Here is a 144,179-nt window from a genome sequence, read left to right on the forward strand (position 1 = left end):
ATATCTTCTCCCATTCTGCAGGGTGTCATTTCACTCTGTTGTTTGTATCTTTTGCTGTGAAAAACTTTTTAGTTTAATTAAATCACATTTGTCTAGTTTTGTTTTTGTTGCATTTTTCTTGAGGTCTTAGTCATAAATTCCTTGCCTAGGCCAATGTCCAGAAGAGTTTCCCCTAGGTTTTCCTCTAGGATATGTGTAATTTCTGGTCTTATGTGTAAGTCTTTAATCAATCTTGACTTAATTTTTCTATACAGTAAGAGCTACGGGTCCAGTTTCATTCTTCTGCATGTGGCTATCCAATTTTTCCAACAACAGTCATTTAGTACTTTCCACAAAGTATGTTTTTGTCAACTTTGTCAAAGATCAGTGGGCTGTAGGTATATGGCTTTATTTCTTGGTTCTCTATTCTTCTCTATTCATCTATGTGTTTAGTATTATACTAGTACCATGCTCTTTTGCTTACTGTCACCTTGTAGTATAATTTGAAGTCAGGTAATGTGATGTTTACACCTTTGTTCTCTTGCCTTAATATTGCTTTGGCTCTTCTGGCTCTTTTTTGTTTCCATATGAATTTTAGGACTGTTTTATCTAATTCAGGAAAAAGATAATGATGGTATTTCAACAGGAATTTCAATTAATTGGTAGATTAATTGTGGAAGTATGGTCATTTTAGCAACATTGACTCTTCCAATCCATGAGGATGGAATGTTTTTTCATTTGCTTCCTCTACAATTTCTCTCATCAGTGATTTCCAAATTTCCTTATGGAAATGTTTCATCTGCTTGGTGAGATGTATCTCTAGCTATTTTTTTTGTAGCTATTGTAAATCAGATTTCCTTCTTAATTTGCTTCTCAGCTTGATCATTGCTATTTTATTTTTTGAGATGCAGTCTCACTCTGTCACCCAGGCTAGAGTGCAGTGGCGTGATCTCTTGATCTCCACTCTGCTCCTGCTTTGTGTACATAGATTTTTGTATCCTGAGACTTTATTGAATTTATTTGTCAAATCTAGGAGTCTTTTGGAGTTGTGAAGGTTTTCTAGTTATAAAATCATATCATCCACAAACAGGAATGATTTGACTTCTCCTCTTCCAGTTTGAATTCCTTTTAGTTCTTTCTCTTGCCTGATTGCTCTGGTGAGAACATGAAGTACTATGTTGAATAGGAGTGGTGAGTGGGCATCATTGTCTTGTTCTAGTTCTTAGGGGGAGCACTTTCAAATTCTTCCCATTCAATATGATGTTGGCTGTGGGTTTTCATATATGGCTTTTATTATTCTGAGGCACCTTCTTTCTATGCCTAGTTTGTTGAGGGTTTTTATCATGAGGGAATACTGAATTTTATCAAATGCTTTTTCTACATCTGTTGAAATTATCATATAATTTTTGTTTTTAATTCTGTTTATGTGGTGAATCACATAAACAGAATTACTGATTTCTGTATGTTGAACCATCCTTTCATTCCTGGAATAAAACCCACTTGATCATGGTGTATTATCTTTCTGATAATATTCTCTCCCTCCTCTTTGCCAATATTTTTATATTTACGCTGAATCCACAGTGCTAGGACATTAGAACATGATCCAGTAATGACTGCCCTCCACGCTGCAGAAACATCATTGAGTTTTAGTTATCAAGATGAATGTGTATTTAATGTTCCTATTAATCTTTGTGTTAGTGTTCCATAATTTGGCTTTCTAAAGCTTAGTCTTTTTCGGGTTTCTCAGGAACCTCTCAGGAGAGAAACGCATACCGTGGTTTGCATGTTCACAGCTGCTTGTGGTCTTTCTATTTGAATTCACTTTAATAGATAATGATATATTTGAATTACATTTTCTTTCTTAGAGATTTGAAATATGGTGCTTCATCATCTTCTGTTAAATAGCCTTCTGACAGTCTGGTCTTCATTTCTTTATAACTTAGTCTTTTTGCCTGAATGCTTATCTTTTTTTTCTTTTTCTTTTTTTTAACCCAGTAACTTTAGTTTTGGAAGTGGCTTTGATGTTGGTCCTTTTGGATCGATCTTTCCAGATGGTGAGTATATTCCCATAATATGTAGCTTCCAGATGTTTATTTTAAAATTATGGATAATTTGCTTAGATTTTTGTTCTGATTGTGTTTCATTTAAAAACTGTTAATCTTCATAGACTTTTATTTTATCTGTCTTCCGTATCTATTTTTTTCTCAAATCATTTACATTTATTTTATGTATTTTGTTTGATTTTAAATTTCTGTTATACAATGATCTTCTCTGCCTAAGATCTTTCTTGAAAGTGATGTACCCATTACAAATACTTTAACATTCATCTTTACCATAGAGACAACAGTTCATCAATTTTATGGACAATTTTGCTACAAGGGAACTATAGGTTGTTTTCCTTTTCTTTCCAACCGTTAAGATACCCCAATGTGTAACTTCTCCATTAACACATCCACATCTCCCACTGCCCCCTTGGAGCACTCGATTCCATTCCACAGCTTCGCGTCTTGCTGATTTGTAAACACCATCAGGAAAGTGGCCGTTAAGGAACTCACGGTTTTGTTCGTGGTCCAAAATAAAATCAAGGAATAAATTTAGAATAAGGAAGGCAGTTACAAAGTACAATGTTGTGAAAGCATTTATTTTAGTGAAGTGAGCAGCGAATCTCATGATTATGCAGATCCCAACTCTTTGACATTTGCACAGTATTGATAACAGGGTGGGGGGATAGAATGAGAGAAAACAACTGAACTCTCCCAGAAAACGTGACTGTGTCTACCCTTCTTTGTCATGAATGCCTTGTCCCTCCAATCTTACAAACAGCCCAAACCTCACCCTCCGAGTGCTCAAAGTGGACGTGGCTATGGTCAATGTCTCTGAGTTCTGCGGGCCTTGTTTCCTGCCCTTGTTTACAAAAGGATTAAGAATTGGATCAAGCCAACTCTTCCTCAATTTTCCACTCTAAAAAAAAAAATCTTACTCAAGTTGTTGTGAGGATTTAGCTGTTTCATGAAAAGTGCTTAGCCCATTAATTAACACATAGCCATGGCTCAATAACACCCTCCAAAACTATCGCCCTGTACCATACTCATGCAGGCACACAGGCATACACACATGAACATGCATACACACATGTGCACACAGACACACATAGACACACTCACAAAGACATATAGACACACGTGCATGCAAGTATGCACACACAAATGTAAACAATGAACATGCACAGACATGCACGTACACACATATACACACATATACACACATGAACACAGGCACATGGACACACATAGACATACATGCACACATAAACACAAGCAGCAGATAAACACATGCACACACACGAATGCACATATGCATACAAATGTGCACACATGTAACACAAGCATGTGTGTGCACACATGTCCACAGAAACACATGAATACACACATATTCACACATACATGTGCACATGCTCAAACACTGGCACACAGGCACGAACATCACACATACATAAACATCACACACACATGCTCATGCACACACACACACACGTGCACACATATGCATGCACACATAACATACCTGCACACACATATTCAGGCGCACATAAGCACACACATGAACACACAGGGGCACACACACAAAGTTATAGAGAACCCTAAGTTGGAGGCTTAAGACTGTCTGTGAAAGGTTTGAGAGTAAAACTGGAGTCTGGAACCACATCATCTGGATGCAGTGGTGGCTCTGGGATCCCTTAGAAAGCTGTCTTTGTCTCAGACACAGCTCTCACTTCACACCAAGGGAACAGATTCAAAAAGTTGCATGTCTTACTTCAAATCATATGTCTGCTTAGCATGTGAAAGGGAGGGAGGTATGATTCAAAAAAGTTTTATAACAGTTCCTAAATGATATCTATGTATTCAAAAAAAGGCAGTAAAAGTCATGCAATAAAAACTCCATTCTTTACCCCAGTTCTTTCACTATTAACATCGTTAACAATATAAATGGTAGGTAGAAGCACCGTGCTTTATTTTGCCCATCTGTAATGCTATATTGCTCACATATATACATCCATGTTTAATTTTATGTGTCAATTTGGCTAGGTTAAGAGATATTCAGGTAGCAGGTAAGACATTATTTCTGGGCTTGTCTGTGAGGATGCTTTGAAAGAGATCAGCATTTTAATCAGGAGACTGAGTGAAGCATATCTGCCCTCACCCACGTAGGTGGGCATCATCCAACCAATAAAGACCCCAAATGGGACAGAGAGGTGGAGGAAGGGTGTGTCTGCTTTCTGTTTGAGCTGGGAGTCCTCACCTTCTCCCTTTCCCTTGGCTCTCAGGCCTTCAGATTAAGATGAGTGTGCACCAGCAGCTCTCCTGGATCCCCAGCTTGCAGAGGGCAGACTGTGGAGCTCCTCTGCCTTGGTAATTGTGCAAGCCAATCAGATAATTCTCCTATTCACGTGTCTATGTATCTATGCATTTATCATCTGTGTACATTTCTATCTCTATATCTCCTATGGATTCTGTTTCTCTGGAAAGCTCTGACTTATATAATACACATAAACTAAAACTTACGTTAATTTTTCTCACAGAATAAGTGATGTGCCTATACTTTAAAATCCAAGCTTGGGCCAAATTTCACAGGAATACATGTTGACACTACGTAAATGCTAAGTGTCCTTATTTAGCTTCCTAGAAGGCATTTTTCTCTAGATTTCTTTCCTCCCAGGATGTGGTGGAGGGGGCCTTCTTGCTTCCTCTGCACGTGCCTCCTCATGTACTAATACAGGCTTACTCTGCACATCCCTTTTCATCTCCTGATCCAGGTCTCCTCTGAACATCTCTCCTCATTAACTGATCCAGGTTCCCTCTCCACATCCTTCCTCATTGACTGACGTAGGTTTTCTCTGCACATCCCTCCTCATTGACTGATCCAGGTTCCCTCTCCACATCCTTCCTCATTGACTAATCCAGGTTCCCTCTGCACATCCCTCCTCATTGAATAATCCAGGTTCCCTCTGCCCATCCTTTCTCATTGACTGATCCAGGTCCCCTCTTCATGTCCCTCCTTATTGACTAATCAGGGTTCCTCAGTGCTTGGCCTCAGGCTTCCTTTCTCCTCTCTTTCTCCTTCTGTGAAACCTTACCTGGAATCTTACTCTGTTCTATGGCTGTAAAAATTCCATATAAACTGAAGATTGAGAATGCATCCAAAGCTGAATCCCAGATGCCATTTTCAGAGCCTGGAATTCACTATATTTAGCACAACACATGTTCTTATCCATCTCCATCTACTCCAAGTGTGACCAGCTGAGGGCACAGAATGAGAATCCACGCTCGCAGCTGCCTTGCATGAACTGTGAGCTCATGAACACTTGCTGGAGAGGGAGTGCTAACCGGGCCCCTTCAGCGAGGGCTGCCTGGCTGACATGAGGTCCAAGGCTTCCCCGAGAGGTTGGGAGCTCAGACTCCTTGTCATCGCCTTCCCAATAAAGGTCAAGCCAGAGTCGGAAGAGCAATAAGGGTAGCCTGGGGAGAGAAAGGCATTACATGAAGGTGCACAGTCCTGAGGCTGAGTGCATGGGGGAAGATCAGATGTACAGCAGCCTCCCTGTGAGGCCAGTCCTGCTGTCCCACAGCCCCTCTGCTCCTGTGCGGGGCCTGCAGCCCAGCGCTGTCTAAGCTTTCCAATGGGGGCCATCACCTGCACTTCTTCTTCAGCTTCTAACTTCCCCAAGTGGACTGCCCAGGACTCTGGGCTGTGGTTTTGGAGGAGGCTCAGGAATGACAGAGCTTCACTTCCCACTCTTCCCACCCTTAAAGAAGAGTGTATTCAGGGCAGGGTCCAGCAAGGGTCCCCCCGGGAGAATGCCGACCACGGTGTGTTTAAAGCTCTTCTACCACGGCTTTTCACAGCACTCCTAACTCATTATATCTTAAGCATTAATGTAAACACTCTCAGCACATTGATACATAGTTACAAGTTTTTAAAATAAAAACTATTGATTTTATTGATTGATTCCAATTTTGTCTTGTTTTCTTATTAATAAAAATATAGATTAAAATTCAATACTATACAAAAATAAATGTATTAATGATTTTGCAACTATAGCACAATATGCTAAGAAATAACATTACTTGAGGAAATGCAAAATTGCACTTTAGATGATTATAATAAACAATGAATATACAAGTTCAAAATTTATGTATTAGTTCTCCATTAATCCCCAAGCTAGATGGTAATATTGATCAATTTAACAATGATGTGTTTGCTTCTTAACTATTTTATATACCATTTTAAAATCTTTACTTTTAAAAATTTATTATTATTAGTCCAATAAGTAAAAGAAACATTGTGACTTCATTACTGTATTAAGGTTCTCTAGAGGGACAGAACTAATAGGATAAATGTATATATTAAGGGGAGTTTATTAAGGAGTATTGACTCACATGATCACAAGGTCCCACAATAGGCCATCTGCAAGCTGAGGAGCAAAAAAAGCCAGTCTGAGTCCCAAAGCTGAAGAACTTGGAGTCCAGTGTTCTTCAGGAATCATCCAGCACAGAAGAAAGATATAGGCTGGGAGGCCTCACAATAATGGCAGAAGGCAAGGAGTAGCAAGTCACATCTTACCTGTACAGCAGGCAGAGAGAGAGAGCCTGTGCAGGGAAACTTGGCCGTATAAAACCATCAGATTTCACGAGACTTATTTACTATAATGAGAACAACACAGGAAAGACCTGTCCCCATGATTCAATTACCTCCCACTGGGTCCTTCTCACAACATGTGGGAATTCAAGATGAGATTTGGGTGGGGACACAGCCAAACCATATCATTCCACCCAACCCCTCCCAAATCTTATGTCCTCATATTTTAAAGCCTATTAGGCCTTCTCAGCAGCCCCACAAAGTCTTAACTTATTTCAGCATTAACTCAAAAGTCCACAGTCCAAAGTCTTATCTGAGAAAAGGCATGTCCCTCCCACTTATGAGCCTGTAAAATCAAAAGCAGATTAGTTACTTCCTAGATACAGTGAAGGTACAGGCATTGGGTAAATACAGTCATTCCAGATGGGAAAAAGTGGCCAAAATAAAGGGGCTACAGGTCCCATGCAAGTCCAAAATCCACCGGGGCAGTCGAATCTTAAAGCTCCAAAATGATCTCCTTTGACTCTATGTCTCACATCCATGTCACGCTGATGCAAGAGGTGAGTTCTCACGGTCTTGGGCAGCTCTGCCCCTGTGGCTTTGTAGGGTACAGCCTCCCTCCTGGCTGCTTTCACAGGCTGGCATTCAGTGTCTGCCATTTTTCCAGGCACACTGCACAAACTGTCAATGTATCTATTATTCTGAGGTCTGGAGGATGGTGGCCTTCTTCTCACAGTTCCACTAGGTGGTGCCTCAGTAAGGACTCTGTGTGGGGACTCCAGCCCCACATTTCCCTTCAGCATTGCCCCAGCAGAGGTTCGGGAGGAGAGTTCCACCACTGCAGCAAACTTTTTCTTGGACATCCAGGTATTTCCATAAATCCTCTGAAGTCTAAGTGGAGGTTCCCAAACCTCAATTCTTGACTTCTGTGCACTGGCAGGCTCAATGCCACATGGAAGCTGCCAAGGCTTGGGCTTGCACCCTCTGAAGCCATGTCCCAGGCTCTATGTTGGCCCCTTTCAGCCATGGCTGGAGTGGCTGGGATGCAGGGCACCAAGTCCCTAGGCTGCACACAGCATGGGACTGTGGGCCCAGCCCATGAAACCACTTTTTCCTCCTAGGCCTCCAGGCCTGTGATGGTAGGGACTGCTGTGAAGACCTCTGACATGGCCTGGAGACATTTTCCCCATTGTCGTGGGGATTAACACTCAGTTCCTCATTACTTACGCAAATTTCTTCAGCCAGTTTGGATTTCTCATCAGAAAATGGGAGTTTCTTTTTTATCACATTGTCAGGCTGCAAATTTTCCAAATTTTTATGTTCTGCTTCCATTATAAAACTGAATGCCTTTACCAGAACCCAAGTCACCTCTTGAATGCTTTGCTGCTTAGAAATTTCTTCAGCCAGATACCCTAAATCATCTCTCTCAACTTCAAAGTTCTACAAATCTCTAGCGCAGGGGCAAAATGTCACTAGTCTCTTTGCTAAAACATAACAAGAGTCACTGAGTCACCTTTTCTCCAGTTCCCAATCAGTTTCTCATCTCCATCTGAGACTACATTAGCCTGGATTTCATTTTCCATATTATTATCAGCATTTTGGCCAGAGCCATTCAACAAGTCTCTAGGGAGTTCCAAACTTTCCCACGTTTTCCTGTTTTCTTCTGAGCCCTCCAAACTGTTCCAGTCTCGGCCTGTTATCCAGTTCCAAAGTCGCTTCCACATTTTTAGATATCTTCAGCAGTGCCCCACTCTACTGGTACCAATTTACTGTATTAGCCTATTTTCACACTGCTGATAAAGACACATACCTGAGACTGGGAAGAAAAAGAGATTTAATAGACTTACAGTTACACATGGCTTGGGAGGCCTCACAACCATGGTGGAAGGCAAGGAGATAGTAATGTCTTCAATGGATGGCAGCAGGCAAAGAAAGAGAGAGCTCGTGTAGGGAAACTCTGCCTTATAAAACCATCAGATCTCATGAGACTTATTTACTATCATGAAAACAACATAGGAAAGACCTGCCCCCGTGATTTAATTACTTTCCACTGCGTCCCTCCCACAACATGTGAGAATTCAAGATGAGATTTGGGTGGGGACACAGCCAAAGCATGTCAATTACTACTTCCGAGTTGAAAATGACTCTATATATTTTTTTTAGTTGAAGGCAAAATTACTCACATTTTCTTTCCTTACTAGACATATTTGTTTTGCATGGGGCCTCCAGCCATTGGACTCTTATTATTTTTGTTCTATTAGAACATATCAGAGAACTAGACAAAAGCCTAATGGCTTTCCAATCTTACATGTGAGATGCTTCTGGAGACTATCACTGCGTCTCTACAGGAAGATAGCCCATTGAAAAATTGACTTTTAAAAATAGTCTCCTTGCCATTTGGTAATCTTGAAGAGATCACAGTAGGTATTGTGCTAATTTGAGATATCTCAAACTTACTAAGACTAAAACAAAAATGGCTTCCCTTAACAGTAAATACTAACGTTTTGATTATTAAACACAAATATTTAATAATTGACATCTTTTTTGTGTACAATCCGCCCTTGAATGCCGAGAGCTTCTAAGACACTAGTGTTGGTGGAAGGGGACCGGATTCTCATACAAGAATCCAGCGTGGAATCAGCCTGGCGAGATGGGATCCACTGCACTATAGGGCTCCCGTGTTTCTGTAGAGATGGGCCCAGTGGGGCTCTGCTGTCTGTGGGGATGGACACTATGGGACCCTTTGAGGGATGGACACTGTGGGGTTCTGCTCTCTGGGGGGACAGAAACTCTGGGGCTCGGCTGTCTGTGAGGACGGACACTGTGGGGCTCGGCTCTCTGTGTTCTAGTCTGTTGTTAAAGCTCTCTTTCTTTTTTTGAGACGGAGTCTTGCTCTGTTGCCCAGGCTGGAGTGCAGTGGCTGGATCCCGGCTCACTGCAAGCTCCTCCTCATGGGTTCACGCCATTCTCCTGCCTCAGCCTCCTGAGTAGCTGGGACTACAGGCGCCACCACCTCACCCGGCTAGTTTTTTGTATTTTTAGTAGAGACAGGGTTTCACCTTGTTAGCCAGGATGGTCTCGATACCCTGACCTTGTGATCTGCCCGCCTCGGCCTCCCAAAGTGCTGGGATTACAGGCATGAACCACCGTGCCCAGTCTCTCCATTGCATTTTTTAATTTCATTGATTGAGTACTTCAGCTCTAAGATTTCGGTTTGTTTTTCTTTTATGATAGCCATCTCTGTTGAATTTTTCATTCAGATTATACATTGTTTTCCTGATAGTATTGAACTGTCTATCTGTATTCTTTCATACCTCCCTGAATTTTCTTAAGATTATTACTTTGAATTATTTTTCTGGCACTTTGTACACCTATATTTTCTTACGATTCGGGTCTGTTATTGGAAAATGTTTGTGCCCCTCACTTTTTCATGTTTGATGTGTTCCTATTTGATGTCTATGCAATCAGTGAAACAGTTACCTCTAAGGAAAGACCTTCTCATATAGATGGGTGTTGTGGTGTAAGTTTGGTGGAAGTAAGATGGGTGTTGTGGTGTAAGTTTGTACTTGGTTTTAGGTAGATGCTGCTGTGTAGCCTCTGTGTAATTTCTTCACCTATAATCCATGTTAGTGATGTTTGTGAGTGTCTTACTGGCCAAGCCTAAGAGTCTCTTTCAGTGGTGATTAGGCCGTGCTGGGGCTGGGCTCACCAGGCTGTGTCTCAGGTCAGGGGCACACGCATGCACACGGTGGGCTGGCCAGCTCTGGGTCTGGCTAGCCATCTTACTGACGTCACTTCTTCCCAAGTGCAAAAGTCTCCATTTGTTTTGGTTTTGTTTTGCATTTGTCATTTAAATTTATTTATTAATTGACAAATAAAAATGTATATATTTATGATATGCAACATGATGTTTTAATAAATGTATATATTGTGGAATGATTTAATCTAGTTAATTAACTTATCGATTACCTCACATACTTATCATTTGTTGTGGTGAAAACATTTAAAATCTACTCTTAGCAATGTTCAAGTATTCAATACATTGCTATTAACTGCATGTTTCGTGTTGCCCAGTGCCTCTCCTGAACATTTTCCTCCTGTCTAACTAAAGTTTGTATCTTTTGAACAAAATCTCCACTTTGCGCTATTACAATGAATGCTATTATGTACATTCTATGCATGCATCAAGAATTTATCTGAGGGTGTGTTTCTCTGTAAAGCAGATATCAAAATGCGGAATATTGGGCCATTTAAAATTTGTGTACTTTAAGGATTCTCATCTATTAACATATATTGGTATTTAATCAGAGTTTTATATCTTTTCATGATGTTTATAGATTTTTCTGTAACATCTTGAGATTTTTGATATCTATATCTAACAGATATCTGTTAATCTATATTTCTTGAATGTTTGAGTATATATTTATATATAGCTTAGATAACATATAAATGTTAAAGCTACATACATATCCACACACCATATATTTAATTATATCATGTATAGTTATATCTTCTATGTGTTTATTGTTGGTGTTAGGTGGTAAAGCTTATACAAAAATTATTTTTAAAAATTGTATTTTTCTACAACTATAAAAATGGATATATAGTTTTCTCTTTAATTCATTTATATAAGAAATGTCATTCTTAGTTTTTCTAAAGTTGGTTGAAAGCATGAATTCCTGTAATATGTAATTATGCTGCTAAATTATATTTGCATCATTTTCTTTAGGTTCTTTGCACTTCAAAAAAATATATAAGCCTATTATTTCTTTTTCTTTACATGGGCCTTGTCAGTTTCCTACACAGAGAATAAAATAAAATGAATTAAGCAACCTTACACATTCTCTGCTCTCTAAAATAGCTACTATAGGATGAAAATTGTGTGTGTGTGTGTGTTTTGTTCATTCACTTGGGAATCATCCAGAACAGCACCATTCAGTAGCCTGTCTGCAATGAGTGAAGTCTTCTGTCACACACTATGCAGCACCCCAGTTACAAGCCACAGAGTTATTATGCATTTGAAATCTGCCTAGTGCAACAGAGAAAATAAACTTTTAATTTAATTTATTTATACTTAATACAAATTCGAATAACCACATCTGGTTTTTGGTTGCCACACTGGAATATGGAATAGATCCATGGAAATATATCTAATTTAGGGCTACATCTAATTTATCATTTGTTTTATTGCTTTATCCAATGACTACAATTTTTATTTTTAAAATTTCTAATTTTTTACACATATACTTGTTCTTGGTTTATTCATACCAGTTGTCTCAAAATTTCTTGTTCAATTATGTGGACGCTATTTATTTGCCTTTTTGAGTATTTATTATTCTGCTATTTTAATTGCATCTAGAATGACTCCAGCATAAACCCGTTGATTTTGTGTCCTTAGCTTAGAGTTCTTCACGAATATGATCTCGAGGCTTAATTTGAGAGGAGGCATCACTGTCCTTCTCACATTGCCTCTTTCATCCCCACAATTCTGCCATTGCTCCAGCGCCCAGGATGGTGTGAGCTCCAGAGCCCACCCTTCCACTGATGGCTTTCAGCCCCGTTGGGAACACTGGTGATCACAGGGGCAGGGACTGGCCAGCAGGGACTGTGGTTGTCCTCCTGGACTTAGCAAGTCACGTCCTCCTTTTCCTCTCCAGGCTTCCCTCCAGAGGGGGCTGCCTGAGCAGAAGGCTCCAGAGAGAGCTGTAAAGGCTTAGCCCAGCCTGGTCTTGGGAGCCACATGGCAGTGACAGCTGCTCTCACATGTGCCACACTTGACTCTCCGTTCCCAGGAACCACTTCTGCTGGGCTTCTCTGAGCTCCGACATGAATCTGGAGCTCAATAGGACCGTGTATTTTTGCTTCTTTCCCGTGATCTTGTTCTGCTATATTTTATGGTTTTATTATTTCATGTTTTTGTTGTTTTTTCATTCCAGTTACGTCATCTTAAAATGTGCTTTTTGCATGGCATTAAAATTATGGCATTGGAAAAGAGATGGCTCCTACACGTCAGTATAATAGAGGTGTTTGTACTGAAACTCACAGTTTTATTTTCATGAGTAGAGAACACATCGAGAGTTCTCCCCCACTCTCTGCTAGGGTAAAATTCTGACCTACTTGAAAAAATTAGGAGCTATATAGAAAATCTGAGAGGAAATTGCATCTCTTAGCTCATGGGAGCCAAGAGATTATAAATCTGGAAAGCTCTGGCAGGTTCCTCATCCCCTGACCCCAACTTCTGACACGGTCTTTACTCATCTGGTTATTTCTTGTTGCTCTCAGTACAATGTTGGGGGCACGAAGGGCAGAATTTGGGTCACTACATTAAGAATGATCAAGAATGTTGTAATTGCTTTTCAAATGCAAATAGAAAAGACAGTAGAGAACATTTTTTTTTTCTCACATTTGTTCAGTTATATCCATTGAGTGTCTCCCATGCACTCTTCCGGGCATTTCAAATAGAACGGAGAGCACAGAAACAAAGTCATGGCCTAAGATCGTGCATTCCACTTGGAAGAAATAGTTCACCTACAAAGAAGCAAAAGGAAAAATCCTAACACCACATTCTGCAGGCACTGGAAGGTAAGTTGAATGTGAATCCTAAATCAATGCTGGCTGTAGGAAGACAAAACCTTCAACTACATAAGACCCTTTTCAACACTAAGATGAGAAACTTCATGCTTCTTTTCATGCTTGAAGCGTCCTTCCTGCCTCAATGCAAGGTAAGTAATAGTGCTGTTATGCACTCTTCTGTAAAATAAAGTTTCCTCTATTATTACACCACTTTGATCACTGGCTGGATAATTAGAGAAAGCCTGGCTTTGTTGGAAACATATTTAATACTTAACAGAATTAAGAACAGTTTAGCCAGCTGACTTCAGGATATTTCCAGGTAAACTCACGTGATTAAGATAACAAGGTTGATTGAGATGACAAGAGGTTCGTGACGGGCTCACGGTTGGCTCCATTCTCGGTTAATCCCAACTTGCCCCATTCGGCAAGAATTTAAATTCAAGGGGAGGGATTGATTGGTTTACTTTGCTTGCGTGCCCTAGGATAGAGGGGGGCTCTGATTGAATATCTCACCTAAATGGCATGTTTTGAGAGAGATTTTTCCAATGGGAAAATGAGGGTGTGTATTATTCAGAGTCTGACAAAAACAATTTTACTTAATGGTTCAAGTACAGGCCAGGCATGGTGGCTTACACCTGTAATCCTAGTACTTTGGGAGGCCGAAGAGGGAAGATTGCTTGAGCCTAGGAGTTCAAGACCATCCTGGGCAGCAAAGTGAGATCCCATCTCTACAAAATAAAATTTAAAAATTAGCCATGCATGGTGGTGCCAGCCTGTACTCTAAGCTACTCGGGAGGCTGAGGCAAACTTGAGCCTAGGAGTTGGAGGCTGCAGTGAGCTGTGATTTTATTACTGCACTCCAGCCTGAGTGACAGATTTAGACCCTGTCTCAAAAAAAAGCCCCACCCCTCTGCAGGTAGACATCCTCATTTAATTTACAGTTAACTCTGTGAGAACTGTCAGATACCAGACACATCCTCTTTCTCTCTGCACAAATATCACCCTCACATCTGGAATGGGGCCAGCCACCAAAGACAAAAGTTCCAAACAACAAAGCTAAAGATGTAAGATCACTCATAATCATTGATTAGGAATCATTTGCCGTGTGAAATACTTTTGCTTTATTTTTAAAAATAATCGATGCATTAGAAAAACAGTTTTCTTTTATCTAATTTAGAATTACCGCCCTTCAGAAACAATGTACTGAACCCCATAATGAACACCTCTGTTGGCTCAGGCTTAAAAACCAGTGATAAACTTGTCAGGACAAAGCCCAGGCCTGTCCTGCTAAAAGGTCTCCGAAGCACATCCCTGTGTGTGACAGGCAACTCTAGGGGTAAACACGCGGCAGGGCTGGCTTCTGGCCAGTTCCCGACCAGCCTCTGTCTAGGACACCTGCCCAGATGCCCCCTGCAGATGCCAAATGTTAGCTCAGGAGGCCCGGCTGGAGAACGACCCAGCAGGGCAACCCAACAGATGCTGGCCCTTTTGGTCGGTTTCTCAATAAATACGAAAGTGCAGCTAACTTAACGACACTATTGACTTTCAGCTACCACGGAAGAAAGGACTGACTGAAGTTTTGAAAATACGTTCTTTTAATATTCAGAAGAAAATGGTCTGTACCTTAATTCCCTGGCATAATTAATTCCCTTTATGGTCTACATGGCAGTTCCCTTTCCCAACTTGGATTGTATATATTTTATTAAGATCACAATTTGCACCAACGTGTGCAATAAAAATAATAAGAAAAGCACCGAAGAGCACATGTGAGGAGTGTGACTAAGGATGAAGGAGCCCCAGGCCGGTGGCCTGCATGAGGAAATGTGGCAGCCCCCGACTCATCAAGGGCCACAGAGGTCTCCTCTGAAAGGAGTCACAGGACTCCCGGGAGGTCTGAGACAACCATTTTGGGCAAACACTCTCTAAATCCAAAGGTCTTGTCTGTGCCTGTTGAAGAAGTTGGTCCTTCTTTAAGATGTTTCTTGACAGCTTCAGAAGCTTGAGAGCTGCACCTTCTCATCCAGACGGCGACTGCCTGGGGTGATCGGGCTGCCTGGACTTGATCTGGGTCCCCAGGATAAGAAGAGGGCCTGAGGGACAGCAAAGGCAAGGACCGCCCAGATGCCGTGTGTGAATCCTGCGTGCTGTTCACGAGTAGGGTGCACAGGGGACTCAGGAGTGGGCTGGAGGATTGGAGGGACGTGGGGGGAGACAGACAGCCTGGCTGGGCCTGGGCCCCTTCCCCATCCAGGGCTCCTGTTCTCCCCTCCCCGTTCCTTCTCCCATGAGAGGGCCGGCCAGAGAGCTCCACGTTCACCTCTCACTACCTCTCACTTTACACGCTTTCAGCCGTTTATTGTTCCAACGGTGTTCAGCGAATGGCATCTTTTGCTCAGTCTAATAGGAACATGTACCTAGTTCACAAAGGATACTTACCTCATTTGCTTCCTCTGCTGCTGAAGCCAGGGTCGGACAAAGCTAGGCTGGCCACGGCGCCCGGCTTTACGTGGAACTGAAGTCCGAGGCTTGTTACCTGGGAGAAGACGTCTGCCTAATTCCTGTGCAAAAGGGGGGAGGGTTCAAGCACCCACACCCACCAAGCAAAGGAGGTTCCCTCGGCCAGGTGGAGCGGGGGCTCCCGCCAGAGGCGGGGAACGAGGCCCTGCTGTGGAACCTGCGCCTGGGGGTCCCTGTGTCACTGGCGGGCGAGGGGGCTGATACCGGAAGGGAGCTGGTCAGCCGCACGGTGAAGGATGCATATTTCTGAGCGCTCACCGTGCGCTCTGCCGGGTACACACCCCGGTGTCTGGCTGTCCGAGCCTACGAGGTTACATGTGCAAGCCGGAGCCCGCGGTGCAGAGCGCGCCCTGAGGAGCCCGAGGCCTCACCCGGCTACCGTCCTGCTGTTACTGCTGACGACACTGCGCTGCGACGGCCTGTAAGTTCCTGTCTAGGAAACGCTGACATTCACACAGAAAAAGATTCGTCAGATTGTGACTCCTCTTAAAGATGACCCGTGCCTTCCGGCAACTCGGCTCTTCCATTAAAGTCGAAGTCTCACCATGGTGACGGTAACCTCACTCACTTTAAATCTCACTATTTCATCATTGATTCGGACGCGTAAAAGATTAACAGTTGTTCTTTTCTTTGCATTTTATACTTTAATTTCAAAATAGACAGCAAGATAGTTAAAAACTCCCCTTTTTAGACTTAGCACTTCAAGTCCCTCCCGACTTCCAGACTGATGCCCGCAGATGTACCTGGAGGAAGATGGTGGGGGCTGGACCCACCTTCCCCGGCTCTCACTGAGGCTCTGGGGAGATAGGAGGAGTGTTGTAAAATGTCCACAGTCATGAGGCCGGAGAACCACGAGTCAGGCCATTCTCACCCAAAATTTTGAAAATAAATTTAGCGACAAAATGACTTCGAATGAGAAAGAATCTGTAAATTTAGATTGTGACCTCAGTTTTATTTTCAGTAAAACAGACATATAATGGCTGATTGCCCCATTTCAAAAGACATATAATTACATATAATGACTGCTTGCATCGTTTCAAAAGGTCTTTGAAAGATCTGAAACTGTGTGGCCTGTGTTGTAGGGTTCTGCTCCCTGTGGGGAATGACTGCGATGGTTACACAGGAGGCCCTTGGCATTACCAGGCATCCAGAGCCAGGACAGTGGCTATTTGCACAATTTTCCAGTGAAATGAAAACAGCAACAGCAAGAACAACAACTGTAATAGGGAAAAATTCCACATCATGAATAAAAGCCCTGTACCCCCTTATCTAATAATTGGAAACATTTAGTGAAAAATGGCATGGAAAGTAAGAGTCAGGTGTGAAGGTGGAGCTCCACAGAGAATGGCGCAAAGAGGCTGCCTTTCCCTATTGAGTGGTCTTGGGACCTTTGTCAAACTACTTTGTCTGTGATTGTGTGAATTAATTTCTGGGATTTCTATTCTGTTTCATTGATCTATGTATCTGTGTTTATGCCAGCACCATGCTGTTTTGCTCATTACAGCTTGGTAGTATGTTTTGAAGTCAGGTAGTATGAGGCCTGCACTGTGTTCTTTTTGCTCAAGATTGCTTTTGACATTTAGGATTTTTTGTGGTTCCATGTGAATTTCATGATTATTTCTCTATTTCAGTCAAGAATGTCATGAGACTTTAATATAGATTTTGTTGAATCTGTAGATCTCTTTGAGTAGTATGGACATTTAACAGTATTAATTCTTCCAGTCTGTGAACATGGGCTATATTTTCTTGTGTCTTCTTCAATACCTTTCATTAGTGTTTTATAGTTTTTATTTCAAAGATATTTGTTGGTTAAATTTATTCCTAGATATTTTATTTTTTGTAGCTATTGTAAATGGAATTGCTTTGTTTACTTATTTATTCAGATAGTTTTCTAGTGGCATATAGGCATGCTACTAGTTTCTGTGTGTTAACTTTGTATCCCCCAACTTTACTACATTTATTAGTTTAAACAGACTTTTGGTGGAGTCCTTAGGGCTTTCTATATGTAAGATCATGTTGTCTGCAAACGGGGACAATTTGATTTCCTCCTTTCCAATTTGGATGCCTTTTATTTCTTTGTCTTGCCTGATTGCCTTGTCTAGGACTTCCAGTACTATGCTGAGTGAAAATGGGGAAAAAAGAGAACTACCATATGATCCACCAGTCCTACTGCTGGATATTTATCCAAAGGAAATAAAATCAGTATGTCAAAGAGAGAGCTGCACTTCTATGTTTACTGCAGCACAGTTCCCAATAGCCAACATACAAAATCAACCTCAGCGTCTATCAACAGATGAACAGATACAGAAAATGTGGTGTATACACACACACACACACACACACACACACACAGAGGAATATTATTCAGCCCTAAAAGAGAAAGAGATCCTGTTATGTGCAACAACATAGATGAACCTGCAGGACATTGTGTTAAGTGAAATAAATCAGGCACAGAAAGACAAACACCACGTGATCTTGCTCAGACTTGGAATCTAACAGTTTGCTTTTATAGAGGTAGACATTAGAACAGTGGTTACCAGAGACTGAGGGCAAGTAGGGGGTTGGGGAGAGACTGAGCCACAGGTGCAGAGCTACCGTGAGACAAGAGGAATGCATTCTGCTGTTCTGTTGCAGGGTAGGGTAGCTAGAGTTAACAATAATGAATATTGTATTTCAAAATAGCTAGAAGAGAGGTTTCTGAATATTCCTATCAAAAGGAAATAATGAATATTTAAGATGATGGATATACTACTTAATTACTCTTATCTGATCACTACACAATGTTTGCATATATGGAAATATCAGGTAGCACTCCAAAGATATGTACAATCGTTCCATGCAAAAGTTGTCAGAATTAAAATGGCATCACTTGAGTTAAAAAAAAAAAAAAAGTCTAGGAAGGCCATGGAGAAAGGGTTCTCATGTATGAATGCCTGATAACAAGAACTATCACAAAAGACTCTGCAGAAACTGCAGCCTTACACAAAGCCCATAAAAACCTTACATGAAAAATACTTCTGCAAGGACAAAGATTTTGGCAGAGCAATTTCTGTCCAATGTGGCTGGCAATGTCATTGTTACTGATCTTTGTAGCCAAGGATCATTATCTCAAAACAATTATATAGTTCTCCTCAGTTTTCCTTTAAAAGTCATTGTCTTCCTTTACCCTCCAAATATGCAGAGTTTGCTATGGCACCTGCGTTACCATTGTAATGCCCATTCCCAAAATACTTCATTTTCTTTTAGAGAACCTCCCTCTCTGTCTGCTATTTAGGATAACATATGTGTCAATCATAAATGAAAAAATAAAAAAAGACTGGCCTGTTGAGCTGTTATCCCACCTGTGGTGTCGGGACTACAGGGTAAGTGTATCTGCTAACACACTGGCTAAGCTCACTACAGACTGTGAGTATTGGCTTACATAATCTAATAGAATATTTCTCAATTTCTAGCACTAGGTGAAGTACACCTGCCTCTGAATTGACATCAGTAGATGACGGGATATAAAATAATTTAACGACTCCAAAGATTAGCATCTGTAAAGCCAAAAGGTCTCGATCAATTTAGAAAGTATATACCGAGTTTAAGGCTATGCTGTGACACAGCCTTGGGAGGTCCTAACGACATGTGCCCCGGGTGGTTGGGGTGCAGCTTGGTTTTACACATTTTAGGGAGATTGGAGACATTAAACAATACCTGTAAGACATACATTAGTTTGATCTGCAAAGGCAGGACTACACAAAGTGAGAGCTTCCGGTTATAGGTAGATTTTACAATTTCCTGATTGACAATTGGTTCAAAGAGTTATTATCTAAAGACCTGGCATCAATAGAAAGGAACATCTGGGTTGCAATTATAAGGGTTGTGGAGATCACAGTTTCTTCATGCAGATGGAGACCTCAGGTAGCAGGTTTCAGGGAGAATAGGTTGCAAATGTTTCTTATCAGACTTAAGATCTATTCTGATGTTAATGCCAGAGGGTGTAATGAATCATGTGTGACCCCCTTTCCCATCACAGCCAGAACTAGTCTTTTATGTTAACTTTGGAATGCCTTTGGCTGAGAGAAGGGGTCCATTCAGATGGTTAAGGAACCTTAGAAATTTATATTTGGTTTACACATTTATCTCTGTAAAAATCTTTATTCTATGAAATTAAAGACATTATTTAAAATGTTGTTTGTTGTACTCTTGGGGAATTGAAAATAAATCAGGTTTTAGGAAAAGGCAGTAATGTGAGGACATAATTCTTAGATTTGAAAAGCATTACAGTACAATTGAACGTCCCGTGATTGCAGGGGCTTTGGTCCTGAAAAAACCATATTAAGATATAAGAGATCAACTCCCGGAATGGCCAAAGGGGTAAATTGGGCAGAGGCACTGTTAGAGTTGATATAGGGAAGAAGAGTCCAAATACTCAAAATACAGTTTCCGAAGTAAAGACTGAAGCAGACAGAATAACTAATAACCAAATAAGTAGCAAAGAAAAGTCCTCTAATCCAAAGAAATACTCCAATTTTCAAAATAAAAGTTTATAAATCAACAGCAGAATTTAATGTTAAAAAGGACCAATACTAATAAATGTTATTAAGTATTTAATCTCCAAAGATAAAAGTATATTACAAGTGTCTACATTTTTAAAAAGACAAAAACTAATAATGGATTAGTGTGGATACAGAGTTAACATTAAAATAATGAAAATAGAATATTACATGCAACCATATTGTAGTATGTTTAAATTTTCATAGATTTTTATCAAAATGCATATTACTAAAATTGACCAAGAAAAATGGAAAACTTTAAAATAAGGGTTTGATAAAGCAGTTGAACTTTTTGGGGCTGACAGCTAAATTTTAACTCAATTTAAAGAACAAATAATTCCAGTGTTATTTAAACTCTTACAGGATATATAAAATATGTCCACATCTCATTTTATAGAATCATCATAATTTAAACCCACAAACTGTAAGGAGCATATATAGGAATATGAATATACATTTCTAATAAATCATTAGCAATTAGAATCCAGCACTATGTAAAATGATGCATTACCAAGAGGGTTTATTTTAGAAATGGAAGGACAATTCAATTTTAAAAAAACATTCTTTTACTAAATCACCTCAATATACTTAATAGAAAAATTATATGTCAGTATTGATAGATGTTAGAAAGACATTTTTTAAAATTAAGTAACTATTCATAAAATAAACTCAGTAAATTATTAATAGAAATATAAAAAGACTGCAGAGGAGAGAGAAATCTGGAAGACCCCAGAGGTCCATTTCCATTATTTTTTGGCAGCAGAGAGCACTGGCCCCGCGGTGTATGAGCGAGATAACTTTACTCCCGTAGGGTCACAGCTGCAGGTCTCCCTTTCTCCCAAAGCCACTTCCCAGCTGCAAGTGTCCACCATTCCAGGGTAAGCTCCTCCCACCCTCGAAGACATGGAAGCACCATGGGACATGGTCCTCTCAAGTAGGAGCTTGGCACAGTTTCTCTGCCTCCCTGCAATACTGGATCATGAGAACACCTTGGCTTGTGCTCCAAAGTGTTTGTGTATCTGTAAACCTGGGCATGTCCAGCAAGCCAGTTCCACATCTACACCACAGGGTCCTGTCACCTGTGCCTGTAACCCTCTGCAAGACGACCATGTATAGAGAAGCCACAGTAAATAATACTTCAACAATACCATTAAGACTATTTCCAGTTAAATATAGATACACACAAGAACACTGCTACTTCCATCATCATTTACATCTTCTTGAAGATTCAGCCAAATCTGTGAAGGAAAAAAACATAAGAAAAATTAATAATCAGCATAAACATAGGGAAGGAACTCAAGTGCATTGGGCTATGTGTAAAATATGTCATATTATGTTTATGGCATTTATTAAAAACCATGAGAAATTACTCCAGAAATAATAACTAGTGTTTAAATTATAAAAGTGTAATTCTACTATGCTATATAGTTTTTTATTTTTATTTATTTATTTTTATTTATTTATTTTTATTTATTTATTTTTTTATTTATTATTATTATTATTATACTTTAAGTTCTAGGGTACATGTGCATAACGTGCAGGTTTGTTACATATGTATACTTGTGCCATGTTGCTGTGCTGCACCCATCAACTCGTCAGCACCCATCAACTCGTCATTTACATCAGGTATAACTCCCAATGCAATCCCTCCCCCTCCCCCCTCCCCATGATAGGCCCCAGTGTGTGATGTTCCCCTTCCCAAGTCCAAGTGATCTCATTGTTCAGTTCCCACCTATGAGTGAGAACATGCGGTGTTTGGTTTTCTGTTCTTGTGATAGTTTGCTAAGAATGATGGTTTCCAGCTGCATCCATGTCCCTACAAAGGACACAAACTCATCCTTTTTTATGGCTGCATAGTATTCCATGGTGCAATCATTAAAAAGTCAGGAAACAACAGGTGCTGGAAAGGATGTGGAGAAATAGGAACCCTTTTACACTGTTGGTGGGATTGTAAACTAGTTCAACCATTATGGAAAACAGTATGGCGATTCCTCAAGGATCTAGAACTAGAAGTACCATATGACCCAGCCATCCCATTACTGGGTATATACCCAAAGGATTATAAATCATGCTGCTATAAAGACACATGCACATGTATGTTTATTGCGGCACTATTCACAATAGCAAAGACTTGGAATCAACCCAAATGTCCATCAGTGACAGACTGGATTAAGAAAATGTGGCTATATGGTTAATTTTGAATTCTAAAGGATGAAGAAGCAAAATACTGAGGCTGGAGTCAGTGCACATTCATATAGAACATAGAGATACTGCAGATATTTTTAGAGTTTAAATAAAGCACATTAGAATAAAGTGAAATAAAAAGACAAAGAGTAAGGATCAATGATTTCAATCTCCTAAGTCTTAATGTGTCAAAGAAATCTCAACTAATGCCAATAAAGCAAAGAATATAACACAGCTAACCAAACTTAAATCTTAGAAAGTTGCAAAGAGAGCCTTTGCTGAGCTAATTGACACACAGGATCCATTCTCCCTTTAAAGTTTAGCAATAGAATCTCTAGTGTGTTAGCTGGTCAGACACCAGGAATTTGAAAGTTGGGGTAAAGGGTTTACTTTATTTCATTTTTTAAATTTTAAGTAATATTTTATTTTTTCTTTTTACATTCAAGGGGTACATGTGCTTACATGTTACATGGGGTGACATGGGTATTATTACATGCATAATGGATGGGGTTAAGCTTCTAGTGGAACCATCACTCAAATATTGGACACTGCATCCAGTGGGTAATTTTTCAACCCTTATTCCCCTTCCTTCCTTCTCACCTTTTGGAGTCCCCAGAGTCTAGTCTCTCCATCTTTATGCCCATGTGTACCCTTTGTTTAACTCCCACTTATATGTGAGAACATGGATTATTTGATTTTCTGTTTCTATTTAGTTCACTTGGGATAATCGCCTCCAGTTCCATCCATGTTACTACAAAGGACATGATTTCACTCTTTTTAGCCTGTGTAATATTCCATGATGTATATGTTCCACATTTTCTGTATCCAATAAACCACTCGTAGATAGTTGGGTTGGTTTCCTGACTTTGCTTTTGTAAATAGTGTTGCAATAAGCATACAAGGGCAAGTGTCTTTCTTACAAAATGATTTCTTTTTCTTTGGCTAGATGCCCAGTAGTGGGATTGCTGGGTTGAATGGTAGTTCCATTTTTAGTTCTTTGAGATATCTCCATACTGTTTTCCATAGAGGATGAACTAATTTGCATTCTTATCAACAGTGTATGAGTATTCCATTTTCTCTGCACCCATGCCAACATCTGTTGTTGATGTTTTTGACTTTTTAGTAAAAACCATTCTGACTGGTTTAAGATTATATCTCATTGTAATTTTGATTTGCATTTCTTTGATGATTAGTGATGTTGAAAATTTGTTCATGTGTTTGTTGGCTTCTTATATTTCTTCTTTTGAGAAATGTCTGTTCATGTTTTTTACTCAGTTATTAATAGGTTGTTTGTTTTCTTGTTGTTCAGTTGTTTGAGTTCCTTGTAGACTCTGGATATTAGTCCCTTATCAGAGGCATAATTTGTAAATATTCTCTCACATTTTGTAGATTGTGTATTTATTATGTTGGTGATCTCTTTTGCTGTGCAGGAGCTTTTTAATTTAATTAAGTCCCATTTGTCTATTTGTTATTTTATTCCACTTACTTTTGGAATCTTCATCATAAATTCTTTACCAAGGCCAATGTCCAGAAGAGTTTTTACTAGGTTTTCTTCTGGAATTTAAACATTTTTCAAGACCTGCATTTAAGTCTTTAATGCATCTTGGGTTAGTTTTTGTAAATGCTGAGAGTTAAGGGTTCAGTTTCATTATTCTGCATATAGTTAGCCAATTTTCCCAGCACCACTTATTCAACAGGGTGTCTTTCCCCATTGTCTAATTTTGTCGGCTTTATTGAAGAGCAGTTAATTGTTGATATATGGCTTTATTTCTTGGTTGTCTGTTCTGTTCCATTCATCTATACAGGTCTATTTTTATTCCAGTACTGTGCTATTTTAGTTACTATAGCCTTGTAGTATAATTTGAAGTTGGCTGATTTGATGCCTCTGGATTTGTTATTTTTGCTTAGAATTACTTAGTTAACTGGGTTTTTAATTGGTTTTATAGGAACTTTAGGATGTGCTTTTCTAATTCTGTGAAAATGACACTGGTAATTTGATGCGAATTACCATTGAATCTATGGATTGATTTGGGAATACAGTCATTTTGACAATATCGATTCTTCCAATTCGTGAGCATGGAATATTTTTCCATTTATTGTATTGTCTATAATTTCTGTCATCAGTGTTTTGTAGTTCTCCTTGTAGAAATCTTTAACCTTCTTGGTTAGATGTATTCCTAGGTATTTTATCTTTTTGTGGTTATTGTAAATAGGATTGGGTTATTGACTTGGTTCTCAGCTTGAATGTTATTGGTATATAGAAAAGTGACTGATGCTTTGTATGTTGATTTTGTATACTGAGCTTTACTGAGGTCACTAATGAGGTCTATGAGTCTTGTAGAGAAGTCTTCAGGGTTTTCTAGGTATATGATCATGTTGCCAGCAAACAGAGAGGATTTGAGTTTCTCTTTTCCAATTTGGATGACTTTTATTTATTTCTCCTGCATTGCCACTACAGTGTCAGAGTTCAGTAGTCTTGACAGAGATTATATGGCCAGCAAAACTGAAAATATTTAATATCTGGTCCTTTCCAGAAAAAGTTTACCAATCCTATTTTTAAAATATTCGAAGTTGGCCGGGCACAGTGTCTCACGCCTGCAGTCCCAACATATTGGGAGGCCGAGGCTGGCAGATCACAAGGTCAGGAGTTTGAGACCAACCTGGCCAATATGGTGAAACTGTGTCTCTACTATAAATACAAAAATTAGCCAGGTGTGGTGGCACACACCTGTAGTCCCAGCTACGTGGAGGGTTGAGGCAGGAGACTCGCTTGAACCTGGAAGGTGGAGGTTGCAGTGAGCCGAGAGAGATCATGCCACTGCACGCCAGCCTGGGCAACACAGCGAGACTCTGTCTCAAAAAAAAAAAAAAAAAGGATTCAAAGTCAAAGTCAAGCCAAGAGCACATAGTGATGGACTGGATGTAAAGAGAAAAGCAAGGTAAGAGAAAGACTGGAAGGTTTTATACCTGAGCTACCAGAAGGGTGATGTTGCATTGACTGAGATGGAAAATGCATCTTATTTGCACCTAATTTTTTTACTCCAGTTAAAAAAAAGAAACCCAGGCTCTGAAATCTTTGAAGCTGAGGCCCTGAGTCACAGCTTCAATGGGATAAAAATTCCCTGAGAGAAGATGTTGAAGAGTTTTGTTTCTGTTTTGTTTGCTTGTTTTGTTTGTTTGGTAGCTAATGCACAACCCAGCATTTTACATCAGTTCACATCAACATGGTCACCAAGTATTTTCTCTAAGACCCTGGCTCATACATATTAAAGTTTTTTTTTATGTATTTAATATATTATTATTACAAAATTCAAGCCAGACATGGTGGAATGAACCTGTGGTCCCAGCTATTTGGGAAGCTGAGGCGGGAAGATTGTTTGAGCCTGGGAGGTCAAGGCTGCAGTAAGCCATCATCGCACCACTGCACTCCAGCCTGGGCGACGCAGTGACACTGTTGTTTATAAAAGAGAAAAAATAAAACCATTGGCAGAATGATCTGGGAACTCAGGCTCTGACACTGGCAGTTTTCACTGGACACAGTGCTCCCATTTCTCATGCAAGTGCCTTTTCCAGGGCTTGTGCTCAGGAATTATTAGTTGAATTGCAGAAAGGAAGGAGGAATGAGTGAATTCAGAGATGCAGAGAGCCAAGCACCATTTGTCGACACCCCTGATGTTGAATTGTGCAGGCCCTGGATTCAGAGGAGGGGTGAAGGTATGGAAATGGTCATGAAAGAGATACTTACCCAAGGTGCCTGCTCACATCTCTACTGATGCATTATCACATTTCTTTGTGTCACTTTTGTTTAACCATCTTTAATTTTGGAGAAACTCTGATGTGCCCTGGTGCCAACTATGTTCACTTTAAGACTAATAGAAATATTTTACTGGGCACGTTATTAGTTAATAGCTCAGAATATAAATTAGGTCCATGATGTTACTGAGTTTCCTTCCAAGAATATGTATATCCCCAGAGTCCCTTGCATAATCACTATCTACACAATGTGTCAGACACTACTTAGTAATTTAATCTGCATTTAATTTGCCCATGATTAGGCACTTTCCCCTGCAAACAATGTGTGTGTAGAAAAGTTATTAACTTTTTATGTGATATCTGTGTTCAGTGTTGAAATTTCTTCTACCTCTTAATTATCTTGCTTCAGAAAGCTGATGGTTGTAATGGTAATGGAATACCAAGTATCTCCACTGCTGATTCTCATTCTCCTTCCAGTCATTTTAAATAAGCCCTTTTTGCCCACATTCTTTCTGATTAACAAGGAAACTAATGAAAGGAAGCAATAAGAAGAAAATTGATATGATCAGTAATTGCTCTGCTGGCCAGCAATGTCCACATTAGATTGCTCTGTGGAAAACAGTTCTCATTAGCATAATGGGGGTCCAAAAGAGTAGAGTGATCCTTTCCCACCATGCTCTCTCACTCTCTCTTATGCATATATAAAATTTTCAATGCAAATAACTGAATACAGAATCATCTAACTAGTCCTAGTTTACTGAAGTTCTTGTTCGCTGAGTTTTCTTTCTAATCGTGAAAGGGTCTTGAATGGTGTCTAATTATTTCTCTGCATTTATTGGAGCAATCATATGGGTTTTGTCTTTTATGCTATTAATATGGTACATCACTATATTAGTCTGTTCCCATGATGCAATGAATAAATACCCCAAACTGGGTAATTTATAAAGGAAAGAGTTTTAATTGACTCACAGTTCTGCATGGCTTGGGAGGCCTCAGGAGACTTACAATCATGGCTGAAGGGGAAGCAAACATGACCTTCTTCACATGGCGGCAGGAGAGAGAAGTGTAGTTTAAAGTGGGGAAAAGCCCTTTATAAAACCATCAGATCTCATGAGAACTCACTCACTATCATGAGAACAGCATGGGGGAACCATTCCCATAATCTAATGACCTCCCACAAGATCCCTCCCCCAACACGTGGGGATTGCAATTCAAGATGAGATTTGTGTGGAGACACGGAGCCAGACCGTATCAATGACATGATTGACTTTCTGATATTCAATCAGCTCACATACTTGACATAAATACCACCCGGTCATGGTGCTTAATCCTTTTTACATGTTTCTATATTTTGTTTGATAGTATTTTTTTGAAGATTTATGCACCTATATTTCTTAGAGATGTTTGTCTGTAGCTTTGTTTGCTTCTGATAACATTATCCAGTTTTAATATTAGAATAATACTGCCCTCGGCCGGGTGCAGTGGCTCATGCCTGTAATCCCAGCACTTTGGGAGGCTGAGGTGGGTGGATCATGAGGTCAGGAGATCGAGACCATCCTGGCGAACACGTTGAAACCCCATCTCTACTAAAAATACAAAAAATTAGCCTGGTGTGGTGGTTGGCACCTGTAGTCCCAGCTACTCGGGAGGCTGAGGCAGGAGAATGGCATGAACCTGGGAGGTGGAGCTTCCAGTGAGCTGAGATCACGCCACTGCACTCCAGCCTGGGCAACAGAGCGAGACTCTGTCTCAAAAAAAAAAAAAAAGAAAAGAAAAGAATAATACTGCCCTCATACAGTGAACTGGGAAGTGGTTTTTCATTTTCTTTTTTGGAAAATTTTATAAACTATTGGTAATAACTCCTTAAATGTTTGCTAGAATTTATCAGTGAGGTCATGTGGCACTTTGTCTTTCTTTGTAAGGAGTTTTTAAAGTTTTGATTCAATCTCATCGGTTTCAGTAAGTCTATTCAGATTTCTATTTATTTGTAAGTTTGTTTCAGTACTTTTTTGCTTTTCTAGAAATGTGTCTATTTAATCTAAATTACCCAGCTTGGCATTTGATCATTTTTAGTATTCACTTATTTCCCTTCTATTTCTATAAGGTTGAGAGTGATATCTCTTCTTTAACCCTTCATTTTAATAATTGGAAACTTCTGTCTGTTTTTCTTAGTGTTATGGGATGACATGTGTCCTCCAAAATTCATAGATCGACGCCCCAACCCCCATGGTGACTGTATTTGGAGACAGGCCCTTTAAAGAGGTTACTAAAGTTCAATGAGGTCAGAAGTGTGAGGCCCTAATCCAACAGGACTGGTGTCCTTGTAGACTGGTGTCCTTGTAAGAAGAAGCAGTCCCCATCAACAGAGGAAAGACCGTGTGAGGGCACAGTGAGAATGTGGCCATCTACAAGCCAAGGAGAAAGATGTCAGGAGAAGCCAAACATGTAGATACCTTGATATTGGTTGTTTAGGCTCCAGAACTGTGACAGAAGGAATTTCTGTTGATTAAGCTGCCCAGCATGTGGCGGTCACTCCCAGAGTGAGCAGTTCGTGTCCTTTTGAAGGGCTCACAACACTAAGGGGGTCTGCGTGAGAGGGTTGTGATCGATTGAGCAGGCAGAGGGTACGGGACTGGGGGCCGCATGCACCAGTAACTAGAACGGAACAGGACAGGAAGGAATTGTCACAGTGCTTTTCCATACAACGTCTGGAATCTATAGCTAACATAACCGGTTAGGTCAGGGGTCAATCTTTAACCAGGCCCAGGGTGCGGAGCCGGGCTGTCTGCCTATGGATTTCATTTCTGCCTTTTAGTTTTTGCTGCTTCTTTCTTTGGAGGCAGACATTGGGCATAAGACAATATGAGCGGTGGTGTCCTCCCTTACATGGATGGAGAAATCTGTTCATGATGGAATCACTTCTTAAAGTCTTCCCTCAATGCTGCCTTGCTGGGGATTAAGTTTCCATAAGAGCTTTGTTGTGGACAGACATTCAAAGCTTGGCCACACTACAGTGAAAATTTAAAACCAGCAGACAATCCATCTACATTTGTTTTCTATGGCTGCTGAGAGAAATTACCACAAACTGTGATTTGCAGCCACACAAATCTATCATCTTTCTGCTCAGTAGGTGGCAATGATCTGCCTGCCCCACTGTCTTTGAGGGTTATTTTAGGGATTGGAGCAATAAATCATAAATAATATAAATCTAAGTACTGATTTCACTATCTCTGTCTACTGTCTGCATCACTCTGGGTTTTCTGGGTAAACAAAGCCACTGCCAGCATCACAACAGTCACGGGGTTTTCGTAGAGGAATGTGGGTTCTGAGGGCGTACAAGAAGTGGGTGAGGGTGTGGCTGAGCCTCTGAGCTTTGCTCCCAAGGTTCACTCACGTGGGAGCTCTGGGAGCCTCTGAGGAACCTGCCACTGGCCTCAGGGCATGAGGCAGACCAGAAGGTCCTGGATGCCCAGCTGGCTGCGGCCCCACCTGGCGCCCTCCCTCCATGCCCCCGCGAGCCCCTCCCTGACCAAGGGCAGCAGAGAGAGAGTCCCTGGAGAGCAGCTCCTGTGCCTCCCGTGCCGTGATCCCTCCCATGCCGTGATCCCTCCCGTGCCGTGATCCCTCCCGTGCCGTGATCCCGCCCGTGCCGTGATCCCTCCCGTGCCGTGATCCCGCCCGTGCCGTGATCCCTCCCGTGCCGTGATCCCGCCCGTGCCGTGATCCCTCCCGTGCCGTGATCCCGCCCGTGCCGTGATCCCGCCCGTGCCGTGTTCCCGCCTGTGCCGTGATTCCTCCCGTGCCGTGATCCCGCCTGTGCCGTGATTCCTCCCGTGCCGTGATCCCGCCTGTGCCGTGATTCCTCCCGTGCCGTGATCCCGCCTGTGCCGTGATTCCTCCCGTGCCGTGATCCCGCCTGTGCCGTGATTCCTCCCGTGCCGTGATCCCGCCTGTGCCGTGATTCCTCCCGTGCCGTGATCCCGCCTGTGCCGTGATTCCTCCCGTGCCGTGATCCCGCCTGTGCCGTGATTCCTCCCGTGCCGTGATCCCGCCTGTGCCGTGATTCCTCCTGTGCCGTGATTCCGCCTGTGCCGTGATTCCAGTCCAAAGCCAAACCCCAGAGCGTTCAGAAATCCCCTGACCACAGCCTGTGTGAAAGACATCATAGCCAACATACTCTCAACATCGCAGGACAAGCTCCCTGGGCCCAGGCCGGGGTGGCCAGGGCTCCCGAACTCCACTAAACCCCAACAGGGTCACCAGACCTGGGCCCCCCAGACCTCCTATTCTCAGGACATCAACCCCAGAGCACCCCGGGCTATAAACACTTTCTGCCCCTTTGGGAAGTGAATCCTCCCGGCCTCCGCACTGGGCCCAGGACTGCTTTTCTCAAGGACCAGGGAGCTGTTCCCCAAATTCCTATTGTGAACCCAAAATATCGAAGACAGGTGTCAACGAATTTAGAAAGATTACTTTGCCAAGGTCAAGGACGGGCCTGTGACACAGCCCCTGAGGTCCTGAGGACGTGTGCCCAGGGTGGCCGGGCACAGCTCGGTTTCACACATGTTAGGGAGACGTGAGACATCAAAACATACGTGTAAGAGGAACATTGATTCGGTCCGGACAACTCCACGCGGGGAGGGGAGATTCCACAAGGGATTTCCTAGTGGGCCAATTGTGAGAGGTATGTAGGGTTTTTTAAGATCTTTGTAGCTATTGTATTTAGAAATAAAATGGGAGACAGGTTGGCCTGACGCATTTTCCAGCTTGACTTACCTTTGCTGAGTGATTTTGGGGTCCCGAAATGTATGTTCCATCCGTCAGGAAGGGCCCCAGCCTATCCCATCTCGGTGGGGGGTTGGGGCCTGACCTGGAGCTACAGCTGGCAACAGGAGTGGCTTCAGCCCCTCGACCACCCTAACATCTTGCACTGTCTGGGGGCTCCCTGGGCTCAGGAACGCCCACCTCTGTGGCCGGGAGCCGGGCTCAGCCACATCCCTGCAACTTCTCCGGGCGCCACCATCCAGCTACGCCAAGGCCTGACAGTGGCTCCATATTTCCTCCCAATGGCCGTGCTATTAACTTGTAAGTGTGCGTCATTCGTACGTGTCTAAAACTTGATGGGGAGATGCTAGTCGCATAAATTCTATTATTTGGAAGAAATATTTTATAAAGATTGACTATTCACATTTAAAGCTTCCTCAGAGAAATCAACGATCAGAATTCTACAGTTGAACAATTAAAGCTGAAGACTAATATTGGAATGATAGATTTGTACTGAGACATAAAACCAACAGATTCAAATACCCAAAAAGAATACACTTAAGAACTATTTTATAGTGGATAGACCCATATATTTTGCAAATTGAATGGCTGTAGAAATTTTTATGCAAATATAAATGGCAAAGTTGAAGAACTTCATTTCTAGGGAGTCAGGAACTTTCTGAGGAAACTGCTTTTAAACACCCTCCAAGCCTATGATTCTATAATGTGAAAATAATGGCTGTTGATGGAAAATCCGAGCCTTTAATGACAGGCAATTTTATGTCTGTGCTGCCTTTTGCGAAGGTGGTCCTTTTCTCTTTAGGTTCTTTAGATTTCTTTATGTTCTTACAGAGTAAGCAGAATTGCATACCAAATCCAATAACAGATAACATTTTTTTAATGCCTTCAAGTTAGGTTTTATAGCAGATTGAGGAAAAAATAATTTCTCTTTAAAACTAAACAGACATAGAAAAAAGAAATTTAAGCCTCTTGTTTTCCTGCCTGAAAGTGTGGGTCAAATTCTTCTGTTTATCTGCCCAAGCGCTGCACAGAGTTCAGTTAACGGACATTTTAAGTACACATTTGTGAAGTGGGGCGTAATGTTTGTGAGGAGCAAGCTTTTACATCCTCAGTGGTTCTCCCGCTGTGGTCGGTGAAGAGCCCCTGCACACCTCAGTGGACCTGAGTCAATGCAAAGGCCCGCCCTCGCTTCCTTTCTCCAGGAAAGAGAAAACCACCGCTTCGAGAGACAACAGAGACAGTCAATTACCTGTCACTAAATCCACAGTTTTCCCGTGGACAGCCATTATTTTCACATTATGGAATCATAGGCTTGGAAGGGATCTGAAGAAGTCTCCTCAGAAGGTCCCTGACTGTCACAGACACGAACTTCAATTTAACAAGCCTCTGACCCTTCTATTGTCATTATAAAAAGGTATTTACCTCCCAGGCATATTCACATGCAAATGTAACAATCCAATCACATCCTTTTCTTACAGACAAAGAAAGCTCACATTTGCCATTGCTGTTTCCCTCTGGTTTATGAATCACTTCACCCTCTGACCAGATCCCCTCACAGTCACTTTCTAGAACTCATTCTGGTGCCAGCTATCTTTATGGACAGAAAACTACATTTTCAAATCAAATCAAGTATGTTCTATTTTCCATCCAAATAAATCTGGAGCACTTTCTGTTTCTCTGGATGCTCTTAAAACTACCTTTTAGCTATGCCATAGCACACAAATTCAAAATGCCCTCAAATGTTTAATCATCTTTTATTGTCTTTTTTTTGTTGTTAAGTTCATGAATCCTTACAAACGTAAAATAAAAAGGCAATGAATATAGTTGAAGGAGGGTTTGGGTTCTTTATGAGGAATGAAGGTTCTGAGTTATCTGACATCTCCCTTTGACACTCTGCCTGAGTACATTCCTATGTGCAATAAATATACACGAACCCTCAGGAAACTTTGCCAGACTCTCCCATCCTGAATACGTATTCCCAAAGAGAGGAAACCCCATTCCCTCTCAGGCTTTCACCCAGGCTTGGCCCACAAACCTTACAGATGGTCGTAAAAAACACACACACATGCACACACATATACAGACATACACACATGTACAACTCCCTTGCACACACACACACAGGTACATACACACACATACGCACAGATATATGCACATATGCACACGCAGATATACACACACGTACACACAGGTATACACACACGCACACACAGGTATACACACACGCACTCAGGTATATACAAACATGCCCACACAGGTATATACACACACACACACACACACACAGGTATATACACACATGCACACATAGGTATATACACACATGCACACACAGGTATATACACACACACACAGGTATATACACACACACAGGTATATACACACACGCACACACAGGTATATACACACACACACAGGTATATACACACACACACAGGTATATACACACACGCACACACAGGTATATACACACACGCACACACAGGTATACACACACGCACTCAGGTATATACAAACATGCCCACACAGGTATATACACACACACAGGTATACACACACACGCACACACAGGTATACGCACACGCACTCAGGTATATACAAACATGCCCACACAGGTATATACACACACACACACACACACAGGTATATACACACACGCACACACAGGTATATACACACATGCACACACAGGTATATACACACACACCTGCACAGGTATATACACACATGCACACACAGGTATATACACACACACACAGGTATATACACACACACACAGGTATATACACACACGCACACACAGGTATACAAACACGCACTCAGGTATATACAAACATGCCCACACAGGTATATACACACACACACACAGGTATATACACACACGCACACACAGGAATATACACACATGTACACACAGGTATATACACACATGCACACACAGGTATACACACACAGGTATGTACACACATGCACACACAGGTATATACATACACGCACACACAGGTAGGTATATACACACATGCACGCACGTACAGACATACACAAGTACTCCCGCACACATGTACACAGATACACACATGCACTACACCCCTGTACACACAGGTATATACACACAGGCACACACAGGTACAGACATGCACAAGCATTCCCCCACATAGGTACACATATACACATATGCACTACACCCCTGCACACATGCACACACAGGCATATACACAATGCACACACATGTACACACATGCATACACAGGTACAGACATGCATAAACACTCCCACACACATATACACACAGGCATACACATGTGCACTACACCCCTGCACACATGCACACACATGTACAGACATGCACACAAGCACACACAGGTATATACACACAGGCACAAGCACTCCCACACACATGTACGCATGTGCACACACATACATACACACACTACACCCCTGCACACATGCACACATAGATATATACACCGGGGGAGGGGCTGGGGGCCAGACTGTCCAGCAGGGGTTTGTGGGCTCCCGGAGTGAGCCCTGGAATTGGACCCAGGCGGTCTGAGCTCATGCTTTGAGTTGACCCCGCAGGACTGAGAGCAGCTGGACCCTGCCTTCTCTGGCCCTAAAGACAAAAGTGTTTCTACCATGAGATCATTGTGAGATACAAATAATACGGTGAGTGTTCCTTAACTCGCATAGAGCATTTTGGTTCCTAAGAACAAGAGCTAGCCGTTGCTGGCGGTCACTGTGCTGCTTGTGGGGTCGCGCTTTTCACCCCAGCACCCTCAGGAGATGGGCATGATGTCTCCCCACTTACTGGACAGAAAACTGAGGCATGCGTAAGAAATGTCACTGCTCAAAGGTCTATGATTAATAAAGTGGCAAATCAATCCTTAAATCCATGTGGATGTGCATTCCCAATGCCCATGTTCTTATTCTTAGCATAACCTAAAAAATGAGAGCTTATAATAAAGCACATAAAATTTTAAACTTAGATGGCAGCTGAGCGTCTTTGGAAAACATACAAGTAATTACTGGAAGCGATCACATAAACATAGAAATTATAGTGTTAAAATTCTCCAGAGAATCCCCTTGACACCAAGGCTGGCACCTGTCCTGTTGAGGCTCTTGGAACACGTCGATGGTTATATTTTTGTTACGACTTTCACTTTATGGTTACCGATGTACACGAAAGAACGGTTTTCATTCCTTGAAACAATGAGATTAGCCTTGTTATTCTAACATTATATCCCCGTTATGATGCCATCCTAAACTAGATCTGGAAATTGTTTCTTCATTATTTACAGAGACAAATTTCCCCAGCTATTTGAAACTGCAACCGAAACTTCTTAGTGCCTTCAGCAACTTCTATCTCGGTACTTGGTGAGGACGGGGAGGTTACGACAACTTTTCTGTTCCTACTCATTTACTCAAAAGCCAATATTCACAATTTATTTACAGGATCATGGAAAGCTCTTGGTCAACATAACAGGGAACAGACAGAAGGTGAACTGAACCCATGAAATCTGAAAGTTCATCAGAAAAGACTCACTGGACAAATAAGTAAAACAAACAAAAAAAATACTGCAAACCTCAGCTCAACATGATGAAAGGCAGGAGAGTAACCCCGGGAGCTGCCACCCACAAGGAAGCATCTCCTTCTCGGTCAACTCCCAACCATCCTGCATCAGCCACAATCATACCTACAAACTCACACGACCTGAGATCTGCCTCTAAATGGTTCGTCAGCATCAAATAGTTATTCTTGAGGGATCCATTCAAAGTCCTGGGCCTCCCTGACACCCACGCCCCAAGCCGGTTCTCCTCAGAGGCGGAACCACACCCAGGTGAGGCCTGAACACCTGGCCCGTGATATGTTGCACCTTCCAAGCCAGGAAAATCCCACCCGAGGTGCAAACGCCCTTCCTTCCTTTGTGAACCATTCTGAACTCCAGATTGAGCCACGTGTCTCCTCCCTATGGGCGGAGCCCTGCGCAAAATGCAATAGAAGAAAGCTCACAGAACTACTAAAGAAAGGCTTTAAGAGACAAGCAGAGAGATCACAAAGGATCCTCTTATTTAAGCATTCATTGCTGTTTATTATACTTTTTTTGGGATTTTACAGAATTTAAAAACAAAGCAAAACATGGACTTAAGTATAACCAGTGCGGATGAAACAACTAACACCAATCACGCAAGTGACTGTGAATCGAGCCTCTGGCATTTCAGGGCTCACAGACGTTTCAACTTGAATAAATTCAGACCTAGCCACACCCTCCACCACGCCTGTGCCCCAGGCCAGAGCTCACATCCCAGTGATCCGCTGGTCCATCTGCTGTAATCTAAAAGTGCCCATAGCTCCCTTTTACTTTGTTTTTAAAGCATTCTCATCCACTCCAGCAGCAAACTTTCCCAACTCTTCTTCCCAGATGCTTCACAAATACATCCTTACTGGTCCACTGCCCCAATCCAAGCTCAGGAGACCCATTTCCTCCCTGGACTGCCACACTCTCTTTCTCTCTGTCCTCCCTATTTCCACGATTAGCCCCTGTAACCCAAAGCAACAGCAATGATTTTCAAGCATGGACCAATTCATGATTCATCCACGCAATCTCCAGAGAAAGCTCCATTTTTCTGTTATCTGTGGCTGGTTTGTGGTCAAGCCTGACTCCTGCCTCCACTTCCCTATCTCAGCCCCTCCCTGGCCTCACTGCCTCCTCCAGCGCCCACGTGCTCTGAGCTTGTCCATGCTTCCAGCTCATTGTTCACCTGTGTTTTGGCGTGTCTGTGGCTTCTCAGCTTTTCTCAGTTAAACATGTGGCTTTGCAGAGACCTGACTGCCCTATCCAAAAGAACCCACGTTCTCACCCACTCCGGCTCTCTTCTTCTGCATAAGATTTATTCCAATTTTAAACAACTTTATCTTCATCATTAGTTTCTGTTTTGATCTATCTCTTCTGACAGGCTGCATGCTTAATGAGAATACAGTGTTTACTTTTGTTAACAGAGGTCCTGGCCCAGAACAGGCTAACAGAATTCATCAAATGAAAGCAAGAGTCAGGCCTCATTCACTAAGCTAAAAGGAAATGTATAAAACAAACCAGAATAAAGTGGAAGGAATCACTCTATCCAATTTCAAAATTTATTATATTGTTGCAGAAATAAAAATTGTGCAGCACTGTGGCAGGATAGACACATAGGCCAATTGGACATCTATAGGCAAAAAAAAAAAAAAAAAAGAAAAAAGAAAAGAAAAGAAAAAGGAGAGAAAGAAGATCAACCTAAACCCCACACCTAATATATCGACTCTAAATGGATCAAGACTTACATTTAAACCTGAAAGCCATACAGCCTTTTAAAAACAACACAGGAGAGAATCTCTGGGATGTGGGTCCTGGCAGAGTCCTTAGACTTGACACCAGAAGCAGGATTCCTAAGACAAGAAATTGATGAACTGCATCTCCTCAAAATTAAACATTTTGCTCTGTAAAAGCCCATATGAAGAGGATTAAAAGACAGGATACAGACTGGGAGAAAATATATTTGCAAAGAACAAAAAAAGGAGCAGAACTTTGACATAGAAAGAATTCTCACAACTCAGCAGTTTAGAAAAATTCAATCAGAAACTGGGAAAAAAGCATCAATAGACATTTCACTGAGAAGGATACACAGATGCCAAGGAGGGTGTGGAAAGATGCCCCAATCCTCAGCCTTTAGGAGATCAGATCAAATGCGCAAAAAGCTGTGGCCACACACCTATCAGAGTGGCTAAAATTAAAAACATAAGATAGTGACAACATAGAACGCTGGTGAGGATGCAGAGACACTGGAGAACTCAGAGCAGGTCGGGGGAGGCGAAGTTGCGGAACCACGCTGGAAAGCACGCAGTAATGATACATCCCAGCTAGTGCATCTGGGAGCATTTGTCCTGAAGAAATGAAGACTCAAGTTTCCAAAAAAGCCTGTAGAATCTCTGGGGAAATGTCCTCACGGGCAGAAAACGTACAATGTCTTTATCTTTGTATCATCAGTATGGAGACCAATGCCTTGAAGTGGCGTCTGTGTAAATGCTGGCTACGTGAAAGGCTCGTTTACAAGTAACAAGGAACATGGGTGAAAGCCCTGAGGACCTGGAGGTGTGGAGTGCTTCTGGTTTAATCCTCACAGCACCCTGGAAAGCTACTCACAGTCAAGTTTATGATAAAAATGAGGCCATTTGGGGTAAAATAAAGCACCTTGCCTGATGCGACATAGTGACCATCTGCTCTGGAGTGAGCGGCTGGTCAGTGCAGCACTGACGCACCATCTCTTCCCAGCCCAGCACTCAGCCTCCGCACCAGGAGGTCCTCAGAAGGGAGGAAGGCAAATAGAAAGCAAGTGGTTCACTGGAAGGAAAGTAAGTTATAAACAAGGGCAAACAAAGTGCTCAGACGTGCGTAATTCCGGCGCAAGGCTTAGGGTGAGGCATGATGTTTCCCCACTGGGTTCGAAGAAGCAGCACTCCCTGGTTCCTCACTCACATCCTTCATTCTGATAAGGCAGAGTCCCTTCCCTGTGCTGCCAACTGCTCAATTTAGGAAGATCTCTTCCTTGACTTAGGAAGCTGTCAGTGCACACAAAGCAATCTTGTCTACTCCTGTGAATATGCCCAAAAGAACAGTGTGAGAAATAATGGGATCCTGATTATATGCTTTTTGGTAGATGGTGACACATAAATACAAAATCAGTTCCCATTTGCACCTGCCTGTAGAATATATCCCTTCACTGGGATCTGTTCTTCATCAGTACCTAAGTTATTTAAGTAGGAATATACTGCTACATATTGTTGATAATTTCTTATTGTTAAAGCTTAAATAGATATTTTTCTTAGTATAATAGTAATACCTGTGTTGTGGAAAATGTACAAGCACTGAGATGCAAAAGGAATATGACAGTTATCTTACAATCTTCAGAAACTTACTTTGTCTATATTTTGGTATAAGTTTGTCCAGCAATTTCATTTTTTTTTTTTTTTTTTTTTTTGAGACAGAGTCTTGCTCTGTCTCCCAGGCTGGAGTGCGGTGGTGCGATCTCGGCTCACTGCAAGCTCCGCCTCCCAGCTTCATGCCATTCTCCTGCCTCAGCCTCCCGAGTAGCTGGGACTACAAGTGCTCACAACCACGCCCAGTGAATTTTTTGTATTTTTAGTAGAGACGGGGTTTCACCATGTTAGTCAGGATGGTTTCGATCTCCTGACCTAGTGATCCATCCACTTCGGCCTCCCAAAGTGCTGGGATTACAGGCGTGAGCCACCGCGCCCGGACTGTCCAGGAATTTCAAATGCTGCACAGGGTCGTTTGGGCTGACTGAGCTGTAGTCGAGACGCCTTTGGTGCATACAACACCTCTAAGCACCTTCTCCCAGGCTCCATTTACATTTGCTAATATTCATGGGCACCTTCCTTGTGCATGAGGAGGAGAAAGGAGTGTGTATATGTGTGCACAAGCACAATGTGGGAGAGGTTTATGTCTAAAGCTTTGAAGAAAAGTGGATAATTTGGTGTTTTTTATGGAAGTTCAAGTCTGAGAGTCTGCAGTTAAAGAAAGAGCTGGAAACCTAGGTGAGTTTACCAGAAAAGCCCTGTGCAAAATGCAATAGAAGAAAGCTCACAGAACTATTAAAGAAAGGCTTTAAGAGACAAGCAGAGAGATCTCAAAGGAGATGATACAGTAGAACATGCCAGGAATTGACCCCTCCACAAAAACACAACAAACAACAGTGCCCCAAAATACAGGAAGCATTTGGCAGGATTGTAAGAGGAAACAGAGAGTTCCGTCATAACAGTTGAAAACTCCAGTACCTCACTTTCAATTATAAATAAGACATTTAGGCAGAAGATTAATAAAGAAATAGGGGAGCTAAACAACAGTATAAACCAAATAGACCTAGCAAACACTGACAGAGCACTCCACCACCACCGGCAAACACTGACAGAGCACTCCACCACCACCAGCAAACACTGACAGAGCACTCCACCACCAGTGGCAAACACTGACAGAGCACTCCACCACCACCAGCAACTTATATATTCTTCTTAAGGACACATGAGACATTCTCCAGGAAAGACCATATGAGAAAATACTTTGAGACTAACAAAAATGAAAACATGACATACGAAAGCTTAGGTGATGCAGCCAAAGCAGCACTCAGAGGAAAATTTATAGCTGTCCATACCTGCACCATAAAAGAGGACCTCAAATTCATAATCTACCTTTACACTGTGAAGAACTAAAAAACGAAGAGAAAACTAAATGCAAAGCTAGCATATAGAAGAAAATAATGTTTAGAGCATAAACGAAATAATAACAGAACAAAAATAATAGAATCAATGAAAACATAAGTTTATTATTTGAAAAGATCAACGAAATTGGCAATCTTTAGCAGGATTATGGCAAATAGAAGAACAACTACAACTTAGAAAAAAAAAGTGGAGGTATTTCTACTGACTTTTCACAAATAAGAAAGATTACAGGAGAAAACTGTAAAGAAGTACATGCAAACAAATTAGATAATATTAGTAGAATGGGCAATTCATAGAAGCACATAAATTACAAAAACTGACTCAATAAGAAACACATCTGAAGAGCCTTATAACAAATAAAGTGACCGAATCAACAATAAAAACCTCCTACAAAGTAAAAGTCTCAGACCAGCTGACTTCACTGGTGAATTCCACCACTCAGAAGAGAGTTAACACCAATCCTACTCAAACTCTTCCAAAGAGTCGAGGAGACGAGAACACCTCCTGAGACACTCCACATGGCCAGCACGGCCCTGGCAGTGAACAGTCTCTTCAACAGATACTGCTGGAACACCCAGATATCCACATGCAGAAGAATGACAGCAGACCCGTATCTCATACCTTCTACCAGAACAACTCAAAATGGATCAAAGACATGAAATAAGAGGTAAAAACATAAAGGCTTAGAAAAAAAAACAGAGATATTGGATAATATCTTACTGTCTTAGACATGATGCCCAAAGCACAGGCAAAAAAACCCAAACAATCAAATACAAATTTATCAAAACTAAAACCTTTTTGGTTTTTGCATCAAAGGACACCATTAGTAAAGTGAAAAGACAACCCACAGAATAGGAGAAAATGCTTGCAGACTGTGTATTTGAAGAGGGTCTAGTGTTCAAAATATCTAAAAAACACTCCTGCAACTAAAAAATAAAAAGGCAAACAACCCAATTAACAAATGGGCCAAGGACTTGAACAGACTTTTCTCTGAAGAAGATATACAAACAGCCAACAAGAATATGAAAATATGTTCAATGTTATGGTTATTAAGGAAATGCCAATCAAAACCACAATGAGACACCTTTTTACAAACACCAGGGTGGCAATAACAGTAATTATAATTATAATAATAAAAGTGAGGCCAGCCACAGTGGCTTACAGCCCAGCTGCAGTGGTTCATACCTGTAATCCCAGCATTTTGGGAGGCCGAGGCAGGCAGATCACTTGAGGTCAGATACAACACTAGCCTGGCCAACATGGCAAAACTCTGTCTCTACTAAAAATACAGGAAAAAAAAATTAGCTGGGCACGGTGCACTGAGATCACACCACTGCACTCCAGCCTGGATGACAGAGTGAGACTCCATCTTAAGAAACTAATAAATAAGGCCGGGTGCAGTGACTCACGCCTGTAATCCCAGCACTTTGGGAGGCTGAGGCGGGCGGATCACGAGGTCAGGAGATCAAGACCATCCTGGCTAACATGCTAAAACCCTGGCTCTACTAAAAATACAAAAAAATTAGCCGGGCGAGGTGGCGGGTGCCTATAGTCCCAGCTGCTGGGAAGGCTGAGTCAGGAGAATGGCGTGAACCTGGGAGGTGGAGCTTGCGGCGAGCCAAGATCGCACCACTGCACTCCAGCCTGGGTGACAGAGGGAGACTCCATCTCAAAAATAATAATAATAATAATAAATAAAATAATAATAAAAGTGTTGATGAGAAATAGGAGCCCTCATATCTCACTGATTATAATGAAAAGTGACTCAGAGACTGGTAAACAGCGAGGTGGTTCTTCAAAAAGTTAAACACAGAATTCCCATGTGACACAGCAGTCCCACTTCTAGGTATTTCTCTTAGATATCTGAGAGAAATGAAAATATATCTGCACAGAAAAATGTACCCAATTTATAGCCACATTATTTATCATATCCAAATGGTAAAAGAACCCACACATTCGTTAGTGGATGCATGAATTAATAATTAAGATACATGTGTAAAAAGGAATATTGTTCAGTTATAAAAAGATTTATATAGTATACCTGCCACAGAGTAAATGAACATCAGAAACATGGCAAATGAGATCAGACACATACCATTTGATGCTTTGCATATCTGCAGAGATGGAAAGCAGATTAGTGCCGAGTCTGGAGGAGGCGAATGGAGTCACGGGTCCAGGGTGTGCTGGGGTGATCGTGAACCTCGAGAGAGATGGTGGCTGTAGGACATTGTGAATGTACCAGATGCCACCGCAATGGACACTGTAAAGTGGATAATTTTGTCTTCTATGAATTCAATTTCAATTAAAAAAGAAAAAGAAGTGGCAAATGGTGAAAATAATTTTCTGTGAGAAAAAGAAATTGATGAATGTTACAAAGGCTCTGACTTTTTCAAAAATAAGAATTGTAGAATGAATCAGTGCTTTCAGTTATGTAAATGTATACATGGTTTAAAAGTAAACATTTCAAGATTAACCATCTAAAACAGAGAGACGAGGACGGAGACGCAGGACACAGGTTTGGGGAGAAGACCCTTCTTCCCACGTGGTGGACTGAGCAAGTCTTTGATGTGTGGACACCGGACACTCCCGTGGCAGCTTCTCAGTCTCCATATTCTCTGGTAGAGCAGCAGCATCTGTGAATTTTCACAAAGTGGAGCTCCGGAGAGAGACCAGGCAAATGGGAACTGGGGAGGAAAAACCGAAAGGCAGAGACGCTCAGTGACTTCTGGGGCAGGTGGGCAGTGGCCTCATCTGACACCAACCCCCAGGGATGCACCCAACAGGACTTGGGGAGCTCAGCGTCGGTAAACTCTGGCTGTCAGATCGGTGGCCACTAGAACTACAAATGCTTGTTCATTAGGAACAAGTGTCCCAAGTGGGACTTTCTCAGGTGAGAGAAACGCTCTGTGTCTTGATGGGAATGCGGGTTCCTCGGTGGCCACATTGCCAAAGTCACTGGGTCACGCACAGAAGCACTGAGCATCTCACTGCGTGTAAATTCTGTCTCCACAACTGAACAAGGGCTGAACACCAGTCACCTGCTTTGTGCAGGGGAGTGAGTTAGAGATTCTGAAGCCATCTTGCTTAACACGTGGGAAGTATCTTGAGGAGAGTGGTCTGTCTATGATTGCCCGGGAGGGCACGGACATGCATGGACTACGTTACTTCGGAGAAGTTTCAGCCTCCTAAACACGTATCATCTGGCTCTGCCCACTGAGAGGGCCCAGGAGCAACGAGCTCACCCAGGGTCCAGAGCTTGGTTTCCAAATCTCATTCTCCACTGACGAGAACCAGCGTCCCTGGAGAAAGAGCTGAGTCCAAGACCAAGGCCGGGGAGCCTCAATGCCTCAGAGAGCGAGGAAGTCTTCAGAGAACGCTGGTGCATGTTCAGAGACGCTTAAGCAGCTCAGAGAGGCTCCCACCAGCCAGAGCTGGGAGCGTTTTACAGCCAAACTGAGTGACCGTGTAAAGTATTGATAATTAACATGATAAAAATCCATGAGTTTAGACTGGTGTGGTAGCACCGCAGAGGCCAGAGGATCCCCTGAGCCCAGGAGTTTGACGCCAGCCTGGGCACCCAGCCAGACCTGTCGCTGCAAAAAGGAAAAACAAAAAAGACTCTATAAGTCTATACTGATATGATTGAAACAAATAAATAAATGGTGTTAATGAGTGACTGATTAAATAAATGAAAAGGAAAAGTTTTCACTAACAGCAGAATGATAGCAAATAAATATAGAAGGAATGGGTGGTGAGTTTAGAAAATCGTGAATGAAGAGAAACTGGACAAAAAGTATCTTCCCACAAGTTACTTACTTATTAGTTACAAAAGGAAATGTTCTAACTTTGGTGGAGAAAACTGACCAACAGCCCCTTGACCACGTGATCAAAGTCAGCCTCAGCATGGAGGCAGGACGGCCTCGTCTGCACGGGGTATTAACAGGAAGCCTGGAGAGGCCACGGGGGCTTCCGCAGTGCTGCTGCTGCACAGACTACACCTGGATGGGACGTCGAGGAGGCATCAGACAAACCCAGACTGAGGGGGCTGGAAGAAATCACTGGGCTGAACTCGGAGTGTGTCAAGGTAAGAGAGATAAAGACCTCCCGAGGAGCTGCTCCGCGTGAGAGAGGACGGCAGGTGCGACCACACGGCGGACGGCAGGTGTGACCACACGTGCAGCAGGTGACCCTGCCCCAGGTCTTGTTCCAGGACTCTGAAAAGAGAAGCTGTCAAGGATATTGTTGTGTATTAATAAATTGTGCACTAGATAATATAGTACTTAATTTAGTATATAGATAGTGGATTAGATCATAGTATTGCATTACAATTATATTTCCCAATAGTGATAGCTGTGCTTAGGTTGTCAGGAAATACACAATGAAGTATTTAAAAATTAAAGAACCACTATGTCCACAACTTAGTCTCAAATGGATCAGAAAAAGATAGATAGATAGATGATAGATAGATGATTGGTAGATAGATCATTAGATAGATGATAGCTAGATAGATGGTAAGATAGATGATCAGATAGGTAGATAGATGATAGATAGATAGATAGATAGATAGATAGATAGATAGATGATAGACAGATGATAGACAGATAGATGATCAATAGATGATAGATAGATAAATAGATAATTAGATAGATGATTAGATAGATAGATGATGGATAGACAGATAATGTGATGGGGCAAAATGTACCAGTTGGTGTGTCTGGGTAACACATTGCCGACAGTTTTAAAAATTATTCTTATAACATTTCCATAAGTTTGATATATCAAAATTTCAGAAATACAAATAATTGCATCCTCCAAAAATGGTGACAATAAATGAAGGAATGAGTAAGTCGAACTTGATTAAAAGCTTACTTTTATTTATGAAAAGACATATGAGAGCAAGAAAGCAAGGCGATGTCTGTGTGCATGCGTGTTACAAAAGAGATGTCCATGTAGCTCATAAATATATAAGCAGCTTTGCACCATCCATGGGCATAGAAAGTGGTGCAACCACTTTGGAAAAGTGTTTGGTGATATCTACAACAGAGAAACACGTACACACACACACACACAGAGTTGTGAGTTAGCAATTCCATTACTCCCAGTATAAATGACTGCTATGCCCACCAAAATACAGACACAAAAATGTTTATAGCAATTTTATTGATAAGAGCTAAAAAACTAGAAAGAATCTAAATGTTCAGCTGTAGTTAAATGGATAAATATGTTGCACAGTGGAATACTATGTTGCAACAGAAAATATAATAAACTGATTACCCTGCAAAAATATGAATCTCACAGCTATAATGTTCCTTGACAGAAGCCAGAAGCAGGATAATACATATGATAACAAAGATCTATATTCATATGAAATTCAAAATAGAAGTGAAATGAATCTTCAGAACAGGTTGTGGTGATGTTTGCTCCCAGGGCTGCTGGCCAGGAGGGAGCAGGGATCAGCCTTTGTGGTATGTGTGTTCAATGCCTATACCCGGGTAGTGTGCACACAGTTGTATATATGGGGAAAGCCCACTGAGCTTCATGTTTGAGATTTGTGGTCATTGCTTTATGTAGATCATACTTCAATATATAGAAAACTAAAAATAACAAGACATCCTTCATGTATTGCCATAGAATGGTGACATATACAATTAGGTCACGAGAACTATGTTTCATCAAGTTTTCATATTTCTCTCATCATGATACATAATGATTTCAAAGTATTCCATTTTATGCATATGCCATAACACTTTTGATAATTGCCTGTTCTTGAATATTTAGGTTATTTCTAATATTTCATTCCAATATTTTTCTCTAAATACTCGATCAATTGTCACCTCTGTTACAAAATCTCACCGTGCATTCTTTTTTCTTTTTTTTTGAGGCAAGATCTCACTCTGTCAGCCAGGCTGGAGTGCAGTGGTGTGATCACAACTCACTGCAGCCTCGACCCCCTGGATTCAAGCGATCCTCCTGCCTCAGCCTCCTGAGAAGCTGGGACGAGAGGTGAACGCCACCATGCCTGCCTAATTTTTTCTTAGTTTTTGTAAAAACAGGGTCTTGTTATGTTGCTTAGTTGGCATGCTTATTATTTTGGTAGAGTGCCCGGTTGTTAAATTGCTGGGTACATGGTGGGAACCGTGCTGAAGCTTTTCTAATGCATTCAAAATGTCTTCTATCAACATTGTGTGCTAATTTATGTTCCAGCATGACAGCCCCTGAAGCATTCTGATTATGGAGACGCTGTTCCTCTCTCCCCAGCACAAGCTCTTTTCGTCTTCCACTTTCCAGTTTCCAGTATCACATGTGGGTCACTTACTTGGCCCACCCACATTGGTATTAATAATGGAGTTATGTCCCCCACTTTTCCTAATGGGCTCATATTTAATGTCCAACCATGCGGATAATATTCACCAGCTGACACCCGGGGGGTTGATGTTGACGCCTCTTCTTTCTCTTCCTCCTCCTCCTCCTCCTCCTCCTCCTCTTCTTTGTCTTGCCCCTTCGTATTGTTATGGCAAAATAATATTCAAGGCAGTATGACCTTGTGACATAACCAATGTAATAAATGAGGCTGAAAAATCCAATCTAATCTATAGATGACTAATCAATGCACACATGCTTTTCAAGCAAACATCTATAACTCTTTTCAAGGAGAAAAGCTTTTTTCGGCAAAAGACCTTTGGCAAAAATTTAATGATGTTCATATTCACTTCATTTTCCTGAAGAAATAAAGGTAACTTATATAAAGGCACAAGAATTCCCACAATATATCCCTGAGTCTACTGCTGGTAATGAATCAGTATTCTGGTAAGTCTCCAAACTTCGAAATCATAGAATAGACCAAGATTTAGGATTGCAAATAAGTTTTTCCATTGCATTTTGAAAAAAAGAAAGCTCACTTTCAAGGATTGCCTAGAAGGCCTTTGTGACAGAGCCACTGTTTAATCCCCAGCCTCATCTCGATGACCAGCGCCTGCTGCCCCTCCGCCACCCAATGCACCCACCTCAGCAGCTGCTTCAGCGTCCTGGCATGTGTCTTCTTGGGATGGTCTGCCCCTTCCACCCTCTATCCCACACCTGTCACCTCTTCATCTGTAGAAGGAGTTATTTCAGGCCCCACCTAGAACAATGTTCTGTAGGAACCCCTTCCACCCCCAAGGCCTCCCGTCCTCCTCCCCTCATCCCCGGGGCTTGCTGACCTCTGTGTAGCTGTCCCATCCCTGTGACTGTGGCTGTTCTGTGGGGGTCCAGTCACGAAGTCAGCCTCGCTGGCCCCGCACACCATGGCCCTTCAGAGAGCCTCCCACGGAGGAGATTTGTCTCTAAAAAGATGCGGAGAGCTCCTCCTGAAACTGCTTCTGAGCTGCCTCTAAGGAACCATGTGATCTTGATCAAAGGGCTGCCTTGGCCTCTAGAAAGGAGGGGTGTGGAACGAGGAGGCCTAAATCCCCTTCCCTGTGTCATGGTTTCCAAGAAGGATGAACAAGCTCCCTCCACACCCCAACCCTGCCACGTGTGCCCCGCACTGTACCTTGGTGTCACCACATTTGAAAGAGCGTAGATCTGCCTGCAAACGCACAGGCTTCTGCTGACGCTGCCCTAAAAGTGATCACAGCGGCAGTCCCCACACGATCCGCCGGCCCCAGCTTTCACAGCTTCAGCACTTGACCACTTCACGGGGGATCCCATTAAGCTGTTGCTACATGATAGACACCCAATGTATTTTTACCAAATGAGTCAATTTGAATAATCTAGACTTGAGGTTAAATGAAAGCACAGAAAGGGTCAAGAATTATTAAAAGGACAGTTAACAAATGTTATAGAAATTCACCGTTCAAGGAACGAGGGGTGGGAGAAAAGGTGCATAATCCTTGCAAGCCTTTTTAGTACTGAAAGACAAGAAAGCTAAAGTGAAGTGGTCCTCCACCATCTAGTGGCCGGGCTCAGTAACAGGGAAACTCCACTCAGTCCCCACAGCAAGGTGATTCTCAGGGAAATCATCGGGTTCCTGAATCCCACGAGTAATCAGTGAGGGCTAGGTTATTTTTCTAATTATTGATTATTACAATAGTAACAAAAACTAGTTAATAGAGAATAAATCTAAGTAAGTTGAAAAGATACAAACGATTAAAATTATGTATTTCTTAATCGTGTTTTGAAATAAAAGCTAAAATAAAATCACATGACCATTGTTCCGTATGGATTAATAGTTTATAATATATTTTACTCGGCTCACAAATGTGCCAACCAAGACCCACGAAGGCCAGAAGCTTTGCCTGAAGCCACACAGGAGCTTAAGGAACTCACACGGGGTCAAGTAAAAAAGCAGTGGTGCTGGGATTCAAAGCCAGAATTACACAACTCACACCACCAACTCAGGCGTTTGATGTAATAAGAGACAAGGTTACGTTGAGTTTATTTATTATGCTTCATATGCTTCCAGCTGCATCTGAAAGGTGAGGGTGTATGGGATGGAAGCACATCTGGTGGGTGGACATGAGGACCACAGCAGCTGCATCTGGAAGATGAGTGTGCCTGAGATGGAAGATCTGGTGAGTGGACATGAGCATCCCGGGTATACTGAGTAAACTCAGCCAAGGATGCATTGCAGGAGGTGAGGAAGCTGACTGTGGTTTGGATGTCGTTTGCTGTCTCCACCAAATTCCATGTGAAACGTGATCCTCGGTGTGTTGGTGTTTGGAGGTGGCGCCTAGTGGGAGGTGTTTACATCCTGGTGGGAGGTGTTCACGTCCTGGGACTGAATCCCTCTTTGTGAGGTAGTGAGTGTGGTTTCACTCTCAGAGACTGGACTGGACTGGCTCCCGCTGGAGCTGTTGCAATAAGGTGAAGTTTCTTCTGCTGCTTGGTCCTCTCCGCATCTGTTCACTTCTCTGACCTTCTCCACCAGGTTACCCAGCTCAGAAGCCCTCGCAGGGAGCAAAGACCAGGCCCTTGAACTTCTCAACCTACAGAACAGTGAGCTAAATATATATTTTTTCTTATAAATTACCCAGTCTCAGGTAATTCTCTTAGCCACTCAACAGGGACAAGGCTGTGTGGGAGATGGAACACACCTGACGGGCCTGCCTCTGTGACAGAGTGAGGCTTGGGCAGCTCGGGCTACCTGCACAACCGTGCAACCAGGGTCCCTTGAGCATGCAGGCAGGCCCTGGGGGATGAAGTGTTAAAAGAGACCAACGACCTGTCTTTGGCCTTGAACAATTTCGCACCCTGGGTCTCATTTCTTCTCTACAAATTCCCCTGGTACTGTGTTCATTTACTGCCTGCGCCGTGCTCCTCCAATCATTAAACCACTACCTAGCTGGTTTCCCCTAAGCAATCTGGGGTTTATTCTCAGCTTTGCAGAATCATTGATGTCCGCCAATGCTTCTGGTTCTCCTTCTTCTGGGCACCTGTTAAAACTGCACTCTTCTGCCCCCTTGAGGTTGTACAAGGGCGTGTGACTTGCCTTAGGGAAAAGTGAACTCTGTCATGGCTGGGAAGAAACCAGCAAGAGTGGAGTTCTTTGTCTCATCAAGACACCAGACACGTTCTAGACCTTTGCAGTCCAGTATGGGAGAAACCAGCCACATGTGGCTATTTAACTTTAAATTAATTAAAATGAAATAGAATTAAACATTCTGTTTCTCGGTTGTATTTGTCACAGGTCAAACGCTCAGAGCCATATGTGGCTCGAGGCTGCCATGTTGCACAGTGCAAATCCACAGAGCGTTTCATCCAACGGTATTGCATTCCACAGCCCGCTGCCCTGAGGAGGGAAATGCACAGAGCCTCCTCCTGACCCACAGCGCACATGTGGTAAGAGACAGAGTAAATTTATTTTTAAAGGCACTAACATTTTGGAGATTTTGTCAGTAACACAATCTATTTTATCCTGTGTGTTGCAAGTTTCTTCCAAATTGCTAAAGAATAAATGAGTAGCTCAAAGCCATACAAAAAAGATAACATTGGTAAAGTAATCATATTGGTAAATATAAAAGCCAGCATTGGCCGGGCACAGTGGCTCACGCCTGTAATCCCAGCACTTTGGGAGGCCGAGGCAGGTGGATCTCGAGGTCAGGAGTTCAAGACCAGCCTGGCCAAGATGGTGAAACCCCGTCTCTACTAAAAATACAAAAAAATAGCTGGGATTGGTGGCAGGCGCCTGGAATCCCAGCTACTTGGGAGGCTGAGGCAGGAGAATCGCTTAAACTCGGAGGATGGAGGTTGCAATGAGCTGAGATCACACCACTGCACTCCAGCCTGGGCGAGAGAGTAAGACTCAGGTCTCAAAAAAAAAAAAAAAAAAAAAAAAAAAAAAAAGGCCAGCATCATTGTATTTTTGTTTGTAACTCCCTCTTTTCTTTCCTACATAACTTGAAAAGCATAGATGAGAGTTTTAGAGACTAGAGAAGCAGCTGCACATTCTGGACCCCTGGTGATACAGGTGCCCAGAGTGTGGAGATGAACTAGACGTGGCTCCGTCGAAACCCAAAGCCATGCAATGCTTTGTAAAAATGTTTCTCTGGAATTAGATTTTAGAATATAAAGCAAGAATTATCTGGAGCCAGCACCATTTACACATGTACCTCTTTCCGCCATGATCTTGTCTGTCCAGCTATTACTAAAACCGGGGAGGGGATACACCACACAAGGGCATCCTTTGTGACAGTAACATCAGGGTGTAGAGCTGTGTAGGAGCAGAGTCTATCTGCTTCTGAAGCTATGCTGGATCAATTCAAAATAGATTGCTGTAAGATTAGAATGTTAATTCTAATGTCAAAGGTAAACATAAAGAAAATAACTAAAAAGTGTATACAGACGGGAAATTAGTCAAGGATCAAAGGAGTAGAGTATGTCAATCAAATACAAAAATAAGGCTGTATAAGGGGAATCATGAACAACAAAGAAGACATGAAAACAAATAGAAAAATGGCAGAAGATCCTTCTTGTCGTCAATTACTTTAAACATAGAAGCATCAAACTCACTGGCTAAGGTACAAACTTGGCAAAATTTTTAAAATGACCTAATAATCACAAGATTTTCTTTAGAGCCAAAGGAATAGGTAGGGTGAGGGGGATGGCAGAGAAGCCGTCCTGCAGAAGATACCGGGAAAGAGCTGGGGGGCAACACCAGGACCTGAAAAACAGACTTTAAGTCAAAAAGGGTCACAAGAGATGAAGAATAATTGATAAAACGGCTTATTGATCTAGAAGATAGAAAAATTAAAAGCAAATATACATCAAACAGAAAACCCCACACTATATGAAGAAAACATTGACAGAATGGAAAGGAGAGCTCATAAAAATGTCAATGTTCACTTCAGTAATGACAAGAACAATATTCAGAGGAGTGGTAATGACCTAGACGCCGCCCGCAGAAAACTCCACCCACCAGCTGCAGAACCGACATTCATCTCAAGTGCACACGGAACATTCTCCAGCATAGAACAGATGTTAGTCTGTGAGACAAGCCTCGACAAATGTGAAAAGACTGAATTCATACAGAGCCTTTTCTCTGATCACCAATAGAATGAAGAAATTTACAAACATATAAAAATTAAGCAACACACTCCTCAGCAACTAATTTGTAAAAGAAAAAAAATTGCAAGGGAAATTAGAAAGTACTTTGAGGTAAATGCAAACAAAACCAAGGTTTACTAAAACTTATGATCTGAAAAGAAAGCAACCTTCAAAAGGAGATTTATAGGTAAAAAGACCTAAAGTTAAAAAAAATAAAAGATCTCAGTTGGTAGCCTAACCTTACTAGCAAAAGAAGAGCAAACTAAACCCAAAGTTACCAGAGGTGTGGAGATGCTGAAGGTTACAATGGTGATCATCATAGTAGATGAGAGAAAAAAAATAGAATCAATAAAACCAAACACTACATTTTTTTGAATAAACAAAACTGTCAAACCCTTAACTCATTGACTAAAAAAGGAGAGATGGTGTAAATAGCCAAATTCAGAAATAAAAGTGGGTACATTACTACAACCCTTACAGATGTTGAAAGGATCATAAGAGAATGCTGGAAACAGTTGTATGCCAACAAATTAGGTGACCTTGGGAAATGGAAAGAGTCCTGGGGACAGAAATTACCAAGCCCCACTCAAGAAGAAATAAAAATCTGAACAGACCTATAAAGAGTAAACAAATTGATTCAGTCTTCAAAAATTCCTCAATAAGCAAAAGGCCAGGACCAGATGGCTTTATTGGCTAGTTCTAGAAATCATTGAAATAATACCAATCCTCAAAACAAAGTACTCTCCTTCCAAAATACACCCAAGGAGAGAACACTTCCTAACCCATCTTGTGAAGCCATCATTACACTAACACCAAAGCAAGACAAGACACAACAGGAAAAGAAAACTGCCAACCAGTGTCTCTTAATGTAAATACTCGTAAACTCTACAACAACAAAGGCAGCAATCCAAGTTCAACAACATGTTAAAGGGATTATACACCCTGCACAAGTGTGATAGATGCCAGAAATGCAAGTGAGGTTCAGCCTCAGAAAATCGATGAATGTAACACATTACATTAAAAAAAGAAGAAAATAATCATCTTGATGTAGAAAAAACATTTGACAAAATTCAATATTATAAAAACACTCAGCTAACCACGGAAGGAGGTCTCTCTTCCTTGGCCCAAAAATATCCTTTTGGGGCTGTGAAAATGTAGATACAACCACTCCGGACACAAGCTGATAGTTGCTAAAGCTGGAGTTAGACACATAGGAGTTTACTATGCTTCTGTCTACTCTCATGTTCTTGAAATTTTTTGTCATAAATGCTTACATCATCACGTGTAAAAGATATATTACTTTGACTACTTTCATCAGAATTACAGGTCTTTATATTCTCAGTACACCTAAGTCATCACAGGATAAATTTGCCTTCCATTTTATGTCAGGTCATTCAGCAAAATATACATTAAGTGCCAGTCCTTGGGCTAATGCATAAGCAATGTGTGAGAACACTGTCTTAGTGAATTTGAGCTTCTCTAAAAAAATTCCATAAACGAGATGGCCTGTTCTCCCAGTTCTGGAGGCCGGAGGTTCGAGATCGAGACGGTGGTGCATCTGCTGTCGGGTGAGGGCCGCTTTCTGGTTTCCGGACAGTGCCTTTTTCCTGTGTCCTCACATAGCAGAAGAGACGGGGTACTCTCTGGGTCCCTTTCATAAGGGCACTAATCTTATCATGATGATTCATGAGGCTCCACCTGCAAAACCTAATCACCTCCCAAATGTCCCACACCTCCCAATACCATCACTTTGACCATTAGGTTTCCAACTGTGGATTTAGGGGACACATTCGGTCTATGGCAGGTACACATGGAGATGATTCTTGAATTTGAGCTTCAATCTATTAGGGTAGGAAAAAAAGCAATGAAAATATGATATAAATATACTTCACACACACACCCACACACACACACACAAATTTTCATACCCAGTAAGACAGCTAATGTTTAAAAACATACAGACAAAACATAAAATAACAAGCATTTGTTGGGTTGTGGAGGAATCAGGACAATTAAGCATTCATGGTAGAAACACAATACAGTGCAGTCACTAAGGGAACTGTGTGAAGAGGAATATAATATAGTTGGTCACTGTGGGGAACTGTATGGAGAGGAATATAATATAGTGTGTTCACTATGGAGAACTGTATGGAGAGGAATATAATATAGTTGGTCACTGTGGAGAAGTATATGGAGAGGAATATAACATAGTGTGTTCACTATGGAGAACTGTATGGAGAGGAATATAACATAGCACGGTCACTGTAGGGAAATGTATGGAGAGGAATATAATATAGTGTGGTCACTGTGATAACTGTATGGAGAGGAATATAATATAGTGTGGTCACTATGGAGTACTGTATGGAGAGGAATATAATAGTGTGGTCACTGGGGAGAACTGTGTGAAGACTCCTCAAAAATAGCAGAAGAGACTAAAAACTAAACAGAATTACCTCAAAAAACTAAACAGAATTACCATATGACCAGCGATTCCACTTCTGGGTATATTCTAACAAACAGAAATGAAAAACGAAGACTGGGATTCAGATAGGAGGGATCCGTGCACCACTGCTCCTGGCAGCACCACGCAGAATAGTGGAAACCTGGAATCAACCCAGAAGCCATTGCTGGATGAACGAGTAAACACGGTGTGGGGCACACAGATGGTGAAATGTTATCCAGCCTTAAAAAGCAGGGCAATGCTGGCACCTGCTTCCACATGGCTTCAACCCAAAAACATGGAAAACATTATGCCAAGTCACAAAAAGACAAACGCTGCAGGATTTCACGTCTGCGAGGAATCTACAGCAGTGAAGTTTCCAGAGACTGAAGGTAAAGCGAGGGCTTCCGGGCTGCGGGGCGGCAGGGGGCGCTGTCGTTTAACGGGTGCGGCGTTTCCGGGGGAGAAAGTGGACCGTTCTGGAGATGGAAGAGGTGTCCGCGGCACCACAGCGTGAATGTGCTTAATGTCACTGAACAGTGCACTTCAAAATTGTTAAAATGGGCAATGTGTGTATTTTACACGACAGTGTGTATAAAAATGCAGCATGGAATCTGCTGATGGTAAAGGAATGCTCAGGGCTGACAGGAAGGACGAACAGGAAGACGCCTCAGAACAGACACTGCCACTCATGTGAGACGACACAGCAGCAGGCCCAGCGCCGTCTGGAAGAAAGACCGAGCCAGGAAGGGAGGAAAGAGGATTTCCGTCCAGAGCCGCGACACACAGCCCCGTATCTCTCCAGCGGGGCTCAGCCACAGGCTGCGCCAGGCCAAAGCTGCTGTCTCCATTCCAGGTTTTGCTCAGGGGACATGGCCCCGTCTGGTACTGTGGGTTCCCTGCACCGTCTCCCCTCAAACCCCCGCCCGAGGCTCATCACCTCGACTTGGCTTTCGGCACCGTGCTAGGCGCTGCTTGTGCTAAGAAAACCCCGTTCTGGGATCTGAAACTGTGGTCGTTCCCACCCGTAATTTGCAGTTAGACGCTGACTGGCCTCTCCCCATCACCCAGGAGGAGGCTTGGAGATTCCTGCCTGCCCCGGAAGCCACGAGCAGCTCCCAGGCAGGACTCGGAGCTCAGTCCAGGCTTTTCCTTCATGGACTCGTTTGCGTGTGAGACGCGTGTGTGCACCCACTCAGGGCTCACAGTGTGCACCCACCCACTCAGGGTCATACGGGCTCTGCGTAGGGGATCCAGAGGAGGAAGATCTTCCCCGGAGGACTCTCATTGTTCCTACAAGATAACAGAAGCCCATAAGCTGCAAAAATGAGATTCAAAGCCAGGTCAGAATGAGTTTAACTGATGTCCTTTCCACCACTAGTTTTCAAGAACTGAGCATTCTGTGATCTATGAATGAACAGCTTGTAATACAGGCACGTAAATATTTGGGCCTGTTGAAGGGACGCGCACCTTAAGCATATTTATCTATGCATACACATATCTTTAACTGGATGATTAATGCTCTAGTTATCTGGCATGAAATAGCCTTAGATTTTATGTTTTCATCAGCATTTTAGAAACTTTATGTTGTATTTATCATTAGAAATCATGATGCCAAACTATCCTTATGAAATGAACATTGTACTTACTATTTGTCAAATTGCTTCAGCAACACTGAAGATGTAATTATTGGAATCACATATTGGAAAAAAATACGTGATTGCAAAGAGACAGGACAAAGGGAGGTAGCTGAAGGCAGAAAGGTCACTGCGATTTTCTCAAGTCTTGCCGATAGACTGAAAATGGAGGAAAAGAACACATTTCATTCTGGCTAGTATCAGCCGACATCCTGATGTCAGGAGAAACACGCTTTTAAGTCTGATGCTATTTAGCTTTTCAGCAGGCAAACTCCTTCAAAAGCATTCGAAGGTTCAGCACACATATTGAATTTTAGATACCTCTCAAAACTGTCTGAAAAATAAATCTTTTTCTATGATAAGATTCAGCTGGTGATTTGTTAAACAATGTTTCAGGGGCTGAATTCCTGCCACATTAAACATGATGTTTCCCTTGTTATCTAGAATGTCTTTAAGAAATTCCACTATCAGTTTATAAATTTCTCAGCTAGCCCATTGAAAGAGCCAGAGAAATTAAATGATCCTTCACTCTGTTGAGAAAAGAAAACCTATGGGTACGATTGAGTTCAGAAAGTACCTATCTCCTCAAATTTTCTTCTAAATATGTTTTGAAAAAGTAAAAATGTAGTAGCATGAAAGAGCTAATGTAAAAATAATGGTAAAATGTAAGAAAATTTATATTTTCTGCATGGAAAAATAACTGATTTTAATTGTTGACAGTGACGACGGAAGAACAAGACGAAAATTATCCTGGTAGTGAATTAGAAATCAGTAGATAGGAGCTGTACATTCTAGACATGGCCAAGTGATCAGGAGACCAGAGCTGGACAGGAGGCTTCCACAGCAATGGGAGTGACTTTTAGGGGTGCATTTCGGCGGAGCAGAGCAAGCAGAAGTCACCACAGTGACCCCAGGAGAGGGAGGGGAGAAGATTACATCCGTGGGATGAAGCCTGCAGAGCCCAACTTTCTGAACAAGGGGAAATACATTCTGCCATTGTCATGATGGGAAAAATCAATTAACTCATGATTTATTATCCACTTATTTATTTAGTTATTCAGCAACTCTGCTGAATGCCTGCTACGTCCCAGGGATACAATATTGGCCAAGTCAGAATAAGTCCAACAATAACAGCATTTACAGTCCAGTAAAGACAGAATTAAACAAAAAAACAAATGAACAAGTTATAAATACTGTAACTGCATGCTGTGAAGTGCTAAGGTTTGCACAGTGTGGTGGACAGTGGCCCTGGCATTGAGAGGGGCTCATGGAGACTCACCCAAGTCTGTGGGTTGAGGGTGGGGACCAAGAGCTGAGTGGCTGTGAGACCACTGGGTGCATACACTGCCTCTGGGCTGCACAGCAGAGGTCTGGTTGAAGGTACAAATTTGTGCACCAAGGTGGTAATTGAAGAGAAGGGCCTGGATGAGGTTATCAGAGAAGAAAGTCCCAGGAGGAAAAAGGTACTAGAGGGAGTGCTGAGAAGTTCCAGTTCTGACCAAGTAAGCCCTGTGTGCTGGGTTAGCAAACAGAGGGCCTGGAAGGCGGAAGAAGGCCTGGGAAGTAAATACCACAAAACCAGGAGTAGAGAAGGAGGAGCCTTCATCGGAAGGCTGAGTGCCCCTGCATGGTGGAGTCAGCTGAGTGTCATAACTGCATGATGACCGTAGAGGCCTCAGGACCTTAGAGAAGATTCAGGAGTGAAGTGATAAAGGCAGAAGCAAGAAGCCAGGAAATTCCCCAAACAGATTTACATTTCACTGCTCACCTCCTCCCATTGTCACCCGCAGATCTTCAGATGGGCCTCCTGCATGCTCTCTGCGGTCACTGCACTCTCTTGGGTTGGTTCTCTATATCAAGTCAGGTGGAATCCTTGCTTGGTTTCAGGGAAATACAGCTCTTTTCTGTAAGTGTTTATTCTCTCAACCTCAAACCACAGGGAATAATTACTGCAATTTCACTTTAATGCCACCTCATACCAAAAGCTTTCTCTGTGTGTATGACTATTGGTTGGGTATCCACCTAGTAGTAGAAACTCTAGGTGATATGTGTATGTTGGGATTCAAGAGAGAATGGCAGAGTTTCACAGAGAAGTGACCCAGCTGACGCTCTCAGCAGCAGGCTTTGATAGTGCAAGCTGCTCACACCCTCACCTGCACTTCGTGTGGTCAACAATATTAATAGAGCATTTCTGGTGGAATGTAATTTTGTTTCATATTGTTTTAATTGTCCTTCTCCTAACGGTCAATGGGATTGAACAACTTCATTTATTCATTGGTTATTTGGAGACATCCTTTGGTGAGTTGCCTGTTCATGCTTTTTGCCCTTTTATTGACACTTTTCTTTCTTAATTTATAAATATTATTGTTATTATTACTGTAATGATTCCCTTGATAGTTATGGGTATTGCAAATGTTTTCTTTTCATTGGTGACTTTTTAAACAAACAAACTTAGTGGGGTCTTTGATCAATACAAATTCCTTTTTCTTTATAGCCAAAGCTTTTTAATCCATTTAAGATTTTTCCCTCCTATTCTAATAACATAGGAGAGTATATTTCATTATATTCTGGTAGTGCGATAGTTTTACATCTCACATTTAGATCTACAATCCATCTATATTTTATTTATTTCACTGTGTACTTCCATTTGATCCAGCACCACTCACCCAAAAGCCTTTCCTTTTTCATTGCACAGTGCCAGCTTTGTTTTATTTATTTATTTTATTTTATTTTTCCATAGGTTGTTGGGGTACACATGGTATTTGGTTATGTAAGTAAGTTTTTTAGTGGTGGTTTGTGAGATTTTGGTGCGCCCATAACCTGAGCAGTAGGCACTGCACTCTATTTGTAGTCTTTTATCCCTCATCCCCTTCCCATTCTTTCCCCTCAGGTCTCCAAAGTTCATTGTATCATTCTTATGCCTTTGAGACCTCATAGCTTAGTTCCCACATATCAATGAAAACATATGATGTTTAGTTTTCCATTCCTGAGTTACTTCACTTACAATAATAGTCTTTGATCTCATCCAGGTTGCTGCAGATCCCATTAATTCTTTCCTTTTTATGGCTGAATAGTATTCCATCATATATATATATATATATACTGCAGTTCCTTTATCCACTCATTGATTGATGGCCATTTGGGTTGGTTCCAAGATTTTCCAATTGCAAATTGTGCTGCTATAAAATGTGTATGCAAGTATATTTTTGATATAATGACTTCTTTTCGTCTGGGTAGACACCCAGTAATGGGATCGCTGGATCAAATGGTAGTTCTACTTTTAGTTATTTAAGGAATCTCCACACTGTTTACCATAGTGGCTGTATTATTTTACATTCCCATCAGCAGTGTAGAGGTGTTTCCTAATCACCACATCCATGCCAATATCTACTGTGTTTTAATTTTTTGATTATGTCCATTCTTGCAGGAGTAAGGTGGTATCGCATTGTAGTTTTAATTTGCATTTCCCTGATCATTAGTGATGTTGAGCATTTTTTCATATGTTTGTTGGCCATTTGTACATCTTCCTTTGAGAATTGTCTATTCATTTCCTCAGTCCACTTTTGTATTTTTCAGAATTTCAGAAATGACTCATTTATGTATTTATTTTTTATTTTACGTTAAGTTCTGGTATACATGTACAGAATGTGCATATTTGTTAGATAGGTATACATGTGCCATGGTGGTTTGCTGCACCTATCAACCTGTCATCTAGGTTTTAAGCCCTGTATACATTAGGTATTTGTCTTAATGCTCTCCCTCCCCTTGCCTCCCACCCAATGACAGACCCTGGTGTGTGATGTTTCCCTCCCTGTGTCCATGTGTTCTCACTGTTCAACTCACACTTATGAGTAAGAACATGCAGTGTTTGGTTTTCTGTTCCTGTGTTAGTTTGCTGATGGTAATGGCTTCCAGATTCGTCTATGTCCCTGCAAAGGACATAAACTCATCCTTTTTTATGGCTGCATAGTATTCCATGGTGTATATGTATCACATTTTCTTTATCCAGTCTATCATTGATGGACATTTGGGTTGGTTCCAAGTCTTTGCTATTGTGGATAGTGCTGCAGTAAACATATGTGTGCATGTGTCTTTATATTAGAATGATTTATAATCCTTTGGGTATATACTCAGTAACGAGATTGCTGGGTCAAGTGGTATTTCTGGTTCTAGATCCTTGAGGAATCGCCACACTGTCTTCCACAATGGTTGAACTAATTCACACTCCCACCAACAGTGTAAAAGCATTCCTATTTCTCCACATTCTTGCCAGCATCTGTTGATTCCTATCTTTTTAATGATTGTAATGATCACCATTCTAACTGATGTAAGGTGGTATCTCATTGTGGTTTTGATTTGGATTTCTCTAATAGCCCCCTTTTTTTTTGAGACGGAGTCTTGCTCTGTCGCCCAGGCTACTGGAGTACAGTGGTGCGATCTCAGCTCACTGCAACTTCCACCTCCCGGGTTCAAGTGATTCTCCTGTCTCAGCCTCCCAAGTAGCTGGGACTACAGGCACTCACCACCGCGCCTGGATAATTTTTTTGTATTTTTAGTAGAGACAGGGTTTCACCATGTTGGCCAGGCTGGTCTCAAACTCCTGAACTCAAATGATCCACCTGCCTTGGCCTCCCAAAGTGCTAGGATTACAGGCATGAGCTACTGCACCCAGCCAATAGCCCACTTTTTGATGGAATTGTTTGTTGTTTTCTTACTGATTTCTTTGAGTTCGTTGTAGATTCTGGATATTAGTCCTTTGTCAGATGTATAGATTGTGAAGATTCCACTCTGTGGGCTGTCTGTTGACTCTGCTGACTGTTCCTTTTGCTGTGCAAGAGCTCTTTAGTTAAATCCCAACTATTTATCTTTGTTTTTATTGCATTTACTTTTGGGTTCTTGGTCATTAAATCCTTGCCTAAGCCAGTGTCTAGAAGGGGTTTTCCAATGTTATCTTCTAGAATTTTTATAGTTTCAGGTCTTGTATTTAGTTTCAGGTCATTATATTTCCCTACTTTATGATTTTGTTTTCTTTGACAAAGATCAGTTGGCTGTGAGTATGTGGGTTTATTTCTGGGTTCTTTATTCTGTTTGATTGGTCTGTGTGCCTATTTTTATACCAGTACCATGTTGTTTTGGTGACTATGGCCTTATAGTATAGTTTGAAATCAGGTAGTGTGATGCCTCCAGATTTGTTCTTTTTGCTTAGTCTTGCTTTGGCTACGTGGGCTCTTTTTGGTACCAAATGAATTTTAAAATTGTTTTTTCTAATTCTGTGAAGAATGATGTTGGTATTTTGATGGGGATTGCATTGAATCTGTAGATTGCTTTTGGCAGTATGGTCAAAGACCTCTACAAGGAAAACTACAAAACACTGCTGAAAGAAATCATAAATGACACAAATTGAAATACATCACATTCTCATGGATGGATAGAATAAATATTGTGAAATGGCCAGCTTTGTTTTAGATGAAGTTTCCCTGTGTGCTTTCTTTTCTCCTGACTCTTCATCGATCTGTTTTTAATCCCTTTCACTAGTGCCACACTGTCATATGAACTTACTTTTCCAATAAATCTTGATATTGGGCAATGTATATTCTTATCTTTGCTCTTCCTCAAAATTTTTTGCTATTCTTGTTTCTTTCTGTTTCTACATAAATCTTATATTAGCATGTCTGTCATCAACACACAAATAAAAATAGCCAACTGGAATATAAGGAGAATTTTTACTCTCACAATATTACTTCCTCTAATTTGAGAAAATGGTATGTTCTTTCATTTGTTTAGGTCGTCACCCACTTCTCTCAATAATCTTTTTATAATTTTGGTATAGAGGTGTTACACGTATTTAGATTGTTTTCTAGATATTTGATAACTTTTGATACTATGGTAAATAGCATGATTAAAAATTTCTTATATTAAGTGCTAGAAAATAAAATAATTTTTGTATAGTGACATTGTATTCAGCAAGCCTAACTCACCTAAATTATTAAATTTGATAATTTATAGAAAATTACTTTTATAACCATGTGTTATCTGTAAATGAAGATACATGTATTTCTTTACTTAAAACATTTCACCATGTATTTATATGCCTTATTTCACTGACAAGAAACTCCTATAAAATGTTGACTAAAATTGTTAATAATAAATATCTTTTTCTTATTCATGATCTGAAGATAGAAGTTTTTAATATATTAATATTGGATCTAAGATTTGTTTTGGGCTCCAGTGATACCATTTTTCAGAGAAAGAAGGTAATTTTTATAGCAAATTTTTACAAGGTATTTAAAAATAATTAATAAATATTGAATTTTATCAAAAATGTTTTTATCATTTACCTAATTTTTATTTTATTTTCTTAATATATAAAAATATGTTAATATAAACTCAGTTTTTATATTTATCTATTTTATATATCAAGGAACCCATTTTACTTATATTTGTTTGTCATATTTGAATCCACATTTAAGATATAAATTGTCCAGTAATCCATATTGTCAGATTTGTGAATCAAGGTAATACTGGTATCATAAAACCCATTGCAATGAATTCTATATTTTTCATTTTACCATGAAGAATTGATATAGTCTTGGTTTTGCTGAGAATTCTCAGTTTGCTGAGAATGATGGTTTCCAGCTTCATCCATGTCTCTGCAAAGGACATGAACTCATCCTTTTTTATGGTTGCATTGTATTCCATGGTGTATATGTGCCACTTTTTCTTTATCTAGAAATATGATTTGAGCCAGCAATCCCATTACTGAGTATATACTCAAAGGTTTATAAGTCATTCTACTATAAAGACACATGCACACATATGTTTATCGCAGCACTATTCACAATAGCAAAGATTTGGAACCAACCCAAGTGCCCATCAATGATAGTCTTGGTTATTTATTTAGTAAAAGTTTGGAAGAATTTATCAATGAAGCCATCTGACACATGAGTCTACATTGCAGTAAGGTTTTAATAACAGCTTCTGTGTCTTTAAGAGCTAGGTATCTGTTCAAATTTTCTATTTATTCTTGTATAATTTTGATGTGTGATGTCTGCCTAGGAAATTGTTTTATTCAAATGTAAATATATTGACATAAACTCATTCATCGTTTCCTCTTATGGTAGTTTCTATTTTGTTTGCTGGTGACCACTTTATATTCCTCATATTGGCAACTGAGGAATACAATGGAAAGAAGTACATATCTTATACTTTACTTAAGAAGAAGTCTCTAGGGAATCCCCAAGACAATATGAGACAAAAACAAAAGCACAAGAGAAATATGAAGCATCTGGCATATATAGTTAGAAAACAAACACAATCCAGATCCTAGCCAGATTAACATAGAATCTCACAGTAAAGATGTTTTTGCCTCAGTTTCTATTATCTGATAATTATATCTGGCTTTTGACAAAATAAAATACTATGTGATAAGCTAGAAAGTAAGAAAAAATAGTCTAAAGAGACAAACATGAAAATGAACTCAGATATTGCATGGATTTTAGAAGTATTAGAGTATTTAAAGTAACTGAATAATATGTTAAAAGCTGTCATAGCAAAAGAAGGCAATACTCAAAATTAGTTGGACAATGTAATCAAAGAGATAAAAATGCTAAGAAAGAATGAAAAAGAAAGGCTATAAATCAGAACACTCTAATGGGAAATAATGAATGTTGTTGATGGGCTCATCAGTGGAATGGATTCTGCCAAGAGTCAGTGACTTAAAAATATGTCAATAGGAACTTCACAATAAAAATGACTGAAAATTTTACAACAATAGGAATTCGAGAACTGTAGAAAAATTTCAAAAGGTATATGTAACATATGCACAGGGGATGGAAAAAGATAATCCATACTAATACTAATCAGAATAATACTGGACTAGAGAAATTAGCTTAGGACAAAGGTGACTTCAGAACAAGAAAAAATGTTCAGAGATCGGGGCATTACATGATACGTGGTTCACTTCTTCAGTAAAGCATAGCAACAGTAAACGTGGACATACCTAACAACAGAGCATCAAATTATGTGAATCAACACTCAACAGGACTGAAAAGATAGAGAGACGAATCTACTACTACAGCTGGAAAATTCAACACCTCCAGTTCAGTAATCAAGAGATATGGCAGGCAGAAAATCAATAAGGACATAGTTGAACAGAACTTGAACAGAACCATCAGCTTGCTCTAATTGCTGTTTATAAAATACTCCATGCAGCAATAGTAGAATACACATTGTCCCACTCACGGAACATTAACCAAGATGGCGACATGCTGGACTGTAAAGCACACCTTAAAAATATCAGAGAATACACAGCATATAAAGTATGTTCCCAGATCACACTGTAATTGACTGCAAATCAGTAGCAGAACAATAGATGGAAAGAAAAAACCCGAATATTTAGAGATTAAACAGTACACACTTAAATACACATGAGTCAAAGACCTTTCAAGAGAAATTTTAAAATATTTTGAGCTAGATAAAACTGAAAATACAACTTATCAAAATTTGAGGGATATAGTGAAAGCAGTACTTAACAGGGAAATTTATGGTATTAAGTGCACATCATAAAAAAGGAAACATAAAATTAATAATCTAAGCTTCCGCCTTAGGAAGAAGAAAAGAAGAAAGGCCAGAATGATCATCTGGACATGGATTAGGAGTGGAGAAACCAGTGTACACCCATGTGAACCTCAACATAGATTCCATAAAGAAATATTTATAGAAATATGTATGTACATGTGTAGATTCCTGCTCTGTCACTCACTAGGGCAATGACATCCCAATTTCAAAGATAATATGAAATACCCAGGTCTTTGCTTCAATTGCTAATCTCCAGTAAAAGGAACCAGGGCTTCCCAGAGCAATTGTGGATTCTAGGAGTAGAACAGGAAATAGACAAGGTAAGCTGGGGGCACTTTGGAGTGCTAGAAAATTAATAACTGCTGAAAAAATAAAAATGAACAGCCACATTGCCGGGGCATGTCAGGGCCACAGGAGCCAAAGGAAAGATCTGGCCTGCAACTGAAACTGGAATGATTAAACAATAATGACAACAAAAAGCAGCATTGGTTCATAATCCAATTTATAAAATAAATATGAGTTTATAGTGATATGAACAAATGGGTAAATATGTAAATATTTAACAGACAAATCTCCCTTGCAGAGGAATTCCAAATAAGGTGGCAGTCTCCATGCTCTTAAAGGAGGAGAGTGTAACTCACACTGCATAAGTGAAGGCCATGCATAGTGAATTTGCTTCAGTGAGTCTGGAAAGTGGGACAAGGGAGTAACTTTCCTGTGGAGAAACCTGGCAGAGGCCACAACCGCCAAGTGAGGTGGGTGCTACAGTGATGAGTCATTGACCAAAGGTGCCTTGACAGAGTGTAATAAAGATAGCACTTCTATAGTCTTCTTCCCCAAATTCCATAATCCCAATCGGATCATCAGAAAAACCCCAACTGAGAGAAATTCTACAGCATACCTGACCATTACTCTTCAAAACTATCCCAATCATTGAAAACAAGGAAAATCTGAGAAACTGCCAGCGGATAGGGGTCTAGGGAGATGTGACAACTGCATACACAGTGGCATCCCGGATGGGGTCCTGGAACAGAAAAATAACATCAGGTTAGCAACTAAGGCATCCCGAATAGGCTTTGGACATTATTAGTCAATGATTATTATGACGCAAACATATGATCATTATGTCAAGATAGGGAACACATCTCCCATCTTGTCAAATAATTTATTGAGCATATTTATCAATTGTTGTTAAGTCAAGTCTGTCTGATAGCCTTGTTTGATTTCTGATCTCCTGATGTTTGATTTTTATTGATATTAAATGTCCTGATTGTGCGGAGTCAGTGCAGTCTGTGTGTGTGCTTGGTGACATCTGAGTGAATGTCACACGCTTGTGTAAATGATAGCAGAGAGAATGGGGGGTCCATATGATACCATCTTTCCCCAAAGTGGAGCCATTTGACACTGGCTGGTGGCCCAGCTAGAGGCAGATGACGCCTGCTCACCAAGGACCGAGGTCACCCAGCTGTGTCTCAGCCTCTCTTTGAGGGAACCCTTCTTTCTCACTCACCCATGCTTCTAGGGGTCACATTTGGAGCTCCAGCTTCAGCCCCTTGAGATTTAAAGTCAGTTTCTGTTCCTCAGACTCATCCCCTCTTCCCTCCAGGGCCAGCGTTCACTACATCCCTGGCCACATCAGCCCTCAGGGATTTGGTCTTTATGGGGAAAGACAGGAAGAGTATTTTAAGACATTTAAAGTAGAAAATATTTTTGGCCTTGGGGAAAAATGTTAAGGGTCTGAGAAAGAAAAATAGCCTAATTAGATTCCTGGTGACATTGACTTCCCAAAAATGGCAAATGTTGCATGGAGAAGGAGAGAGATCTTCCCCGTGAGCCAGCAGGACAGTCATGAGGGCAATGCCTTGGAGGCATGTGAGAATTGGGTAAATTCAGTGGCACACACTAGTGATTTGAACAACAGTTTATGGCTCTCTCCCCTCTCTCTTTATTTTTTCTTTACAGTTTTATTCCCTCTGGTTCATATTATCCTTTTTTTCTAAAACTAATGTGATTTTTGAAACAACAGATGTGATAAACCAACATTAAATTACGTTCCCAAATTTAAGAAAAGGTTTAGGAGAAAGTAGTTTCATAATCAATGTTTGATAAGCACAATTATTTTTTAACATGTAAGACTTTACCAACTTAAATCTAGACAGTACATTAAAGTTTAAAAGTCCAGTTTGTAGGGGTGTATCAATAGTTAAATTAATAATTTTAAAATTTCTTTATTTCTGGCATAATATTCTATTTTTATTTTCACTTATAAAACATACTATACGTTTGTATGCAAAATGTAAGGTGCCAATACCTTTGTTGAGTTTTGAAAACATTTATTAATTAAGGAACATCAACATATAAAATTATCTTCTAAATAAACTTTATGTTGATCAATAATTTCTGGATCAAATTAACTTTAAGCAAACGAGAAATATGTACAGCTGTCACAGTATAATAAAATAAAAAATGATCATTTCATGGATTTGAGTCAACTGGACATTTTCTGCATAGTTTATAATGTACAGAAGCTGGAAGATGCATGTCTGATACATTTCCTGGGAATAAATGTATCATCTCTGAAACTCTTATGGCTCCAATAAGGAACTCCTCATGGTTGCTTTGGAAATTCCACTTAAGATGAAGACAGTGTTTTCTTTCCTCCAATGTGATCAGCAGTGCTGGTAATCAATACATAATTACCAGGCTTCTCATGCCTGTTTCTAACAGACTAACACTTTTCTAGGAAATGCTAAGCAACTTGAATCTCACTCCTGGAACACAAGCCCCAGCCATATAGATAACAAACATTTATCCTGTTTATATGGGAAGTCATAGGAACACATGGTTTCCTAACCAGGACATCAAGGTCTTTGGAGGAATCTTGCAGCCTGTTCCTGGCAGCTTTCTCTCCCCTCCTTCCTAGGCCAACCCTAACCCTAACCCTAACCCTAACGAGGACCCAGGTTTTTAAACAGCTAGAGTCTCCGTGTTTCTTCTGATTATGGTAGAAAATAAAGCCAAAAAAAATAAGCCTTTATAAAAACAGCATGGGTGTTTTTGTGATAGATTTCTAAGGGGTAAAAAAGGCAACTACGTTAGAAATGTGAGCCTGGCAAGAGGGAAAAGCTGGCATTAAGGACCTGCCAAAATTCTAAATTCACTTTCTTTTCTATGCCAGAGTGAATTTAAAATAGATATATAAATGTCTGTTTCATTTATATTCTTTAGTGAAAGCCAAATACATAAGCAAAATAAAATTTAAAATACTACTATTGAATAAAGAATTTGAATACCCCTATGAAGTAAGACATAATAGAAGCTTGGACCCTCCCTTAAAGTAAATGGAGGAGGCTGCAGAGAGAAGGCTCTCTCACCAAATTGCAGGAGAAAAGCATAGCCCTCCAGCAGGAAATGGAAGATGGTGATTTCAGGACATTTGTCAGCTAAAGTTTTCACAAAACAGCTTTATGCAGCCTTTTGAATAAATGCTGTGCATGGTTGTGTGAAGGAGATATTATTAGGAGGGGCTGAACTCTTAAAATGATGAAATTGAGTTTACTGTAAAGTTGTAGAGGTGAAGGAAATAAAAATAAGCTTCTATAAGTTATATGGGAAACAGAACTTCAAAATCAAGAGAAAGAGAAGTTTTAACTTCCTTATGTCTATTTGTTTAGGCTCTCTAGTGGAGGTCGGTATTAGCACACACTACGTTAAACATCTTGCACAGAAAAACAAAGTCAGCATATTCTGTCAGCCAATGGAAGAGAGTGGAGTAAACCAGTGATTACTTAACACACATGCTTTAAAACAGCAAACTATTGACGCAATGTGGAGTATATTTATGGTCTGTTACATTTTACGAAATGGTTTTATTTGATTTATTTTTAAAATACTTGTCATTTTAGCAATCTTCTGATAAGATGGTACATTTAAAAGCTCAGAACAGAACACACATGGAATGATTACCTTCTCTAGGAGCAATGAAACCCAGCCTTTCTGGTTTATTTCTTTCTTTTCACTAATGAAATCATTACAATTTTGTTAGGTCTAATTAAAAGACCAAGAAGGCATTTGGACGGAAAAAAAGGTATCAGGTTTTGTGTATTTTTGATGTGTTTTCTACAGCCAGGACCAAGTCCTTGAAAACAAACTTCAACAAAGCAGCATAATTTCATAATGAAGAAAAGAAAGAACCCCGTAAATACCTAATTCCAGACTTTCCTTTGTCATAAAGTCAGTGATCTTCATGCATACAATTTCACATACAAATTCCCATTTCTTATTTATAATCCCTTTCTATTTACTGAGGAGGTCATCTCCTGATGTGGTTGAAAATACGTTACTCTGTAACTATGATTTTTCTCATGATAAAAGTGAGATGCAGGACAAGTCAGCTATTATTATGGGATATATGCAGATGTGCTGGGATGGAGTCCTCCACAAAAAATCACGGGGGCAGAGCACGCTCTTAAGTCTCGGAGCTTCTTACCTGAGAATGTTGATTCTGAGTCACTACAGTGGCTTCCAGGAGTTGCCAACTTTTAAAAAATTGTGTTCCACTATTCCAAATCTGGTCTCCTTCTTTGTTGAGAAAGATGGAAGGCAGACGGCAAGCATGACGTGGGGGCTTCTGTAGGGGCTCTTGCTGTGGGGTAATCCTTGATAAAAGAAAAACTTCAGCCAAATTAAATTTAAAAGACTTTGAGCAATGAATGAATTGTGAACCAGACTGCCTTCTGAGCCAGAGTAGGTTCAGAGGTTCCAGCACAACCATTCGGTGGAAGAAGATTTATGGACATTGAAGGGAAAGTGACCTACAGAAAATGGAAGGGAGGGACAGAAACAGCTGGATTGGTTATAGCTCAGCATTTGCCTTATCTGTCTTATTTGAACACAGTTCAAACAGTTGACTACATTTGATTGGCCGAAACTCAGTGGCTGGCACAAGTGTAGGCTACAGTCTACGTACACCTCTCCTTGTTATGTTCATGATGTGCAGAAAAACTTTTAGGCTGAACTTAAAATCTCTAAGGAGGCAGCTTTAGGCTAAACTTGATTTAACACCCTCAAGATACCCGATTCTTTTGCAGATTTGAGTCAGGATGGCTTCAGCCTAAGGAAGAGCTTGCTGGGCTCCTCCTAAGTGTGAGAGGTTGGAGGAGCCACCACCTGGGGTGAGTGTGGGAGGTTGGAGGAGCCGCTGCCTGGGGTGAGTGTGGGAGGTTGGAGGAGCCGCTGCCTGGGGTGCACAGTGTGTAGCTGCCCTGCTGAATCTTCTTGGATACTGTTATGGGATTTGGGGGGGTGTCGTTTTTCTGGCTGGAAATCCACTCTGTGGCTGGTGGGGCCTTTGCCTGAGTTTTGCTCTGGCCTGCTGAGCTCTTTTTGCCCGCTTGGCCTGGCAGGCTGCACTTGGCTCACACTACCAGCCTCGGTAGTTGAGAGGGCAATATTGCCCACCTGTGACTCTGGGTTGCATTTTCCCGCCAGCCAGTGCTGCAGGCCCCAAAGGCTGTGGTGTCAGGAGGGCCATGGCACAGGGGCTGTGTGGGGAGGTTCTGAACCATGGAACGTGGGCAGAAGTGGTGTAGCCAGTGCTAGGCCAGGACCTTTCCACTTTCTGCACCATCTCCCAGCCCTCTTCCTCCTATAGAGACAGCCGTGGAAACCTCGGGAGGCTTGGCAGACCCAGACTGGATGTGTCCTGAGCCAAAAAAGGCATGACGCCACTGAGACCCTGGTCTGTCTCTATTTCCACAGCCAATATAAATTACCCTCAGCAAGACAACACCAGAGAGAAACGCTTCCACCACGCACAGAAATGGTTCCAGGGGCTAGAGATTGAGACAGTCCCCAGCCACTGTGCAGTTCTTCAGTACTTCAGGGCCCACAGAACAAAGGGGCTAATAGGAGGCCCAGGAGTTACTGCTGCCTCGAGGAAAGAGAGGATTATCTCCCGTGCCCAGAGGCCCCGTGGAAGTGGTCCTAACTTGCCATGTCCAGGATAAAAGCCAGGAGAGGCCCACACAAGCCCCAGGCAGGAGGGACTCCCAATGGAGCAGCCACTGAGGATGGAGAGTCCGAGAGCTGCGGGGCTGATGGGGGCCCAGGGGCAGTGCGGAGCTGCATGTGGGTTCCAGCTGCGGCCACACGACCTGTGCCAGGCACAGAGGCAACAGAGGCTGAGCACGTTCCCCTCCCACGCACCAGAGCACGTGTTCATTGCATCCGCTGTCTCCTGTTTTCCTTCTAACATTACAGGTAAATGGATGCCTCATCTGCTTATTATATTTCTGCTTATTATAACCTACCCAGTCTCAGGTATTCTAGTATATCAGCACAAAACAGATCATGACATCCTGTATCTCAAAATGCAATTGAGGTTTTCCAAATTTCTGAAAATATTTAAATAGTTTTGCTTCATGTGCTCAGTTTTCCATATTTGCTGGTTTTTTATAGGAATATTTCTCCTGAATGTGGGCACTGCCATAAATCATTCTTTATCTAACTCACTGAATTAGTGGATCCCTCCCAAGACCTCTATTTTGATTTGCTGTGTCCTACAAAGTTAGATAATCCCAAGGCCAGCATGTGTGTATTCCTAGCCAGGGATTCACCTATTTATGGAAAGTATGCTGTATTTCTTCCCAAGCCAATTTATATAGTTTTGCTTGTCATTATATCATTTAACTGAATTAAATACTAATATTCATAATTCCTGAGCAAGGACTAAATTGAATACTCTGGAAAGATTTGTAAATATTGGAGTACATTTTGATTAAAGGAAAAGCCAAAATAAATAAATAAATAAATAAATAAATAAATAAATATGTAACTTAGAAATAGCCTACACTAAGATAATTTTTCAAGTGTCTTTAAAGTTATGTTCACTTTGAATTGGAAATCTCTGAGAAACATTTTAGGTGAAGTTTAAGTAGCAAAGACTATTCCTACCTCTAGTCATCAACCCATATCCAAGAACAGGAACAGCACCTTTATTTAAATATTGGCCAGTGAATAATTATTTGTATGGTATATATTTCTAATGTTCATTATATTGATATTATCATTATTATTATTCTTTTCTGTAAGTGACTTATTGAACTCTGTTTCTAAACACTTTTTGGTATTTTGAAGAGAAGGGAGTATTAACAGGAAGGATTTATTTAATCCCTTCATCTGCATAACAAACAAAAATGACACTGGACTATGACTTCTTCTGGCCTCTAACATGGGCATTTCATCAGCTGCCATGATTTTGCCAAGTGACTATTCGGAAATAATGACATCTATATTAGTCTGTTTTCACACTGCCATAAAGAACTACCACTACCAGAGACTAGGTAATTTATAAAGAGGTTTAACTGACCCAAAGTTCCACATGGCTGGGGAGATCTCAGAAAGCACAATCATGGCAAAAAGTGAAGGGAAGCAAGGCATGTCTTACATGATGGCAGGAGTGGCAGGGGAAGTGCCACACTCTTAAACCATTGGATCTCGTGAGAATTCTCTCACTATTATGAGAACAGCATGGGGGAAATCTACCCCCATGATCCAATTACTTCCCACCAGGTCCATCTCCTGACACATGAAGATTACAATTCGACATGAAATTTGGGTGGGGACACAGAGCCAAATTATATCATTCCAACCCTGCACCCTCCCAAATCGCATGTCCTTCTCACATTGCAAAATCAACCATGCCTTCCCAACAGTCCCCTAAAGTCTTAACTAATTCCAGCATGAACTCAAAATTCCAAGTCCAAAGTCTCATCTGAGACCAGGCAATTCCCTTCTGACTATGAACCTATAAAATCAAAAACAAGTTAGTTACTTTCAAGATACAATGGGGGTACACGCATTGAGTAAATGCTTCCATTCCAAATGGGATAAATTGGCCAGAATGAAGGGGCTACAGGCCCCCATGCAAGTCCATAATCCAGCAGGGCAGTCATTAAATCTTAAAGCTCCAAAATAGTCTCCTTTGATTCCATGTCTCACATTGAGGGCATGCTGATGCAAGAGGTTGGCTTCCAAGGCCTTGAGTAGCTCCACCTCATGGCTTTGCAGGGTTCAGCCCCCACAGCTTCTCTCATGGGCTGGTATTGAGTGCCTCCAGTGTTTACAGGTACACAGTGCAAGCTGTCAGTGGATCTACCATTCTGGGGTCTGGAGGATGGTGGCCCTCTTTTCACAGCTCCACTAGGCAGGGACTCTTTGTGGGGGCTCCAAACCGACATTTCCTTTCTGCACTGACCTAGCAGAGCTTCTCCATGAGGGCCCCACCCCTGCAGAAAACCTTCTGCCTGGACATCCAGGTGTTTCCATTCATCCTCTCAAATCTAGGAGTAGGTTCCTAAGCCTCAGTTTTTGCTTTCTGCAAACCAGCAGGTCCTACACCATGTGGAAGATGCCAAGGCTTGGGCTTGCACCCTCTGAAGCCATGTCGCAAGTTGTACCTTGGCTCCTTTTAGTCATGGCTACAGCTGGAGTGGCTGGGATGCAGGGCACCCTGTCCTGAGGCTGCAGAGAGCATCTGTGCCCTGGGCTTGGCCCACAAAAACACTTTTTCCTGCCAGGTCTCTGGGCTTGTGATGGGAGGGACCGCTGTAAAGTCTCCAACAGGTCCTGGAGACATTTTCCCCAATGTTTTGACTGTTAACTTTTGGTTTCTCATTACATATGCAAATTTCTGAACGTGGCAGCTTGAAATGCACCCCAGAAAATGGGTTTTTCTTTTCCTACCACATAGTGTCAGGCTGCAAATTTTTCAAATGCTCTGCTTCCCTTTTAAACATAAGCTCCAATTTTAGATGATCTCTTTGTGATGCATATGACTATATGCATTAGAAACATCCAAGTCACATCTTGAACACTTTGCTGCTTAGAAATCTCTTCTGCCAGATACCCTAAATCATCTCCCTCAAATTCAAAGTTCCACAAATCTCTAGGGCAGCGGCAAAATGTCACCAGTCTCTTTGCTAAAGCATAGCAAGAGTGACCTTTATTCCAGTTCTGTGTAAGTTCCTTATCTCCATCTGAGATCACCTCAGCCTGGACTTCATTGTCCATATCACTATGAGCATTTTGGTCAAAACCATTCAACAAGTCTCTAGGAAGTTCCAAACTTTCCCACATCTACCTGCCTTTTCCTGAGCCCTCCAAACTGTTGCAACCTCTCCCTGTAACCCAGTTCCAAAGCTGCTTCAACATTTTCGGGTATCTGTATAACAGTACCCCACTTCTGGTACCAATTTTCTGTATTAGTTTGTTTTCACCCTTTTATATAAAAAACTACCTGAGACTGGGTAATTTATAAAGAAAATAGGTTTAATTGATTCATAGTTCTACATGGCTAGGGAGACCTCAGGAAACTTACAATCATGGTGGAAGGTGAAGGGGAAGCATGGTATGTCTTACTTACATGGCAGCAAGAGAGAGAGAGAGTAAGGTGGGAAGTGTCACACTTTTAAACCATCAGAACTCATGAGAGCTCACGAGACCAGCATGGAGGAAAGCCTCCCCCATGATCCCATCACCTCCTACCAGGTTTCTTCCCTGACATGTGGGGATTACAATTTGACATGAGATTTGGGTGAGAACACAAAGTCAAACCATATCACCACCCAAAAAATAAAGGAAGCAATACTGTGTTTTCCATCATCATTACATCAACATGTGCAGAAAATATTTGTAAATAAACAGTGTTGGTCTCATGCACTAAAAAGAAGAGATAAAAAGAGGACCCCCTGAGAACAGCAGGACAAACACCTTTATCCTTAGAGGAGGCAACATTCCAGTCCTAATGGTTGGTCCTTATTAAGCATGTGCCATGTGTCTGGCACAGAGCTGGGCATTTAAGACATTTCATCCCAAATCCTTAAAACCACCCATTAAAAAGTATTATTGTCCTCATTCTCACACAGGCAAGCTGAGGCTTTGATAATCAAAACTAGTATTCTAAGGTCATTCCAAGTGAGAGAACTCATATTCACATAAAATCTTCCCTGATCTAAGGTCCATTTTCTTCTTGATATTCCACACGCTTATAAAATTTGAGAGAAGAAAATGGAAAGAGAACCAAGTTCTGTCTGTGCTCAGTGGTACCCTTGGTGGTGTTGTGGGCCAACTTGTGTCCCCAAATTTATATGTCAGGGTCCAAACCCTGCATCTCGGAAGGCTACAGTGATTGGAGATGAGGCCTTTATAAGGAACGTGAGTTAAATGAGTATATAAGGGTTGGCCTTGATCCTACGTGACTGGTGTCCTTACAAGATCAGAACACAGACACACACAGGGGGCTGACCCTGTGAGGACATGGGGAGGAGACATGTCTGCAAGCCGAGGAGAAAGGCCTCTGAAAGAACCAACCTGTCAATGTCTTAATATTAGACTGCTGGCCTCCAGAACTGTAAAGAAGTCAGTTTCTGCTGTTTAAGCTGCCCAGGCTGTAGTGTCTCCTGATAGTGGCCCAGGAAGTCACACAGTAGTGTAGAATGTCAGTCGGAGAACCACAGCAATTCCTACGGAAGGACCACTTCACATGAAGATTAACATAAACTTCCCTGAATTCCAACATCATTACAAGACACATCAGCCTAAACTCATCAACATATGTCAAGATGTGAATTTGAACCGAAGAGAAATGTACACTGGGCAGGTTAAATCCTGTCAGCTTCATTCTCTGTGTGTGTGCAAATTTCTGAACACTAATTTTTATGTCAGAGAAACTGCCCTAACAATCAATGAACTCCAAAGGCTGATCTGCATATTAAAGGCTCAGGAATAATCCCCTGCTGATTTTGGCTTCTCATCTCAAACAGGCATTTCATACTTCTACCATCCATCCTGGGGATTTCTGTCTCTCTGTGATGCCAAGAGAACAGCAGGTACCCCTAAGTGAACACAGGGTAAACCATAGCCAGCAGGGTAGCCTGGGCCTATTAATTCAGTAAGAATGAGCTATAATTGCTTTAAGTGGAACTGGAAATGTCACTGCCATTTAACAACTGCATTTAAAATTATGCTTGAGTGAGCTATAGTGCATTACAAACAAGTAGGATGGTAAACCCCAGTAATCATTGTCCAGAGCCTGGGACACCCACAAGTCTTCCCTACCTGCCCTGAATTGTCAGAGAAAATAAAAGTGGCTGCCTTGAAGGTAGCCAGAGGCCTCAAGGTCATAGGAGAGCAGAGATTTGCCCCTGCTGGCTCTCTGAGAGGGTTGCCATAGAAACAGGAGGAAAGATGAGTCCAGCCTGTATAGGCTGGGCACAGCCAGATGGCCAGGCATAGAACAGACACAGGCAGGAAGTTGCAAACCTTGCCTTCATATCCCTAGTGTGAGCCATTTTCAGTGATCAGAAAAGTTGCTTTGGAGTCCTTGATGTTTCTAACCCATTGTATTAGTCCATTCCCATGCTGCTATAAAGAACTGCTCAAGACGTGGTTATTTATAAAGAAAAGAGCTTTAATTGACTCACAGTTCCTCAGGAACGGGGAGGCCACAGGAAACTTACAATCATGGCAGAAGGGGAAGCAAACATGTCCTTCTTTACATGGCGGCAGCAAGGAGAAGTGCCCAGCAAAAGTGGGAAAAGCCCCTTATAAAGCCATCAGATCTCATGAGAACTCACTATCAGGAGAACAGCATGAGGGTAACTGGCCCCATGATTAAATTACCACCTATGGTGTCCCTCCCATGACACATGGGGATTATGGGAGCTACAATTCGAGATTTGGGTAGGGACACAGACAAACCGTTTCACTGATTAAGGAGGGTTAGAATAAAAATGCTATGAACAAACATCCTGGAATTTCTGGAGGCATTAATTCAGAGGTTGAAAGGCCATATTTGGGCAAAACCCTCAGATATTGCCTCCTCAGTGTGTTACTTTTGGAGAGAAATGATTATTTCCTAATAATTTCCTAATATACAAAAGAATTTTCTAATTAGAGGAAAAGGGAGGGATAGCTTTTTTTGGGTAGGGAGGGGCACGTCAGGGAAGAATGCATCTGAGTGGTGGTGAAAATCATACCAGCTTTGGAATTGGCCAAGTCAGACACCAAACCACGCTTCCAGCGCTCATGAGCTATTATGTCCTTTCAGGCAAAGGATGCTACTTCTGAGCCTCAGTTTCCTCATGTGAGTAGAATAACCTCTCCCATAGGGCAGCATAGAAGCATTTAGGGAATGTGTCCATCTCTGGGTATCTGTTTCCCATGGTGGCCAAGTCAGCCCGTCTAATGTCACTCTCCTGCAGGGGAAATCTATAGACAAAGAACAAATATAAAATTAACTCCCTAAAGGCAGTGAATGGGGATGAAAAGCATGGATTATGGAAGGGGAGTGTGATGTGTGGAAGAAACAAAGGGAAAGAGGGTTTTTATGGTTTTTAGCTTAGGGGTGAGTCTGACGCCATGCAATGCAGAGTTGCCAAAACACTAACAGAAAACCCTTGGTCTTTCCCTCCTGAAGAAACTGGGAACATGCCTGCTAAAAATTGAGAAGGAAGGGGAGAATCAGAGACAGAGAACCCCAAATTCTGTGTATAACTTCTGCCCAGAACTCAGTTGACATCTGAACCTTGAATGTGTGACGCAAACTCCACGAAACACAAGGATAAAAGAACCAAACTGAGAATTCAGCTGCGGTTCAACAGGCATAGTTTGCAGTTCGTCAAACCAACTTAATGGCCCCATCACACACACACACACACACACACACAAATGGAAAAAATAACGGAGCCTAGACTCTCCACGACATGACATTTACAATGCCCAACAAGTCATGCTAAATGATCCACAATTGCAGAACCAGGGAAGTGCGGCCCACTCTAGCGAACAGACACACTCAGAATCAGAACAATCCCCTTACTGTGCTCAGAGGTGGAGCTTCCTGCCGTATCCCTGCTCAGTGACGGGAATTAGGGCCTGCACCCACCGCCAGGATGAATCCAGCCTTGCCGCGATTTTACAGCTGCCGCGAAGGACGGTTCTGCAATCGTGGTAAGTCTAATGTTCAGTCTTCATCTAATAAAGGAAAAAAAAGAATGAGAGAAAAAAAATGAAGAAATCATGCTAAAATTTAACAATATAAATTCACACAATCAAGAAATTTATCAAACACAAGCAACATGAATACAAAGAAAACTAATTCTAGGCACATCGTAGTAAAACTGCTGAAACCAAGATAAAGACAATATTCTGAAAACAGAAAAATGACACAATATCCGTGGGAAAATGAGGATTAGAAACATCACTGCTTTTCTACAACAAACTATGGCAGACAGAAGGCTGTGGAATATCTCTCACGTGCTGAAAGAAAAGAAAGAAAAACAGTATTCAATGACAATTCACAGCACAACTATCTTTTTAAATGAAGACAAAACAAGATCATTTTTCATATGAAGCCGATTCATCCCCCACAGAACTGAACTGCATGGGATGCTAACTTCAGTCTGAGAGGAAATGATACCACCTAAGAATGTTCAGAAAGGAATGAGAGCTTTGGAAATGATAAATTAAGCATTACTGTCAAATGCTTTATTGTAAACCTCATTGTATAAACTGATAGAGCAACCAGATTACACCTTAAGGTCAAACTGGTGCAGCCCAGAGGCACAGTGGGAGGAACCAGGAACCCCCACAGAAGCCGCCGGGGGTCCTGGACCCAGAGGCACAAAGGGAGGAACCAGGAACCAGGAACCCGCATAGAAGCCCCCTGGGGTCCTGGACCCAACCCGTGAGGTCGGTATCCTGCAGGCTGTTGCTGAGCTTGGCAAGTTCAATGGGGATAAATGGAGAACACAGTGGTGGAGATCAGGGCACTTCTATGGCCTGATTCGCATCCAAGACTCCGAAACTGAAGGCGCCCAGAGTCCGGCTCTCAGGGATCTCAGGGATCTCAATTATTGACCATGATGTCTTCAGGAATGAAACCTCTGGGCTCACATAATTATTTGGGTGTGCTACAGTGTTTAAACCTTTCCTGAGATGCACCCTGCCATCCCCCAGGGTCCAACCCTCCGGGGCTTCCTGGCACTGTCTGAGCTGTCACCAGCCCAGGGGTCTGGCACCCCCCTGGCATGGGGTTATAGAGGCCAGGTCCAGGGGATCCTGCCCATGTCGGCCTGGCTGTGGCTCCTCCCAATACCAGAGCAGACATTCCCGGTCACTTGCAGTGTCCCCTGGTCCTGGACCACTAACCCCCAAGCACTTGCTATTGCAGTAGAAGGACCAAATTAGTGACCCTGGAGCTAGGACCCCGACTACCATCACCAAAACACAGACCATGCAACACTTGACTTCACAACGTGGAAAACACAAGCCGTGGTGAACTCGTGGCGGTGCCCACCTGGCCCCGATTCCAGGGGGACGTCTGCACAGATACAGGTCCTCATGGCCCTGGGCACCTGGGACGGGGGCCCTGATTCTGCAGCCTCACTGTGGAGGACAATAGCGACCCTGGCCTGCAGGGTCTCTGCATGGTGTTGGGTGCAGTCCCAGGTAGAGCCCGCGAAGCCTCCGGTGCTCCGGGCTCCTCTTCCTGGGGAAGCAGGTCCTGACTCACTGTGGGTAGTGACTGAGGGCTCAAGGGCCCAGGTGATGGCCTGGACACTTCCTGACCGACTATCAACGCTAGGGACGGGGCCTGTGTTGTGTGCCCACCTGGGCGCTGGCCTTCCTCCCAACTGCACCAGTGGACGCATGCGGGTCACGCAGCTGGTTCGCAGGACAGGCGCAGGTGCCACACCTGGTGTGCAGGTGGGTAGAGGCCACACAGACCCTGGGCAGCTGACGGCGCATGTCAGCTTGACCCTGAAGGTCGCGGAATGAGCATCACAATGTGAAGCAGAACGTCGAGGGCACCACCTGCTTCTGCACTGAATGCAGGAAGGGTCCCCAGGCAGAGATCCTGTGACCCTGACCCTGAAGGGCTGCTCAGGAGCCGGCATGAAGATGGAAGAGTTGCTGACGGGAGGTGGTGGAGATACAGACACTGGGGTCTCGAGGGAGCTGCTGTGAGGGTGCCTGTGGGATATCTGTGCCCCTCAGAGTTCCCTGAGGAGGGGGCTCTTCCTAGACAGACACCCCTCCCAAGGCTGCCTCTGGGTCACAGGACACAGACCTGGTCTTGGTGCCTCTCCTTTCCTCCACAACTCCGCATTGCTCCCACAGCAATGGGCAGCTCTCCCCTGTGGTCTCTCCATCTAAACAATCAGCTGCCTGCTGGGCCCTGAGCAACACAGAGAGCAAGAGAGCTATCAAGTACTGGCTTTAATTTGTAGAATACATTACAGCTCACAAATGTATTTTACCCATTAATAAAGCTCTTGAAAACTAATTGTATGTGGATTAAATATAAGTGAATCAACTTGTGAAGCTATTTTAGAAATAAACAAAATTGGGCCAGGCGTGGTGGCTCACACCTGTAATCCCAGCACTTTGGGAGGCCAAGACAGGCAGATCACCTGAGGTCAGGAGTTCGAGACCAGCCTGGCCAACATGGTGAAACCCCGTGTCGACTAAAAATACAAAATTAGCCCGGTGTGGTGGCACATGCCTGTGATCCCAGCTACTTGAGAGGCTGAGGCAGGGAGAATCGCCTGAATCCGGGAGGCAGAGGTTGCAGTGAGCCGAGACCCTGCTATTGCACTCCAGCCTAGGCAACAAGAGCAAAGCGCAAAAAAAAGAAAAAAGGAAAAAAAAAAAGGAAAGGAAAGGGAAAGGAAAGCGAAGGAAGGGGAAGGGGAAGGGAAAAGGCAAGGCAAGGCAAGGCAACGAAATAAATAAAATTGAGTCTTCTTTATTCCGATCACGGATTCATTCAGTCCTTTCTGAAAGCACAAAATTCCAGGTAAATGGAATAGAGTCCACGTCAGCATTCACATACCAACACAGACAGTAGGCCATGTTCTAGTGGCCACATTAAAATAGTAAAGAGAAAAAGATTAATTTTATTGATATACTTTATTTGGTCCAGTATATCCAAAATATTAATTTCAACATGTAAGCAAAATAACACAATTGTTGATAATATATTTTACATTTTGGTACAAAGTCTTTGAAAGATGGTGTATGTTTGAAATTAAAGCACATCTCAGATTGGCGACATTTCACAAGCTTCACGTCTAAATGTCCGGCAGCCTACCGTTGTTCAGAACAGCGGGGCAGGAGAAATGTGGAAGATGAATGTCCTGGGACAGAGAGTGAAGCTGCTGAGGGGCAGAGTTTTAACAATTTTGGAAGCGTGGGTGCCAGGGCGCACATGTGAAAGATCTGGGAGGGGAGGCTGAGGGGAGGATGAGGAGAAAAAATCCCAGTGACCATAGATAGGCTGTGGTTAATATTAATAGCTAGAAGAGTCTGACCCAAAATTACAGAAATTACAAGAAAACAGACCCCACAAAAGAAAGGCAGGCACCAGACAGGACTGACAATGAAACTAACCCATGGAAATTAATAGAGTGATGCTTCACATAGTAACGAAATATCATCAGGGAGATACACAGTAACAGGCTGAACTGAAGAGGACAGATCTACTCCCTGTAACTGAAAGGTCCTGTTGAAAATAGCTGAACAAGCACAGGGGAGTGAAAATGGACACAGGTGAAAACTATCACACCGGCTGGTGCCTGTAATCCCAGCACTTTGGGTGGCTGAGGCGGGTGAATTACTTGAGGTGAGGAGTTCTAAACTAGCCTGGCCAACATAGTGAAACCCCGTCTCTACTAAAAGTACAAACAAAAAAAAGAAAATTAGCCAGGCGAGGTGGCGAACGCCTGTAATCCCAGCTACTCGGGAGGCTGAGGCAGGAGAATCGCTTGAACCCGGGAGGCGGAGGTTGCAGTGAGCCGAGATCGCACCATTGCACTCCAGCCTGGGCAACAGAACGAGACACCATCAAAAAAAAAAAAAAAAAAAAAGCAGGAAGGCCAAGGCCGAGATTTTCGAAACTCAGCAACAACAGACGTGATGTTTTGAGAGGAAGGTTGAGAAACACAAAAGAGAGGAAGATGCACTATCCACCTAACGGATGCTCCTGGAGTTGAATATAGGAGGAATGCCGAAAAATATCAATGAAAGAAATGTTTTCCCATAAGAAGAAACCATGACCTTCTTCTACGCTGAAATGAGAAAATGCATGTTAAGTAGCATGAGCAGAAATGACCACACTGTGGAAAGATTTTAAGATCTGGGAGGGGTTAAAGCTATTAAAAAAAAAAAAAAGTCCACCACTAGAACTATTTTTACAAACGTTAAACTAGTTCAAGAGCTAACATATGCAACGAAAGCATATACACTTAATAATTCATGATGTTAAAATAATAAAATGTTTAATTTGAAAATCTCAAAGTTGGGTTATAAATGTTAAAGGGAAAAAAGAAATTCGCTGTAAGAAACTTAACTTTATATTTTTATATCTGTCGTTAAACAAGGAAATGGAGCTAAAAACACCTGGTAAATCTCCAAAGCGAAGAGAGATAACCCTAAGCTGATCCAGACCAAGAGTGCACTGCCCTGAGCATCCCAAGAGCAGACACCTTCCCAGGTCCTGCAGGGTCCGAGGAGTGGGCAATGTCCCCAGCTCCTGCGGGGTCTTGGGGCGGACACCGTCCTCACTGACCCTTCTAGGGAGTCCCGGGTGGGACAGAGGCTGGCGTGGCGGCACAGCGCCCCGATCCTTTGAAACAAGCCTTCCAAGCCCCACCCGCCTCCGCCTGCTCCTCTGTTAAAGCACTAAAGACGCCCTGGGCCTCCCGGCGGAGCGAGCACAAGTCCCACCGCTCGATAGTAAGTTGTCCACAGTACAGCGAACACCTGAAACTATCGCGATATCTGGAGCTAGCAAATGCCATGAAATTACCGCGAGAAGAAGGAAGCGCAGGTTTCGTGAGAAGCGCAGATCTCACGAGAGAAGATTTGGCGCCCTCCTCCGTGGATTGTGGCCAGGCCGGGTTCGGCGGTTGCTGTGAGGGCGGGCTTCTCGGCACCATGCCGTCCCCGTTCTCCGTCAACTCTTTCCCCGTCAGCATCCCAGCCGTGCTCATGGTAACTCGCGGCCTGCGTAACCACCAGTTCGGGGGAGGACGGCGGAGAGGCGTTGGGTCTGCCCCACGGAGAACCTAGCCTGTGGCCAAGAAGGCGCCCACCCTGGGCGGGGCCTGGCGGCGGAGCGCGCGCGCTGGGCGGGGTCCTGGGACCTGTGGGTGTGGCTCGGGGCGGGGCGGTGTAGCGCGCCCTGGGCGGGGTCCTGGGACCTTTAGGAAGGGGCCGGGGCCGGGCGTCGGGGCGCGAATGCTAGGCGGGGTCCTGGGCCGTTGGGCGGAACGGGGCGGGGCGGGGCCTTGGGGTGGAGCGTGCGCAGTGAGCGGGGTCCTGGGCCGTGCGGACGGGGCTTGGGCTGGGCGCTCGTCCCGCACCGTGAGGGCGTGGCCGAGTTGTGCGGGCGGGGCGCGAGGGGCAGGGCTTTGTTCGTGTGGGAGGTGCATGCCCGCGAGTCAGCGTCTTGCGGGCGGGGCTTGGGCCATGTGGGCGGATCCTGGCAGTGTGACTGGACGTGCGTGGTGGAGCCTGATCGTGTGGGCGTGGCACGGAGGAACCCTGCCCCTGTGTGGGCGGGGCCTGCTCTTTGCCCGGTTGGTCTGGCAGGTCCCAGGGGAGCCCGTGCCCCGAGTGGCCGCCCAGGGGTGGCATGGGCACTCGATGGGGTCTGGGCAGAAAGCCGTGCTCCCCTCACCTCCCTGCCTCTGGTCGTCTGGTTGGTGAATTGATGCGAGCAGATGCGCTTGTGTCCTTATGGCGCGGCTCTGGAGAGGCTGCTGCGGCCCCCAGTAGAGAGCAGTGACACAGGAGTCCTGGAGGGCTGTGCGGGGCTGCAGCTTGGAGGGCAGGGCTAGTCTCATGCAGGAAGGCGCTCAAGGAGGGGATGGCAAGGGTGGAGGACTGCTGGGATTGGCATCTGAGCATCAGTTGGGGACTGGGCAGCAGTGGATCTGAGCTTGGCTACTTCAGGTCCCTGAGCCAGACACTGTCCCCAGGTACAGCAGGGTCCCGGGGAGTCCAGGAGGCGGCGGAGTGCAGCACTGTCTGGAGAGTTCAGTGTATTGCAGAGAGTTTGGAGAAAATCAAGTCGTGCCCGTGGCGATGACTCAGATTCCCCGAGGCCTTCAGTGCTGACTAAGGAGCCTGAAATGATGATTCGTGTTTTACCTTTGGGGTTGAGCCAAGTGCATCTCTTTGAGCAATCCACTTAATGTCCTTGTCGTCACCAATTATCATCACCAAGTATTGTTATAAAGGATGGTAATTCCTTTAATTATACCCAGCTTAAAAACATGATTCTGTTCCACCAACAAAAGGGGCACGTCAGAGATGCCTTCAGTTCTGTATGCTTGAACTTTGAATTCCATGAATTATAGTTGCACTGAGGGGAGAATCCTGTTTGCATCCTCCTGGATCCTTCTCTCTTTCCTGTCCCCATGTTTCTCTGAGGCCTGGCAGTGCTCTCCGGATACCTTGCTGAGTAGCCCCAGGAAGACTCAGGAGTGAGAGGCCCCTGCCCCCTGCCCTGGGAGAAGGCTGTGGGTGGGCTGTGAGCCCGGCCCTGTGGGGCAGGTCAGTGAGTGTCCGCTGGTGTGTTCCTACAGCAGACGGACTGGACTGAGCCCTGGCTCATGGGGCTGGCTGCCTTCCATGCGCTCTGCCTGCTCCTCACCTGCTTGTCCTCCCGGAGCTACAGACTACAGATCGGGCACTTTCTGTGTCTAGGTGAGTAAAACAACACAAACTCCACAACTCAGATCACTGTGTGAAATGAAACTGTGTATGGTCTGTGTCTTCAAAATATGTACATATTTTTATAAGACCTCCCAACCCTCTGTCAGGCGCCTGCTCCTAGGGCACTCCCATTTTTCTCTTGGAAGCTATAAAGGAAAGTACTTTTTGGATGTTAGAGTTGAAAGGAATCTGTTGAGTTCCTGTTACCTATCAGGGAAGTGCTGAGCACCAGCTGCACACGGGAGAGCTGGGTTTCCGGAAGTGCTGTTGTTTATACAAGATGTGTCCTTGGTGGCAGCTCTGCTCATGCACTGCTTTGAATGGGAGGAAGATTGCAAACCAGGAAAGAGAAGTTCTGTGCATAAAATAAGGCATTGCCCAACTTGGTTTCAAGGATAAGGGCTATAGAACTTAGAGAAGTTAGGGAGTTGCACAGGATGACTGAGAAAGATTATTCAGAAAAGCTGAAATCATGGCACAGGGTGTGAAGAGTGAGTAAAATGTTAACAAGAAAAGAGAGGGAGCAGGTGACGGCCTGGGGGGGCAGCAGCCTGACATGCAGATACTGAGATGGATGGAAGGTGTGGGTCAGAGGCAAAGAAACTGCCAGCTCTGTGGATCCTAAGCACTTCTGGTGCTGAGCGTTACAAACACTTGTGGGTAGAAGAGGCGAGGAGGGCCTGGAGGTCTGGCTCAGGCTCCTCTTGACTCTGGACATTGGGGAGACACCGAAGATGTTCTTGGTAGCTAAAAATAACTAATTTTAGATAACTTTAGTTAGCTGGTTGTGTGCAAACAGAAAATCCGAAGAAGAGATGATCTTAGAAAGACTGGAGAAGTGATGAGTGTTTGCATCGCAGCGGGGGCCTGCACAAGTGAGGTGCTCAGAGCAAGCTCTGTATTGAGGGTGCCCTGAGGAGTGCTGGAGTGGACCAGGCGGACAGGGCTCCTTTGCCTCCCACAGATTCCTGGGGGACACCAGCACCAGTGCTTCATCACAGACCTGTGTTGTTATCAACAGTGACAAGTGTTGTAATGGAAAAGCCAAAAACACAGTGAAACAGGAGGAGCCGCCTGATTTAAATCACACAGTCCCCTGCGAACCCAGGGGCAAAAGGTGCATAGGCAGAAGCCAGGCACTGAGATGCTGGCAGAGGGCGGGAGCGAATGCCTCACGCAGAGGCCCTGAGGCAGGCACCTCAAAGGTGACAGCTTGTCCAGCTGAGCTCCTGGATCTGAACAGCTTTGTCAGCTAGAGAACTGCACAAGGGTTTGATATTTTCTAGGATAAGGGGAAGGATGACTGCTTTCACACCGGGGTAATACTAGACACTGTGCTGCCTGCCGTTACATTTCCTGTGATTCATTTCTCAAACCAACCTAAGAGTTGGATTTTATTTGCCCATTTTTATAAATGAAGCACACAGAGGTTCTGACTCCCTCAGCTACGTAGCTTATAACTAGCACCATCAAGATTCAAGGTTCAGACTCTGCTCCAGGGTGCATTTCAGGAAAAGCTGGAGAGGAGCACCTGGCAGCAGCCCCTCTGCCTGCCCTCCTCCTGTGCCTACCACCCTCCCCACCCTCCCCCTGTAACCTCAGCCCTCCACACCCTCCTCCCCACACCCATGCCCGCCACCTCCTGTGTTAGCCTACCCATCTGTCTGGCTGTCCTGCTCCTCCTGCCCCTCTCTGACCTTCCTCCTCCTCCTCCCCCCGGCTCCTTCCCTTCCTCCCCCCACTCCCCTCTAGTTCTTTCCCTGTGCCTCCTTTTCCTCTGCTTTATTGAGTCCATTCCTGAAGGGAGGAAGTGGAGGGACTGCTCACCCTAACCCCTAGTTTAATCTGCTTTCTGATGTGAATCAAGAAGAATGAAAGGATTTTTACATTTTGATTTACCTTAGAAGTTAAAGCATCACATTTTTCTTAATCTGCTGAATTATATTTTATTTAATTTTATGGTAGCATGGGTCACTCTCTCATGGGTTTGAGTCCCGGCATTACCCATGAGTTAGCTGGAGACCCAGGGCCAGTCCCTAAAGTCTGTGCTCCTGGGAGCACAGAGGCCTCGCCTCGCCTCGCCCCCGCCGGCCCCTGCCCTCCCTCCTGTGCCTTTGCCTCCAGCACCCCAAAGCTGTTTGCTCCCCTCCTGTGGTCATCTCAGTCGCAGTGTCCCGAGGGCAGTCCGGGAGGTGTGAGCATGAAAAGCCCTTGGTTGTCAGCTCTGGGTCTCATGGCTGTCAGCTCCTGCTGCTGTGTGCTGTGAGGCCGATCTGTGGCTGCTGTCCCTGGGGAAATGTGTGAGGCCCAGCCATGCCTGGGTGAAGCCTGGGGCCTCGGGCAGCTCCTGCAGTGGCTCTGCAGGTGCTGACCTGAGCACGGGCTCTGACTGAGACCATAGAGCACTGGAGAACTGGAGCACTGTTGGCCTTGGTTTTCTTTATGCTAAATGGGTGAGTCCCACAAGTTGACAGTGTTAGGATGTTTACATGACCTTATGTTTAAAATTAAAGTGACATTTCTATTCATTGTTCTACTGTAAATAATGTATAACTTTATAACGAGTAATAACGGGTCATCTAAATTCTAACATGACTTGCACTTTTTTTCAGTAATCTTAGTCTACTGCGCTGAATACATCAATGAGGCGGCTGCAATGAACTGGAGGTGAGCCCATCCCTGGGCCTGTGACCCGGTCCATGCAGGGGTGTCCCTGGGAACGCCCCCACAGCCGGTGGGTCTCACGGAGGAGACAGTGAATCCTAACACGGCAGCCGCGCACACCCGTGCCCATGCGTCCAGAGTTGTGGGCTCCAGCGCGACTCTGTAAATGCTTTCCCAGCGCCAGAGCGGCCCTCTCTGAGTATGGCACTGTGGGACAATGCTGGCTGAGGCCGCTGATGGCAGAGCCAGAGAAATGACTGTGGGAATTTGAGCTGCAGAATAGAAACTGCAGCGTTTTAGAGAACGTGGTCTGTGCTGGCCTCAGCCGTGCCCTCCCCCTTGGACTGCAGGGTGGCTGTTCCATGGCGAGTCTGGACCTGAGTAGGGGGCTTCTGGGTGGTCTGAGGCACCTGCCTGCCTCACCCCCAGCCCCACGTCCTCATGTCGGGGGCACCGCTGGCAGCCCTGGCCCTGCATCCTCTGCCCCCTCCTCTACCCCTGGTTTCCTCCCAGGGGGACTCAGAACCCAGCACCTGCCCAGGGTGAACCACACAGCCTCTGTCAGATGAGACCCACCTGGCCTCACTGACTGTTTTGAGTGACCTGTGAGCTAAAAATGGTTTTTACATTTTAAAATATAAAACAGAAAAAAAGTAAAACTGCCAGACTCTGAGCAGGAAGTAGCTGAGACTGTGGCCTCGTGGCCCATAAGCCCTGAACGCTGATCCTGGGCCCTCACCGAAGGGTTGCTGAGCACTCCCTGCAATCCTTTGCTTAGACCCTGCCCGGGTTTCCAAACCCCCCCTTGACTGGGCCTCCTCCTGCCCTGCTCCTGCCTGCCCAGCCTTTCCCTCCAGGACAGCATTCCTGCAGCCACACGTGCTGTCTCTCTCCTCCCTCTTCCCTGCCCCCTCCTTAACCATAAGCGGCTCCCTGGGGACCCCGCCTCTCCTCCTGGACGCAGGCCTCCACGTGGTTCAGTCCCAGGAGTGGTGCTCAGTCCCTGGTTACCCTGACCTTGTCCAGAGGCCAGCACAGTGTCCTCGTCCTCCCTGAAGCCCTCCCACACCCAGCTGCAGCCTGCAGCACCTTCCTGGCCCCTCCCTTCCCTCTGGCTGCAGCCTCCTGTCTTAGTGCTTCTCTGCGATCTCCTGGTTTCAAAAGTGCTGGGTTTCCTGCCTGTCCCACCTGTTGGACTGGGCACCAGGACGTCTAACAAACATCTCAAAATTCACACTTCAGGACAACTGCTGTGCTCCCCTCTGTTTATAGGGGCGGCTTCTCCCTCCAGCTTCTTAGACCAGAGACGTAATAGGGCATTTTTCAGGAAGCTCCATCCCTCCACCTTTAAGGTCACCACGAGCCCAGTGTGTCCCATGCCCTTCACCCCACCCTCGCTGACCTGCTGCTGACATGCAGCAGTCCCTAAGCCATCCCGCTACTGCCCAGCCTCTTGGGTGTCTTGGGGAAGTGTGGGCCTCAGAGCCAAGCACTGCCCCTCAGAACATTCCAGAGTGTCCTCAGGTCACCTAGAGTAAACACGGAGTCCTGCAGTGATGCCCTGCGGCCTCCTGCCAGCTCTGTCCCAGCCGCTCATGGCTGTGCCTACTAGTCCATGAGGCCCCCTCACCCCCGACAGGCTTCACGTTTCTCTAGAGCAGCACTCGCCAAATGCTCAGACTGGCTGCCTCTTACTTTGGGGCCTCCCATGGTCTAGAGCATAAGCGCCAGCAAGGCGGGAGCCCTGTGGTCACGAGGCGCTGACCCACTGCCCACCATTACTAGCTTTGTTCACGGCATTTCCGTGCTGGCTGCTTCGAGAATCATCAACACCCACGTGCAGATCCTCTGCCCTCCCTGGCGCTGTGCCTTGTGCAGGTGGAGATCTTCCACCTTCCTCAGTCTCTTTTGCCAAAGAGGCACTGGCACTGACAGAAGAGGACTGCTGTGAGAACCAAAGGGATGGAAGGGTCCGGCACCACTCCTTCCCAGTGCAGCAGTGGAGCAGATGCAGCTGCTGTCCCTTTCTCATTACGGGGATTGTCGACGTTTACTCTGTAGGTTTTAAGGATTTCAAGTCGTCAGTGTCTTCCAGCTGAGGTCAGATGTGCCGCTGACCCAGAGGGGCTACGGGGTGGTGTCTCCTGCTGTGGGAGGCCTCGGGGTCTTGCCCGTGCTGCTGAGTGATGTCTCCCTGTCCTGTGACCCAGTGTGTTTTCTTCATAATGAGCATTGGGGACAGCGCAGTGGAGATGACGGCTGCTCCCAAGGGTGGGCCCAGTGAGGGGGTTGCCCCCACCTCAGTCCACATCAGCTCTCTCCAGAGTCTTAGTTAAATACACAGTGTCACTAGAACTTTTTGGCTGTATTGCCTAGTAATTTTTTGTTTTTGTTTTTTAAACAGATTATTTTCAAAGTACCAGTATTTCGACTCCAGGGGGATGTTCATTTCTATAGTGTTTTCAGCCCCGCTGCTGGTGAATGCCATGATCATTGTGGTATGTAGATGACACATGCAGTTGTCGTTCTTCCTGTGTCTGTTGTTCAAATCTAAACAGTGTTTCAAACAATTGTGTTTAGATTATGTGGGTATGGAAGACTCTGAATGTGATGACTGACCTGAAGAATGTACAAGAGAGAAGAAAGGAGAAGAAAAGGAGAAGGAAAGAAGACTGAGGGGCAGCAGCTGCTTGGAGTTTGCGTCCTTCCCGTCCACCCTGGCTGCTCCCAGTGCTACAGTGCACATGGGTGGGCATCCTTCCAGCTGACTCCGTGGTTTGAAAAACTGTTGTTTTATTTAAATATCCACAGTGGTAGGCACACACTGAAGTCGGCTTTTCAGCCAGCACTGAATGTATCCATCAGGACATGCGTCTTCAGGCGCCTGATCTTTGTAGTCAGGCTGTGGGAATGGTCTGCAGAGCTTCACAACTGGGAGTTTGATTTGAAGAAGTCCATGTCATATGTGTAACTAGTACTAATTATAAATATAAAATACACAATATAAAATACGAAATTCAAAAATAAACAGTGCTACCCTGTGCATGGGCGCCGTGCCCGCCTCCTCGTGCTGTGTTTTCTAGTGTGTGCCGCGACCCGCAGTCCTGTGCATGGGCGCCGTGCCCGCCTCCTGGTGCTGTGTTTTCTAGCGCGTGCCGCGACCCGCAGTCCTGTGCATGGGCGCCGTGCCCGCCTCCTCGTGCTGTGTTTTCTAGCGCGTGCCGCGGCTCGCAGTCCTGTGCATGGGCGCCGTGCCCGCCTCCTCGTGCTGTGTTTTCTAGCGCGTGCCATGGTTCGCAGTGAGGGTGTTTTCACCTTCCAGGAAATGGGGCAAAATTTGGAGACGGTTGTCATTGGAGGAGGTGGTGGTGCTGGCTTCTCCTGTGGATCCCAGGGGTGATGCAGAAAATCCTGTGTGCCTGGGTCAGCTGCACCACAGACAATGACTTGACATGAAATGTCAGCAGCGGTGGGGCGGAGAGACCTTGGAAGGAAGCTCTTGGAAAATACGTTGTATCTCAGTTTGATGAACCAATTCTCAAGAGGCTAGGCCCTCTCTAACAAAGTTACGGGCTGCTTTACTGAAAACAGAATGGAAGCCCTGAAGTCAGCACTCCATGGAGAAGCGTGTCTTTTATAATGTCCTGGTGTTCTGTTGATTTAGGTGCCTGAGAACACAATGCTCCCAGTTCTGTTAGGACAGGCATACTGTCACTTTGCAATATGCACTTTGTAAAATAGCTCCTGCCCAGTGGCTCTTGGTTCCTAACAAATCTGGACCTGTGGTTTAAGAATGAAAGGTGGTTGGAGACCTAGATATTTAAAAATAGGTGTTCAATAAGGGAGTACTCACTGTGCATTGTATCTGATAGCATACCTAATTGTGCATTTCTGAAAGTTACTGATTCAAAATGTAATTGGCACAGTTATCTTTGAGTAGACAAGCCTGGGAAGAGAATGTTGAGGTGTGGAGGTGACCAGCCAAGTTCGTGCCCCTCTCAGGCCTTTGTGGCTGAGAGGTGGGACAGAAAGATGATTAAGGTGATGTGTCCTCCCCGCCGGCATTGTCCAGGGCCACTGTGTAGATATTTGACTTTGCTGACAGAAAAGAAACCAGGGAGTTTCTAGAGACTATGCATTTTTAGTATAACATTTTCACCCTCTGATACGGTTTGGCTCTTGTGTGCCCATCCAAATCTCGTCTCAAATTGTAATCCCCATGTGTCAGGGGAGGGACCGGATGGGAGGTGATTGCATCATGGGAGTGGTTTCCCCCATGCTGTTCTCATGATAGAGAGGGAGTTCTCACAAGATCTGATGGTTTTAAACATGGCAGGTTCCCCTGCTGTCACTGTCTCTCCTGCCGCCTTGTGAAGAAGGTGCTTGCTTCTCCCTCTGCCATGACCATAAGTTTCCTGAGGCCTCCCCAGCCATGTGGAACTGAATCGGTTAAACCTCTTCTTTATAAATTACCAGGTCTCAGGTAGTATCTTTATAGCAGTGTGAGAACAGACTAATACACCATCTGTATGTTATTTGGACTTCATACGGGGCCATGTGATTGGATCTCAGTTTGCCTGCGATAAAGTAGTATAACAGTATTGCTCGCTTTGCATGAATTTGATGCTGATGACATGTCAGTGTGAAACCATGACCTGTGTTCTTTGGTTTTCACTCAGTTTATGTGTGTGTGTGTGTCTGTGTTTTGGAACAGTTATATTTTGTTTTTATAAAAACAACCTTCATTTTATTTTTAACTGTGTAGTAAGTTTCTATTCAGTGCCTTAAAGTGCATTGTTAACAATTGTCTTGATATGTTGTCCTCATGTTAGGGAAAGGCGTAGAAGCCAAAATGATCAGCAGTTGAGTAATTTATGAAAGCACAGGTGCAATCCCACTTTAAAGCCCTGGGGGTTGCACAGAGCACACTGAGTTCAGGCTCCATAAATGTGGCTTACTCACTGGAGGGCTTCATCTGTTTAAGTAGAACAAATGTTTTTACTGATAAAGTACAGGAAAGGAGGTTTGTGATAAAAATATATTTTTCACATTCCAAACCTGTGACACCTTACGTTTATCGATTGCTATGCAATAAAATATATCTTTAATAATATGTAGTATGCTTTCTTCCCCCCACTAAAAAAAATGGTATTTATTTTGCTTCTTACTGTAACTGGAAACAGGAGCACCTGGAACTTAGCTCCACCTTTGTCTGGCAGGTCCCTTTGCTGCAGCATCTGGTGCTGAGTTTCAACAAACAAATGCAATTGGGTCATTGCCAGTAGAAGAAAGTCCCCTTGCACAGATACTGCATATCAAATCAGAAAGCAATATGCAGCCTGAATGGCTAGCTTCTGTGAGAAATAAAGTACAAGGAAATGTTAACATGTTCTCTCCCTTTACAAAATAATAAATGTTAAAAAGGGGGGGTGGGGGCCGGGGGTGAAATGCAGGGTAAGGAGCTACAGTGATGCTGAGTGGGATGCTTAAAGACAGATGAGAATTGCCATCAGAGATGTACCGGTCAGGTCCAAGCATCTTTTCTCTGGAAAAGAACTTCAGGCTTCCTTGTCTGGACTTCGGTGGAGCACCCTTCTTCTTTGACCACGTTAACCAGAACACGTTTTCAGTGCAGCCTTCCCCTCTACTGAAGCCATGAGAACCAGTGACTAGCCATGCTAATAGACATCCTCATCTAAAGAGTAAAGAAGTTATCTGCGTCATAGGTTTTATCTACACCCTCTCATGCTGAAAGAATGGTTATTATAAAATGCATTCTGATTTCAAGAATGTGAAGAAAGTCACGGATCCCCAGGACCACCCCGTGTCCTGGAGGGACTCCCAGACTCAGAGCAGCTCTCACAGTCAGGGCTATGGTTACCCCTGTGAAAAGCTACAGATTAAGATCGGCACAGGGAATGGAGCCCAGGAGAGACCAGGCACAGGTTCCCTGGCATCCTCTCCAGTGGCCCCCATGGCTGCACACAATCCTCCCAGCAGCCGTGGGACCACACGCAGGACCTGGGTCCAAGAGGGAAGCCTCCTGGACCTGTGTGCCGTGTTTGTGGGTGTGTAGGCGTGGAGTCCTGGGTTGTCGTCCCAACAAGGAGCCACATAGGGACAGGAAGTTACTGAGCATCTATGTCATCTGAGTGGTGCCAGGGCAGTGCTTGCTGGAAGATCATGGCACAGCAGCGGGGACCCTTTCACAGCTGACGGGCACTTGCATTTGAGGCAAATGAGAGGAAGAGGGAACCCTGCAGGGATCGGGGTCTGCCAGGCAGGGAAACAGCCACTGGACAGGCCCTCAGCTGGGACCCTGTGGCCTGTTCAGGACAGAAGGACACCCGGCAAGCCCAGCAGGACATGAGTGCAGAGAGATGGTGGCAGGGCACCACACAGGCCCCAGCCCTGCAGAGGCTCCAGCTCCTGAGCAGCATGGGCATCGTCCAGGGTCCACCCAGGAGACAGGCCAGGAACGCCTGTGCTTTCAGCTCGTGGCTCCGGCTGCCATGTGGAGAATGGACACGGAAGGTAGGAGGCACTGACAGGCTGGGCCAGAGGGAGGTGGAGGGGGTGGTCAGGGCTCTGTGTCCATGATCTCGCCCTTGGTGAGGAGACAAGGCATGGAGCTTCCCTGAGCCCCTCGTCTGTGGAGGGAAGAAGATTGCTGTTTGTTTCCCTTTGGGGATCAGGGAAGGGAGGGCTGGCAGGGAGGGGATCCTGTGCTTGGTAGGAGGCAGGTGAGCCTGAGAGGTCGTCCACACCAGCAAGTCGTGACCTGGGGAGGACGGGGCTGTACTCCACATGCAGGGTTCTCGGAGGCAGGAACGGAGCGAGCCAGGGCAGAGAAGAGGACCCAGGGGGTGGCGCTGCCCAGTCCCGGGACGGTGCAAAGATGTCTCCAAGCCCTGGTCACTGCATGGGGACAGCAGGATGGGGCGGCAAGACCCAGGCAGGCTGTGGGTGCCACACCTTGGTGGCAGCTTGTTCCGAGTGGGGATGGAACAATTGATAGCAAGCATCCTCATCGGCCCGGTCAGCTTTCTAGCTCCTCTTCCTCTGATGTTCCAGTTTCACAGCAGCCTGTACAGTTAGATTTTTCCTCACTTTGGGGGAAGCTGCAGCTATTATAGTCTCCGAATCATGTTGTCATTAGAAATTGCACAACACCTATGACAGGGTGGGCACTGACTGGCACAGACCCTGGCACAGGCCCTGAAAGGAACTCGAGGACAGAGAAGGACCTCCCTGCAGCCTTCAGGCAGCCAAGCTGAGGCCTAAGGCCAAGCATGTGGCCATAGGGTCTGCTCTGTAAGCCTCAGGGCCACCGCCTTTTGTTCCAGTCCTGGGCCAAAACAGCCTTCAACAGCTCCTGCTCCATCTGAGTGAGCTGGATGTCAGCCTCTGTGGGTCCTGTTGTGTGTGGGGTTGATGCTCCATCTCAGTGAGCTGAGCTTCTGCATCTCTGGGTTCTGTTGTACGTGGGGTTAATGCTTCATCTGACTGAGCTGGGCATCTGCATATCTGGGTTTTGTTGTGGGTGGGGTTAATAATCCATCTGAGTGAGTGGGGCATCTGCCTCCATGAGTTCTGTTGTATGTGGGGGTGATGCTCCATCTGACTGAGCTGGGCGTCTGCATCTCTGGGTTTATGGATCCCTAAGCCCAGCTCACTCACAGCCTGGCCCTCCATGTGCTGCTCATTCCTCTGCCTCACCCATGTTTGGTTATATCTTATATAACATTGGATGTCTTTGTAACAGGAGAAAATTGTTAAATGTCAATTCATTGCCCCTTTTTTTCTGTAAATCTATCTTCTATAAAGTAATGTAGTCCCTTTTATCATGATGCTATTTCACTATATAACATTATTTTCAGTGCCTGCATAGTAAACAAATTGTAGGGGTATAGGCTACATTTACTTAACCAGTTACTGATATTAGAGATGCAGCATTTTTCTAATTGTTTTCCTGACATCAGCAACACAGAAATCTCCAACCTCACATGCCTGCATTTCCACTATTGACTCGGAATAAATTCTTACAAGTGAAGTTTAATCAACATATATGACTTTTATGTGACAGTTGGTAAATGTTGCTAAATCAAGTTTCAGAAAGCATATGCCAATACTGGTTGTATATATTTCCTGAAATCCTTGTCTGCACTAAGTAACAACATAAAAAAGAAACTTTTCTGAGTAATAGGTGAAAGTTTTATCTGTTTTAACTTGCACTTCTGTGGTTACCTGTGAGGTTTAACACTTTTCAAATGATTTTTTAGTAAATAATCTGTTCATATACTACTTTTTTTTTTTTTTTTTTTTTTTTTTTTAACTAGTCTGTAGTTTGGCTTTGGCTTGTGTTGAAAAGGTTTTAGAAAGTCGAAAAGTTTTTTGCTTTATGTATCATCAGGAACTATGAAGAGCTGAGGTTCTACCTCTTCCCAAGCTGACAAGTGACCCTCAGAGAAGAACCATGAAGACCCCGCAACAGTGAAGTCAGTTTAAATGAGTTACAACGACAAACACACTGCACTATCCTTATGATTTTACCTGTTACTTAGTTCACACTGATGAGTAGCTGGTGTTTAAATGCTTTCCAAGTTCATTTCATTTATTACACAAATGCCTGTGAAATACCCAGACAGCATCACTGCCTCTTCTCTAGCCTCCAAACTGAATATCCTTTTGCTGAAGCATCCAGGTAAAAAAGGGGGACCTTAGAAACTGTGAATTTGAAGCCAGAAGCCATGGTTTTCCTAGGAATGGATTTACTTGCTAAGAAATGTGACACCTTTATAAATAAAGTTACTCGTGTTGGCTTTTTTGCTCTTTAAATTCTTCTTTGTAAGTTACTGATGTGACAAATCAAATAATAAATTTCAGACAGCTTATGTATTGACAACACAAGAAAGTCCATCCAAGAATCTCTCAAAGCATACCTGGCACATATTAGAAGCATGTAAGTCCTGAAAAGTACTGAGTGGACATTTGTGGGGCCTTGTCTCCCCTGCCACTGTCCTTTGTAACTGATGACCTCGGGTTGGGCTGGGATGGGTTTGCGTCTGCCACCAACCCTAGGCCGCACACGGGGCTCGTGGGTGAGTCAGAGGCTTCCCCGCTGGAATCACGGTCCTGAGCAGAACCAGAAACCACAAACAGCGCGGAGCCTAGAAGTGCAGGCGCGGCCGGAAGCAGGGGACACTAGGGGTGCAGGCGTGGCCGGAAGCAGTGGAGACTAGGAGTGCAGGCGCGGCCGGAAGCAGCGCGGAGCCTAGGAGTGCCGGCGCGGCCGGAAGCAGTGGAGACTAGGAGTGCAGGCGCGGCCGGAAGCAGCGCGGAGCCTAGGAGTGCAGGTGCGGCCTGGGTGGATGCGGGTTTCCTGGCTGCTTCAAAGGCACCCAGCACTTTCTCATTTATTTCCCTCCCGAGTCTTCACCATCGTCCTGCAGGTTTACAACCCCCCTCCTACAGGGCTTCACCTTTATGTCGACAGCACATTGAAATATGTGTGCAATTAGTGGGTCTTCCAGGGTAAGAGCTGCAAGCTGGTGTGGAATTCTGCACATTAATACATGGTCATTGTAAAAAATTTGTTCACGAGAACTCTTGAGAGGCACTGACGTGTCTGACGATGGATTCTGCGTGAAGACGCTTCTTGTGATGACCACGGAACATGATCAATTTTTTAAGAGCCTCGGTTCTAACTGGACGTGGTGATGATGGCCTTGAATTTCAGTTTCCCTTCAGGAAAGGTATATAGGCGTACTCGACATCGTTATTTATAAGATCACTGTAAGGAACAAAAGATATGCGTTAGATTCCCTAAACTGCACGTCTGTTAATGGCTTTGGTGGGGCTGGCGGCGCGGTGCTGCTGACCTGATCCCCAGAATGACGTGGAGCATACAGAATGCGTCCTTGCTGCTCACTCCGGGACCGGAAAAGAGAAAAGGAAATGTGACACGTAGCTGCCGCGTGAAAGAGAAGCCCGGCCCGACGTGGGGCCAGAGTCGTGGATCCTGCCCAGGTCGGTCTCCTGAGCTATGACAGGGGAACATCAGGGTCTGGGGCAGCTCACCTCCTTTGGCTCCAGTTCATTCCGCGTTCTGTCTGAGGAAGGCGTCTTTCCCCACTAACCCTCCAGAGGGCACCACAGCACCGTGCCAAAGGCCCCTGTTTGGCTGCTCGGGGAAAATTTCTGTCACTTATTCAGAAAGAGAAGTCTAATATTTTTGATTGAGGAATGTCGCCCAGAGCTAAAGGGAATGAGCCGGGAAGCACAGTGCTTCGGTTTCCTGTGTTCATTTCAACGAGGTTAACCACATCCCAAACCAGTTGTAAAATCAATTTTTACTGTCCAGAAACAAACCTAAACACATGCACATGTGAACACACACAGACACATGTGCACACATGTGAACACACAGAGACATGCTCACATGTCACACCACAACGTGCACAGGGCAGGTTTACATGTGCACTCTCAGGTGGGCACGTATGCTCACACATGCACATGCCCACACGATACATGCAGCAGTGTACTCTCACGTGTGCACACACCTGCACACATGTAGGTGCCTGGAGACATCGCTGATTTCATTTTTCCGTTACATTAGAAATCGCCCATGCTGCACCTCCACCCACAGAAATGATGATGTGAGTTAAGAAGTGCATTCCATGTTTAAGTGGTTCTAGTTTCAGGAATGCTTCTTTTTTTTTTTTTTTCTATGAGACAGAATCTTACTCTGTTGCCCTGGCTGCAGTGCAGTGGCACGATCTCGTTTCACTACAACCTCCACCTCCTGGGTTTTAGCGATTCTACTGCCTCAGCCTCCCAAGGAACTGGGATTACAGGCACCTGCCGTCACACTCAACTAATTTTTTAGTATTTTTAGTAGAGTCTGGGTTCCACCATGTGTGCCAGGCTGGTCTTGAACTCCTGACCTCAGGTGATCCACCCGTCTTGGCCTCCCAAAGTGCTGGGATTACAAGCATAAGCCCCCGTGCCCGGCCCACGAATGCTTTTTAAAGAAGACCTATCCAGTGAAGTAACAGGATGAGAATGGAGGGACTGAGAGGCTGCTCTGTGGGGGCTGTGCTGTAATCAGGATGAGCGTCACAAAATGCTGCAGGTTGTAGGAGTTCACAGCCTCTGGCTGCTGGACACTGGGAGGCTCAGACACACGAGGAGAAAGGATGAAGAGCCCCACACTGGCCCTTGATGCGCTGCTGGCCTCAGGAATTACTTTCAAGTAAAGAGTAGAAGTCGTAAGCTGAAGGGGCATGCCCTCCTTCGCCTGACCTTATTTATCTGTGGGCTCAGAAGACTCTGGCGGCTGGAAACGTCCACGGGAAACGGGGGCGAGGCTGCACTCTACACCCAAGGCTGACCTGCACCATCCCGGGCCCAGCCTCGGCAGCTCCAGGTGCACAGCAGGGAGTAGGAGCACTTCAGGGAGCGGGTGCACAGCAGCTCCGTCCTTAGATAGGAGCTCCGACTCGGCGGGGGTCTCAGGAGCCAGGGAGACCGGCTCCTCATTCCCTGGCTCTCAATGGAGGCCCAGCCGGTGTCCCTGCGGCTTCTGCCTTACATCCTGGGCCGCTTCCCGCTCAGCGCCTTCCACCGCTGCCTGCCTGTCCCTGCTGGCCTGGCTGAGGAGCGGGTGGGCTCCGCCTCCCATCGCCAGCATTTCCTCCCTTCAGTACAAAGACCAAGACTTGTCTCTGAAAAGTGACTGCAGCACGCGGGGAACTGCCGCTCAGCAGCTCTTCTCCGGGCACCACAGGGCCTTCTGGGATTTACAACGTTTCTCCCCCAAAATAAATAAAGAGATAACATGAAAAATAAAATGCTGACCAGTAAATGACTCTATGAGGGCAACCATTGTCTATACTCAAAAAACTTCATGCTGTTTCTATAGTATTACATTTTAAATGGATAGACAATTTTTTTTTAATCAGTTTTAGGTTTACAGAAAATTGAATGGAGTTCCAATACTCCACCCAGCCCCAATTTCTCCTGTAATTCACTTCTTGACTTACTGCCCTGCGTTTGCTAAAATCAGCAAACGTACACGGACACTCATCGTCCCCCTGCGTAACCCGTCGCTTTCATCAGGCCTCCGTCTTGGTGGTGTACTTCCCGTGGGTTTGGACAAACGTGCGATGCTGCATATCCACCATCATAACATCACACGGAGGAGCACCACTGCCCTAAAAGTCCTCCCTGCTCCACCTGCTCCCTCCCTCCTCCCAACCCCTCCTAACCACTGGCCTTTTTCCCGTCTCCATAGTTTGACCATTTCCAGAATGTCATAGAGTTGGAGTCATGCAGAGGCGGCCTATTCAGATTGGCAGCTCTTACCCAGAAACATGCATTTAAGGTTCCTCCGTGTCTTTCCATTGCTCCGTTTTTTTGTTTTTTGTTTTTGTTTTTGTTTTTGTTTTTTGACATTGAAGTATGTTCTCTTGTCTGGATGAATCATAGTTTATTTATCTACTCACTGAAGTTATTTATCCACAATTTTTATCCAGTCGCCTCCTGAAGGTTATTTTGGTTAATTCCAGGTTTGGGCAATTACGGGTAAAGCTACTATAAACGCTTATATGTGGGTTTCGTGTGGACATAAATGTTCAGTTCATTTTGGTAAATGCCAAAACATGTAATTGCTGGATTGCCTGTTTAGTTTTGTAAGGAACTGCCAGACTGTATTCTTTCTTCCTTCCTTCCTTCCCTCCCTCCTTCCTTCCTTCCTTCCTTCCTTCCTTCCTTGCTTCCTTCCTTCCTTCCCTCCCTCCCTCCCTCCCTCCCTCCCTCCTTCCTTCCTTCCTTCCTTCCTTCCTTCCTTCCTTCCCTCCTTTCTTTTTTTTTTCCTTGACTATTCTTGGCAAAGCAGAACACATCAAAACCATGCATGCAGCCCATCAGGCCTCACAGACGTAGGAGACGTGCAGTGTGATAGCAGATCCACTTCAGGCCACATGTGCTGTGAGCATATTTGAGAAAGGCTGGAAGGCAGCAGGGCCAACATGGTTTTGGAGCATTTGGGTTTGAGGACCTGGGAAAATGGTGAAGCTGTGGGAATCACAGGAAAGTCAGGAGGGGTTGGCATGAGCTGTGTGAGAGGAAAAGGGAATGAGTGAGGAACCTGGAAAGAAAATTGCAGGGTCTGGGGAACGGTTGGGGTGGGTTCTGTCTGCAGAACTGCAGTTAAGAACGAGCGTGGTTCACACACGACCACTGACTCCCCCACCTCCCTCAACCTCTGGGGAAAACCTGGAGGACAATGCTATGGAATAAGAAAAAACAGGCTGGGCCTGAGATGAGACCACATTTTGGTCTGTTAGACAGTGGGAAAAAAAAAAAAAAGTAAAAAGGAGAGAGGGAGAGGGAGAGACAGAGAAAGACTGAAAGAAAGGAAAAGAAAGAGAGACAAAGAAATAAGAAAAGAAAGAGAGAGCGAAAGAAAAAAGAAAGAAAGAAAGAAAAGAAACAAAAACCCAAGGTCACCCCCTGCAGGACCCTAAGCTGGGCTCAGCCAGAGTACTGGTTCCACACATTTCTCCTCTGAACACGTTACAACATGGTGAATGATTTTATTTCCAAGGTTAATTTTCAAGTTTACATTCCAAATTATATTTCACATTCTGTAGATGTCAGTATTGTTCTAGTTTCTCCAATTTTCTGATGTCGATGAAAACTATCCGGAAAGGTGACAAAGGCCCCGTCTGCGGGTCTGAGGCTGACCGCAGGTGGGGAGAGGAGATGCCTGTGGGGACACAGCCTGTGATCTGTGCAGGGCTCCCAGAAGTGCAGAGAGAAGGTGACCTAATGACTTGCTAGAAACTGAAGAGGAATTGAGAAAAGGAATCCCAATACATGGAGACTGCATCCCATGGTTCTAGGAAATGCAGGGTGCAGAGGTTTGCTGTTGAGTTATCATCCCTGGGTACACAGCCACAGGTCCTGGAGCTGCCACATGCGCCGGATGTGGCACAGGCTTCCAGGGTGCACAGGGGAGTTGATTAATAAACAAAACTACAGAGATAAAGGGTGATTTGGGTGTTTTTCCAAGATTTGGTTTGCTAATAAATAAATAAATAAATAAATAAATAAATAAAAATAAGGTAAAGTTCGATTTGATTGTTTTTGTTACAATAACTGCACTAAGGAATAATGATAACTAGCAATTCAAAGCTTATATCTCAATTGAAATGTAGATGATAACCCACACTGCCATTTCTGAAAAAATAATATGTTTCCATTATAAAACATGGAGGTTTAGCAAGAATAACTAGTGCTTTAAGTTAATAATAATTTCGTGGACGTTTACAGAGATCTATACACTAATGATTCATTTTATCTAACTAGTTCCAGTCTGTTTGTTGAGAACACTTCTGTTTCTAAAAATATTCCTGTAGTTGGTTTCTGGAAGAGCCCGTGGAAGGCGCCTGCATCCCCAAGGCAGCTCCCAGTGCTGTTGATGTGGCCCCTGGCACGTGGCCACCCAGTCGCAATCTCTCTTGTGGGCCATCGGATCTGAGTTATGCAAGTGTAGGTGTTTACCCAGGAAGGTTTTCAGCAAGGCCCGTAGAGAACCAGAGGCCAGCCGGGAGGTGACCCAGATCCTCCCTGCAGCATCAGCCATGTGGTCCATATAGGAGGCTGTTGAGAAATACAGAGAAAGGAAGATGAAAACTGTGAGTTTATGAAACTTCTCTTGATAAAGTGAGAAGATGCAGTATATATTGAATGTAATTACAATAGAACAAGAAGAATTAGAGAGAGACTATATTTGCAAAAAAATGAGTGAACAATTTGATTACAAAAGCACGCTATCAAGCAGAATAAATACAAAACAAAGCTGCATCTGGACATACTACGGTAAAACTGAGAATAACCAGACTAAAGGTAAAATATGTAAGACAGAGAGAAAACTTTGGCACTGTCTAATAAGAATGACAATTCGGTTGACTGCAGACCTCCAAAAGCGATACTAAAAGTTAAGAGAAGTTTGAAATAATTCCTTAAAATGCTGATAGAAAATAATTGTCAGCCTAGCTGTGTGTGCCCTGTAAAATTATATTTCATGAATAAGAACAAATTTAAAACATTTTCAGCTGAAGAAAATTGGGAGGGATTACTACACACAGACTCCCTGAAGAAACTACTAAGAGATGTCCTCCTTCTTTTACCAGATGATAGTAAAAGAAGTAAGAAGTTATGGAAGAAAATGAATTGGTTATTTGTTTAAATCTAAAACACATTACAGAAAATTATGATGATTGTGACTTTAATGATATTATAATAATAACATGCATTTGAGAGAGAGAAAGATAAAGTACTGGACAGCAGTAACTGATAATTCAGGAGAACATAATTGAACACAATTTAAGTGTTCAAGCTCTTTATTCTTTACTTTTTGGGAGAAGACTACAGATATTGCTATGGGCTGGATCATGTGCTTTTCTCTTGGAATTTGTATGTCCATTCCTAGCCCCCAGTGGGACTGTATTTGGAAGTGGCTCCAATAAGGAGATCATCAGGGTGAAGGAGGTCACCAGGCGGGCTATGGTCCCATCAGGCTGGTGTCCTGATAAGAGGAGACACCACTGAGCTCTCGACTTACAAGAACACAAGGAGAAACCCTCACAGGAAACAAATCGGCTGTCCCCTCCCCGCCCTGATCTTCAGTGCCCAGCCTCCACAACTGTGAAAAAATAAATTTCTGCTGTTTAAGCCACTCAGTTTGTGGTGTTTGTTAGAGCAGTCTGAGTTAAGACAGATACTAATTAACTTCATGCCTTGTTAAGTAACTATTAAAGAATATGAATGTAGTATATAACCATAAATCTATAGAGAGAAGAAAACAGAAAAAGAAAACAATCCAAAATAAGATGAAAAAGAAAAAAATCTTAAAAAATAAATAGATATATCATAAAATGTTTTAAATAAAATTTAAAAATAAAAACATACACACAAAACCAAGTTCATTATTTAAGTTTATTGTGGCAAACTTGATTCTCAAACTAGACAAGAGAAGCACAAGAAAGAAAGAACACATAGTAACTTCTATAAATGCAGATGGAAAACTTGCCTATGTTAAGAAAATGAACCCAGCTGTGTATTGAAGAGAAAATGCAACACAACTCAGTTTACAGTTGTGAAGAGTTCAATGGCTTCGGAAAAAACATTTGATAAAATTCAAAGCTCATGAACTAAAAATCAAAATGAACTAATCGAGCAAAAACTATTGACAAAGTAGAAAAAAAGGAAAACTTCTGTAACTTAATAAAGGCTATCTAAACAATTAAGTAATCACAGCACTTCATCCCCAGTGTGGAAAATCTAGAACACTTCCTGTTACAGACACTTAAGGCCCTCAGGTGCCTCTCACTTCCCTGCACTAAGGACACATGCATTGGGTTTTGTTTTGGCTGCACCCCACTCTTGGTACCAAATCTCTTTTACTTACTAGTACCTTGTGATGAACAACCTCAAGCCTCAGCTGATGAAAACAGCAGCAGTCACAGTGTTGCTCACAGATCTGTAACTTGGGCAGAGATCCCAGGAGACAGCTTGCCTTTGCTTCATACACCTCAGCGTGGGGGCAGCAGGAAGATTCACTTTCCACATGCACTGGCCCTCATGACTGGCTGGTTGGTGCTAATCAGCAACAAGGGCTGTGGGTTGGGGCCATGGCAGGACAGACCAGACAGGACTCCTCATGGCCTCTTGGGCTGCCTCACAACATGGTGGCTGGTTCCAAGAACAAATATCTCAAGACAACAAGGTGCATCACTTTTTCATCCCAAGTCATCCCACTCACAGGGGAAGTCACAAAGACTGCCTGGGACCCAGGACAGGGACACAGTACTCCATATTCTGGTAGGTGGGTCAAAGTCAGAGTCCCACTGTGAGGGTGCAACTGTGATGAGGGCTGGTCTTGTGTTGTCTTTGGAAAATGCAATCAGCCACCCTTGCTTTTTTCTGTGTGATTAATTATGTGGTTTTCTCTTGGGGGAGGAGAGTCCAGGTGTATTTTAATAGTTTGACAATATTCTACTTGCCATAGACAACACGGTGTTCATTTTTTCTTAGGCTTTATAACTTCAGTGTGTAATACATATGTTCTTCTGTGAGACTCAAATATTTCACTTAGAAAATTCCATCATCTGACAACCTCCTTTGCCTGTGCAGAGCTCTGGTGCATTTTCCATTGCTCTTAGGTCCTCAGAATAAAACCCGACGCCTGCACCACAAGTGTAACAGCCTTTGTGATGTGGCCTCCACAGAGAGTCTCATTTTCAGGATGGTGACTTACTCAGGGTGCTGCACCTGCACAGATCCTGCAGAACAAGTGTCTTTCCTCCTAGTGGCCCCAGCTGGCTTCCGCCTCTGCTCAGAACGTGCCTCTGGCTGAGGCTTATGTTGATCTGCTTCTGCACGGCCATCACCTCCTCAGAGGGGATTTCCTGGGCCCCCATCTAAAGTGTCACCCACTCATCTCCACTCAGAAGCCCCACTTTATATTATGTTACAGAATTTTTATCTAAACTCATTCTTCTCCCTGATGAACTCGCTCACACTTCCTTAAATGCACACTGGAAGGTGGGCGTCCTGAGGGCAGAGTCTGTCCTCTCTGTGCCCCAGTGCTGGGAGCCATGTTTACATGAGAAACCTCCCAGGAAGTGGTTTTTAGTGAACCATTTCATCAAAACAACCCTGTAAGGTAAATGGTATTATCTCTATATTTTAGATGAAAAAAGAGATTTCCGGAAAAATAAAAAATTCTGCAGTCCACAGCGATGTTGGGATGGGATCTGGAGCCATCGTGGCCCAAAGCTGGAGTCCTTTTCTCCTTCCTGACTCAGTGCTGGCAATCTCTGATGTCAGACGGGCGAGCACCGAAGACAGAAAACAGCGTCCTACACTCAGGGGCAAGGAGAGTTTGAGGAACACACAAGGAGATCTGGAAGCCCATGCTGTTGCCTCCTCACCAGGAGGCCATGGTGGTCTTGGGAGGTGACCATGCTCTACTCTGTGTGCCAGTTGAGCGGGAAGTGAACAGAGAAGCAAGGTTGGGTCACATTCTCTGTGTAGAGCATTTCTCCTTCTCATCATATGTTTACTTTATATATTTGGAGGGGACGAGTGGAGATGTCTTGCACGCATGGATTGTGCGGTGGTGCAGTAGCGAGCATGGTACCCCACAAGCAATTTTCCATCCCTCAGCTACTCCCTGCCTCCCACCTTCTCCAGTGTCTGTGCGTCCGCTCTGCACGTCCACGTGTGTTCCCACCTTCTCTGGTGCCTGTGCGTCCGCTCTGCACGTCCACATGTGTAAAGAACTTGACACTGCGACCTAGTCAGGAGACAGTGGCAGGTGTGCGAGGCATGAAGCCAGGGGGAGCCGGGGCTGCAGCACAGCAGATAAATAATAAATTTGTGCTGGAAAAGGGTGCTTGGGAGGAGAATCTAAGAACCTCAGGGAGAAACATGGTTTGGGTATGAGAAGGAATTTGCCCCACATTAAGAAGTAGATAGAGGCAAATGTTTTGCAAACCCTGGGAAATGGATGGGACTCCCCAGGCCCCAGGTCAGCCATGCTTCCCACACTGGACCCCATGAGGACAGCCTCACCTCACTGTCAGGGTCTCCACCTCCAGTGGGTCAGCTCCCTGGCACCCAAATATGTGAGGCTACTACATACCAGGCGCTGTGGCTGGTGTTTCAGGAAGCTGTCAAGGTCATATAGATACGAAGTCCACAAGCTGGGAGCAGAGACTGGGTCCGGTGATAAAAGTTGCACCTCCCTTCTGTGGCTCCCCACCCCCAGCTGAGAGTCCAGGTAGAAGTGAACCAAGCACCTGGACAATGTGGAATGTACCGTTTAGGAGCTGAAGGAATGCATGAACACTTGCATTATCTCAGCCATGTGGAAGACCTGACAGAGCCACTGATTTACAGCAATCTTACTGTGGCCTGCCCCCAGTCTGTGAGAAAACGATGCATTCATACAAGATTGTATTTAAGGTTCAATATGTTTTTAATTTTTCAGAAGACACCACTTGGGGGTAGGCCCAGATTGGAGAAGCAGGAGGTTTAGGAGCTGATGAAATGGAAGGTGTGGACATGGGAGGACACTGTGGAAAGACAGCTGAGCCTGCAGGTCTCATTCTAGGCACCTCAGGTCGGTTCTGTGGCCGTGCTGGGCTCCTGGGTCAAGGTGGACAGCCAAGCAGCTGTTTCTCTCTGCTCCTTCCAAGACCCCATTAAAATTATAGTAATAAAATGGAAAGATGGAGACCAGCAGTCAAATGAGGAGGACAGGGGTCATGAACTTGAGCCCAACGCAGGAAGCTTGAAGAGCTTGGAAGCCACAGAGAGAGTCTCCCTCCCTGCAAAGGAACAGCGATTAGGTGAACGGCAACTTCTCACCAGCGACAGAGACAGGAAGCCTCCAGCTGCTCAGAAACCATGTCCATCAATTCAACTCTTGAGAATAAAGGTTGAATAAGGACATTCTCAGAAGAAAAGAAGAAATCTTACGAAAATAAAAACATTATCATAGAGTAAGATAAACAAAAGAAACAAAAGTTGTAAGAATTTGAAAGAAAGAAGAAAAAAAGTGTTCTTAATCACAGATGATATTTTCTACAGAGAAATCACAAAACAAGATACAGATAGATGATAAATACTAACAAGAGAGTGGGGGAAGATCACTCGATATAAGATCAATGTATATCAATTTTGTTTTTATAACAAAATAAATAGCTAGAAATGCATTTTATAAAAGATGTCTTTTATAATATCAACCAAAATTATAAGTGTCCGAGAAACCAATCTAAAATATGTGCAAGATTTTTATGAATAAAATTATAAAATTATTTTAAAAGATGTAAACATGGCTTAATGGAAACATACACCATATTGACAGGTAAGAAAAGCCAATGTCACACATATGGGATTCCCGGATTGGTCTGCAGAGTCAAGCCCAGCCCAGCGTGGCCCAAAAGTGACCCTGAGTGTGCAGTGCAAAGGCCCTGGATCCGCCCAGAGACTCCTGAGGACAGGAGCAGCCTGTGCTCTGACGGACACCATGGCCGGTCAGGGATTCTTGGCAATTCCTGCACTGTGGTCTGGAAAAAATGAAGGGAAGCAGTCGTAGGTGGCCCCACAGGCCCAGGTGTGGCCCAGACGGGTGCAGGCTGCAGTGGGAAGGACGGGCTGCAGCCGCGGGACCAGGCCTTCACCAGGCACTGCAACAGCCCCTGGTTCCCGGGCTGAGTGTGCCTCGGACCTCACAGCTCAGCAGCCGTTAATTCCCACGGCTCACGGACTTGCTGAAACCCTAAACCTTCTACAGGAGAAAGGAGAGAACATCTTTCTGACTTTGGTGGAAGGAGAAGTGTTCTAAACATGATCTAAAAATCCATTAACAATATAGGGAAAATGGACAAAGTTGACTACATTAAAAATATGAGTTTATCTTTTCAAAGTTCTATTGTTCCACACCATTGTAGGAAGATGATAGTAAACAAGAATATATAATTTCAAATAGCTGGAAGGATACTGAGGTGTTCCCTACACAAAGACGTGGTCAGTGTTTGCGTGGCTATGCTAATTACCCTGACTTGAGTGGCACACAGTGTGCATCAAAGCATCACTGTCTACGCTGTAAAGATGCACAAGAATCATGTGCCAGTTACAACAAAATCTACATCTTCAAGGCGTTTAAAAAGATAGAAACTGGTAGAAGGTTGGCAGCACACAGATTAATGATTAGCAAAGACACTTATGTCCAGAGTATACGGAGAATTTCTAAGAATCCACAAATAACTGAAAAACCAGGCAGGGAACTGCAGAACCATGCAGAGCCCATGCATGAGGAAGACGGAATAAGACTCTGGATGAAAATGGACTCACACGCTCTAATCAGCAGCCCCTTGCTTGTTATTTAGTTCAACTCCTTATTTTCTGTAAATGCCAAAGGCAGGGTCCTTTGCTGGGAGCAGGTGTGAAGGGAGAGGGACAGAAATGATGGTGGCTCCGAGATGCACTACAGCCATCTCCATGGGGCCAAGCAGGACCGTCTGCTTCACATCAGACCGCGCCTCCAAGGTGATAGAGCCATTGTAAGATTACATCTGCTGCAGCCACAAGGAATAAGAGAACCCAGGTCTCAATCTTTCTACCTCATTCGCCTCTAAACGCAGGGACGTGTGGGGGTCCCATCACAGCCTCTGAAGAGCAATCTCCTGTGCAGTTCCTCACTCAAAAACAAAACCGAGCCAAGCTGCAAGTTCACTCTGCCAGGCCCTCTTAGACACAGATCCGTGCGGAGTGGCCTGAGTCATCATGTGGTACTAATTTAGGTTATTGCAGCTCCATAATTGACCCTCACTTTACCAACAGTCAGTCTGACAACACCCCACCCCACTGAGTTGCTAAAATATTTTAGAATCCATTCCAGAAAATTGCTTTTCCAGATTTCTGAGTAGCAACTGCTATTGATTTGATTGCACTCACCGCGTACACAGAATGTTTAGAATTCTTCATACGTTTCCCATTATTTAGTGTCACCCAAACCAGATAACAGAGGCTTCAAGCAGAAGAGATTTGGTACTAAGCGATGTTTGCAGATGGTCCTCAGTCCATTCCACGACCAGTCTCAGGAGACACAGATCTGTGGGACTTGCCGTCCGGGAGCCGTCATCATCCTAAGCTCAGCGAGGTCTTGGTCACCCTCCTCGCCAGCCCCTCGCAGTGCCATGTGTGTGGCCAAACCCAAGCTGCTGGGTCAGGCCTTCGGCCGCAGCCCTGGCCTTACCCGGCTGGTTGTTTGCATGGCCGGCTTGTAGACAGTCATAAATAAAGTTCTGAGCTTTCCCCTCAGGGGACAGAGAGCAAAGCCCACAGCCTGGGGCTGCAACAGGGATGCAGAGACACACATCCTCCCTTCCCGCGGGGCTAGCACCACCTGAACTTCCAGCACCACCAGGTGCCCAGGCCACAGTGGGACAGAACTGGTCCCTGTCATGGGATGTCAAGGCTGCAGCAGGACAGAGCTGGTCCCCATCGGGAGACATCGAGGCCACAGTGGGACAGATCTGGTCCCTGTTGTGGGACGTTGAGGCTGCAGCGGGAAAGAGCTGGTCTCCGTCTTGGGACATCAAGGCCACAGTGGGACAGAGCTGGTCCCTGTTGTGGGACGTTGAGGCTGCAGCGGGAAAGAGCTGGTCCCCATCTTGGGATATCGAGATCACAGTGGGACAGAGCTGGTCCTGGTTGGGAGACATCCCTGGGCCAAGCTCTGTCTCCTTTCGAGTACTGTGGGGGACAAGCAAGGAATGATGCCATCAAGATGCAGAGGCCAGCGAAGGCAGAGCATATCCTGAGCACACAGGGGTTCCAGGGCAGCTCCATCATCCCATGACCTGGGCCACCTGTGAACGCCTTCTACGGGCAAACGTGGCATCACTCAACTCCTAATTTGCTTCTGTCCCTGGGTTTTAAATCTTAAAGCCTGGCACCAAATGCCAGCCAACTACTCAAATTAAACCATGAGAACTTTCTCAGCTGCCCCGACGTGGGGGCCTTCCCAGGTGAGTCCATCTCCAGACCCCAAGTGTCTGTGGCCACCACTCTCTCTGCCCCCGCATCACCCCCACCTCTCCCATCCCTGCTGCACTCAGAAGCCAAAGACTGAAAACGCAGGGAGATGCTGCCCCCTCCTCGCTGTGCTCTGCTTTAATTCTGAGAGCAAATGCAGGGTGCAGAGGGCTGGGCATCCCACCCCAGGCCCCTGATGGCGTCCCTGCCCCCACTAGCAGGCCTGGCCGAGGGCTGGGATTTCCCCGTCACGCTTGTGTCTCTCCTACGGGACGCCACGTCCTCCCGCAATTCCATTCCCCCGACAGCCCAGGCACCCTGCGGATGTTTGTCTTGAGTGAACAAACAGACTCCCGCGTGGCTGTCGGGAGGGCCAGGCCAGGCAGCAGAGAGGGACTCACACCGGAGTGTGTGGGAGAGAACTCTTCACCTTCAGATCCTGGCACCACCACAGGGGAGCAGAGCCTTAGGTCAGGATGGGAGTGGCAGGACTCAGCCTCCAGGCCAGACATCTGCAGCCATCCACGCCCATGCTCCAGCTGATAGGGCCAGGGTGAAGCCAGCACTGGGGGCCAGGCCCGCCGGGCGCTCAGCCACCTCCTGCTCACCCCTGGCTGCTGACTTGTCCTGAGGTCAGGGCTGCACTGACACCCTCGCCCTTGTGTTTGGATTTTTGGAGGATTTGCCTCTGAGAGAGCTGCATTTCAGCCCCATGCAGATACCTGCTGCCTGCAGGGACCTGGACACGCATGCACTGCCACTCCCAGAGCCTCTACGGCACGGATACAAGAGTCCCCTGGTCCGTGCTGACCCCGTGTCTATGGGTCCCTTGATCCCGTGTCTGTGAGTCCCCTGGACGCATTGACCCTGTGGCTGTGGGTCAGCTCTTGCTTTTCTCCTCTTTCTTCCTTCACCCTAAGGGTCAGAGCCTCAGGACACTCACTATCCAACTGGTCTGTGATTATTATTTTTAAAAAAACATCTTGCACTTTGATTAGAGTTTAATTTCATTTACTATTAACCCAATTATTTCTCACTAAGCCTCAGCTGACCCCTGTGTGGGTAGCATTCACGGGCTGCCCCAGGAGGCCCTCCCTGGAGTGAGAGCTGGCCCTGGTGCCCTGATACACAGAATGGTGCCAGGGTCCACAGTTAGGCTCAGAAGAGCTGGCTCCACTGGCTGGAATTGTGGTGGGCTTCTCAGCCTGCCAGCTTTGGTGAAGGATGTGACCTGGTCAGGGGGCCTCCTGGTTGCCTCCACCACAGTCAGGAAGGGCCAAGCCCTCCAGTGACTTGTCAGTGACCTCCGTCCACTGCCCCTGCCTGAGGACTGGGCTGAGCTGGGCCTGGACCCACCCTCAGGGGCCATGGCGTGGTGGGCAAATGTGCTGCTTTGCACTGGGACATCTCAGGACAACATCTTACACAGATGCCATTACCAATCATGGCCCTAATGAGACTGAGCTCTTGTCTAAGATCCATATAGAAACCTCGGTGCCAGCGACTGACCCCGACCCAGGCCGGGAGTGACTGACAATGCAGCCGCAGTGAGGCCGGGCGTGCCGCAGAGCCTGGGAACCTGGAAGGGCCGGTGCAGTGAGGCCGGGCGTGCCGCAGAGCCTGGGAACCTGGGAACCTGGAAGGGCCGGCGACTGCATGGCTGCCATGGATGGCACCAACCTTCTGTGCGTTTTGATGGTGAGTTTTGATAGGCGCCCTTATTATCTCTAGAAAGGGTCAAAAGTCTACCAACTACGAGTAATCTTGTTATTTAAAAAAGATTTTTTTGGAAGAACTCAGTTTATGAAGACACATGCATTCCACTTGCCTCAATCTGGCTTCTGCTTCAAAACTATTAAAATTTCGCTCTCAAAGTCACTTTCAGCAGACACCTCATTGGCCCCCTGCACACCCCACATCCTAAAAACCCTTGTTCCTGACCTGCTCTCTTCCCCTCCTCCCCATAGGGTGCTCCACGCTCCTTTGGTGACTGTCAAAACAAACCTGATTATTCTGTAATAACAAATGGCCCCAGCTCTCAGTGGCATAAAACACAAAATGGTTGTTTTGCTCATGCCAGGTGTGCCTGCAGGTTCCCAGGTTCCTCCAGCATCAGCCATCCCAGCCCCATCCCAGACCTGCAGGGGGACTCCCCGTAGCCATCGCCCCCCCTCCCCCCCACCGCATGTGCTGGGGCTCATGGTCAATGGCACAGGCTGGGCTGGAGTATGTGGCTCACTCAGCCTCCTTCAGAGCCTCCACCTGGCCACGAACAGTAGAAAGAGGTGTTTTGACTTTGACAATCCCTCTCCTCTCTCCTCTCTCCTCTCTCTCCTCTCTCCTCTCCTTCTCTTCTCTTCTCTTCTCTTCTCTTCTCTTCTCTTCTCTTCTCTTCTCTTCTCTTCTCTTCTCTTTTATTGGACAGGGTTTCACTTCGAGGTACGATCTCGGCTCACTGCAATCTCTGCCTCCTGGGCTGAAGCAATCCTCCCACCTCAGCCTCCCGAGTAGCTGGGACCACAGGCGGGCCCCACCACACCCGGCTATTTTTCTTTTTCTGTATTTTTTATAGAGACAAGGTTTCACCACATTGCCCAGGCTGCTCTCAAACTCCTGAGCCTAGGCCTTAACAATCTACGGCTTTATCTTGTCTCTGCACTTTCTTTTATGAATTTTGCAAAATATTTCATCTCCGTGAGTCTCTCAGTTTCTCAGTTGAATATAGGGGTGTCTAATCCCCCCTCACAATGCTCTGTGATAACGAGGCAGAATCATGGAAAACACACCTGCGTTTGGGGTTTGGCATGTTGGCATCACTTAACAAATAGTAGCCCGTGTTAGCAGGATCTTGACTATCCGTTTAATGTATCTAGCCTGATGGTAATTTCCATCAAGGTAGGAACCAGATCACACAAAAAGTAATAAAGGAAGGATTGATATAATCGCTATTTCAAGATCTAGGGCTGCATCATGATTTCTGTGTCCTCCCAGGGCATGTAGAATAGTGTCCAGTAAATAGTTATTAGAGAATTAAAGAAACCTCTGGTTTTTATCTCAGGTAGTTCTGTTGAAACACGGCATCTGCAGGGTGATATGCTGCAAAAAATAAGAGCTTTTCACTGAACCACAGCCTCAAAAGGGTCTTCTACCAAACAAAGTGACATGAACACTGGAAAAAAATGATTTTCTTTCTTCCAAGACAGATGTGACTGGCACAAAGCCCATGTTTTGGGAATACAAAATGACAATGGTATTGATTGCCGTAACAAGCGTGTGGTTTCTGAGAGCTGAAGATGGAAACTGAAGGGATGTGTTACTTCAATTGCCTGCAGGTGTGCTGTACTTAATTCATTAAAGATGCATTTCAGAGTCGTTTTGAAAAGATTACCTCATTGATGTGGGCCAGGGTTGCCAGGAATCATGAGCTGCACTGGACTAAACCCACTTCTCAGTGAAACTCCAAACACCACCTTCGAGGTTGTGCAGGTTTCCCCAAAACACTTGGGTGGACTGGAATTTTGAGTGAGGACATCTGTTAGCTAATCAGTGACCAACTATTTTGCTAAAACACCTTTGCCCTCAACTGTGTTTAGATTCTCTCTTTTTTTTTTCCTTGTTGTCAAATTCTTATTAGGAAAAAAATACCACCATTATAGTTAGCAAAGTTGCATGTATAAATACATAAGCATTTTATTCTATTTGGCTCTACATTTCATATACAAAGTCTAGTCTAAATACTTAAATTTGAAATATCGTTTGGGATTTATAAGGGAGAAGGATACAGACAACCTGGAGAACTTCCCTTTTTCTAAACTTACCTCTTCAAAAGACAAATGTGAGCATCTCCAGGCTGCAGAGAGAAAGTAAGTGTTCTATGGGATGAGAGAGCTGCCTCCTTGAAACATTTCAGATGGGATTACCTCCCACGCTTATGGGCTATGCTCAAATCTGTTCTACAAACAGAAGTATCTTCAAGTCAGGTTGAAACACAAGTGCAGTTGAGATTGGAAGCTCTTCAGATTGTCACCGCTGTTGATGTCACGGCATGAACGCGCTTCCGTGATGTTCACAGCCTCCCTACCTAGAAGCCTCCTTAGCTTCCTGAGACACGATTTTCTCATTGTAAAAACTCCTGATTCCACCCCCTTCTCTGTCTCATAAGGAGTCTCTGATAGGATGATCCTCATGCCTTAGCAGGTAAATGAGGCCGCTGCTGCAGGACGCCAGCCCCAGGTGTCACCACTGTAACACAGCCAGTGATTCCCGCTGGGTGGGTGGCTGTAGGACCCTGCCCCAGGCTCCATCTGTCCAGACCGTGCATCTTCCAGGGTTCATTCACACTTATCCTGGAGGTGAAAACAGAGCGAGAAAGGGGAGGATCTTTGGGAACTTTTAAGCAGGTGACAGGAAGTGTCACCTGTCATCTCTGCCTACATCTCCTGAGCCAGTGCTAGCAGGAGACCTCACCTCTGGGAAGGGGCTGGGAAGTGTCCCCAGTGAGCAAGTGTGGGCAATAGAGAGAATGTGGGTGTGGGGGAGCCCTAAGCCTTCTCTGCCAAACATACCACGATAGTAATCACGACTTCATAAAACTGACCCTGCTTTAGACATTCACGGTGAAATACGCACCACATGTGCAAACACTTGTCGGGTGAGCAAGTTGTTTTTTCTCTTAGAAAAATCATATTTGTAAAAAACATACATTACTATGTTCCAAAAACTCCCAGTTGTAATTATCTTTAAAACTACAAGGATCCTGATGTGATGCAAATTCAGTTTGTTTGGATGCATTTATCTGTGCATCCGTTTAACCTCTATCCCTTCATTCACACTGTGATTGCATACTGCACCCTCTATCCCTTCATTCACTCTACAATCGCATACTATATCCTCCATCCCTTCATTCACACTATGATTGCATACTGTACCCTCCATCCCTTCATTCACTCTACCATTGCCTACTGTAACCTCCATCCCTTCACTCTACAATTGCCTACCGTATCCTCCATCCCTTCATTCACACTGTGATTGCATACTGCACCCTCCATCCCTTCATTCACTCTACAATCGCATACTGTAACCTCCATCCCTTCATTCACACTGTGATAGCATGCTGTACCCTCCATCCCTTCATTCACTCTACAATCTCATACTATACCCTGCATTTCATTCACTCCACAATTGCCTACTATAACCTCCATACCTTCATTCACACTATGATTGCATATTGTATCCTCCATGCCTTCATTCACTCTACCATTGCCTACTGTAACCTCCATCCCTTCACTCTACAATTGCCTACTGTGTCCTCCATCCCTTCATTCACTCTACGAGTGCATCTTGCAGAGCTGCACAGCTCTGTGCAGATATGAGCCTAAGAGGCAGACAGAGCCTGTGTCGTGTGAGCTGGGTATCTGAAGTTGCAGTCTAACAGAGAGAAAGAAAATAAAACAACCAGAATTGTATTTTCTGGGAAAGAAAGAGCTGGTATGACAAACTCAGAGGAAAGACGCCTGCTGGGTAAAAATCCCTCTGAGCCTTTAAGCAGGTGACAGGAAGTATCACCTGTCATCTCCGCCTACATCTCCTGAGCCAATGATCCCACCAATTTCATCATTGAAACTGCAGCGATGCTATCAGCACATTTTTGGTAAATATGCTGATATAACAGAAATGCCAAATAACAGAAATAACATAACAGAAATGCCATAACAGAAATGCCATAACAGAAATGCCAATCATGTTTTAATTGTTGATAACAAGAGAACCAAGATGTGGTGACCCAACCTCCCCAGATGAAACCCAACCAGTCCACTGAGTTCAAACTAGTCCCACTTCTAGGTATCCACTCCTGTTCTCTGAAATCAGATTTGAAAGTGACACATACAAACTCACTTTATAGAAACCACACATAGAAGTAAACTCCACCGTCATGCTATGATGAAAGGTGACATGTGGGCTTCAATGTCTCCCAGGGGTGCTGTATAAATCCGGTTACTCAGCGCCCTCTGGCCTTGCTATCAGGACATGCCTCAGAGCCGGGGGCTCAAGCACACTTGATGGGGCAGCTTACGTTAGCCTAAGTGTGTGATCCCCACCTCCAGGCAGAGCTGACACAGAGGACTCAGATGCGGGAGGGACACCCTGTAGGCAGCGGCCCACAGGTGAGGGCCCACAGCCCAGAGCTGGGGAAGCCTGGAGCCCTCCCCACCCCATGGTAGCCCCCTTTGGCCACCTCTGTGTTTACCTCCTGCCTGTCCTCAACATTCTTGGCAATGCTGAGGCCCTTTCCCATCGTCTCTCCTCTTCTGGGTCCTTTCCTCCTCAGGTCAGTCCCCTTCGTGTTCATTTTTACCTGGATACAAAGTGGAAGGTCGAGGGAAACTGGATTCTCGAATGGTGGGGCTGAGTGGGGTGGCTCCACCTCACCCTTTTTAAGGCTGTCTCTGCTCTACTGATTCCTGTTCCTTAAAACCTTCGATGACACACGCCTTGTTTTAAAGCATCATCTGTGATTCCCAAATCTTCACCATGGGACTTGGTGTCCACGCAAGACTGGCAGAAGGGGAAGAACAGACTTAGTCCAGATAAAGGGAAGAGAGCAAGTTGGCAGGATCATTCCTGCAGATGAAATGCGGAATCTGCTAGCCCCAGAGCTCAGGGGCTCAGGGCTGCCTCTGCGTCTCAGGGCCTGTTCACAGGGCCCTGCGTGCTCTTTTTCTCAAAAAGAGTTCTACAAACTGTGTGAGTTCTATCTCCCAAAATTCTGTATCTGGCTCTGCAAAGTGGAATCTAAGAATCATAGAAGTTGAGCTCTGGAATTTGACATTTCAAGTTCCATGATTTCATTGTTATGATAACCTCTACATTATTAGTTTGAAAGGCTCGTCTTTTGCAGTGAGAATTAGTAGCAATGAGAATTAGTAGTTGATAGAATTCATGAAAGACACTGTTAGTCTTGTGGACGCCAGTTCTCAAGGTGAATACCCTGGGCACCATCGCGGAAGTGGGGGCTCCAGGGACCCAGGCGTCACTCGCTGCTGACTTCATTCTGTGCTGCCCCAAGGACGTGGTCAGGCCGAGGAGCCAGGCAGATTTCAGAGTCCTGAAACACGTCTGGGGTCAGAAGACCCAGGCGCCAGCCCCAGCTCCACCAGCCAGGTGCACATGGCTCATCCCACTTCCTCAGGAAAAATGAACAGCCAGTCCCACTGAGCTGGGGCAGAAATGGATCACAGAGCACGGCAGCCACGGAAGGCCTCACACACCCCGGCTCTCACTTTCTCTGCTCTTTCTTACGCCCCAGAAAGCGATTTTCCATTTCAGGGTCGACCCCTTCCTGGTTAGGGGAAAACTTTGAAAAAGTCGAGGAGGCCCGACGCCGTGGCTCACGGCTGTAATCCCAGCACTTTGGGAGGCCGAGGCAGGCAGATCATGAGGTCAGGAGATCAAGACCATCCTGGCTAACACGGTGAAACCCCATCTCCACTAAAAATACAAAAAAAAAAAAAAATTAGCTGGGCAAGGTGGCGGGCGCCTGTAGTCCCAGCTACTCTGGAGGCTGAGGCAGGAGAATGGCATAAACCCGGGAGGCGGAGCTTGCAGTGAGCTGAGATTGCGCCACTGCACTCCAGCCTGGGCAACAGAGCGAGACTCCATCTCAAAAAAAAAAAAAAAAAAGAAAAAGAAAAAAGAAAAAGAAAAAGTCGAGGAGACCAGACCCTGAGACAAGGACTGTTTATGATGTGCGGCCCACAGTGGAACCTGCTTGTGATGTCCATTTACAGGTACTCATGTGGTGTGTATCACGGAGCTGAATTGCCATCACTTGGATGCAGCACAGAAGGTCAAACTGGAGACTTCTGAGTTTATCACACGTGGAGCACAGTAAAGGCAGGTGGGAACTGAGGTTCTAACACGGCACAATCTCTTTAAATTCCTCATGTTAGAATTCATTTCTGGCAAGTCCTGGGTGAATTAGTCATCGCACCTGTATGAAGAAGTGCCTGTTTACATCGAGAGGAGGTTGGCTGTCCTCTTAGCTCAGGGTGTGCTGTGGGGCCCTGTGGGGATGCTGCTTGGCAATGGTGCCTCCCCTGCACCTTCCCGCCAAGTTCAGGTGTCTCCTTCAAACCCAACCAGAGCCCCCAACGTCCCCAACTGGCCTTTAAGTTCTTCCCAGTGAGATTTCCTTCTTTCTTTTCTTCATGTTCCTCACAGGCGCTCTTAAACCTCCTTCCATTTCTCCTCACAACCTTCATCAGGTGGGGGGTAGTGTTTCACGACCAGCCTTCACAGAGAGTCATGTGCTCAAAAGAGATAACAAAACCTGTTTCTTTCCTTGCAGTGCTTTGCAGTAATAGGCCTTCCATCCAAATGCTTTGCACCGAACTAAATTTGCAACGATGGTCTGCAACTCCCTAGGAACTCTGAAAAGCATGCATGCAGTTTTCAGAATTCCTGAGGCTCAACTCTTTCCTGAATTTTTCCTGTTCCTACTACCCGTTGGTTAAGTTCCCTGCCTATGTTCCCTGACACCACCGTGCAAACCCTTGTAATGTAGTAGTGGAGAAGGCTCATCAGCCTACTTGATGCTGTTTTCAGTGCAGATGCTGTCCTGGGAGAAGTCACAGCAGCTGTCTCCCTGTTGAGTCTCCTGTGCTTGGTGCAGATCCAGATTCAATGAAAGGGAGTGTCAGGGAACAAAAGATCCATGGTCTAGTCTGGCTGTGTATGTGTGTGTGTGTGTGAATGTGTGTGTACATGGGTGTGTGCACATGTGCATGCATGTATAAATGTATACAAGTGTGTATGTGTGTGTATGTGTGTATATATGTGTGTTCATGTGGGAGTGTGTATGGGTGTATGTGCACACATGCATTTATGTATAAATGTGTACATGTGTGTGCATGTGTGTATATATGTGTTTGTGTGGGTGCATATGTGTTTATATGGGTGTGTGTGCACATGTGTATGCATAAATGTGTACAAATGTGTGTGTGCATGTGTGGGTATACATGCGTGTTTATATGGTGTGTGCACACATGCATGTATGTATAAAAGTGCACAAGTGTGTATGTGTGTGCAAGTGTGTATACACACATGTTCATGCGGGTGTGTATGTGTGAATATGGGTGTGTGTGCACATGTGCATGTGTGTATAAATGTGTATAAGCATGTGTGTACATGTGTGTATAAATGTGTATAAGCATGTGTGTACATGTGTGTATATATCTGTGTATATGGGTGTGTGTGCACATGTGTATGCCTGTATAAATGTGTACAAGTGTGTACATGTGTTCATGCCTGTATATATGTGTTCGTGTGTGTATTGGTGTCTGTGAGCCTGTGTGCATATGTGTATATATGTGGTGTGTGGGTGTGCCTATGTCTACGTATATGTGAAATTTTCTTTGGGTAGTTTTTGGAAGCACAACTTCAAGCTACCAATCTCTAAAATGTGCATAGACTCAGCCATAGAAACATAGCACATTAATATAGCAGCAGGCATTAAAACTTAATTTTAAAAGCTATTTGATTAGCTTAAGCTCTTTGAGCTAATTGCAATCCGAGATTTTTTTGAGACTTAGCTTGGGTGTTAAGATAAAATCATGTATTGAAAGTTTGTTTTACATGCTGACTAAATTAAAGACACCTGGAATTCTAGGAAATTGGTGACATTAATGTTCACATGCATTTTCTTTGTCAAAATTAACTTGTCTCTCTCATCCTGTGAGGTCTGGGGTTCACTGTTGTGATGAGGCCCAGCGACCAGCACCTCTAAATGTAGAGTAATTTATTAGAATTTAAGAACCTCATCCAAAAATGTCTTTGAACCACCTAGTTCCAGTCATGCGATCTGGGGTTTGGTCAGTTACCCTCATTTACATCTCCTCTGGGGTGTTTAACACAAAGAACTGAGATGCCCTCATGGTGCGGGTTAATGTGACTGTGCCTCACAGTTTTGTTTGTTTTCTAAGAGTTGCCATATTTTGCGAGCAGATCCTGAAAGGCTCTGCTCCACTGTTTTTCTGTGGCTTGGTGGCCGCCAGCCTCCCTGGCAGTCACAAGCACGGCTGTGGGTGCAGACGTGCAATCCTCAGCAGCGCCTTGGTGGCTCACTCCTTTGATCTTCTACAGGTGAGACTGCCAATATTCTACAGTTTGTATTCTACAAAATCAGCACCTTTGGAATGATTCTATCTAATACAGCAGACATTAAAGATACAAGCCCGGTGTCTCCACGGGTGAGACAGTCACAGGGGATGCTGGAGAGAGGGCAGAGCTCTTGCATTCTGCCTGGCATCCATTTGAGGACTGTGCACTCTCAAGCTTGACTCACACACTTGATGTTCTCATTAATTCAAGACCCTAGAACTGCCAGTCTGAGAGGAATAACCAGGGTTTCCCCATCAAGTTAATGTCTTAATTAACCTGTGCTTCTTTATTTTCAGCAAAAGCAGGGGTTGTTTTCTCTGGAGATTAGAGGTTTTTAATTTTGTGCACACCTACTGACAGTTCGTCATATGCATACATGTCATGGGCCACATAAGATTTTGGTAAAGAATGTGCTGCATATACTGAAAATCCCTGCTGCCCAGGGCAGTTGCAGCCATTGTAACCATGCTAAGGTCTCAATGCAATGCTTTCCTTATGTGTGTGCTGATTGATGTTGGTGTAAACAAACCTGCCGCACTGCTAGTTGTATAAAAGTGTAGCACACACAACTATGTACAGTATGCTTAGTAATAAATGACTGTGTCACTCTTTTATGTATTTACTATACTACAGGGGTTCCCAACCCCCAGGCCATGAACCAGTACCAGCCTGCGGCCTGTTAGGAACTGTGGCACAGCAGGAGGTGAATGGCAGGACAGGAGAATCCAGTGAGACTCCTGTCGTGAACTGTGCATGAGAGGGATCTAGGTTGTGCACTCCTTATGAGAATATAATGTCTGATGATCTGAGCTGGAACCGTTTCATCCAGAAACCATTCCCCCCGACTCTGGTCCATGGAAAAACTGTCTTCCACAAAAGCAGTCCCTGGTGCCAAGAAGGTTGGTGACTGCTGCTACACAATATTTTTAGCATTATTTTAGAATGGACCCCTTCTACTTATAAAAACAAAATGGTTAACAGTGAAACAGCCTTCAGCAGTCCCTTCGAGGAGGATTCCAGAAGAAGGCATTATCAGAGGAGATGACAGCACCATGTATGTTACTGCCCCTGAACCTTCCAGGGAACAAGATGTGGAGGGTTAGGGTTAGGACAGTGATGTTAATGATCCTGAGCCTGTGTAGGCCTAGGTTAATGTGTGTGTTTGTGTCTACATTTTAATAAAAAAGGTTAAAAAAGTAAAAATTAAAAAGCTTATAGAATAAGGATATAAAAAAATATTTTTGTACATCTGTACAATGTGTTTGTGTTTTAAGCTAAGTGTTATTACAAAGAGTCAAAAAGATTAAAAACTTAAAAGTTTATAAAGCTAAAAAGTTATTTCATAAGGTTAAGCTAAGCTTAATTTATTATCAAGAAAAGAGAAATATTTGCAATGAACTGAGTGTTGCCTAAGTGTACAGTGTATATAAAGTTGACAGTAGTGGACAGAAATGTCCAAGAGTCTAGGCCCTCACAGGCACTCACCACTCACTCACCAACACCCAGAGCAACAACTTCTATCCTGCAAGCTCCTTTCGTGGTAAATGCCCTATACAGGTGCACCATGTTTATCTTTTATACCATATTTTTACTGCACCTCTTCTACACGTTGCTATGTTTAGATACACACTCTCCACTGTGTTACAGCTCCCTGCAGTTCTGGCACAGTCATCTGCTGTACAGGTTCGTAGCCTAGGAGCATGAGGCTACCCCTGGTACATCATAGGCTGTAACTTCTAGGCTCTGTTCACATACACCCTATGATGTTTTGATGTTTGCACAGTGACAAAATTGCCTAACAATGCATTTCTCAGAATGTATCCCCAGCGTTAAGCAATGCATGACTGTACACATAAAACCTATACAACCAGGAATCAACTGGCCAAGGCTAGAAGCACGTGTCCAGCCATGTGTGGAAGCAACACGGAGTTTCTACTGACACCAAACTTTACCTGAGTTTCGAGCCCCTGCAAAAGGGTCAAGAAACTCCAGCCTCCACATTCCAGAAATGGTTCCCTGCGAAGATCACCTTCCTCGCAGGATGTAGAGGAGACCCAGGGGTCCTCTTTCTACCCGGGCAGGCCAGGCTCAGACCCTCCAAATTCCCTGTTCTTGTCTCACTAGTAACTGACCACGGTGGACGAGACGCCCAGGACGGAGCCACCCCGTGCCCCTACAGGGAGTAGCAAGCCCTGGCCTGCTTCTCCAGGCGTCTGCTAACCCCAGCCTAAGACCCCTCCCCGCTGACTATTCCGCCCATGCTCCCCCGTAGGACGTCTCTCTGGCTGTGGTCATTCCTTCTCATATCAGAGAAGCACGTGTCTTCCTGAGTGGGAGACGCTTGGGGGTCTTCTGGCGGGAACCTCTCCCTGTTGAGAGAACCCTTCCTTACCTGAGTTCAGATGTAATTTTTTATTGGGCACAGCACCACCTGTATATATCCTATTTATCTGCCAGGCAAATGCAAAAAAAAAACCCGGCTAAGATAATATGCGTAATGCAATCTGCATATTGCAATGTTTTAGTTTTTTCCCGTTTTATAGTAAATAACTTGGGCTGGCTTCGTTTTCTGATCTCCAAAATGAGGGCCGAGAGGAGTTAGGCAGCATGTCAGCGCTAGGTGGCGCCCGAGGATTTTTTTTTAACAAATGATCCCAAATGTTCTGGAATCCGCGGCTCTTCCCGCCCAAAGCGCCGCTGCGTCCCAGGGCGGTTCCCACACCGCGTGCCGGGGCGCGTCTTCCCTCCCGCGGGCGTCGCAGCGGTGCGAGCAGGTGGGTGCGGGTGGCCTGTGTTCGTCTTTCCCAGCTTTGTGGAGGTGTGGCTGGGCCTGTGGGAACACGGACACCCTCCCTATCGCGCTGAGGGGCCCGGGGACGGTCCCCGTGTCCCTGGAGCTGACGGAGCCGCCATGCGCGGCCGAGGGCTCTGCGGATTCACCCTGTTCCAGGCGGCGCCGACTCCCCTCGCGTCGCGTGTGCCGTTTCGTCACAGGTCGGGCCGGGCGCGGAAACACCCGCCTCCCTAGGCCTGAGGGAGCCTGAGCCTCCGGGCCCGCCAAGGAAATGTCCCATGTGGAGACACGAGGCTGCTGTGGACGCCCCTCCTCCCTCCCCCGCGGCGCGGCGCTGTGGACTCGGTCCGGCTCCTCCGCAGCAACAAAATGGAGTCATCAGGCCACGCTGCTGCGATGGAAGCCAAGGCCCTGGCAGAGCCCGGGGCCGGCGGAGCCCGCGGTGTGTGGGCCCCGCTCCTCAGAGGGGCCGATGAGGGGCCGAACTCCCCGGGGTGGGCCGGGGCCGGGGGAACCGAGCATCGTAGCCCCGTGGACGGATCCGGGGTCAGGGCCTCGGCTGAACGGTGAATCCGGGCGCCTGGAGTAGCGCAGACACCTCGGGCCTGTGGGGTCGCTAGACCTTTAACGGCGTCCGGGGCCGGGGATCCTCACCTCACCTCCGGCTGCAGCGCCACCTGCGTCCCGGCCTCCGGGGTCACCATTTCCCTCCTGGGACGGCGCCATTCCTCAGCCTCCGCTCCAGCAGCCGGGGACGACCCGGAAAGTGGCAGCCAGTGGCCTCTGTCCTGGGCCACCTGGGGCCGGGCTTGTCACCTCGCATTCCAGAAAACACAGAGCCCTGTGCCCCGGGGCACTTTCTCTAAAAACGCAGTGGGCCACGCCTCACTGAGTAATCCGTGCTTCTTCATTTTAACAAGACGGATCATCCGTACACCAGCCAGACCTCACTCCAACCCTAAAAGTAACCGTAACTGTAAAAAACATCCCACAAAGCTAGATGTGAAAACTGGTATGAGCTGTTAAAACAAGCATAATTTTATTTGGCTTATTTGCTAAATACATTTGTATGTGTTGCATAATATGCTCAATGTTATACAAATATGCTTACTGAGTAGAAAGGAAATGTCATATGCGAAGGCCAAATCAATGGGGGACATGAGGTATTATTGTCTATCTTAATTTTTTAAGCAAAATATATTCACCTCCAGCTAAAATTTTCATTTTAAAAAAGTAGATACCATCAATAAGAGGATTATAAAGCTCTTTTGACTCATTAGTAATGAAAAGCAACCTCGCCATGTAAAACGAATTTTCGCCATTGTGAAATAACGCAATATATATGTAAAGTTGTGAATTTTTAACCAACTTTCCTACAATAGCATATTTGATGTGTCAATGATAGATATTTAAGGTAGCAGAACTAAAATATTAGTAATATGGACAAAATCATACTTAAAATCTTAATGTTTTAAGACATTTTTCATCAAAATAGGTAACCCCAGTACTTCGCAATTGTAAACAATGAGGTGTATAGTATGTACTTTATTATTATTGTAATAAACATTAGCTAAAAGATAAACCTTACTTATCTTCCCACCTAAATATATTACTCATGAATTGAACTTTCAAGCAAGGGTGGCAGAAAATAAAACAGGAGAGGCGAATGTTAGCTTCCTGCAATCCCGTGTGTGTGGGAAATGTGCGTCTAGCAGCAGGCTGTCATTACTGCTTAATGAAGGCTGATATAAACCTCACCCGCATGCCTGCCGGAAACAGATTCATTCACACGACGCTCCAGCCTGGGACCAAGGCATGCAGTACACAAGCAGCAAGGTTGGGAAATGTTCCTGGAAGCAAAAGTCTAAAAACCTGGGCACAAAATGGATGGGATATTCAGGTTTGTCATGCGCAACTCAAAGGAATTAAAATAAGCGACGTGAATTGACTTACTGAAAAATTCAGCGTGGTGTGTAATGAGGAAGATGATGTCAGTAGGAAAACACAGAGACCTGAGCAGTTGTAGGGATGAACAAAAAATAGGCCCCAGTGTAAGTCGCCCGAGTCCCTGTGCTCCTAGCTGTGGACTTCTGCCCTTCCCCTCCCTTCTTCTGTCTCTCAGTCTGGGCCTTGGTCTCTCACCTGTAACAAGAACTTTCAGTCAACTTCCAATCAAAGGCACCTAAATCACAGTCACTGAAGCAAGGACAAAGTGCCTGAGTCATACATGAAAGGAGTGGCAGGAATCTTGGCTAAGGAAGAGTCACTTCGAATTAATACAGAAATGCACATAAATGTAAACACATAGGTGGGTACAATGGCTTACACCTGTAATCCCAGTACTTTGGGAGGCCAAGGTGGGCAGATCAGTTGAGGTCAGGCATTCGAGACCAGCCTCGTCAATGTCATAAAACCCTGTCTCTACTAAAAATATACACGAAAAATTAGCTGGGCATGGTGGCACATGCCTGTAATCCCAGCCACTCGGGAGGCTGAGGCGGGAGAATTGCTTGAACCCAGGGAGCAGAGGTTGCACTGAGCCAAGATGGCGCCGCTGCACTCTAGTCTTGGTGACAGAGTGAGACTCTGTCTCAAAATAAATAGATACACATAGATATCCATGCAGATGGTCAGATTGCCTGCTATTATCCCTGAGGGCCAAGAGGCTCAAGTCTCCCTGTGATATCTGCTGAGTCTCCCAGGCGCATGCCTGTGTCTGCTGCTTCCCCACCCAGCTGCCGACCCTCAGGTGCTTTTCTGCACCATGTGCTGTGAGAAGCTGGGGCACTGGGGGTCAGGACCAGACCCATCCATGTTCCTAGGCCTCCCTGGAGCACCCAGCACCCTGCGTTGATGATAAGGAATACCTGCATCTGCACATTTCTATAACTTGATGATGTTCTTCTGTATCTGACAATGTCATTAGCAGCTATCCCTTCAAATGTGAACTCACTCAATTCAGTAATTACAGAGGAAGAAAACTGAGTCAAGACCGTGATGGGACTGGCAGGTGAAGAGCCAACTGACAGCACTGTCTGTGGGCACCAGGCCCTTAGGCCCCTCAGACACTCCGCTTGGATTCACTCATTTATTCCATCAATAAATGCTGACTGACATTTTATTTTTCTTACCTCTGTTTCTCTTACCACCTCTTATGTGTGTGGTAAGAGAAACAGAGGTAAGAAAAATAAAAATGTTTTCCTCCCTTGGGAGCAGAGCTTCTCTAAGAAGGAATTAAATGATAAAAACACACAAACACAATGAAGCAGGGTAGCTGCAGATTGTGACAGCTCTCTAAGAAATAAACCAGTACCATGATGGAGCAGGGTGGTGATCCTTGAGATGGGATCAAGGACAAAAAGGAAGCCTTGGGACAACTAAGTGGAAAACAGTCCAGGCCAAAGGAAGCCAAGGGAGAGCAACATCCCCACCACAGCGGGGGGTATCAGAGATGCTGGAGAGGGAGCATCACATCATCATGTAGGTTTCTTAGGAAACGGAAGGACATTGGATTATATAGCTCAAGAGAATTGGAGAAAACTTAGAGGGTTTCAGTAGGGACAGGACATGATTACATTTAATTAAAAAATGCCACTCTGGCTTGTATCAGGCACAGATTGCAGAGACCTAGTGCAGGACCGGAGGTGACAGATGGGGTAAGGTGCACCGGTTATGTGGATGGTAATGTACAGTATTAAAATGTGTGTAGTAGAAAAGAAGAAAGGCCAATAATTAATTATTGTCATCTCAAGAAGTTAGAAAAAGAGCAACAAGTGAGCGTCAAGAAGGAAAGAGTTGTAAAGATTAGAGTTGCAATTAGCAAAATAGAAAACATCATAAAATAGAAAACCTGAAGACGTGACTAGTCATTTGAAAACACTAATAAAATTGGCAAATCTCTACAAGGAATTGTAAAAAATTTTACTTCATCATGAGGATATCAAGAATAAAAGTGTGACTAACATTATAGACTGCAGAGTTAACAAAATAAAATATTTAACAAATTATTAAAAAACATAACTTACTAAAATAAACTGAATATATTTCCCCAGTAACTGTTAAAATAGAACTTACTGCCAAAAACTTCCCCCCAAAACTGCACTTTAGTACTTCAAATTACCTTTAGACAGTGTTTAGATGCATGCCAGTTTCAATAATGGTTACTTAAAAAATAAAAAGTTAACAAATAAAAAGAAAGGGAAAATGTGAACTAAATCACTCCATCTAATAGGAGTCAAGAGAGTAGACTATGGAACACTATTAACAAATTTGGTAAATATAAAACATAAAATAAGCCACTAAACATCAACTAAATTATATCTCCCATCAAAATGAAAATAAATGGACAAAAAATGTTAAAATCAAAATTGAATTGATTGTTAAATTGAAAATAAAAAATATGGATAGTCAAATCTGCTTACAAAAGACTCATCAAAAACTTCAAAACATAGACATTTTGAAAGTATTACTTTATATTTGTTTTTACAATGACTTTTAAAAGTTTGGGATTAGCTATACTTTGATATGTTGATGTAATTCATGTAAAACTTTTTTTTCATTTTTTTCTCATAAAATTGGACAGGTCCATAAAACTATTGACCCTGCTAATATTTCAAATTGCTGATTTAATTAGTTTAGTGGCATAAACCTTTAGTTATATACTTAAGGGTTTGTTTTAGCCCTTTAATAATGAGCTCCATTAGGAGCACCTGTGGTTATAAATTGTCATCTATATACTGCTTTAACTATATTCCCCAAACTTAATGTATATTATTTTCATTATTATTCATCTCTCTATATTTCATAATGTTCATTTGATATTTCTTTTATTCAGAGTGAAATGTAGATTTAGTTTATTTTATAAATGTATGCTGTTCTATGTTAAAATAACTTTTTTTATCTTTATCTAACTTAATGCTACCTCTATCAAGGAAGTTTTATGTCTTACACTAACTTTTTGTAATGACATCAATTTGTTCTCTGGCCTGATACATGGTTGATACTGGAATGTTTCACTTGTACTTGAAGAAAACATGCATTTCCCAGGTCTTTGATGTGAAACTGTACATCTGTTAGATCAAGATTGTTAACTTTGTTGCTCAATCATCTGTAGCAAAATATAAACACAACACACACACAAGTAAACAAAACATATTAAGACAAATTTATGATAATTTCAAAAAGGAAGAGTTTCAATATTACAACATTACTGTCATAAAAGTTAATATTAAACTAAATATCAAAACCCTAAGATCTTCCTAATAAATATAATAAAAAGAGCATTTCAATAAATTAAAACTCATTTCTGATTTAAATAGTTAACCTTTAGGAAATCAAGAAAAGTAAACATTTAGAAAATTGATGAAGGTTATTTACCAGAAAATAGAGCAAACAGTATACTTAATTAGAAGAGAACCAAAGATGATGACAAATAGCATTTTTATTCAACATTGTTATTGAAGTCATAATGCATGCTGTAAACCAAAAAGATAAAAGCTGTAAGAATTCAAAAAATAATCCCTGTTACTATTGACAGATGATGTTTGTCCACTCAGTTTAACTGAGAGAATATAATAAAGAAAATTATCACTTTGAATAGAAACGTGTATTATCATAAAGATGTCATCTGTCCTCTAAAAAATTCTTATATTCTGTGTAATTCCAGTAAAAATCTTGACAGGGTTTTATATAAACTTTGAAAATAGTATTCCAAAATTCATGTAAACAAGGCAATTTTGAAAAAAAATCACATGATGGTGACTTTTCTTACTAGGTGTCATGATATATTACAAAACTTTAGTGATTCCATATTCTCTAAAAATAAGTAGCTTCTGGAATGTATAAGGAAAGGCTAGAAGAAAATACAAAAAAGTAGAAAAAGAATTGAATGTGTTCATAACTGGAGACATTTAGAAGCATCTAGAATCAATCCCAAAGGAACAGCAACATTGGCAGTATTGCAATTCCTGGAATTTATTGTGAAATGAAATATTTATGAAGTTTGACCAAAATTATCTCAATACTTAAGACTTTTCTATGTGCTGGTATATCTTTTGTTTCATGTAAATAATTAAAATTAAATTAATGAAATGTCTGTTAGAGTCCTGGTGGAGGACTGACAGATCTGGGAGCACCTTTCAGCAAACGTGACTGTGCAAAGATCATCAGTGAATTTGCAGAAAGCATTGAGTACTCTGTGAAAGTTAATGCTTAATAATAGAAACTGTGAAGTAGCTACCCATTACTGTGATGGACTGATATTTAGTATGCATTTAACTTTTTTTCAAAAATTATGTCAATATAATTAAAAATATTAATCTACTACTTTGCCCTTTTTGTTCTATATTGCTTATTAATTAAACAAGTAATTTAAAGACATAATTATACAAAGTCCAATGAAAGAAAATCTTTGCTGGGTGCATTTCTTTTCTGACCGTTATTATTTGTTATATTTCCTGACTACTACGGAAAGTAGCTTTTTGTATGAAGGAGGAGTGTGTTAAAAATCATCTACTCTTAGTACCAAATAAATATCCTCAGCCACTAGTCCAAAGGCCTTACAGTGTTATTTGATACAAATTTCAAATGACATAATAGTTTGTAAAAATTTTTTAAAAGCATAAATGGAAGGTAAACAACTTTTAAGGGAAGTTTACCTTTAAGGGGAGCAGAGAAGCAGGTTATTAGGTCTACAGAAAAATGATCAACATAGATAGATAGATAGATAGATAGATAGATAGATAGATAGATAGATAGACAGAGATGATAGATGGTAGCTGGTAGATATAGAGATAGATTATAGATACATCATAGATAAATAGATAATATATAGATGGAAAAATGATAGATAAGTAGATGACAGATGAATAGGTTGATCAGTTGCAGATGGTAGATGGATAATATATGATAAAGATAATAAATGGTGAATAGATTATAGAATAGATAGATGACAGATGATAGAGAGATGATAGATTATAGATCGTAAGTAGATGATAGAATAGATGAATGAGATAGATGATACATAGGTGATAGATGTTAGATGACAGACAGTTGATAAATATATAATAGATGATAGATGATAGAATTGGTATAATTGATAGATAAATATATAGATGATAGACAATGATAGATAGCTGGATCATAGATAGAGAGATCAAAGGCAAAATATATATTGCCTAGTTCCTGGAAGTTTAAAGTTTGTTACAAATTAAAGCATGAACAATTAATTACATTTAAAATATTTTTACTTTAAGGTATAAGATAATTAGTAAATATTCCATTTTATAAATCTCTATATGTAAGTTCATATTTACGTTTTCTTCCTGAAAGTCCTCTTAGGAATGTTATGCTATAAATAATGGTACACTCCTACTGTAGACTATTTTGCAGTAAGTAAAAAAGGATACTATAGATCTTTATTTTCTGATATGTGAAAGTGTTCACACTACACAAATTCCAACAGCTTTGAAATTATGTGATTTTTATAGCTTGGGAGATCTGAATTATTTTAAATTCTGCATATAAATTAGAACTTTTAAAATATATTTTTATCTTACTATTTCACATTTGGTTAATTCAAATTCATGTATTATAATTGCGCTGTGGTTTCAAATCCTTTTGAATCATCTATTTTTATGCCCCCCTAACTTGGGCAGCTTGATGGCTTGTTCTGGTGAAGTGAAGAATCGGAACGTCCCCAGCAGAGGAGCTGTGGCTGTCCCTTGCGCCTGTGTCAGCGTTCTATGTGTTTGATACATGAACGTCATCCCACTTCTTCCATTGTGAACTTTGGTGTCCCCGCACCGTCTAGTTCCTGCCAACTTCCAATTTGGGGGTCTGTAACCTCAGGGCAACATGGGCGTCAGGGTCTCTGTGGGATCTTTAGATACTGGTGTTTCTCAGCTGCCCAGGGCCGTTCTGACAACCCGCTGTGCCCTGTTCCGGTGACGCTGCCTGCTACGTTTCCTTCAGTGATGGAAAAGCTACCTCGCTGGAGTCCCAACAAGCCTGCTTGGGGACTTGTGTTCTGATTTCAGAAAGGAACAAACCTGCGCTGCCAAACACAGTCAAGGCTCAGCTTCTTCCTGCTCAACAACAACAAATCCCTGGGGACACAGAGGAGACACACAGCAAGGTTGAGTCACTCGTTCGGCACAGAGCAACCTGATTTAAACAACACCTTTTACTCATCTTTTAATTGTTCATTTATTTAGGAAATAGTTATTGCATGTCTCCTTTATGGAAAAAATGAAAGACAGTTACATAAAAAATTTAATATCATGTTTAATTGGATTCATTGGAACCTCCAGAATCGTGTTTTAAAAATAGTTGTGGTTGTAGGAATTACTTGCTTATGGCACTGACCCCTGTGAGTGGACTGTTTCAGAAAGTGTTTATTTGTGGGTCGAGATGCCCATCAAGAAGGGTCCTGGCAGGTAATGGGCAGTAAGACGGGCAAGTGTGACCGGCCCAGCTGTGTGCCCTGGCCCAGCATTTTGTAATTCGGTTTCTGTTTTGTATATTTGAACTTCATTCTTGTTGGTTGTGCCGCACATCATTTTCTCTAAAATTACTTGTTAGGGAAAAACTATGCAAATGATCTGGCCATCATTAATTACCAGGGCAACACCTGGTCTCACTGCATCAAATCGGCTGAGACTTTATTGGAAATAAATGGAATAACTTACACAGCCCTGCTTTGAGCGGGAGGGTACCCAGCATTCCACACATGGTGCTCAGCTAGCCTGTGAGTGGCAGGTGACACCCCAGCACCTGTTCCTTGATGCCTACAGACATCACTTTCTCAGTCCTGTGTTTTCTTAAGCCTTCACAGGAAGTGTCAAATATAACAAGGTTTGTTCAACCAGGAATTTAAAACTCGAGAATAAAGCCTTCATTATCTTAGTTAATAATTTGAGTAATGATAATAATAGCATTTACATACTCTGTGCTTACCTAGAAAATACAATAGTAATTTGCTTTATTTGGTAATCATTAATAATTTATTTCTGAGCATGATATAAACTTTATATGTTAGAAAGTTGGTCAAGTATAATTAATACAAACAGGAGAATTTAAAACACAAGGGAATCACAAAAAGAAATTCCATCAGGAAGTTACATTATGTGTACTGTTGGTGTTGTGAATTTTCCTAGTACCCCCTGGCGGACCTGGCCTCCTGGTGGAGTTGGAAGGAACATGACCACTGCCTGCGGCTGTTCTCTTATTTTGGGTTGATGACAAAAGGAGTTGGGTTATTTCATTCCAGCAAGATCAGGAGGGGCGTCTTCTGAGCAGCATATGCCGCCACGCACAGAGGGTGAGGAGAAAGTGATGGAGATCATAGCTTCGCCCGTGGAGAGTGAGTTCCCACTGTAAAAAGCTTTCATGCTGGATTCCACACCCTCACCACAGGATCAGAGCCCATCAGGGACTGTGTCCAGTGTTTCCTGAAAGGCTGTCTATCTTCCAGCGTGTTCTGAGACTCTCTCCTTGGTGGGTCGCTTTTCCTGGTGAGCCTCAGTTTTTTTTACCTGCAGAATTAGAATTGTAATTAGAATTGTGTTGAGGCAACATTGAGGTACGATCCCACTTCTTATTTTATTGAAGTCCTTTGTTCATGCCTTTGCTGCAGGCTGCACAAAGAAAGATGGGATCAAGGAAACGAAGGCTGCAGACTCCCCTCCGTGAGCAGCACGAGCTCTCCTCACGCACCTGCATCCACCACCTCACTTAGTGTTTCACCAATAGCTGCATTAGTCCCACCTCTGAGTCAGGAGGTTTAAACCAGTGTAGAATCAGCAAGGAGGAGACCTGGCTCGTGGAGACCTGGCTCATGGACGTGCTGCAGTTCTGTAGAAATGTGGACAGGGACGCAGGTGGCAGGAGGTCTGTATCTTAATTTAGTCAGTGCTAACTGACTCCATGCAGGACAGTGTCCCACTTAATCTTAATATAATTAGAGCTGAAAAGCAACAAAATTTTGGTGTGACATAATCAAATTTTAAACCGTCAAATCTTGGAATCACTGGTGAGCAGTCACTGTGCACCCCCAAGATGGGGCTACAGGGCTGAGCATCCCCGAGGTCCCTGTAGAGACGACTGTGATGGCAGCCGCTGGCCCAGGTGACACCGCTGGCCGGGCTGTCTCCCTCCTGAGGCTCAGGGCAGTGGAGGGACAGAGGCACAAAGATGCTGACCCAGCCTTGATGGGACCACTCGGAAGGCCCCCAACACCCAGACGCCCTGGTGCAGGTCTCCAGTAAAACCCCTGGGCCTCTGTCTCAGCCTCTCTCCAGGGGAAGCTGGTCTTCAACACGTGGCATTTGTTTCATTCTGGGACACAGTAGACACGTATTTACAGAAATTCACAAACCTCTCTCAGCTTACTCATAGAGACCCACATGTGCTGCCCAGAAAGGCAACATACACGTTTATGTGCACATACACACAAATACACACACACAAGTGTGTCTTAGTGCCTTGGCCCTGGGGAGTATTAACAAAAAATATAAGATACATACACACATACTTGCATGCACACACATGTATATGTTTATATACATTAGCCAATTCTCATTGCTATGGACTCACGGCTGCTGGTGGCTACCTCACCCTTGAATTCCGACAGGTGTTTCCAGAGCAGAAAAGTCACATGAAGCCAGGCGAGGTCCCTCCATAGAAGGCTGCCTGCTTGGCGTCTCCGGATTGCACTCCTGCAGTGCAACTCAATGCAAGCTTTAGGGTCAGCTGAATCTCTCGACGAGAATGCCGTTTCTGTGGTGCATTTGCTTGCTGATGCATGTGAAGAAAAGGGAGCTTTTTCAGGGTCATTTGGCAAATACCAAGTCTTTTCTATGAACTGGAAAGTCTTCTTGGTGGTAGGGCCACATTTACAACCAAACCCAGGGAAGGCTCCACTGCATGGACCTCATTTCTAGTGGGAGAAGGAGAGACAAACAGTGAGAGCAAATTTAGTAATAATGAGAAATAATCTGTCAGGTGGTGTAAGGGTTGTGGAGAAAAATAAAGCAGGTTCTACCCCATTTCTCTTCAGCTCTCTGCGGAGAGGCACACGCCCCTGGGCAGACATCACGCCAATCTCAGCTTTTGTTTTCAGTTCTCGTCTTTGCATCCATCCTCTTCCTTCGGTGATTTTTCGTTCCGCAGCTTCTAAGGGCTCGTTTTGCTCACTGAGAACTTGGAGGTTATCAGTTCAGCATGTTTTTCTCTGAGCAGCCTGTGCTGTGCAGTGGAAACTGACCGTGAGTGAGCTCCTGAGGAGAGGCCACTGCTGACCCCAGCGAGGGCTGCATGGGACATGGAAGGGGCAGCGGTTACAGAACCTGTCGGAGGAGGACCTCCCGTCAGGGAGGCCAGCCACAGAAGCCCCTCTGAGTGACGTTACTCCTGGAATGAAAACTCTGAAGTGGGGAAAAGCACAGAAGAGATAGGAACAGAAAAACCTTGAGGAGCGAAGGGCTGTGTCAGGGAGCAGACGGGCCGGTGAGGCTGCGGTGACCAGGGGAGGCAATGCCTGGGGCTGGAGTGGGCAGGACCAGGTTGCACAGGGCCTGAGGCTCAGGCAGAGAAGGAAAAGCCCTCAGTTTCCTTCCACGTTATATGGAGAATTCTGAGTGGGGAAGTGATCAAATCTCAATTACGTTTTGAAGGATTATTCAGGCTTTTAGGTGAGGAGCCTGGTCCAGGCTGGGGAAGTGAGCAGGGGGCATCGAGGGGCTCTGGCTGCCTCTAGGGTCTGTGACCTGGCTGGGAGGCGTGGCACAGAGGAAGGTGGATGGCACAGGACGAATAATGATGCCTCTCCCAGGCCGATGCCAAAATTAATAAATGAAATCATCAGTAAAGACCCTCACGCAGGGTCTTGCACAGAAAAGTTGGTCAACAACAGCAGTGACTTTCCTTTCCTTTCTGGATTTAAAATTTTTTAATATGTGCTTTCTCTGTCCAAGGGGATGTCCATGCTGGACATCTGGTATTAGGCCTGGACAAAATATGACCTCTGACTTGAAATCACGACTTAACACAAATCTGAAAATAAGTTATTTTATCAGCATATTCCTGCCTAGTATTTCATAATGCCTCTATTGAGTTAATGTTGCCTGACCTTTACAGATGAGCCCACTCATTTTTTGTTTCTGCATAAATGGCTCAAATACAACCCAAGATTTATTTCATTATGAAATACTGTCAAAGTATCATCATGCGTTTTCTTTCCAACATACTTCTAGTTTGTTTTTATCTGGAGCATTGAAAATAAGCAACAGTGAAGGTCAGGACTAGAAAATGACCTTTTATAGTGCCATAAATGCAACTCCCAGAACTAATAAAGAAAAAATTCAGGAGGGAAGAGCACAAAAAGAAATACATATTTTATTTCCATGTTAGTCTCAAATATAACAGGCCTCAAAAATCCCTAACGGCTGATGCATACAGCTCTGGGTGAGTGACTGCAAAGTAAGATAATGAGTTGAGCTTGGCTGCTGCTCCATTAGGGAGCTGATGAGATGCAAGCTGCAGCTCCTCTTCCTCCCATGAAGTTTGAAGCATCATCCGAAACCATCCGGTGAAACTGCCTGGAAGATGAAACAATTCATCAAAGGCCAGGCTGTGGCCGTGTACCTTACGTAATGCTAATCAAAATAAATCAGAATTGGAAACAGCGTTTCCGGTAACCCTGCAGAATGGTGGAGGTGGTTTGCTCCCAGCTATTTAGTGACTGTATGAACATCTACCTAACCTTGCTGACTTACTGTGAGAGTCATTCTCCTGAAAAGAGGCAAATCAGCTCTGTGAGATTCGCTAGAGGCGAGGCAAACTGAGATTTGTTTGTATATAATACTGTTCTTCATGTTGACATCATGGAACGGTCTTTAAAATCTTCCCAAACTTTGATGGCAAATAAGAGGCTTCATCTTTCAGGAATCTATGCCATCTTTCCATGGCACGGGAAGGGCTGCTTCCTGCATTGTGTCTATTTAAGCTGTGGGAATCTAAATGTGTGTACGCAGAGGGATCTGAGAAGGTGGCCGTGCTCGCCTGGGAACATGCCAGGGTGAGTTCACATCAATTGCCCTAATGTGCAATAAAACACAGGGATGGGCTCCAAGCAGGCCAAGAGGGGCGCGGCCTCCCGGGGAGACACCTGTTCGGGTCTGTGGTCCCAGCGCTGGATCCCAGCGGGCCTGGGCTCTTCCTGGACACGACTCTCGCGGAGCTCTGGCCACGGGGGGTGGGGCTGCCTGTTCTCAGGACCCGCTCTCCCTGCCTGGGCCTCCGCTTAGGGTGCACCCCTGTCGCCACTCTCCAGGACGCGGCCTCAGGACCGGGGCGAAGGCACACTCGCTCTCGCTGGTCCCCAGGACCAACCCTCGTGACGGTCTTTTGTTCTTAGGGCTCAGGACGTTTTTCTACAGTCCTCCTCGAGACCCCAGAAGGCATCTCACGCCCCCAGTACCTCCACGTGACCTGGGACCGGTTTTAGGAGACGTGTCACCCTGGAAGTCAGGCTCTGCCCGGGGAGCGGCCCCATCCGGTGGAAAACCAGGGTTTCTTCGGTTCTCAGGGTCGGGATGACCGGGTTGCCTCAGGCAAAAGCGGGGTTTACTCGCTGGAAAGGAGAGTTGGAGACGAGGGGACAGCTGGACTCGGGGCCTCGGATGACGCGGCCGGGTCCTCTCTCCTCTCCGCGGCCCCAGCGCTGGGTCTCGTCCCCTGACGCGAGCTTTCTCCAGGGACCTCCGCCTTTGAGTCGCCAAACCAGGGCTCCCAGGAGACAAGGAGGCTCCCGACCGCGCGCGCCCCGGGGCGGAGAAGGCTCAGACTCGCCTGGGCGCCCCTGACCTCGGAGCGCCTCTAGGACCTGATCCCGGAGCGCGCGGCCTCGGAGACCGACTGCGGAGAGGGCGGGAAGGAAGCGGAGCGGGCTGACCTAGGGGCGCGCGGCTCCCTGTGCTCCGGGGACTGAAGCATTTATGTTGCACCGACTGTATGCACGGTGGGGACTGAATCCCTGGGCAGCCTGCGGGGAGGCGTCGTCCCTGCCGCGAGAAGGTGGAAACGACCGCGGGAGGCGCAGGCCCAGGCCCAGCTCAGGCGGTTGGCTCCGGAGCGCGCGTTCTCACCGCTGAGTTTAGGGTCAACATATCATCTCTCGTCCAAATCAGGAAACTCTGAGAGCACAATGGACCCTAATTGTAATGACAGTGGAGCCGCAGGCCTGGACTGGGCAGCTGCGGCCTCGCTCAGCCGCGTCCCGCCTTCCCGCGTGGATCTGGGCAGCCTGGCGTGGCCTCCGCAACGCGCAGCGGGGACACGGTGACCCCTGAGCTCAGCTGCTCGCAGGGTCCGCACGTGAAGAACTCGGGGCTCCTCCGAGCTGCAACCCCAGATGTCTAGCGATGACGTCAGCCGCCCAGCCACATGCCACTAATTTAGAAAAGACATTCAGCCACGGTTTTGATTTTCTCTGAGTCAGGATGGAAAATGAAATGAACTACTAATTTTTTGTTGTTGTTCTTCTCTTATAAATATGAATGCTGGAATCTGGTGATGATCAAGGATTTTAAGATAAATGAGCAATTCATTTTTAAGCTGAACGGAGCTATTTATTCTAAAATAAGTTTCTGTTTCTTTTTTCCCCCCAGATTCTTTGTAATTTCACGGTTGAATGATTACCTTTTTCCTGAACCATTTATACCCTCGCTGGTCTCGCTATGGCCAGTAACTCCGGCTACAATGTCACCGGTGGGCTGCCTCTGCCCACCCTCCTCATGATCAGGGAGGAGAGACAACTGTGCCGACTCCCCAAAGCCAACTCCTGGGCACTTCTGGGCGATCGCCCTCCCCGCGGAGCACCTCCTTACGCGGGCTGCAGACACTGCCTTTCCCTGACAGGTTGTGCCTGTCCAAGCAGGAGCTGAAGAGCTGTGGTGAGAGACTCACACTCCCGCAACATTCCCACCCTGGAACACCTTTCTGAAATTCTGCAGTACCCTGAGCATGCTAATTTTTCATGGTTTTGTCCTTGTTTTCCTAGTTTTCAGGGAGGGGAAGTTTGCTGAAGCCATAGGCACATCCTGCTGCAGACCCCTCTTCCTGCATTCCCACAGTCACCCTACGGGGAGGCTTTGCACCCAGACCCCACCCTGCCCAGAGAGGCCTCTCAGGCACAGGGCCTGGCAGGGGGAGGTCCGCATCGCCTGGCTCTGCTGCCAGTCATTAAAGTGTGTCCAGAAAAGGTAGGATGTTTAACTGGAGTGCAGGTTCCCAGGGCTAGCAAGTTACTGGAATTTCATAGGTGCATCTAGCCTTGAACTTTGAGGGAGGGTTCCTAAGCCAAACAAAATAGAAGCAAAACTCTTCCCTGCATGAAAAAGGGACCCTGGGAAATAGCAGGAAATGTAAAACACAAAACATTTAAATGTAAACCTTTATAATACTTAAAAATACTTTCAATTTGTGCCATTTTAGACACATAATGTAGAAGTTCTCTCTTATTGGATACGTATTGTTTAGTAATGTAGTGTGGTACTAAATAGTGTTGATTTAAGATCAAAACTAAGATTATATTAATTAATGAAAGCAAGAACGACAGGCAGCAGTTTTGAGAGCAGCTCTGGATGAAGCCTGCCGGTCGTCCCTGCCTCTCCTTACTCCATTCTGCTGCGTTGCTTTGCTTGGCCAGGCTGGTCTCAGGGGCAGACAGGAGTGGACGCCATCTTTGCCTCCTGGCACATGGTCCTCCTTGCTCTTCTGAGCAAAGCCTCTGATCCTTTTCCTCTCCTCCACCTCACCTGATTTTCCTCTTTTCCGCTTTCCTTTCTTCTTTTCTTTCCCTCTGCCTCCATCAGCCATTCCACAGTGTTTACTATGTGGCTTTCCTCACGTTATATAAAATATGCATTGTCATCTTGTCCACATGTATTTTTATTTTGCATTTTTCATAAATAGTAGCATTTTACAAATTTCATTCAGTTCTTTGCATTGATTCCTCCACACTGTGGTTTTAACATCGCTCAGATACAAGTGTTTTAAAATCCCTCACTGTGCACCTGGATCTGTCCTGTTCTTCTTTAGACACAGGGCAGGTGAGCCCCAAAGTGGAGCTTAGCCCACTGGGTTACTGGCTTTGCCCAGGACAGAATTCAAGGGCAAACCAGAGGTGGAAGAAAACCACTGCATTGAACAAGCAGTGTTGCAGCTTCTGCAGCAACAGGGCTTCTGCAGAGCAGGGCTACCCTGGAGGTGGAGAACAGCAGCTTGGGCAGTTCCGCAGTCACATCTATACCCACTTTTAATTGCATGCAGATTAAGGAGTGGTTTATGCAGAAATTTCTAGGGAAGGGGTAGTAACATTTGTGTCATTGGGTCATTGCTGTGGAAAGCGGCGGTAACTCTCGGATGTTGCCATGGCAATGGTAAACTGAGGCGGCCACTGGAGGGCGTGTCTAATGGAAAGCTGCTTCCTCCCTGGCCCTGTTTCAGCTAGTCCTCAATCTGGTCCGGTGTCCAGCCCCTGCCTCTGGAGTCGAGTTCTGCCTCCTACCTCACTATGACTCTGTTAATCTTTGCTTTATATGTATAGAGACCCTGTTATTAGGTACAGACAGTTTAGAACCGTCACATCTTCTGGGGTTGATGCTTTGTCACTCTCAAATGTCTCTCGCCCTCTGCTGTCGACATTGACAGAGTTTAATCGCCATTCTCCTAGGACTTGCCTGGCGTGGACTTCCTCCATCCCTTTGCTTTCAGCATTTTAGGTGTGTCATTAAGTAGAATATCATTGGAGTTTTAAAACATTTATCCAGTCTGATAGCCTTTGTGTTTTATTTGACAAATACAGCACATTTATACTTTTTGAAATTTGTGCTGCCTTTGAACTTAAATCGACCACTTCAATGTTTCTATCTGTTCTATTTGCCATGGTTTCCCTTTCTAACCTGTCTGCCTTCTTTGATCTTATCAAAGAAGTACTTAGATCTTATTTTTCAATTTCCCACTCTCAAGGTTAATTGATTATAAATCTTAGTCTAATACTGAAATAATATGGTTATCCTCGAGGTTACAAAGCACTTCCCTGAGTTATTTAAGTCTAACAGAATTTAGTGCACTTAACACCTCTGGACAAAGCCAGGAGCTGAGGACACGCCCCTTCATTGCCCTCCTGCTTTGTGTTACTGCTGTTGGCCATTTTTATTCCATACAGTTTATATCCCCCAGACAATTTGTTTTGATACAGACAATACTCTTTTGTTTTGAACCACATATTATTGATTTGTGCTTGCTCTTTTCTACCTGCATCTCCAAACTACTAATAAGGCATCATTTCTTCCCTCCTGGAAAATCCCCGTTGGTGTGGGTTTGCTCCTAATGAACTCTCAACTTTTGTTTGAAAAATAACCTATTTCTGCCTCCTTCACTTATTTAAATTTTTTACTATGAAAAATGTGGAACTTTCTTTAAAGTCAAGAAAATATAATAAATTATATATTTATAGACTATATATAACATAAAATACGATAAATTCATTTATACTCCCCTTCCTGCTTCAATAATTATGTACTTACAGGGATTTATCTGCACCCCACTTCCTCTCTCGTGTTTTCTTGGATCCCTAAATCCCAGACATTTGTCTTTTTATCTCTAAATATTTCAATATGTCCTCTAAGAGATACAAATTATAAAGAGTGTAATCTAATAGTATTATCACACCCTTAAAATTTATATATATATAAAAATATGTGTGTGTATATATATTATTATTATTATTGAAGCAGAGTCTCCCTCTGTCACCCAGGCTGAAGTGCAGTGGTGCGATCTCAGCTCATCGCCACGTCTACCTCCTGGGTTCAAGTGACTCTCCTGCCTCAGCCTCCCAAGTAGCTGGGATTACAGGCATGCGCCACCACACCCAGCTAATTTTTTTATTTTTAGTAGACATGGGGTTTCACCATGCTGGCCAGGCTGGTCTCAAACTCCTGACCTCAAGTAATCCACCCTCTTGGGCCTCCCAAAGTGCTTTGATCACAGACATGAGTCACTGTGCCCAGCCCCTTAAAATTTATTTTTAAAAATATCTTATATTATGAAATATTGTCACTGTCCAAAGTTCCCTAATTTTCTCATAATTTTATTTTTAACAATTGTGTTGTTTAATCAGAATCCAAATAAGATCCTTTGTTGCAAATTGCTGATACATTTCTTAAGCATCTTTTGGTCCATGGCACTCTCTTAATCTCTATTCTTTCCCTTGCAGTTAATTCGTCCAGAAAATGTGGTTATTTGCCCTGCAGCACACTTCCCAGTCTAGAGTCATTCTGATGCCTTTTCACATATTTTTGTTTCCTGAATTTTCCTTCAAGTGATAGATATGAGGGCATAATCCTGTTCAGGTTTGATTTTGAGTTTCAGCAAGAACATGGCATGTATGGTATTGTTTATTTCCCCCTGAAGGCACATGATATGTCGTTATGATTAATGCAGGCGTGTTAAAGTGCTTTGTTTGCTTTTTGTTTATTTTGTTTTGTTATCATTGCATTTTTTGTTTTGCTAATATCACTAAAATGATAGGGATGGTCCAAAAAGCAAATGCATTCTCCTATTTTGAAAGTTTGTTTTTCTTGTTTGAACTTACTTTTTCATTCTTTATGTATTTTGAATATTATCCGTATTGGTACAATTTGTCAGTAAGAAGTTAAAATATTATTGTCAGTCTGTCATTTACTTTGCTTAGTGTTTTTGGTATAAAAATATTCTATTTATTAACATTTTATTAAAAATTTCTTATTGCTTTGGGACTTTAATTTTAATTTTTACTTAGGAAAAATTTTCTAGTCAAAGGCTAAATTAGTCAACCACGTTTTACTCAATAACTTATGTGATTCTGTTATTTTAATACTTAGATATCTGAGTCCTTTGGATTTTATCCTTATGACTTTGTGCGAATGCATATGGTTTTCTGAAACAGCTCACACGTTCTCCTCGCGCCCCCGGAAGGAGTGCGCCCCCTACCGCTGATCTGCGATGGTCCCCACAGCCCACGTCATAGGCACTCGCTAGGTTGCTGGATTTGCTCTGTCTGTTGATCTATCTACAGGGCAGCTCGACGCTGTTTGCTGATACAGGCTCTACGGCACGTTTTGAGATCTGCCTGAGCAGCCCCGCAATTCTCTTCTTTCGCAGGAGAACCCCGGCTGTTCTTGCATATTTGTCTTTGAAAACCTTTCATATTGAAGTTTTCCTGATCACGTTGGGGAGGGGAGCTTTTCTTGGGATCACATTATGTATAAATTTCCTTAGAGAGAAATTCCATCTGTACGGTATTGAGCACTTTTAGCCAAAAAATAAACATAAAAATATGGTGGCATGCCTTTCCATTTCTTTCATTCTATTTTTGAGTTTTTCTGAGCATTTCCTATAGGCTTTGTATATTTCTTCACTCGAAGCCTGCTTTTTAAATTTTTCTGTCTTAAATGAAGGCTCTCCTCAATTATCTCTGAACCAATTTTTGCTTGTGCATATAAAAGTTATTGGATAACATACTATTGTATATCCTGATACTTTATTAAGTTATCTCATTGTTTGTACAGGTTGAATGTTCCTAATTCACAAATCCAAAACATTCCAGAATCTGACACTTTTTGATCACCAACATGACACTAAAAGAAAATGGTCATTGAAACATTTTGAATTTCGGATTTTTTGGTTAGGGCTGATATATATAACGCAAATATTCCAAAATCTGAAAAAAAAATCCAAAATCCAAAATACTTCTGATTCCAAGCATTTTGTATAAGGGATGCTCAACCTGTAGTAGCTATTACATTACTGGAGGCAGTGGGGCAGGGGGGCTGCTGGTTATAAAATCATGTCCTTTCTCAAATTTGATTGAATTTGAATTAAATTCTTTAGTCATTTTTTTGTCTTATTGCATTGAATAATTCCTCCCATATAATAATAAATAATAGCAAAACCAATGGCTGTCTGGTTTTCCACAGTTTTGCAAGAAAGGTAATGTTTCCACATGAAATAAGACTCAGGATGAGGTCTGTGCTATGTTGATGGTTCTTAATTTTAAACTCTTAAAAGCTATTGAGGCTCCAAAGATACTTTGTATGTGTGGTTTATATTCGTTACCATACTGTATTTTACTAGCTTATATTAGTTACTAGAAATAGAAATATTTAACATATTTATGTAATTTAAAATTTAAAAACAATAAACCCATTAAACATTAAGATAAATAATGTTTTGTGTAAATATAACTATATTTACCAAAACACAGTGGGAAACTGTGGAATTATTTTACAGTTTGGCAAATCTCTTTAAAGTTTGAATAGAAAACAATAGGATTTCCAAGGCTTTTTCAGCCAATGTGGAAAATCTTCCTTGATCCAACAGGGACGCAAAATGAGTAGAAGTTAGTTGCAATGTGGAGTCTAAGCCCACATCCTTGAGCAAGTGTGGAGTCTAAGCCCGCATCCCTGAGCATTGCACATCCTTATCAGGTAGAATCCACTGGCCTATCGTGCATTTCCAGTGGATCTGTATTCAGGCCTGATTTTGTGATATCAGGAATTGGTGTTTTGAAACATCTTGGTCTTACTAAATTATGCTGATCTTCCCAATGTTGCCACATTTAAGTTTGCAATGTCAATGTATGGAATGTGGTACCATTATTGCTGGTGTCACTCCAAAGTCTTGCAGGACTTGGAACCTTTCCATCTCACTGTGATGGATGCAGATTTTCTAAAATTCTTTTTCTGTTGCTTGAAATTTGGAATTTTAGTATGGGCAGCAAATACTGTGAGCCATTTTTGGTGAATTGACAGGCTTACGTTATTTAGTCTCCCAAGCCCCCAGCGTGTGAGTCCTCCTTAGAGTGGGATGTGCTCACGGCCAGCAGCGGCCTCCGTGTGTACCTGAACAACAGCACAGGAGCTTTGTTGTTCTAGGAACGTTCACTTCAGTGTGCAGCCGAGGGGCTTCATGTACACTTCCCATTCTGATACACGGAATATTTTTTTAAATTGTACTTGAGATTTGAGACATAATATAGTTAATAATACTTACTGTCCCAAGGAATCATTAAGTGAAGCTGACAAAAGCTTTGTGTGTTGTGAACCTGACACAGGCATGAAGACAATGGGGACTGAGGTCCTCCTGCCACCGCCTGGATTGAGCCAAGGCACCAGAAAGTTTATCCGACTCCTTTTGGTTGGATTGAGCCAAGCCACCAGCAGATTTATTCACCTCATTTTCGTTGGATGGAACCAAGGCACCAGCAGATTTATTCACCTCGTTTTGGTTGGTTTCACCACCTGTGCAAATGTTAACACAGGGGGAGAAAGAACAGCATCTAAGTATCATCGTGAAAATTCTTCTGTCCTCACGTGTCCCCTCAAAGGGTCTCCGGGGCCTCAGGGGCTGCAGATCCCACTGTGAGGACTGTAATGTTCCATGCAATTGTGCTAAAGATGTGTTGTCTTTTCAATGTGTTGTTAGATTCTGTTTGCAGCTATTTTGTTTAATTTTTTTCATCATTACTGGATGACAGCAATTTGTTGTGTTTCATTCTTTGTCTACCTTTGGAAAGATCATTTGCAGGTTTTCCTTTTTTCTTCTGTGCTCCAGAATAATTCAGGTAGCACCGGAATCATCAGATTTATAAAATTTGGTAGAATTCCTGTGTTAGACTCTCTGGGTTTTTGCTTTCAATAGGAGAGCC

General features: G+C 43.9%; 1 protein-coding gene and 4 long non-coding RNA genes across 6 annotated transcripts; 2 read left to right on the forward strand and 3 right to left on the reverse strand.

Moving 5' to 3' along the window:
* Positions 1-14,292: 14,292 nt before the first annotated feature.
* On the reverse strand, positions 14,293-16,102 carry LOC106992810 (uncharacterized). Its single transcript, XR_013402552.1, has 3 exons — positions 15,910-16,102; positions 15,625-15,746; positions 14,293-15,278 (listed from the first exon to the last, which is right to left on the reverse strand). It is a non-coding gene; the product is annotated as an uncharacterized LOC106992810 (long non-coding RNA).
* An 18,765-nt stretch (positions 16,103-34,867) lies between these two features.
* LOC106992809 (uncharacterized) lies at positions 34,868-71,837 on the forward strand. Its single transcript, XR_013402554.1, has 4 exons — positions 34,868-50,058; positions 65,000-65,171; positions 69,507-69,590; positions 70,177-71,837. It is a non-coding gene; the product is annotated as an uncharacterized LOC106992809 (long non-coding RNA).
* Positions 53,077-61,262, reverse strand: LOC144333631 (uncharacterized). Its single transcript, XR_013402553.1, has 2 exons — positions 54,239-61,262; positions 53,077-53,603 (listed from the first exon to the last, which is right to left on the reverse strand). It is a non-coding gene; the product is annotated as an uncharacterized LOC144333631 (long non-coding RNA).
* A 4,031-nt stretch (positions 71,838-75,868) lies between the features above and the next one.
* Positions 75,869-82,585, reverse strand: LOC106992808 (uncharacterized). The gene is made up of 3 exons (XR_001438860.3): positions 82,286-82,585; positions 77,294-77,448; positions 75,869-76,686 (listed from the first exon to the last, which is right to left on the reverse strand). It is a non-coding gene; the product is annotated as an uncharacterized LOC106992808 (long non-coding RNA).
* Positions 82,338-91,973, forward strand: TMEM18 (transmembrane protein 18). 2 transcript variants are annotated; one of them, XM_028832027.2, is made up of 5 exons: positions 82,338-82,470; positions 84,069-84,189; positions 86,811-86,865; positions 89,267-89,360; positions 89,443-91,973. In XM_028832027.2, exons 1-5 carry the CDS (start codon positions 82,414-82,416, stop codon positions 89,536-89,538), a joined length of 423 nt encoding a protein of 140 aa, XP_028687860.2. In that variant the 5' UTR covers positions 82,338-82,413; the 3' UTR covers positions 89,539-91,973. The 2 variants fall into 2 exon arrangements, with proteins under 2 accessions (XP_028687860.2, XP_028687861.2); XM_028832028.2 differs by lacking the exon at positions 82,338-82,470 and adding an exon at positions 83,015-83,179.
* Positions 91,974-144,179: the final 52,206 nt, after the last annotated feature.

Source organism: Macaca mulatta, chromosome 13 (genome assembly GCF_049350105.2).
Source record: "Macaca mulatta isolate MMU2019108-1 chromosome 13, T2T-MMU8v2.0, whole genome shotgun sequence".
NCBI classification, from domain to species: Eukaryota; Metazoa; Chordata; class Mammalia; order Primates; family Cercopithecidae; genus Macaca; species Macaca mulatta.

What these genes read in the sequence shown, in the direction of transcription:
- TMEM18 (XM_028832028.2), top strand. Translation starts at nt 83,114, where the DNA reads ATGGGCACTCGATGGGGTCTGGGCAGAAAGCCGTGCTCCCCTCACCTC. An exon ending in GCGGCTGCAATGAACTGGAG is followed by an intron (nt 86,866 to 89,266) that starts GTGAGCCCATCC and finishes TTTTTTAAACAG; the next exon opens with ATTATTTTCAAAGTACCAGT. An exon ending in TGAATGCCATGATCATTGTG is followed by an intron (nt 89,361 to 89,442) that starts GTATGTAGATGA and finishes AATTGTGTTTAG; the next exon opens with ATTATGTGGGTATGGAAGAC.